Genomic DNA, 144,179 nt, shown 5'->3' on the forward strand with positions numbered 1-144,179 from the left:
TAAGTTTTTTATAAAAAATGAAACAAAACATTAAATTGGTCATATTGACCATGGTATTTTAAATTTCCAATTATCCTGCTAATTGCAATATCTTAGAATAGGACATGGAAAATGGGGAAGTAAATTAATGTTACCCAGAGAACCCTAATTTTTTTAGACCATAACTTTGAAATAACTCCGTGTCTTTAGTTTTTACACATAAAAGGAAGAAACAGAGCACAGTGAAAAACACTAGCCTGTGTAATACAAAGACAAAGTCCATGGAAGCTTTGATGTTAATATATGACAGTTTTAAAACAGAAGGGGGAGGAGCCAGTTCAGACCTCACCTGCTACTGTTACTCAGTTGGGGATAATTAAACCACCACCAGGTTTCCCAAGCAGAGAAGAAAGGCATTTTCTCATGAGAAGAACGATGCTTCTCTAAATTCTGCTCAAATCATACTCTAAATACACTGAAAGAACGTCTCTTTAAATTGTGATTTATTGGGGCGTCTGGGTGGCTCAGTCCGTTAAGTGTCTGCCTTCAGCTCAGGTCGTGATCCCAGGATCCTGGGATCGAGCCAGGCATGGGTCTGGGCTCCCTGCTCAGTGGAGAATGTTTTTCCCTCTCCTGCTGCCCCTCCCCCTGCTTGTTCTCTCTCTTTCTCTCTCTCTCTCTTTCTCTCTCTCTCAATCACTCTCTCTCAAATAATAAAATCTAAAAAAGAAAGGTAAATAAATTGTGATTTATTGAAGATTTTAACTGTTTGTAGCCCAAGCTTCATTTGCTTTTGCTCCAATGGTTAATGTCAGATTCCCGCCCAAAGCAAAATCCCCTTCTCTTGTCTCCAAATGTTTCTGAGACTTCATGTGCTCCCTGTGCTTGTGGAAGAGCTTAGTTGAATTTCAAAAGGCAACTGTGGTGTTTGTTTTTTTCAGGCTCCCTGGTATCCTGACCCTCCTTTCTCCCAGTAGAATGCCACAGCTATAAGTCAGGGACTGGTGGTCATGTCCATGAGCACTGGGGCTCCCCCTGCACCCTGCTAGCTCTGCTGGTCACTCAAAGGCTCTCCAGCCTCTCACCTCACTGACACAAATCATAGATTCCTGGCCAGTACTACCTACAAAATTAGTAGAAAGCTACGGCATGACTGAAACCCAGCAATGGGATGAGCATACATGGGAGCTGTAATCTTGTGGCAGAGACTCTTGTCTCCCGGTATCCTTTTCCCCCTTTTTCTATAGTATCAGAATCCATAATTTTCACAGGACAAAATAAAAACCATACTTTCTAGCATCTTCTGCATCTATATGTAAGAGCACATGTCTGTGTTCTGGGCAAAGAGATATAAGTGAACATGCAAGAAAGGAATCATGCCCCCTTTTTTTTTACCCTTTTTCCTTTCTGTGGGTGAGAATATAAATGCAATGGCTGGAGCTCCAGCAACAATCTTGAGCCGTGAGATGACCTGGAGAATAGAAACTATATATGAAAAAACAACCAAACAAACAAAAGAAAGTTTAGGTTCTCCTGACACTATGAAGTAAGTCTATCTCAGAAGTAACTGTCTCTGGACTTGCAGAACATAAAAGAAAAGCACTCTATTTTGCTGAAGTCACTGTTACATGTTACTTGCAGCCAAATTTAATCCTAACTATATGCTACAAATAAGAGCTAGCCATACTCAAAATAGCGACTAGGTGGATTGGTTTTTCATCTTCTGGGCCCTCTATTATGATTTTTCTCCCAGAGTCCCCTGTTCTCTGATGCCTTCTGTCTGCCTCTGAATGCCCTCCAATGAAGTGCTCATACTCTGCAATTTTTCCAATCATTCTTTTTCTATCCAGATTTACCTATCCTACATCCCATTCTTTTGGGATCTGACTAGGTAATGTGATAATTAAACTTATACTAACTTATTCATGTGAAATAATGAGTGTTTTAATTCTAATACAGCATTCTAACAGGGGATTGGGTGACTAGACTGGAGGAATAACTAAACATGGATACCCTAGCAGGTAATTATGGTAGGTATTGTCAGGCAGGCAGGCTTTTTGACATTTGATATAAGAAATATGGTTCTGCAAACTGTCAGGCAGCTGCAAGTTTACATAGCATGTCAGATTCAATTAGGGTTCCCAGATACTTATCTCTACTTGCTCCTTATACTGCTTACCCATATAAAGAACCACACCAATGTTGTTCAAAACAAGATACATGGAGCCTAGGTACGATGCATTGTGGAAGTTAACAGCTGGAAAACTTCAAGTTTTCAGAAATGATATTCTTTTGATTTTCCTACCTTGGAAATTAGCAGTGTTTGAAAAACTCCCACATCCAACGCAACAAGGTGTGTTGGGAAGCCTCAGGCTCCTCCCATAATCTCCATCAGCTAGCACTCAACCACCCAATATAAGCATACAATCTAAGTGGAAACACGTGCCATGTGGAAACACCCCTTCTAGACAAATCCAGGCCTTCCAAGAAAACCATGACCCCCCCAACACCCTTCCATTTGGAGAAGACAGGGCTACCACAGATTGATGCAATATTGGTTTTTTTACTGCGTCAAACCATCAAAGCCAAATTTACTAATTACCTGCGACCCAGTAGTGATTTGCAGTTATTACGGTCCTTATATTCACCGGCTTTTCTCTAGCTTCTTATAACTCGAGCTAGCTCACCAGGAACTATATACTGAGGAAATGCAGGAGACCACCTGAGTCATCGAATGCTGACTGAGTAAACACCCACTCTTACTTAGTCTCCACTGGCCTCACTTCCACTAGAACTACAGTAATCTGAGCCCATGTCTTAGACCCCACAGCAACAGCTAATGACCAACATGTAATTGTAAACCAACTTCCTTGAAGATTGCAGTGAAACGTGAGGCCAGCCCTTGGAAAGGAGGGTAGCAAGTAACCTCCCGGTGACCTCTTATCTTTCCTTTCAGCACCCCTTATCTTGCAGCCGTCTTCCTTCTCCCCCTCTTTCATCCCGCTACTGTTTAGGCCAGTGGAGCCCCGGCCTGAAATGAGTTAAAAAAAATCTATCAAAATATCTTGTTACCCACAATAAAAAAAAAAATTGTTTTAGTTACCGTCGCCTCCTCTTATTTTCCATTTTAAGAAATGTCCCCGACTCTATAATTGCTGTTATTTTTTAGGCCCTTACTGCCAGGACCCCCAACCCAGAGTATCGCGCTAGACGCACACCTTTTGACTGACGGGCCCTCCCCTAGGCATTGTGGGGGCATAATGAGTCCTCTGGTCGCCTTGTGGGAGACAAGACAGAATGGATGAAACAATTAGAAAACAATGTCAATTAAAGATAATGAACAATGATGTCACGCTGTAAACGCGTCCTTGGAACAATGTACATGTACATGCCTAAAAATAGAGCTCAGGTGAGTCAGGAACGAGGTGGGTGGAGAGGTGTCAGAACGGGAAAGGTCCAGTGAGGGCAATGTGAGCCATGCCAACTTCAGAGAGAGTTTGCAACACTGCTGAAGGCAATTGTTCTGGCCAGAACTTGATCCTGTGAAGGTCTTTGTGCATTTTCAGTTTTCTTTCCTTCTTTTTTTTTTTTTTTCCAGTAAGTCTAAAGAGAATTTTCAGTTTTGAGGCACTTGGCAGTGGTTAAAAGGAAAAAGATTCTCATGTATGCCCCTTCTCGCTTCTCTACTCGAGGGGAAGCCACTCAGGTGACTGCATGGGAATGACCCTTCATTCTCTTTTGTACCCACCTGCGGGAGAGCTTGCTTTTCCTCTTCAGCGACATCCTTTGGGATGTGAGGAAGGGAAGGAAAGAGAAACACTTCCACTAAAAAGCTATTAGAGGAAAGTCAGTGAAAATGAAATGAGGTTTTAGTCTTACTTCTAAGCCATATTATGCATATATGTTTAATTCTAATCTTTTTGTAAATGAGCGATAATTTGGATGCACTAAAGTAAATATTTAATTACCCATGAGTTCAACTTAATTTGTCCCTTTGCAAATGTAAAATTCTTGCCATTAGGAAGAAAAATCCAGTTTAAAGTAGATTTTGCTTCTAATTTTAGATTTAAATAACGGTTTCCTTTAAACATGGTTTAAATGATTGAATTCATCAGTTTATGACTCTGTGTTAAATGAGATAGAGAAAAAAATGCCTCGCACATTGGCTGACTGTGGTGTGTGGTGCTCAATAAATGTTTAATTTATTACTTTTTAACAAAACAGCATAAACTATACTCTGCAATAATACATATTTATTGGGTATTCCAAATTTCTCATTAACTCACCTTGTATTTTTCCATTTAGATGAGTTTAAAGTGCACAATGGAAAATGTTTGAAAATGTTCATAGTTGTAGATTATACTGGACCCCTGAAACTATTAGCTCGAGATCGTGCCTTAGAACTAATTATTCCTTATACACTTTTGTAACCATGCTCTCTTAGCCAAGAACTCAAAGCTGCAACATATAATTATCTCACCCATCAAACAAGTCTTCATTGACTGACAAAACGATTTTGCTTCTCCAAAGCGGGGACATTTTTGTGGATATGCATGCGGTGGATGTCTGTGGGCCATTCATATTTAAAGAAACTGCTGTAGATCTGTGTAGTAGTTTAACAGCTATTACCTTTCAGACTTTCTTTAGTGAGTGGTTAGCATCTTTGGCCATTTGCCGGACATTGCCGGCTTTACCCAACAGAAGGACTCTTGGTATAAATGAAATGTAGGTAAACCAAACTACTTTAAATGCAATAGAGCTTTCAAACAAATCCTCTGGTTGCACCTTTGCAAAGTGAAGGATTCTCTTACAAACCCAATAATCACTTCCTAATGCATGGGTTTTTGCAAATGTGGAATTTAATCCATTAGATTTACTTAAAACAGGTAGACCCCTTCTTTATTTGCTACTCTGAGAGTTGGTCTTTTGGCTTAATTGTAATTTAAAGAATAAAAGAATCAAGACCACATAGCTCCAATCATGCTGTGGTTTTGGCAGGGTTGATTATTCATGTACAAAGAGTAGTAATTTGGTGTCAATGGAAGGGAACATAAGGTATAGAGGTGGGCTGGTGGGGCGAGGGGGGACTATGACACAGAACTGTAAGGTCAAGGTCCTGGCACAGCCAAAGTTTGAGTATCTTTGATTTTCTTTTTAAATTTATCAGGCTGTTTGGAAAAAATTACACCCTACAAAACAAACATGAACGCAAAACCCAATATTCCGCATAGCTGAAAAAGTGGAAATAAATCTACAGCTGATTCTGTTCATGGAGTAGTAGCAACAAGAGTGGATGAATCCAGCACAAAAAGACATGTAGGCAGAGCAAGGAAATATCTAAGTTGAATGTTGTGAAACAAAACCAGGGAGATGGAAAAGGACAAAATGAGTTGCAGAAGTATGTTTTTCTAACCTGGAGAATAGAAAACCAAAGAGCCAGACCTTCCACCTATTGTGCCCCTCACTCACATGCTTCTGTCTTCTGTTACTGCCCTGCAATCCTCAGGGGAGAAAAAGAATCTTGCTTTGTCCCCGCAAGACCTTCAAAGCAAACGTAGCCGTTTGTTTCAGAGCTCTTTCACCTTCACAAAATGCTGATACAGTTTCTACAAAGCAGAGGAAATCTGATGGTGGGAGTAGGGGCAGGTTTTGCAGAAAAAGAATTTTCCTTCCTGCAACCAAGATAGGATATATTTAAAGTAATCTCCTCTGGGATAAATACTGATTTGTTGGTGGCCTAGACCCTATATGCTTTAAGGATTCCTTTCTGGGACTCTCTGCCAAGCAATGTAGGAATTAGGAAAAAAAAAAATCTTTTCCACCTAAATGCCCCTCTCTCTAGCTATCTAAATGTTTCTCAAGATTTTTCACTGAATGTTCTTCAAGGTGATGCATTTTCAAAAGGAAACCTCTAATTCTGACTGCTCAGCTCAATCAACCTCTTTGAACTTCCCTTTTGGGTTCTCTAAATCCTCAGTGTGCTTTACTGCTTGAAATTGAGCAAGAGGACATTTCAGGGGATCAATCAAAGGTAATAGGAGGGTTCTGAGCTTTTATAGTTGAAAAGAATGCTGTTTTCAGAAATCGTGAATAGGAGCACTATTATGAGCATTTAATTATTCTATGAATATATTACAAACTCTTCCATTACTAGAATATAATAACTAAAAACTGCCTTATAATGAAATTTAAATGAATTTCATTCCATGAAATGAGACTTTAAAATCAGCCAGGCAAACAATGGCATTTTTTTTTTCCTGTTGGCTCCTCAAAACTGTTGCTCTGTCAACACACAAGAGGAATGTTGTTCCTGTCATGTAAGCGTGCTATTAACATAACTTTCGTCAGAGCTCTGAGACCCTGGTTATGTAATATTTCCAAGGCAACTCCAACTACTGCATGGTTATTGTGAAATCCCTAAAAAAAAAGAGAGAGGAAAAACTAAATAAAGTTTAATACACATTGAAAAGACAGACAGGTGGCATGAAGGATTTTTGGAGGTAGAAGCATCAATTACCCGTGACATGAATGTATTTATTCTACTGTGTACATAGTCAAAATATAAATCTGCTAATTGCTAAGAGTTCAAAGGCCTGGCACCTAAGGATGTTAGACTGAGCTTGAAATAGCAAAAAGTAAGAAAATTAATGAACGTTTGAAATATAGTCAAAGTTCACTGTTTAAGAGTTCATTAGGCAATTTCCGGACCTTTTATTTTTCTTCCTGATTATGCCCGGAACTTAGGCCGTTGTTCCTTAGGATCTCCCCAAGATCCTGGGTTTGGCAAGAGAGAGGATATGAAAGTTCATATGCAGGTAACTGTTCCAGCTCAGATAAAAATGTTAGAGGGAAATATAAATATAAAAATGTACATATGTGGTGACATGGCCTTATGACAGAACAATATGCAGTCTTTCACTATAGTATTTACAAAGAGTTATGATACTGACAAAGTGTTTATGGGAGTGAAAACAGGCAAGAGTCCAAATTTCATGAGTATAAGTCCAAACATTTACAAGAAATGGAGAAAACAAAACTGATGGAGGGGGAACAGGGGTAGAGGTGAGGCTTAGGGTGGTGGTGGAACTCGTTTTTCTGACTTTATGTCTTTTCAAATGTTTCTAGTAAGGATATATCACATTTGTGGGATACTTAACAAAGTTGTAAAGGACAAATTCATGTCTGTACCTTTTCTGGACTCAGTCATTCTTAATTAATCCTTTCGTCATTTTTGCAAAGGTTGGAGTTAAAGAAGGTCTTTAGGTACAGATACAAATAGAGATTCCAAAGGACCATTATAGGTATGACCCAGTTTCACAGACAGGGTGGATCAGAAGGCCTTAGGCAGGGTCCATCTAGATGCAGTACATGGTACTGTGTATATATCTGTTAAATGGCTGTCATGATTAATAAGGATTACCTTTTAATGGGTAAACAAAAGATACTCTTTTTATTCCTTTAGGAAAAACCAGATGGCTTAGAGTCTAGTGAGCAACAGCTTCAAAGGGAATATAGGCAGAGAACAGAGGACGGTTCCAAAAGAGAGACTTGGTGTTTATTTCAATGGAAGCTGGGAATCAGAAGAGAAAACTCTTTTTTTGGGTCAGAGAAGTTTAAGTGGGAGCCCAGCCAAAACTGGGACTGGAATCGAGGGCCCAGCAGAAACCCTGCTTTGGTATTCAGGAAGAACAGCTCGGCCTAGAGTAGGACTGGACAAAGATCCTTTGCTGGAGTCAAGCAGAAGTCAGGATGACGGTGGATGAAGATGGACCTGACTTATGAGGCTGGACAGACTCTCCACATCACGGTTTCTGAGTCACCTGAACCAAACTAGGCTCTATTTTATTACCTAGAACCACCCACCCTTGGACAGATTGCACTCTTGTCAATTACCATCTGGAGGAAAGTTGTTTTCATCACTATGCTCACAAAACCTGACCTGCGTGCGTGGTGCTAGCGTGAGGGTGACCTCCCCAGGAGAAAAGTACAGGGAGGCTGGTAGACTTTGAGCCAGAGGGAGGAGGAAGAACTTCAAGCTCTTCAGGAGATAAAAGCAAGGACACAGAGGTCTGTTACTGCACCATGCTCTTGGATTGTCCTGCCACGAGCAGCAACGCTAATTAAATTGACATTCCTTATAGCCACTTCTGTAGTTTGCTGGGGACATTCATATTTTGACATATGAGTTTGTCTCTGTAATACTATCACTGTCTTTTAAAATAATCCTTTTCCTTATATGACCACCTGCCATGGCTGTTAAAGGGGAGTCGTTTGGTGGGTCCTATAGACTCTACCTTAAAACATACCCAGAATCCAACCCCCTGTCCTCCTCTGCTCCTTCCCACCTACGTAGTTCAAGTCATTACCTTATCTTACCCAGATGATGGTAAAAAAACAAAACAAAACAAAAAAACACTCCAGATGTATGTCCCCGCTTCTTCTCATGCCCCTCTATAATCCTTTCTCTATATAGTAGTCAGAGTGATTTATATAAAACCTAAGCCAAGCGTTGACACTGTTCTGCTGAAATCCTCTGTGGTTTCCCTGTGCATTAACCTCAAGCCACACTCTTTGCTGGGTCTCTAAAAACCTGCATAAACTACTTGTGATGTCATCCTCTGCCATCTCTCCCACACTCTACCAAGCTCCACCTGTCTCCCTATTTCTTGGACTCACCAAGCCCCAAGCCTGTCCCCATCCCAGGGTCTTGCCATTTCCTGATACCTTTGCTTGGAAAACTCTTACCTCTCTCTCTCATTTTTTTAAATTTGCTTTTATCACAGATATATTTTTTTTAAGATTTTATTTTAAGTAATTTCTATACCAAATGTGGGGCTCAAATTCATACCCCAAGATCAAGAGTCCCACTCTCTACCAATTGAGCCAGCCAAGAACTGCCATCACAGATATTTTTTAAGACTAGGTTTTCAGATACAATTATCGTTCAGAAATACTATGTAAAATCATAACATTTTGCTATGTGACCACAGAACTTTGCAACCATGTCCAAGTCGGCCTGAGTGCACAGTAAGGTGGGCGGGGAGGGGGGCTCAGGGCTCTTCACTGGGGAAAAACACACCTGGCTGCTCCCCCGCCCCCCAAGAGGCCTCTATGGTGACATCTCCTTGGTAACTTTACCAAAACCCAGGTTCTGGACTTCAGTTTTCCCTCAATTCTTTACGTGGCTTTTCTTCTCGCCATCACAGATGTCCCTCCTCAGAGAGCGAGGCCTTCTCAGCCACCCAGTTTAAGTTAACCTCCTCCCATCACTTCCTGTCTCCCTGTCATTTTCTTCCTAGCACTTAACACAATCTGAGGTGGTCATACTTACTTAGTTACCGTATTCCTTTTCAAGGGTTGTCATAATAAACTATCACAGACAGGGTGGCTTACACAACAGAAAGGTCTTTCCAGGTTTATTGAAGTATCATTGGCATACAGCACTGTAGAAGGTTAAGGATACGGCATAATGATTTGACTTACATATATCACAGACTTATGTGGCCGTTTGGAGACGGCCGCCTTCCTCACATGGTCACCACATGGTGGATGCATCCCTTCTGTCTTTCTGTGTGCCCTAATCTCCTCGTCTCACAAGGTCACCAGTCAGATGGCAATAGGGCCCCATGCTAACGGCTTCATGTTAAAGTAATCACCTCATTAAAGGCCCTATCGCCAAATCCAGTCACATTCTGAGGTACAGGTTAGGACATCAACATAGGAATTTTGAGAGGAACCCGATTCAGCCCTTAACAATGATTTATTTGCTTTTTCGCTTACCTGTTTACTTTTATCTCCCCTACTAGAGTTTCAACATTGCAAGGGCAGCAGTTTATCTTTCGTTCTCAGCTGCAGCCATGATGCTAACCCCATGTCATTTCATGCGAAGTGCTAAGTGTTTGTACTAAAGCAGTGAACCGTCAGTGGTTTTGCATAATTTTTTATTACCTTTCGCCCCTGTACCCCATTTTTCTGAAAGCTTTTTATCTCCTAAAATGCCTTTGTTAAGTTTTTATTAATAGATTTTCCCATGAGATAATCAACGCCATCACGTTCCAGCCCAGACCCAAGAAATCTGACATTTGAGTCCCCCGAGCAGCCTTGTCAGTCATAAATACCCAATTTCTATTAGCCTTTTTAAAGTGTTGAAAGTATCTCAAGGATTGCTCCCTCCTCTCTTCCTCATCACCATCTTGTCAGCTCCCTGGCATGAAGAAATCCAAGCCGGAAACCCAGTGGATTAACCCTTCTGGATTTTGCTGCTCTAAATTTCTCTGATTATGGGACAGTAGGTTACATCAATTGACCAAAACCTGAAAATGTCACCCTCTATCAGAACCATGTTTTCCCATGTCTATGGTAGTTAAAGTGAATTCCAGACCTTCTCCCAGTCAGCTTAGCTGAGGTAAAAACAAAGGCTGAAAGGAAATCATCCACTTAGCTTAAGAATCCATGGGGAATCATCCTATAAAAAATGATCCATTTCAAAAACGGTAGGTCCCAGGGGCGCCTGGGTGGCTCAGTTGGTTGAGCGACTGCCTTCGGCTCAGGTCATGATCCTGGAGTCCCGGGATCGAGTCCCACATCAGGCTCCCAGCTCAGCAGGGAGTCTGCTTCTCCCTCTGACCCTCCTCCCTCTCATGCTCTCTGTCTCTCATTCTCTCTCTCTCAAATAAATAAAATCTTTAAAAAAAAAAACAAACAGTAGGTCCCTATTCTTTGAATGCTTTGTCATATCTCGCAGTCAGCAAAAAGTTTTTACAAGAATGAAAATAAACACACCCATGGTGCTATAAATAAAGGGCGAATCGGGAGCCAGCTCAAAGGCATACCAACCCACGAAAGCACGGGGGATCACCATCAGCTGTGCGCAGAAGCACAGCACACCCCTGGCAATGGAGGTACCGATGGTTTATAAGGAAAGATTTTGATTTTATACTTAGCCTCACAAGAATCATCGCTACTGCACTTTGTTTGTAAACTTGAGACTTCACACATTTGATTGCCACAGGAACGAGGACAAAATAACACACACCCACGTAAAAAGAACACACACATACTCTCATATAATCGGAGTTTACATTTTTTGGGGAAAAAAAAAAAAACAACAACCTCCAGCAACAAAACTCTCTCAACAACAAAAACAAAAATGTGTTATTATAACTGTGATTTGGCATATTCCAAGGGAATAATTTTATTCAGAGTAAACTGGTCTCTTAATTTAGTGACCATACAATATAAGCCCCAAAGAACCACCGGATGAGGGGTAAAGCACATTCAGGCTTCCAACAGAATCATCCTTTGCTTTGTTCAATGTGCAGCCTGGAAGAAAACTTGAATTTGAAATTTGACAAAGACTTCTTTAGCATACTCTAAAAAAACGAGCTTTGGGCCACTTGCTTATGCATCCTAGCAGGATAGTGCTTACCAGAAAAAGAAGGGCAAAAAGTCACAAGATCTGTCCAGGCCTTCAAGCATTTTACAGTGTCAGCAGATGTGTTTAAGCTTGCCATCATTTTATTCTAATAAATGCTAGTACTGTGATTCGGTTTTAAATAAACGGTGAATGTTTATTTTGATCCCATTTACTGCTTTATAATGCAGAGCTACCTGCAATCCTATTTGTAGAAACACCCTTCCAGGAATAAGACAAACCCAAGAGTAAATGTGATGGATAAATTATATCCTTATAAGAAAGGAAACTCAAAGTCCCTCATTTTATTAAGCCAGTAACTTATTTCCAGGTCCCTAAAGCTACTTATCCGTTTTTGCTGTTTATGGAAGAAAAGTCTATATGCATGAACTAAGGAGAGTGAAGCTTATGTTCTTCTAGGATTTTAGCTATGCTCAGCATTAGTGAGTTAGTGCAAACTGTCACACAGGACCTTTTCTAATTGTAACACACACAAACCACATCTAATTGTTAACGTCTAATTGTTACCTGCTCTTCTCCTTCATCCTGCTCAGAATGAAACAAACCTCCATATGAATCCCAGTGACCCTGACAAAGTTATCTAATTTCTGAGCTCTTTTCTTCATCTGTAAAAAATGGGCAGAGGGATGTGACTTTCCAGGGTTGTCATAAAGATTACAAAAGCTCAGGTTCTTAAAGTCCTAAACAATGCCTGACACACAGAGGTCATGTGGGGAGGGCTGGCGCCAGCAGTCTTTCTCCCGCTGCTCCCTTTTCTCTCGATTCTCCTCTTGTCTTTTCCTTCTCCTGTCCTTGCCTTCTGTATGCTTAAGACAGGCAGAGAAGTGGTAGTAGAATCCAGGAGAGTTTATGAGGGATTATTCCATATTCTTTGCCCATTCTGCTACTTGATTAAAGCCTCATGCAGTATGAAAAATTGCAAGTAAAAGAGCTTCACAAATTCATTCATGTCCATGACTTTGTAATTGGTATGAATCCCCTTGGGCAAGTTAACGAACAGCTCTGGCATAATTTACAGATTTAAGTGTTGAGAGCTAGGAGGAGACGGAGAGGGTCAAGGACACTTGGCCTGGTTCCTCAGGGGAGAAGCAGAACCACTAAAGAGGGTTGCCACCATCCTCTGCCTTCTGCCCAGGGCATTCTGTGCTTGTCGCTCCTGTGTTTCAGTTAACTCACTCTTCTGCAAACTTTATGTCTGGGGGTACAGCTCTGTTTCTTTTATTTTTCTTCTGTTTATATTTGACTTTTTAAAAAAGATTTATGTATTTATTTTAAAGAGAAAGGAGAGAGCGTAGGGGCAGAGAGAGAGGGAGACAAACAGACTCCCTGCTGAGTGCCCACGCCCCCCTCCACCCCCTCACCCCCAGATCTTAGGACCCTGAGATCACGACCTGAGCCGAAATCAAGAGTATCAAGAATCAGTCGCTTAACCAACTGAGCCACCCAGATGCCCCTATATTTGACTTTTTTATGTAGCACATAGAAGTATTTGGGGCAAAGTGTGCTCTGAGCTCCTTAGGATTTAGGGGAAAAATGACTTTGCTAAAAGATAATGAGTCATGGAGATTCTCAGTAATGAAAACTGCTGGGGTTCACTATTCAGATCTTCAGACTATCCTTGTGTACAATGTGAACATCTTTGTTCAAATTGCAGCAGTGTTCTGAAGTCCTCACAAAATAAAGTATTGTAGGGAAATCCCATGTTAGATTGTCTATCCGTAGGGTATAACCTTTTTCCTCAACCTTGAAGGTGATTTAAAACCCACGCATGTTTTAATTTTCAAGCTTTTTCGGAGTGTTTATGATTTCACTTCTGTTTAAAGATGGCAAGACACAAATTCCACTAAGTAGATTTATGAAATGCTCTTCTGGGGCTCTAACAAATGGACAAAATTACTGTGTTTCTCTTCCATGCGATCCTGATCTCACCGAAGTACTTCTATTCCTACTTTAATGTCGCTTGGGGATAAGATCAGGGATGGAAATGTGACAAAGGAAAAAATAACAGTGGGAAACATACAGAGAAACATTTCATGAAAAACCTACCCACAAAGGCAAAACAGAGAATTCATCTCCAAATCCCCATAGAATTTTGAAACAGTCAGGACTGGCCATACCCTAGAGCCAGAGGCAGCTTAGCTTGCAAGTCCGAAAACATCTAATGCCCCACTGACACCTTTTTCTTTGCCTACCCAAGACAATCCAGTGAGTCTTGTAAAGCAATATTTTCCCAACAGGGGGGATGCTAGAAGAGTCCTAAGAGATGCAGACCCCAGTTACCTAGACTTCCTAGTTTCTTTGGCTTCACAATCCAACTCATAGAGTTTATTGAGCAACTACTATGTGCCAGATTGTGACAGTATATCAGGTAAAGTTAGGAATTTAGTTGTTTCTAATATTTCCTTTAAGTGAGGAATACCTGCCACCTTCTGCCCCCCAGAACTTCACTTGGCTGGTGGTCCCTTCTTTTCATTTAGTTGTCAGATCTTTTCTGAGAATGTCATCTTTTCTAAGGCCTCTGACCATCCAACCTAGAACTGCCCCCGGCCCCCTGCACCTGTCACTCTTCATTTCATTATTTCATTTTGTTTTTATTTTCTTTGAGCATTTATGACCACTTAAAATTATCTTGTATACTCATGTGTTTTACTTTTTGGGTATATTGGCTATCTCCCCAACTAAAATACAAGCCACATAAGAGCTGGGCCTTTTCTGTCCTGTCCACGTACTCACCAGGGGCCTGACACTAGTAGGAAAATGAGGGCAAAAGCAGAGTACAAACCTACTAAGGCAGTATCATTCAAGCGATGCCACTCGGACAAGGTGGTCCCCAGTGTCTTCCCTTTGCTCCTTCTGAGGCCGAAACTATGATTGAGGTTTGGGAAGTGCATGGACTAATTCTAGTGAGACACTGAGTTTCAGAGGATGAGCAGGAGTTAGCTGGGTGACGACAGGGGAAAGATATACCAAAGGAAGAGCTCACACAAGGGTGAGGACCCCTGAAAGAACTTTACAGATTCTCAGATTTACAAGTTTTTGGTGTTTTTTTTTTTTTTTTATTCATTTCAGACACAGAGATACAGAGAGAGAGAGCATGAGCAGGGGGAGAGGCAGAGGGAGAGGGAGAAGCGGGCTCCAGGCTGAGCCAGGAGCCCGATGTGGGGCTCTATCCTAGGACCCCGGGACCATGACCCGAGCCAAAGGCAGACGCTTAACCTACTGAGCCACCCAGGCGCCCCAGATTTACAAGTTTTTTGTGCAACCGTAACAGGCATTGAAGGGTGAAGACAAGTAAAAAATTAATGGGGGGAGAGTGAGGAAAATCAAGAAAGCAGAGGCCAGACACGGAGAGAGACAAGCGAGGGGATTTGGGATGTGATTGAAACATTTTTAAGCAAGGAAGCAAAAAATATAGTGGCAAAGACTAATCAGAGGCTCCTGAGTGAGTCAAACCTGGGTCCAAGCCCCAGTTGCACTGCTTACAGGCCATGTGACCTACTTACTGTCTGTGCCATCTCTAACTCGGAATAAGACTAGAACCCACCTCACACACCTGCTTTGAAGGTTAATGCATGCAAAGTTACTTTGCCTTGTGATAGGCATGTAAAAGTGTGCAATCACTTTACGCTTGGATGATGATTACTGGGGACAACAAAATTGTTTGTACATTTTAGAAAGAGCCCTCTGGAATCAGTGCAGACTAGATGTGATAAGCTTTCAGATCTCATGACCTGAAAAACAGTTCATTTGTTTGTTTCTTTAAAACTTTATTGAAGTATAGTTGGTACACAACAAATTGCACATTTTAAGTATATTATTTGACAAAACATTTTAAGAGTATTTGGAGACCAAACAAGAAAGTTAATTTATAAAAAAATATGTAACAATGATGACCTACTTTTGACCATTTCAAAAGAAATTGTTTTAACGCCAAAGAAAAGTTAGTAGAATATTCTCTACAAACAAAGGGCAAATGTTTAAACTGGAATATATTACTTTATGGAAAAACTTACTGCATTATTTTCAACAGTTTCCCACAGATCAATGAAAACTTTATCCTGCATTGGTGTTTGCAACCTCTGACATTCAGACTTTATTAGAGGGTGTGAGCCTGGATGCAGGAAGGCAATCTGGGGGGCAGTTGGTCCCAGGAAGAACTTGTGAAGAAATGGACCAAGATTATGGGAATGGGCATGGAGACGGGGGTGACAGATTCGAGAAATACTTAGAGGACAGAATCAGTAGGAGTTGGATATTGGAGGTGAATGATAGAAAAAGTCAAGGATGGACTATGGGAAGGAGGTGCAACTCAGGAGGAGGAGGAGGTTTGGTGGAGAAGCATGTGATGCTTTTTGGTTTGTAACGTGTTAACTTGTGAGTTTCTGTGGGCTATCCTAGTAGCCAGGTCTAGCAGGCAGTAGGGATGCATGGATCTGGAGCCCAGGAGAGCAGTCAATACTTGAGAAACAAAGTTGGATGCCATCATGTTCAGGGAGGTCTTTGAAACCACTGGAGTAAGGGTGTGCAGAAGGGGGAGGGAAGAGCAGGGTAAGAAGAACTAGTGGTATTTTCTTAAGCTCCCCTGACCCAGGGAATTTTAATAAGCAGTCAGGAGAGAAAAGCACCATAAAAAGAAGCAGGTGAGATATTAAACTTTGATAGGAACACCTCATATTTGTAGAGGGATTTAAAGTTTATAAAATTCTTCTGCATATATTGTCCTATTGAATTTTTGCAATCATACTCTGAGGTGAGAAGTACACCCACCCAGGTAAGGAAACAAAGACCAAAATCAATATTTAAGGATCAGATATGGCAGAGAAATTGGGCAAGAAGATGGAGAAGGAGCAAAGTAGTAGTTGGAAAACCCGGGAAGGGTGGTATTGTTGCAAACTGCGTGTCAATTTTTAAAAGATAATGATAGTGAACGTTTCTAGAGTGCCTTTTTATCTCTCAGACATTGTGCTAAGTGCTTCACAAACGATTTCATCTGGCCCCGAGAACAACCCTCTGAAGAAGATACCATTATTAACCATATTTTACAGTTGAAATGCTCACATTTGGCTCAGATTAAGTAAACTTGTTCACAATTCTATGAGGGGTAGAGTTGAAATCCAGTCCCGCCAGGTCTGGCGCCAGACCCATCCAAGAGCGAGGGAGCAGCCAGTTATGTTAAGGACTCAGAGAACTGGTCAAGGATGACCAGGCCTGAAATGTGTCCAAGGTATTTGGCAGTTCAATATCTTAGCTCCAGAGTCTGGGGGAAGTGGGAAGGAAAGCAAAAAGGACAAATGCCACACTGATGTGGATAGGGTTGCCATATGTGGTCTTGAAAAATGTGTGTCACCTCCATTACAAGAAGTGTCACTCCTCTGGGGTTGTGACAGCCCCTTGCAGCAGCCCTGAGTGAGGGTTAGACAGAGTAGACAAGACATACCCCTGTATACTTTAGAGAAGCTGATGTTAAGGGAGAAACAAGAGACGGTAGGAGTTAGAAAGATTACTGAGCCTCTTTTTTGTTTTTTAAGATGGGAGAGATGTAAGCATATTACCACGGTAAAGAAGAGTTGCCTGGGATAGTCCCAGCCTCCCCGTAAAATTGTCAACCATGCCCCCTTTCCTCTAGCTTTTCCTGGTTAGGACAACATATTATATGGTCATCCTAGGTAGCAGAACCTTGAGAGGGAGAAGCAGAAGAGAGAAGCGTTGCTTATTGGAACGAGGTTCTGGAGACAGAGGGAATGGCTCTGGGCAAGTAGGAGGCCATAGGAAGGAGGGCCATAGGGCCCCCCCGCCCTCCCCCAGCAGCAGGAGAGCGATGAGGTATGAGTAAGTGTGGATGCTAATGGGTCAGGGGCTGGATATAAATTTGTGAGATTTCTTGCTTGCCTTTTTTCTCTGTGAAGTGAGCGGCCAAGGGGTCACAGTTTAGTGTTCACATTCATGTTCAATTTGCTTTTCAGTCTGTTCGCTGTGAAGCCCATCTTTTCCCATAGGTATTTCCAATGGTCTCCATAACAAAAGGCAGACAGTGTGGATATATCCGAGCTGAGCATGAACCACTAGCTGAAAACACATGCCCTAAGAGAAGGCGATTTAGTCGTGCTACTATGGCCCATGAAAATGTTAGCACAGCAGCATAATACTGTGAGACAAATCTACACCATGAATGCTTAAAAGCATCTATCCTATTTCATTGTCATTACAACAGCAGCTTATTATTGAAAGCTTATTATGTGCTAGGAAGAGTTCTATTCTAAATCTATATTTTCATGTAATATTATAAATGTATGCACTTTTCTATTTTTTATGATTCCCCCATTTTTTAATTGATGAGAAAATCCAGTAACTCACCCAAGTTCACTCACCTCGTCAATGGCAGAACCAATATTTAAATTCAGGGCTCACACTCATAATATGTTACCTTCCCCCTGCTCTCTCTCATTATAATCTGTTGATTTAAGTTCATTTCAGGTCTTCTCCTTTATCTGTGGCATTAACCAAAGGTTGGCATTATGATACAAATGACCACTGACTCCCCCCAAAAGAGATGAAACAGTAATCTGACGTGAAGCCTGCTGGCACGCAGGACTAGATCCCCTGTTAAAGAGGGAATCCGTTCCTTGATGGTTGCTAGCCCTTTGAGACGGTCAGGCCCTGGCTACTCTGCAAAGTCTGATCGGCATGCTGGAGGAAGCGTACGCTAACTGGATTAGTCAGTTTAGGAAACACGGTCGTGAAATCCAGCCATGTGGGCAGTTGCCCAAGAAGGCCTGACTTAAAAACTGAATCAGCGATGACAGAGGCCACTCTCTGTCTCCAGTCGTTCTCCAACTGTGGTGAGCTCCCTGTCAATGTGACGCGCGCTGGAAGCGTGCAAGAGCAAACATGAGGCTTTGGAGAAATGTCTTTGATTCGTTATTCTGCTCTCTTAAATATTAATATAATATGCAACATATTTGTTAATAGACAGTGTCATTGTCTCCCTTGGTGAATAGGAAAACAATTTGAACAGTGTGGGATAATTATGGATCAATCACTCAAAAAAACTAGTGCCCAAAATGACTAACGGTAGAGGTTACCGGGGTAAAAAAGGAATTGAATTGACAGTTCATGCCATAAGATTAGTGGTAAGGAGAGTTCTCTTGCCTACACTGATGGGAATATAATGTTGATTTAAGATTTTAGGTTTTTTTTCTTTTAAGATTTTATTTATTTATTTGAGAGAGCACAAGAGGGAGAGAGAGAGGGAGAAGCAACTCCTCACTGAACAGGGACTCCAATACTGGATTCCATCCCAGGACCCTGGGATCATGACCCTAGTCAAAGGCAGATGCTTAATGGACTGAGCCACCCAGACACCCTAGGATTTTTTTTAATTGGATGGAGTTTTACTACTTTTGTCATTAAAAAATTTTTTTTCGTTGAATAACCCTATGATGGTGGGCTGATTTGTATGACAATGAAAACGAAGAATAATGTTGTGCTTTTTGATACCAATTCAATAATACATCTTATACTTATTTGGTGTGTTTGTCATAACCTAACTCAAAATTATAAAACAATTCAACAATTACATAATGTCTCTAGGAACCATTTCATCTCTTTGTTTCTTGGAACATCTTGGAGGAAACTCATTCTTATGCATATTTGAAAATTATAGAGAAAATGTGGCTGCTTCTCAAGAGGGTTCTATTTCTTCATTTGTTAAAAAAGATGGAGATGATATCATCTCTAGGTCCCTTTCAGCTTTAGCACTGGATGCCTCAATCATGTGAGCAAAAGTAGGGTCAGGTCAGGAAGGAAGGCACTGTGGGACATCAGTAGGAGGCGAAACACAAGCACTACTTTTCTGGTGGCTTATGAATTCTTAGACTGCCCAATTCATATTGTTGTATGTTAGCAAGCAAGCAAGCAAGAAAGAGCTAGAAACATGCTACTGTTAGAAAATACAACTTTTGTTTTTTGTCAGAAGTGAACTCCAGCCTTCACACAGAAATTGTCTTCTTTTCTGTTGGCATATACTCTTAGTCATGGAGAGCAACTGAGCTAAGCCTTGAGTATCATTTCTGTGTGAATGAGACACACTTCCAGGTCTGAAGATAATATAAGGTCATCCCTCATTTAACAGAAATCACAGAGTAGGAAAAGAATTCTAAAAATTCATCTCTTCAGTGTAAGTACGGACAAGTTTTTTGGGGTGCTATAACTCACTGTTAGGCTCTGGGGGATACAAAGATGAGTACAACCCAGCTCTGGCCCTTCAGAAGTTGGTAGCTGGAGTAGATAGAGACCCATGGCACACACAGATGGAAAGGTGGATGTAGCCTATGAGATAAATAACCAAGCTGCCGATCTGTAGCAAAGCTTGGCGCCACCTCCTCCATCCCTGCTGCAGTGGCCCAGAGGCTGTGTTATGTCAGTACATTTTTGTAAATAAGAACATAACTTCAGAATTTTATCCATTGGTATTTGTTCTAAAATGACCCCTCAGGGTTGAGACAGGGAGTCTACAGTCCAGAAGCAAGCTCCCAAATGAGTGGTCTTCTGGGGAACTAACAGGTGAACCGGAAGTCCTGCCGCTGTCCTTGTGCTGCATCCCGCATCTCTCTCCCAGGTCCTGCGGGATGGAGAGGGTACCCATCGCATCCCACACCGGGGGCGGGTGGGGGGACGCCCAGCTGTGAGGCAGGCCTTCCGGGCTTAGACCCACACCCGCCGCAGACATCACTGCATTTGCTGCACTGTTTCTGCTTTCTTAAGGTCAGTCCCTCAAAAATGTTTATTTCTGGGCGCCTGGGTGGCTCAGTTGGTTAAGCGACTGCCTTCGGCTCAGGTCATGATCCTGGAGTCCCGGGATCGAGTCCCGCATCGGGCTCCCTGCTCGGCACGGAGTCTGCTTCTCCCTCTGACCTTCCTCCCTCTCATGCTCTCTGTCTCTCATTCTCTCTCTCAAATAAATAAATAAAATCTTTAAAAAAAAATGTTTATTTCTTAGGCACAAAAAAAAGATCGAAATCCTCAAAATGCAAAATGAACAACCACAAAGCACAGGGTTTTTTGGGTTTTTTTGTTGTTGTGTGTGTGTGTGTGTGTGTGTGTGTTTTAGCTTAATAAACTAGCATACATAGGCAGGGCCAGCTCCCCAATGTCTAAATATGATGGGTTTTCTATCTGGTTGGAGTGGGTGTGGGTGTGTGTGTGTGAAACTGTGTTTGCTATGCAATTTATAGTGTATTTTTGCTTTATTTGGAGCGTATCTTTTTAACTTGGAGTATCTTTCCTTGGAGTGGGGAGGAACTGATGAGATTATCCAAGAGGGGCTCACAACTCTCCCTGCTACCATTGTGCACTGCGGCTGTGAAGGGAATATGTATGTATCAGAAACACGTAGATACAGCTATAGATACATGTAAGGGCTGGAGATGCTAACATGGTCAGTATTCTCATTCATAGGTAGCTTTCTGAGCAGGAAAAGAACTTGGCTCTGAAGTTCAAGAACCAGAGGAACGCTCACAGACTTTGACTCAGTAATAAGTTTCTGGACTCTCGCCTGAACAAGTAATTCAAAATGTGGAAAGATTTATATGCACAGAAACCAAACAATTGGGAGCAAATCTTTAAGTCCTCCAAAAAGAAAATGATTTCCTAAACTGTAGCACACTGATGCGACAGAATAGCATGGAGTATTTAAAAGTGAGGAATAGGAAGGTTAGGTAGCCATTTGTAAACATGCACATTTTTTTTATGTTTAAGAAATGAATTTTCATTTAATATTTACAAGAAAAATTTATGTTTACATAAATATATGAAGTCACATACACACACACAAAAAAAAACCTGGAAGGAAATACATAAAAAGTGAAAATAGTGGGGGGCCTGGGTGGCTCAGTCATTGAGCATCTGCCTTTGGTTCAGGTCATGGTCCCAGGGTCCTGGGATCAAGCCCCGTGTTGGGCTCCTTGCTCGGCAGGAAGCCTGCTTCTCCCTCTCCCACTCCCTGTGCTTGTGTTCCCTCTCTTGCTGTGTCTCTCTCTGTCAAATAAATAAAATCTTTTAAAAAAAATGTGAAAATAGTTTTTCTAATTTCCTATATTTCTATAATATTGATATTACTCTTTATTTTAGAAATAGTAGACAACCTGATGGTTTATGTAGAAAGTCATAAGGAATTAAAACAAATAAACAAACATGACTAGAACTAAAACGTAAGTTTAGCAAGGTCTCAGAATACAAGGTCAACATATAAAACACTAATTGTATTTCTACATATGGGCAGTAAATAATTGGGAAAAATTTTAATTCATTTCCAATAGTGTCTATAATAAATAAAATTCTCAAGAATAACTTTCATAAAAGACATGTAGAGTGTCTATGTTGAGAACTATCAAACATGACTGAGAGGAATTAAAGAAGACCTAAACAAATGGAGAGGAATATCACATTCATGGAGCAGAAACTCAATAGTGTTAAGATGTAACTTCTTCCCAAATTGACTTATAGAACCCATGGAACCTCAATACCAGCAGGCTGCTTTTTAAAAATAGAAATTGATAAGTCTACTCTGAAATTTATATGGAAATGCTAGGCATCTAGAATGCCAAAACAATCTTAGACGAGAAGAACAGATCTAGAGGACATACACTGCCTGACTTCAAGACTTGGATAGACAAAGAGATCAATGGATAGACCAATGCAGCCGAGTCCAGGAATGGACCTATTCTCATAGAGTCTGCTGATTTTAAGAAACGATGCCACATAAATTCAATGGAAAAAGAAAAGTCAATTCACCAAATGGTGCTGGAACAACTATAAAAATATATAATAATATAAATATAAGAGCCGAAACAAAGTAGAAAACAAGATAATTTCATGACCTAGAGGTAAGCAGGGAGACAGAATATTATTGAAGAAAAATACTGGTAACTAAGACTTCATCAAACTGAAACAATTATGCTTACCAAAAGATATTGTTAAGAAAATGAGAAGGCAACCTACAAACTGGGGAATATATTTGCAAAGCACTTAGCTCTAAAATACCTACAATGGAATAAAAGAAAGTGTCAAGAGGAAGACAAATACTGTATGATCTCACATATATGGAATCTTTAAAAAAAAAAAAAAAGGCAGAGAGAAAATACATCCTGGACTGAAAGAATTTGTTTTTGTGGAACTTTGTTGGCAGGACAGGGAGTAGTCGAACAAGCACTGTTTAAGGAGTTGGTTCTGGTCTCCCATGAAACTAGTGCCTTCCTGATCTGTGAAATGAAGAGCTGGGGGTTGGACAAGCTCCAACAGCCCTTAAGAGTTTTTAAATTATGTGGATCCAAGTGGACACACAACAGGACAGTAACCCAAAACATACAGACAAAAGGCACCATTAGACTTTTTTCTCTATCTCTTACCGGACTCTGAGCAAAGGAGAGAAATGTCTTGGGAGAGAGTGACTTGGGCTATATCAGAAAGATGAGGTCAATGCTCTGGTTGCTAAATGAGTACAATGGGGTGGGCGTGGGGTGTGGGAGAGAGAAGTGTGAAAGATTATTCCTTAAACCACTATGGCTGTGGCCAAAGGCCACCTGGACAAATCACCGTATCTTCAGGTTATCAGTCCTATAAAGGAAACTTGATGGGGGAAAAGGAGGGAAGTTGGACTTGAAGGTTTTTAGCTTACATAGTGTCTCTACCGTGGTTGTACATGAGAATTATGTGGGGGAGCTTTGAAAAATACCAGGTCCAGGTCCAGCCCTGGAAAGTCTGTCTTAGTTGTGCTGGGGTAGGGCTCAGGCATCTGTCTTTTTAAATGGCTCCTTGTGACTCTTAAGAGGACCATATTAAGAATCTCTGGTTAGGGAAGTGTAGTGTTAAAAGGGCAGGCCATATTTGCAGTGGGGGGGGGGGGGGGGGGTGCTCCTGGGAGTAAAATTAAGTCAGCCAGAGTGTCCCATCTATTTCCTTGATTTACACAATTTAATTCTGTTCTTCAGATCCCAAACTCCTTCAGATCACAATTCTCAAACCAGAGGAACACATACATTCATTCTGCTCCGGAAAGAATAAAGACTAAAGTGGGGAAAGCCCATTACTAAATCAGTAAGCAAATTATCTCTACTTTGGGAGAAAAGACCTTGAACAGTTGTGGCAGGGAATTAACATTTCTTGAGACCCCTTCTATGTTGGGGGTCTTTATATGGGTATTAGGGGGCTTCCTGTAGATTTTCTCAAGAGAAAGAAATGTCTAATCTTACAAAATTAACCTTTGAAATGATTCTTCCACTGGAACTAAGGAGGACCAGGACAGCCTTGGGCAAAGTCGGACAGAGGTCGCAAAGGTTGTCTTCAATGCTCTTGCTTCCACTTTCGGCAATGCTGTTGGATCCGTACCCCCTTGCCCCCAACCCCTTTCCCCCAGGCATTGTTGCAGACCTTTCTCTGTCTCTTGTGGCATTATCCTAGTCCCAGATCTTTAATAACTGAGACTGGATGGAATAATGAGATAATCAACCCAAGTAATACTTGATTAAAGGTTACTGGTCTCACAGAAAGTAATACTTCTGTCTAGTTAAAATTCATGAGTTTCCTTGAGAAGGCCCTTAAGGAATGATCCTTAGATAGAAATCATTTCAGACCCCTTACATGGCAGATGGGGGAGATATAGTTTTACCGGCTTCATTGAGATACAATTTACATATCATAAAATTCACCCATTTTGCAAATAGCGGAGAGGCGGAAGCGACTCACATGTCCATCAATGGACGGATGGAAAAACAAAATATGGTACATACGTACAATGGAATATTTATTCAGTTTTGAAAAGGAAGGAAATTCTGACACATGCTATAACATGGATGAACCTTGAAGACATTATGTTAAACAAAATAAACCATTTACGAAAGGACAATTACTGTATGATTCTGCTTATATGAGGTACCAAGAGGAGCCAAATTAATAGAGACAAGAAGTAGAGTGGCTGGACAGAGGAGCAAGTGGGGAGTTGCTCAGTGGGGATGGAGCTTCAATTTTGCAAGATGAAGAGTTCTGTGCATGGATAGTGGTGGTGGCCGTACCACAGAGGAAATGTATAGAGTGCCACTTAATTGTGTACCTAAAAAAGGTTAAGATGGTCAATATTATGTGTCTTTTACCATAATTATAAAATAAAAAAAATAAACTCACCAACTTAAAGTGTACAACTTAATGGTTTTCAGTATACACACAGAGTTGTGCAACCATCTCAATCATCTAATTTTAAAACATTTTCATCATCTGCCCCTCCTCCCCCCAAAACCTTCCGCATACCCATGAGCAATCACTTGGGGAAGATATTTTTAACACGCCATAGGTGTCACTCAACACTCATAGACTCTTAGAATACTCTTAGAACCTGAGAGATTTAGTCCTACCTCCTCAGATGAAAAAGTTGAGGGTTAGATAGGCAAAGTGTCCTGGCAAAGGTCACATGACAATTCATGACAGAGCCAGGTCTTTTGGTTTTCTGGGAAGTTCTTTGTCCTGCTACAAAAATGCTGTCCCTCCCTTTCTTTAAATTGGTGCTTATGGTAGATGAATAGTATCAGGAGATATTACTGCTCCCCGCTGAGGACAACGGGGCTCTTTCCTCAGCCTCCCTTTGCATCTGCCCGAGTTAGAAAGCAGAGAGTAAAAACAGTATAGTGGAAAAACTCGAAACTGTGTTCAATAATGCTCCCTAATGCTTTAATTCTGTTAGGGAAGAGTTATAACGAGTTTTATAATGAGAATCATGTCTCAGCCTCTCTTAGAAGAATGATTGGAAACACAGGTAGGTGCAGTGATTTTACTTTTGAAGGATGTGCCTTTTGTAGCGGTGGCTGGGCTAACTGGCAACAAATAGCAATGTCATGTGTCAGCAATGCCAAGGTCTTGGGCTGGCTATGGTGGTCACGACGCCCCTTGCTGTCTGGCTTTTGGGAGAGTTGCAGAGGAAGTGGGAGCTGGAGTTTCTCTAAGTCCTGTCCTCTTCTGCTTCCAGTAGCATGTAGACCCAGCACAGGCTTGGCCAGGGCAGTCATTGGATAAAAGTTGGGGTTAGGGGAGTGGTAGATAACTAATTTTGTCAGTGAAAGCCTTCCAAATGTGTTCCAATATTCCTTCTGAACTCATTGGTCAATTCAAGCATTTTCAACTGCCCTTATTTCCAGGAGGGCTGGTGGGGAGGGCTCTATGGATGCTAACGATGGAGAATGAGCACCCAAGTACCAGAGGCCATGGAAAATCATGTTGTTGTAGATTTGGAAATTTCTAGACCAAGTCCTGAGCCTAATTGTGAGATATGGGCCTTTCTCTCTCTCTCTCTCTCTCTCTCTCTCTCTCTTTTCTTCTGTCCTCTTGTTTCTCTGTAAATTTGAGCTATCCTCCTCCTTCCTGGTTATCACCCTAACTCACTACAGGCTGATGTAGATCACTAGGAGTGCTTGGAATGTCTTCATCCAGGCTACTCAAGAGGCAAATACTCTAAACGTCCTGTGAGTTTCCATCCTAATGAGACAAACCTGACTGGAGAGACTGCTCTGGGGAATGACATAGGTTTCTAGACAATGAGTTCCCTGAGGACAGTGTCTGGATTATTCATTTTTAAGCTCCTGGTGCCTAGCAGAGTGCCTGGATCATGTGTTTGCTGAATGAATGAGTATTTCCTATCAGGTGATGCATTATTATTTACAAAGTGATTTATTTCCCATGCATTAACTCATCCTTGCAACTGCTCCTACCTTACCCCTGGAAGGTAGGCAAGACTGTTTTACAGATGAGGTCACAAAGCTGTAGGTTGGTCTTCAGATTCTAAATCCGTTGGCATTCTCATACAGGTGTCTTATTGAGACTGCCCTAGCTAAAATATTCTGCCAAAGCCCTGAGAGATCTGAATATGGATTCAGATAGACATTGGTGGTTTCTGAATTTTGTTCCTAAATTTGGAATAGACATATTCTTCATCTAAGTCTAGTCTCACCCATAGGATGATTTTGTGCTATTTGCTAATCACTGTGGGTGTGTAGGTTTTTTATTACATTTTGAGTTAAATAGAATTTAGGGGCTAGCCTGGTAAACTGGTGAATCCCAGTGTAGTTTGTAGCAGCTGTTTCCTGATATAGATTTGGCATGATATACTATTGTACCTAATACAGTTTTTGGTAATTTCAATCAACTAGATTGTAGCTTTATGGCCCTAGGTCTTCAAGAAACACATGTTCAAACATTCTCCCTGCTTAATGAGATCCTTGTTCCTGTTGAACTTCTACAACCTTATTGGAAATCAATGATTGCTTCTGATCTTCCAAATGTAATGTTGAAAAGACCTAGATGAAATCACTATATAAAGTGCTTTGAGATTGCAGGATGTGGAGAGCGTGCTGTCATTAAAATGAATGATTCTGCTTGGAGGTAAACCGTATTTTCAGTCTGTATTGTATTGTGCATGAGGGAATTTCTCTGTCCAGAATTATTTTCTCCAAATAATTCGCACGCTCACAGCACTCCTGGTAGCGGGTATCACCTAACTCCTGGGCGGCAGGTTGGCTAAAGCGAGCAGTTCTTTCCTAGCAACTGTTGCTAAGAGGGGCGTGGCTAGGGAGTCCAGCGAGGACGCGTTAGGCCGCCCCCCCCCACGGCGTAGACTACACTTCCCATGATGCTCGAGGGTGGTCTCCGTAGTGACGCACCGGGGGTTCGCGGAGGGGGAGGGGAGGCGGGGAGGCGGGGGCGGTGGCGGCGGCTGCGAGGAGGGGCAGTGTTCTCCCCATGTCCCCGACTTGCGCTCAGGAAGCAGCCGCCGCCGCCGCCATGTTGGCTTGAGAGGCGATGACAGGAGGCGGCTGCGGCGTTTGGGACTGAAAAGTGGAGGAGGAGGAGAGACAAAGCTCCGAGAGGAAGCCATTCCCTGGCTGAGGAGAGGGAGGACCCGGCCTCTTCCGGGGACCAGCCGGAGTCGGCGTCGAAGGGGAGGGGAAGGTGGCGACGCGGGGAGGCGGAGGCAGGAGAGGAGCGCCGAGAAGCCGGAGACGATGCGCCCCGAGAGCCGCCGCTGCCCGGAGGCGCCCGCGGCCTGAGCCCCGAGGGGCCGTGGGGTCTCCCGCCCGGCCCGAGCGCCCCGCGCCCCGCGCTCGCCGCCCCGGCCTTTCGCTTCGGCTCCCAACTAGTTAAATGCCCTTGAGCGCGGGTTTCCGCGGCCCGGCCGCCAGCCCCGGCAGCGCGAGTTGAGCCGTTTGCCCCGCGCCGTCCGCCGGCCCCATCGCGGCCGCCACTCACTGCTCACGCGCCCATGTGTAGCCACATAGTTATCTATGTACATCCACGCCGGGGCATTTTCCTCCTGCTTAATGAGGACTTGACTCGGGAGCAAGTGTGAATCACTGCGGGGCTGGGAAAGGAGGAAGGCGATTTAACCCCCTCCCACCCCGCTCCATGTCCGTGTGTCACTCGGCTCGGTCTACCTGGCGCGGCCGGTCCTGAGGCTGCTGCTGACGACGACGGGGGCTGCTGCTGCTGCCATCCCGGGAGTTCTCTCCGGCTCGGGCCACACAGCTCCTGGGGATTGTCTCTTCGCTCGGAACCTCGGCCAGCTCGGCACTTTGGCTCTGAAATAACTTATCTTTTGGAAAGCACATCACGAACCAGTCAAGATCGTTAAGGCTGATTGCTGTACCTTGAAAACTTCTGCTCTTTTTTGTTTGTTGTTGTATTTTTCCCCCCCGGTAAATATCTGGGTATCAAACGGCAAGATGTCCAGTAATGTTCCGGCAGATATGGTAAGTGAAGGATAAGTTACGACATTCTTTGATTTAATTGTGGTTTCCAATCTTATTTAATCAGGATGCAGGCGTGGGGTGACGGTTTGCAGGGGACTGTTGAAAAGCCACGGTGCTGGGAGATTTGGAGAAGTTGGAGGTTCTGGTTCCCCCTCTTAGGAAGTACCGCTTTTAATATGGCTTTTCGCATTTGGTTGTGTTTTCTAAATCATTAAAGACAGTGGAGAAGTAGGGGAAATGTGGCAGTGTAGCTCGAAGTGGAGAAAATATCTCCCTCTTTGCCAGAAACGTTTGAACATTTGTATCTTAAAGCTTCTGAAAACGTCAATGACAGTAGGCAGAGCTGAGGACGGGTGTCCCTACTGCATACAGAGGTAGACGGGGAAACCGGAATCTTGTTCTTCGATACTGACGAGATCATTAATGCAGTAGATACAAACTTGGTATTTTCAAGAGAAGGGACGTGTATGTCTTCAAGAAAAAGTCTACTAGAATTTGCCGTGAGCTTTTTGAAATGTCTGGGTGAACAACTGTGGCAACAGAAATATTAAGATGTTTTGGAATTTTCACAAATCTAGACTGACCGTATATTGGTACTACTTACGAATTTCCAGGACTTTTTGTACCAGACATTTAGTAGTACTACATCATTGGACTTTTAAAAGCTAATAAAACACAGTATTGAGCCTTGATCTTTGAATGTTGAGAACTTGAAACAAAAAGTACTCTTGTTTATTGATGCTTTTCTTCTGTTTCTAAAGGTTAATGTTTGTTAAAATGAGTCTGTTGACTAACAGGAATCCTGTAGGCTTAGAGTGCCGGGAGGTGGTGGGGTTTGTGTGACTTGAAATTACACTTTGCAGTCCTAGGGACAAACATAATGCAATTAACAGGAAGATTAAAGATCTTGTTTATGAAAGAATTGAAGTTAACATAACATCAGGATTTGAGTGTTCGTGTATTCCAGTGAAAAAACAAAATTGAACTTTGCTGATTAAATTTTAAAATATCAGATGTTTCTGTAGGAGCGAACCTCACTTACAGGCTTAAAGACAAACCTAAATAGCTGCAAATGGCATATTTTGACCTTGGTTTAAAGACATTTTGCTTTTGTTTGATTTGCCATTTGATGTACTATTTTAATGTATAGGAACCACAATATTCAGTCTGTTGTGTGGCCACACAGCAGTTTACACTCTCCTTCCTGAGTCTTAAAACTCTTGCATTGTTCCTTTAGTTTTCCTTTCCCTCCTGGTGTGCCCACGGGAGAATAGTCTCCTGCCCGTTTAAGGATAAGCTGGACATGGTTTCCTCTACCCTACTTTTGAAGTTGCCTGGAAAGGTGTCTGGACTGAGTTGGAAAATGCTATTTCCCCTGTCTGATGAGTATTTTTTTGGGCTCATCGCTTCCAGCAAAGATTTGTTCTCTAAAGTCTCCCTTTTTTTATCGTCATGCACGGTGCAAGATATGTTCACTCTATTCTGTCATAGAAATTGTAATGAAATAGATTTGTGTCATTAAAACAGTGCCACTACTTTCTTTAGGCCCAGTGTTGAAGAAAAGCTGGAATGTGCGTAGCACCAGTTACAAATCGAAATGATTTGGGGAATACCATTTCCAAGTCAAAAGAAGGTTCGGCAGCTAATGTTAGGATCGGGGAAACGGGAAGTAGTGGCAAGGTTTTATTAAGAGGTGCAATTATAAAATATAACTATTTCTGTTTTAGACTGTATTTTAAGGCCTTGATTCGGCGGTGCTTTGAGATCCCTTGATTAAAGGTGATATGCAAGGGCAAAGCAGTATTATGTAATAAACATATAATGCCCTGATGATGCTGTTTCAGAGTATGTCTAATCTACAGCTCAGATTAGATTGTTCTCAGTATTTTTTATGTCTCATTTTCTAACTGCTCAACTTCTTGGAAGTCTTGAGGTTTTTTTCCCAATGTCACAACCTCTTAAACCTTCATTTGCTATTACTTATATTGCATTTTTGCTTAAAAAGTGCCTTTATTTGATAAGTGCCTACAATTCTCAACTTTTTGAAATTAACATGATAAATATGGTTAGAAGTTGTTGATTAAATGCTTTGTATTTGTTAAACTCTTCATATCAATAATTGACAGTTTGCATTTACATTCATGACTTAAAGTGAGAACAGTTTCACCACTTTGAATCTTGAACAACCTTAGCTTCCCTACCCGCCATCTCCTTCCACAAGCTGACATTTCTTTTGCAACATAACTTCTAATTGATTAGGATATGTACTCTCCGAATATGAATACATACATTTTTGCAAGGTGTAGTAAAATGTTTAAGTTTCTTAGTGGTGTCAGCTAGTCTGTGCTATGTAGAAACAAATGTTACCCTCTTTTACATGTTAATGGTGCTTGTCCTTGTATAGGAAAATCATAGTTGGGAGATAAGGTGGGGCAGTGAAATTATAACCTCTGTCATTTTTTCATTAGAGATAATTCATTGTTGAGCTACAGTAATTGCTAGATCAGTTGATGTTTTTGGTAAAGTCTTCTTATGGCAATGATTGTGACTGACTTTAAAACCGATTTTTTAGCATCTTTTTTTGTTTTGTAAATATAACTCACATTTCAAATTTATTTCTAAACATTCAGTAAATTTCTGTGTTTACCATAAGGAGTCTCTTTTTTATAATCTGAATTTAGCAAGTTGATCTGTTTGGAGGGGGAGTGGCACCCCTAGTGAATGGATTTGCTGTACTCTTTAAAAAAATTTACAGTTGGTACTTTAGTAATTAACATTCTGTAAATATGTCCTATATATAAGTGTATTTACATAAAATATTGGTTTTCTTTTGCTAAAAGTGATTGAGTTTGAACTAAGAGATATACTGACATTCCAGTGTAATAACTTGTGAAAAAAACCCTAAAAATATCTGAACAGAATATCATTGTAATACATTGTATTTAAATGATTCATTTCCTTTTTTTTTTTCCCCAGCCCAAATCATAATTCATGATGGGGCAGTATTTATTGTTAATAATTGTAGGATGAATTATGTTAATGACTGTAGGTTTTCTGAAAGAAAATGTTTACTCTTTCTGTTAATCGTAAGGCCTAACTAAGGCTGGATAGATAAGGTGGTAATTTTGTTTTCTAGACTGGGAAAATTATCAAGAAATAAATTATTTATATGAGTATTATAGAAAACATTTGAGCTACTATTTAGAGCTTTGGACTAAAATTATATTTTATGATATCTATAAAATTGAAAGCCCTACCTAGGAAAGAAATTGACAGTGTGAGAAAAATAGCAAAGCAATTTTGGTATTTGAAACATTTTATCTTTTTAAGCTATTAATGTAGAAATTGTAATAGATATAATAATTTTTAGTCTGGGGTTAAAGAAGATAATGATAATTTGAGTTTTTTCAGTGCTTAATGATTATTTTTATTGTAATGTTAGATCTCTTTTATTTGTGGAGAAATATGGGAGCCCTCTGGTGGACAGGAAATTACTAAAACGAATTTCCTTTCAAAGTGAACTTTTATCACTTTTCCAAGTTAAAGTAAAATGACGGATGTAACGTATACCAGGGGAAGATGTCATGCTAGAAAAAGGTACAGACGAAAGAAAGTTTTTAACTCTGAAGAAAGAGTTTATTAAGATCTAGTGCCCCAAATGCTCTGTTTACTTACAGCTTCTTTTAATTTTTCTTTATTTTGCTGGAGCTCTTATTTCAAGTATAAGTGGGGAAGTTTTATGAAGCTAAAGGGTAGATAAGTACGTTTACATATGTAAGTACGTGACAGTGAACAGTTTAATAAATAATATATCTCAAATGGCATGTTCTTCTAAATTGTTTTTACTTGAATATGTCTTACATTTGGTGTTCTGAATTAGACATTTTTCATTAAGAAAGCAAAAGACGGGGGCGCCTGGGTGGCTTAGTCGTTCAGTGTCTGCCTTCGGCTCAGGTCGTGATTCCAGGGTCCTGGGATCGAGCCCTGCATTAGGCTCCCTGCTCAGAGGGAAGCCTGCTTCTCCCTCTCCCCCTGCTGCTCCCCTTGTTTGTGCTCTCTATGTCAAATATATAAATAAAATCTTAAAAAAAAACATTTAAAATTAAAACAAACAAACAAACAAAAACAAAAAGACAATTTACCTCAGCTTTGAATGCCTTTTCCTATCTGGCTCTAAATCCTACTCCAGCTCATGTCCCTCTCCTGTGAAAACCGCTTTTAGTTCATTTCTAGCGCTCAAGTGTGAACCATTTTCTGTCAGTGTGTTTGAGATTCTTCTTATACAGTGTCAAATTTATATGGTTATGTGTCTTATATTACATCTCCCATGATTTTTAAAACACATTTAAAAGCCAATGAGTGATTTTCTTGACTCATAGAGCACTATTCTATTACTTATAGAAAAGTAAATATTGTTCCATACTACTACTACTGATTAGGTTGTTAAATATGAAGTATATGATGTCTGCTTCTGTTACTACTTTGAATATGAAAAATGTATTTTTAATATTAAGGCTTGAAATTCTTTTAAATTGGTGATTGGTTAATGATGGCTCTTAATTTTCTTAATATGGAACAGTAAATATATTGTAGGAAACTGAAGTATATGCTTCTTAACTCTATTCTTTAAGAATTCCTCTCATTCTGGGGGAAAAACCTGAAAGTGACTGTAGAATTCATGGTAACTGGGATCCCTGAGGAATATCATTCTGAAACAGTAAATTTTCTGAATACATGAAGTTATTTTGGAAATACCCCAATCTAACAAGTTGGACTACTGTCCTATTGAGTGTGATATACTGCACATAATTTAACTTCTTTTTGATGACCTAGAGCCATACTTTGAATAATATTGATTCAGTTCAATGTATGTTCTTCCTTGAGTACTTCTCTGTGTAAACATGTCATTATTCTATAAGCTACAACTTCAAACCCTGAGCACCTAATATAGATTGTGAAGCTTTATGCCCCTTCACTAGGTCAGTAATTTACAAAGTGACATGAGGCAAGTCAGTTGAGATGTGAGAATGAAAATATTAGAATTTCTGTTTATTTATTTTATGCTCCAAAAAGTGGGAGCTTTTGTATTAATATATGGATTGGCTCTGAGGCTTTTCTAGGTCCACATTCAGATGGTTACAATGAGTGTGGTTTGCTGAGGGAACTTGTGGGCGTTCTGTAATGTGGAGGCCAACAACAGCACCTTGACTTTCTCAAAGTTTTTGTAGTTTTTCTGTTACAGTATATTATATAGTTACTTTAAAAAATGCTTTTTAAAAGAATCTGTGATACTTTGAATTGAGAAGGGGAGCAGAGGTTCACTGTCAGTATTTAAAAGAGTTGTTAAAAAAAAAAGGAGTTGTAGAACTCAAAGCTGAATTACACATTTTTATTTCTCAAAAGAGGAATATTATAGATGCTGATATTTTCCATGATGACAAGAAGCTATCAGTATTATGCTACCTAGCAGATATTTTTGAGAAAACAAACACTAAGTTGTCTCTACAAGGCAAAATTGAAATTTTAATCAATAAGTGAGAAAGTATCTGCTTTTCAGCAGAAACTAATGTTATGGAGAGAACATTTTGAAAACATGTTTAGACATTTCCAGTCCGTTGAAAAATCTTACAGAGAATTTCAGTGGACTTTGGACCCATTTGTTAGAAACCTAAAAACAACACATTCTACTGAGCTTGCAAAAATATCTGACAGCAGGAAAAATAAAATTTTCATAACGCTGACATCTGGTAACTGACTTTTAACAAACACTTGTGCAAAGTTGGTGATAGAATAGAAAAGTGATATGATTTAGTAAACCAGTAAGTGACATAGTCTTCCATAAAGATCTGTGCATCTTTGTGAACTAAGTTTTTCAGTTATGACTTAACAACAGTTCTTAAAATGTCAAAATACATTGAACTTCACAAATTAGGAAAGCAAGATTTTAAAAAATAGACATTGAATAACAGTGCTGTCACTTAAAATGTTAATAGTAATAGCATTTTTAGTGATTGCAAGATTAAAACAAATTAATATTTAACATAGTTAATAGTTAAAACAATATTGTAATCTTTTAATTTGCGTTTTAGTATTTGTTTTACAGTACACGTAAAATATGATTTACAAATGAATATGCATATATTGGAGGTATATGCTCAAGTGTTTTATAGTTGGGATGTTCAGTCAAAAAAATTTAGGAGTGTTTGGGTGGCTCAATCAGTTAAGTGTCCCACTCTTGATTTCAGCTCAGGTCATGATCTCAGGGTTCTCAGATCAAAACCGTGTGGAGCTCTCCACTCAGCCAGGTGTCTGCTTAAGAGTCTCTCTTTCCCTCTCACTCTCCCTTTGCTCTCCCACCCCCGCATGTGTGCTTCTCTCTCTCTAAAATAAACAATTAAGTCTTAAAAAAAAATAATAAAAAAAATTTGAAAGTCACTGTATAAGACGACTTCAGATTTCTGAGCATTTTAAGTTCTTGTGCTTGATGCGTAGTTTCAATGTTTCCTGCTTTGTTGAACAGTTATAGTTTTCTGTGGTCAGTATGCCTACCTGTCCCTCGCTAGCAATTTACAGTTGCTAATTCTAATTTGCTGTGGGTGTGGAAACCAGATTTTTAAAGTTTATTGAAGTATGTTAAAATACCAAATGGTGTCCACATAGGATTTTCAGGAGTTGCCCTATAGTAAAGTGCATAATCTTTGTTTCATGGACTTCATCATGTCTGTTTTGGCTGCTTAGAGTTCTCTTTACTTGAAGGGCTTATTTTCTGGCTCTTAAGTGTGTTTTGCACAGATGGAGATTTTTGATAGTGAAGAACTAGGTAGATGATTTTAAAAATAAAATTACATGTATAGCTTTATTTTGAGTGCATAGGAGAGAGAAGGTAATATTTGTTGTGCACTTGTTATACCAAGCAGCTGCTTGGCATTTTACATGATAATACTTGATTTAATCCTCACAGTGACCCTGAATAAATATAGTTGGTATATAGGTAAAGAAGCTGCTACTACCTACCAGGAGGAGACCACCAGGAATGCATCTGTAGTGAAACAAATTAGGTCATTGACTTGCTCTAGCAAGGAAGAGCACATGCCTGAGGAACCATGCTTAGCCTCAGTAACAGGAAATGCGAGAAGTTTGGGGTAGGGTTTGGGTTATGCTGAATGATTCTAATGAGAAACCAGAAGTGAAGACTAGCTCTGGATTGTATACTACGGGCCATGAAGTGGAGGTGGGTTTAGTAATTGGATCTGTCAGTAGTCTTTGCAGGAGAAATGAAGGGGACTGGGGTAGATGTTAGTCATTTTGGAACTCTGGTGTGGCTGTGGGAGAAATTTTGTTGCCTGTTGGTCTTCTGTTGGCCTTGTCTGTGTCTTAGAGACATCACAGTGTGATTATCAGCACAGCTGAGTTTTACTTTCTCACAGTCTAGGTTCAGAGAGGATAAGGAGGTCATAGAGCTAGTAAAAGGTAGAGCCAGGATAGGAATTTGGTAGTGATAAACATGCTAAGCCCTTTCCCCCTACCATACCTGAGCAAACATTGCTAAATCCCTGAGGCAGAATACCTTAGATTCCTTACCAACCCCTTGCTCCAGGCATTCACCACTGATTGGTCTGAGCTAGCATAGCAGAGATGACACCTGTTTTATATATCTTTGCAAAATACTATGTAACCTCTGGGTTGGAATGATTTTAATTAGCATGGATTATCTTATTAATTGCTAGAATTAAAGGGCGTTTTCTTTAAACTTGTTGGAACTTTGAGTCTTCTTATGTATATACAATATAATACAGTACAATAGAATTTTTCCTATAAACTTATCACTTGAATGTAGAAACTATTATTGCTTTATATATATAACACGGATTTTTAATGGATTCAGGGCTTTCAGAGTATTTTGTTTTTATTTTTATACTCTAGCTACTTACGTATGGTGCAGATTTTCTATTGATTGATTCAAATCCAGTAGCATTTTTTTATGGTCTAAATAAAATATATATGTGGGCAACTTTCTATGACTAGATTTTGAGAAGAAAATGTTCTTTCTGCTGATGAAAATGGTCTAAGTTAGGCATTATATCTTTTGTTTATGAACTTAAATTAAGATGGCAATTCATTGTGTCTAGACAAAATGTTCTCATGATATATGAGAATTTTTTACTTTTTCTTTACTTTCAGTTTTCTTTACTTTCATATAAAATTGGTGTCTTTGCCTTAGAAATATTCCTGCTTTTGTATGCTCCTTTTTTCATTTAGTTGTATATCATGAACAGCTATCCATACAAATAAGTATAGAACCATATTATAATTTTGAACTGATTCTGATAGATGTACATAAATTGTTTAGCTAATTCCATACCCATGGGCATTTAAAAGCTATTATAAATGACATAATGAATATTTAAAAACATATTTCTATGCTTTGCCTGATTTTTTTTTTTTAAGATTTATTTATTTGAGAGGAAGAGAGGGAGAGCGTTTGAGCTTGTGCCCAGCTGGGGGGGGGGGGGGGCAGAGGGAGAGGGAGAGAATCCCAAGCAGACTCCCCACTGAGCATGGAGCCAGAGGAGCGGGCAGTTTTGGCAGTTCCACTGGATCTTGCAACCCTGAGATCATGACCTGAGCAAAAATCAAGAGTCCGACACTTAACCGACTGAGCCACCCAGGCACCCCTGTCTGATTATTTTCTTAGGATAAAATCTTAGGAATGTAGTTGCTCGGTGTTGGATATGTGTTAAAATTTGGGGATGATGTCGTATCAACTAAGTTTAAAGCATCCTTGAATTTCTGGATAACCTTAACTTGTTTTTTATGCGTTATCCTGTTAATATGCTATATTATATTTCATTTACAATGTTTGCATTTTTGTTCATGAAAAAGATTGACTAGTAAAGATTTAGTTATCAAGCTTATGATGTCTTCATAAAATGGGCTGGGAAATGTTTTTTATTCTTTGGAATAAAAGATTATGAAGATTAATTTTATTTCATCCATAAATGTTTGGAAGAATTCACTGGTGAAGCCATTTGAAGTTTTCGATTGCTGAAACTATTTCTTACATACATATATATAGGACTATTCACATTTTCTATTTTGTGTCAATTTTGACAAGTTTTGCTTTTCAAGAGATTTGTCCATTTTATCTAAATTTTCCAATTTGGTTTATAATTCTACACGCTATCTTTTTTATTCATTTATTTTGATGTTCATAGTATCTAGTGATACCTGCTTTTTAAATCTGCTTACTGGTAATTTGTGCTTCCTCTTTATCTTGATCAGTTTTCAGAGAGCCAATTTTCAGATTAAAAATATTCTTTATTTTCTAATTGGTTCTGCTTTTAGCTTTATTTATTTCCTTCTAGTTCTTTTTTTAAATTTAATTTGCTGTTCTTTTTCAAGTTTCTTGAGATGGATACTCAAATCATTAACTATCAGTCTTCTTTTTTTAATGTATGCATTTAAGTCTATGAAATTTCCCTGTAAATGCAACTTAGCTGGATCTCATAAGTTTGATATGTCCTATTTTTATTTATCACTCAATTCAAAATATTTTAGAATTTCCTTTGTGGTTTCTTCTTTGATCCATGGATTATCTAGAAATATATTACATAATATCTAAACATTTGGGGATTTTCTAGCTATATTTTTGTTGTTGATACCCACTTTAATACAACTGTGGTCTAGGATTATTCTGTGATTTTATTTGTGGGCAATTCATTGACACTTGCTTCCTAAAAGGTCAAGTTTTAGAAAATTTGAAAAAAACAAAAAAAAGAGAAAATTTGAGTGTGCTGTGCTTAATGTCACTTAAGTCAAACTTATTAATCATGTTCAAATCTGCTATATTGCTACTGACTTTTTTCTTATTTTCACTCAGTTGAGAGAAGTGTATTAAAATCTCCAAATGTGTTCTTTTAGTTCTCTCAAATTTTGCCTTATATATTTTGAGGCTAAGTTATTGGCTGCAAATAAATGTACAATTATATCTTCCTGTTGGATTGATCCTTTTATTGTCATTCTCTAGTAATCTTTGTTTTAAAGCTTATTTTTTTGGATGTAGTATACTTTTCTTTTGGCTTCTTTTTCCATCTTTTTTTCTTAAAACCTTTGTTTGTCCTTAGAGATGAAGATGAATCTCTTCAAGTATCATATAGTTGGGTTTTGTTTTTTACTAAACCTGATACTCTGTGTTGTTTTACATTTAATTGCTTTAGTACATTTTTGGGGTTTAGATTGGCCATTTTACAATTTGTTTTCTACTTGTACTGTCATTCCTTTATAACATCCCCCCTCATTTCTTGCTTTCTTTTGGATTAATCCAATTTTTTTCCCCCTCATATTTCCCCTCTTAGCTTATTTGTTATAAATTCTTTTATTATCTCCTTACGGGTAACCTTAAGATTACAATATACATCTTTGACTTGAGTCTGCCATAAGTTACTTCCTTTACCGCTTCCAGGAAAATGGAAAGGCCTTAAATACTTGAATCCCAGTTCTCTCTTTCATGTTATGTTTTATTTTAAACCTCCAAAGACATCAGTATTGTTGCTGTTGAGATAATAATAACAGTAGTAGTAGTAATAATAATAATGTTGTTATTAAAATCGCCCTTATTCATTTCGCTTTATCCTTACACTTACCCTTTCTGGAAGCCTTCATTTCTTACTCTTTCACTGCATTTACCTCTGGGTCATTTTTCTTTGATACAAGGAACTCCCTTTAGTATTACTTTTAGTGCAGGTCTTCTGGTCATAAATTCTGTCTTCATATGCCCTAAAAATGTATTTGTTTTACCTTCATATTTAAGGGGTCTCTTCTTTCCACACCTTCAAGTTATTTTATGACTTCTGGCTCCCACTGTTTCTGTTAAGTCAGCTTTTGGTTTTACTGTTGCTTCTTTGAAGTTAATGTGTTTTCCTTTGATGGTGTTTAAGATTTTATCTTTGTCTTTGGTTTTCAGCAATTTTACTGCTGTGTGCTTATATATGACTTTTATTGTAATTATTCTTTGTAAGGTTTGTAGAGCATCTTGAGTCTATGGCTTGTTATCTTTTGTTTCTTTGGGAATTTTCTTAGCTGATATTCTTTAAATACTGCTTCTATCCCGTTCTCTCCTTTCCTTCTGAGACTACAGTTATATGTATGTTAGGTCATTTCATAGTTTCTACTCCCACCCCACTGTGTATTAGTTTGGATATTTTTTTTTACTGATTTCAGGTTCACTTACCATATCTTCTCTGTCCAGTGTCCAGTTATACCCAATTTTTGAGTTCTAAATTTCAGTTTTGTATTTTGTATTTCAGGCCCCAAATTTACAAAGGTTCAAGTTCTCACAACGTTTTCATCAATTTTCTTGAGTATCTTAATCATTGTAGTGTTCCTGTTTGATAACTCTGATACCTAGATTACCTGTGAGCCTATTTCTGTTGCCTGGTTTTCGATCATTTGATCCTTTTTTCTAGGACAACTGGTAGTGTTTTATTAAGATTGTGATGAAAAATTATAGAGAATCTGAATGTTGTTATCTTTCTCCAGGTAGGCTTTAATATTCTCTGGCAGGCAGTTAGAAAAACATTGGTCACTTTGATTCATCAGTGACTGATATGACATGAGGCTGAATTCTGGGCTATCAGGAAATTCAAATAGCCTCACTCCTAGTGCATAGCCCTTCTATGGTCTCATTTGAAAGTTTGGAGTAATTACCAAGATGCTTCTTTTTTGGCAAGCCTTGGCAATTTTAATTACAGTTGACCCTTGAATAATACAGGTTTGAGCTGCACAGGTCCACATACACATTTTTACAGTACAGTACTATAAATACATTTTTTTCTTCCTTGTGATTTTCTTAATAACATTTTCTTTTTTCTAGCTCACTTTATTGTTAGAATACATATATAATACAAATAACTTACAAATTATTGGTAAGGCTTCTGGTCAACAGTAGGCTATTAGTAAAGTTTTTGGGGAGTCAAAAGTTATATACAGATTTTTGACTGTACAGGGATCAGCACCCCTAAACCCCATGTTGTTCAAGGGTCACCTGTATTGTGAGGCTGATGAAAGCCCTGTTGGCTTTTTAGTCTCTTTGCAACATCTTTTTGCTGAGTTTTCCTGCATTTCAGTCCATGTTGTTTATGATTCAGCACATTTCTGGAGGGCAAAAACTGAGCAGAATGTTGGGCTCATTCTTTGAAATTCCTCTTTATCTGAGATCCTCAATTCCTGGCTACTTGGTAGTACGGAATTTCAATTTTTGTCTTCCCAGTCCAGTGAGACTGATATGAACTCCAGGATGCTGCTTTCCACTTGGCCTTTATGCCCTGTACTGGTAGTTGGCAAATAACTCAAGGGGAAAAAGTGGTGATATCAATGTGTTTTCCTTCTCTGTGGGCTCTTGGTTCCTAACGTTCTGGCTCTCTTGGTTGCTCTCTCTATGCCTTCAAATAGCTGGGTTTGTTTGTTTGTTTTGTATTTTACTCACTTTTATAGTTTTCAGAGGGAAATATGGTTGATACTGCTGTTCTCGCATAGCTTGAGTAATTGCTCTTTTTTTTTTTGTAATTTTGGCTATACACTCACCACTTCTCTCTCTCTTTTATTCTACAAGTGGCTAAGAATAGCTACAATTAATTAAATACTTAACTATGTTACTTACCATGCCACCATCAGCCAAGCAGTTGCTTAAGTCAGACATCTAGGAATCATCTTTGAATCCTCCCTTCCCCTCACCCCCAGATCTAGTCCATTACAAAATATATCTGGAATCCATCAACTCCTCTTCATCTCCATACCGCCACTCTGGTTCTGCAAGCATCATCTCTCTCTCCTGGAGTACTGCATTAGTCTTAGAGTTCATTTTTCCACTTCCATTCACATCCCCCTAAATACTTTTCCAAAAATAGCTTGAGTGATGTTTATAAGACATAAATTGCATTATCTTTCCCTCTGCAAAACAGAAAACTTAAAGCAGCTTTCCATTGAAGAATAAATTCCCATAGAATAAAGTCACGAAACCTTGCCATGGTCGTTCAGAGTCATCATCTGGCTCCTGCCTGTCCCTGAGATCTTCTCTCATTTGACTTATGAGGCTTCAGTAATACTGGATTCCTCTCAGAAGCCATAAGCTCTTTTCCACAGGTAGGCTGAGTCTTTGCACATTTCAGTCCCTGTGCTTAAAACAGTGCCCTCTGTATATGGCTAATGCCTTCTTATTTTTTCTGTCCCCAGAGATACTTCCTGACCATATCTAAAGTTGAATTCCCTTGCTCTCTTGTTTTATGCCTCTGGACTCATAGCTTCCTCCATAGAACTTGTCACACTTGTATTCATTTGTCTGTCTTTCCCAGTTTTCCCAGTAGACCATAGATAGAGTCTATGAGTAGTAGATATATATCTTTCATTTGTCACTATAGCTAGTATCTAGTATGGTGCCTTTTGTATAGTCAGTTCTTTGTGAATAGTTGTGGATTAAAGGAATAAATGACTGTTACAGGCACTGTACCAAGCTTATCACTTGAGAGATTTAATCTTCCAAGAAAACTCTCAGAACAAGCCTGTCAGGTAGGTAGGTTCTAGTTTTAGCTGTATTTAATTCATAAGGAAAGTGAGATTTAAGATGTTTGGTAATTTTCCTGAAGTATCAGCTAGGTGGGCTTTTTTGTGTTCTTGGATCGTTTTTTACTTCTCTAACTTTTGGACCATTATTACCTTGCTTATAGCATATCCTCTTCACTATGTCTTAAAGCTAATTGCTGTGATTATACAAATATTCAGGTATTTTTAACTTAAGCTTTTTGCCTTTGCTTAACATTTAATAATCGCCAAAATTAGAAAAGAAATTAGTAATTTATAATGGAAGTTGAGAAAATGTTAATAGGACTTAAATACTTGAAGTGGTGGATTTTCAGTGTGGCTATCAAGTATGGTGAGTGATTTTTCAAGCTATAAAATCTCTCACTTTATGATTGTAAATAGAAAGACTGTTACAATTAATTACATATATTTGAATATATTATATATTAAATACAACTTTAAAGAAAATATTTTGTCTTTTATACTTAAAGGACTATTCAGTTATACAGATTTTTTTAACACTCAAAATAATAATAAAATTTCCATGTTAGATATCATTTTATATCTATACTTATTAGTCTGATATAATAACCCTGCTCTTTTTATTTCCTTGCATTATTCATTCAGTTAATCAAGTATTTGTTGAGCATATGCTATATGCCAGGCACTGTTTTAGGCTTTGGTGTACAGTGTGAATGAAACAAAGTTCCTCCCCTAATGGAGCTTACATTTAGGTAGTAGGGAGACAGACATTAAACAAGTAAGTAATAAAAAGTAGAGTATAGAGTACAGTAGGTGTTGGTAAGTACTACAGAGAAAAATAAAGCAGGAAAGAGGGTTAGAGAACGCTAAGACAGTATGCTTGTGTTGGTCGGCTTTAAATATTGTGTTCAGGGAGAGGTCACTAGGATAATGACATTTTTATATGGATCTGAAGTAGATGGGGAACAAGCCATCCAGATATCTTAAGGATTCACATTCCAGGCTGTAGGAATACTGCCTCATTTTATTTCTTTGTTATTTTTTTGTTTGTCTCACTATTTCTTCTGCCGGTCCTTACCTTAAATTTTTGTTTCTCATGATTTTTGTTTTCTTTCCTTCTGTGTGAACTAAGTGATTATTACCTTCCCGCAATTTTTTTGCAACATTTATTGGACTCCATTGTGCCAGATAGATTCTGTCAATAGTTAGAGCCAATCAGTTTTCTCTAGTGTCTCTCAAGTCAATTTCCTCTTCTTTATCTTCCGTTACCTTCAACTAGGTCTTCATCCAGACATTGGTCTCCTTTATCCACTGCTATCCACCTTTCTTCACCCAGGTTTGTCTTTTGAAAATACAGATCTCATCCTTTGACTATTCTTCTTAATAGTCTATCACTTAGATGGCTATCACTGACAGGCCAATCCAGGCCAAGCTCCCTAGGTGGTGGCATTAAGGCTCTTAGCAGTTGGCTTCGATCCATCCTCATGAATTGTGATGAACCGCCTGCTTGCCACACATCTTTCTGTTAACTTTTATGCTTCTCTCTTTTAACCTTGCGTGGGCTTCTCTTTCTGTATAGAATGCACTGTTCCTCTCCCTTCTTGCTCCATTTGTACCTGAGACTTGTTCTCAATTGCAGTGCTAATTCTTTGGTAATATCTTATAACTTTGTTAGGCACTCAGTCACCATAAATATAGCACATGCTGGAGGCTCCAAACCAAGTGACAGTTGAGGCAAAGCTGCCTTCTAGGAGGGACTAGGGAAAATAGCCAGAGTGGCAGGATGGATTTTTTCCGTCAAGGGTTGGCAGCAGTGTAAAGTGCCAAGTCCAGAGAGATGGGGCTTAAATGCTTTTTAGGGCTTAGCATCTCTGGTTCTGAGTCCAGAGATTTCTAGGTCGTGGCGAGTCTCAGCATTTCTTGCTGTACCATCATTACACCAGATGAACAAGGCCAAGTCTATAGAAAAGCTAGGTAAAAGGATTGGAATCCTAGTTAATTGGGCTGGAATAAATCTTATTACCTCTACTCTAGTACTTATAAATATTTTTATCTGTTTCCTCCACTAGACAAGACAATCTGCTTTTTGAGGGCAGAGAGGAGCCTTATCTTACTCATCTTTCTATACTTCTCTATCTAGCACAGTGCCTATTATGTAGAGAATACTCAGTGAATGTTGACTTAGCACTGCAGCTTTGTCCAATAGAACTTTCTGCATTGATCAAAATGTTCTTATCTGTGCTGTCCAGTAAGGTAGCCGCTGGCTGCATGCATGTGGCTTTTGAGCACTTGCAAAGTGGCTAGTGTGACTGAAGAACTAAATTTTAAAATTTTATTTCAATTAACTTAAATGTAAATAGCTATGTGTGGCTAATGGGTACTGTATTGGGCATTGCAGTTATATACAGTTTACATAATTAATTCAGTGGGTTAAAAAGATCTCAGGTTTTTTTCCTTTTTTTTTTTTTTTCTTTTTTTTTGGCTTGTCTTCCAAATGGTCCCAAATTACTGAGCATTTGGTTTTACTATTTGTGATTTTTCTGTTCTCTCAGTGTCAGCATTCATTTTTTGCTATTACCATTATGCATACTGTCATCAGCCTTTCTTTTAGTTTTTTGGATTTTAGTCTAAGTGGCATAGAAAGACATGTAATCAGGCTTATAGCATTCTTTAAAAAGAGCAAATAGTGTAGGAACCTAGGAGTCATCTTTGACCTCTCTTTAACCCCAGTAAGAATGTGAAATTAGCCCCTAGGAAAGAAGAGCGGGCTAAAAATATAAATTAGTGTGCACATTCAATTGAAGGAAAAAATCCTATCAATATGACATACATGAATTCACCAGGGGGGAGGTGGGACAGCCCAAAAATACAATGCCTCTATTTAGAGATAGGAGAATTTAAAAAGTGAGAACAGGAACAGAGTTCAAGGAAGTTTTGTTTAAGTTTGATTATTATGAAAGCCATGCAAGGAAAAACTCAGAGAGGAACAGTGGTGGGCAACAGCAGGTATTGCAGGGAGGTGAAGAATAAGGACTAATTAAAGTCCATTTGGGGAAATGTATTGAAGGTTAAATGGATCTTAACTCATTGTCAAGTATTTCAATGTGGTTAAAACTGTATTTTCCTTGTAAGTCTTCCATATTGAAGTGCTAGGGATGGAAGGATTCAAAATGGTCACTCTTTTTGAAGTCATTACTATTTTTTAGTTTCTGTGTCCACATCTACCTTTTCTCAACCCTTTCTATCTGTCAAAATGTTTTGCTTTGCTACTATATAATCTGGACCAGGCATTAATAGTACTTTTTGCTCTAAAATTGATTCTTTCCTAATCCTGTACAGGTGAATTTCTCTGTTACCTAATAGTAGGGCTGTTGTTTCAGTAGTGATCATTCAGTTCATGCTTTGACGCAGGGTTTACTAATAGATATTGTTTCTTGTTAAATTCTCCATACCCAGAGAAAGACAGTTTTGCTAAAAATTGGGGCATCTTGCCTCTTAGAGGTGCTGTCGGATTCCAGCTGGTGTAGGAAGCAAGCAAATGGCTCTTTCATTTCCCAGAGTTTTGTCTACCTTACTCTTCTGTGACTTAGGACAGGCAACCAAGGGAAAAACAATGGGGAAAATATTTTTCCTAAATATCTTTATTCTGAAGTAGAGATGGATTCATTCTTAGGTTGTGCATAGTGCAGATGTAAGCCTATTGTATTTTTATTTTCAAATTATGCCAACACATGAGTAATTTTTGAAATCTTTGTTTCTGAATTAGAACCACTACCTATACAGCTGAAGTCTTCCTAGAATAGTTCAAGTAGCCATCCGTGTTGGATGCAAAGGAGAGCAGTCTGTCCTGAAATTGTAAAACCTTTTTGTTTCCCAAGTGACTTGAATAACTTATGTAAGTTACAGTTACCTGAGAAATGCACCAGAGGTAATTACAAGTACAAAAGGGAGATGTCTGAGAACAGGTACATCAGATAGTAAAATGGCAAGAAGAGTACTGCCTACCACTTCCATTCTGTTTGAAAACAGCACATATTTTAGCTAAAGAATAACTTTGCTAATTTGACCACCCTTGTTTTGTTAGTCTTAGCATCTATTTTTTTTAAATAAACTATTTAGAAGGAAAGGTAATCATAATTATGCATTATCAAGTAGGTTAATGAGCTTGTCCCTCAGCAATAAATGAATATAACATCTTACATAGTAAAATGAAATGGTATTTATCCTTTCTGTGATCTCTTTTTCTAGAATATTTATTTATTTATTTTAGAGAGAGAAAGTGTGTGCATGTACACATGGAGCAGAAGTAGAGGGACAGGCCTGGGGGGGGAGGGGGGAGAGAGAATCCCAAGCAGACTCCCTGCTGAGGGCACAGAGCACAACTCAGAGCCCAGTGTGGAGCTCAATCCCAGGACCCTGAGAATGTGACCTGAGCCGAAATCAAGAGTCTGACACTTAACTGAGCCACTCAGGCGCCCCCTTTCTGTGATCTCTTGATTTACCTGACCAGTGGTTTCTAGGTGTTATTTGGTTTGTCTTATTTTGCCATTTTTTGGACATAATCTATTTATTTTATGTATTTGCATTTATAAATCTGAATTTCATTGTTTTATTCTAATTTTATACCTGGTTAGAAAAGCAATAAAATTATCGTAAAAACTTGTAAAATAGAAAACATTTTAAACATTAACAAACATGTTAATTCTTTAACAAACAAAATTTTAAAGAAAATAATGCATTTATAAACCATTATTTAGTACAGATGCTTAATGTTTTTGCTTTCTACCCTCTAGACTTTTTGTGTGTGGGGTGTGTGTGTGTGCGTGTATACAGTTGATGATTCATTTTAGAATGTTCTGATTTGGGGAGGTCTTAAAGATAAATTTAACTATGTGTAGGCAGTTTACATTGACTCGTAAGAAAACCTTTCAGTCTTTGAGTTTGTCCAAAGAATAAGGTAAGCTTTTTAACACATCATATCTGTACCATTACTTTTTTTTTAAGATGCAGTCTTTCTGGGCATTCTATAGAGTCTAGTATAAATGTGCCCAGAAACATTTTGCTAATTTTAATTCAGTAATTTCCCTGAAGTCAAATCAAAGCAAAAATTCACCTAAACCAAAGTACTTTATTTTAGTAGAATCAAAAGGAGGAGGAGTTCGAGTTTATTTATATTTGAGATTTGCAGAAATGCTTTTGTAAGGCTTTCTGATCTCACCAAGGGACAAAGGGACTCACCTTTTTTTTTTTTTTTTTAAAGCTTTTACCCCCTCCAGTTAGTATTTTGCTTTATCCTATTTTTTTTTTTTTTTTAAGATTTTATTTATTTATTTGACAGAGAGAGACACAGCGGGAGAGGGAACACAAACAGGGGGAGTGGGAGAAGGAGAAGCAGGCTTCCTGCGGAGCAGGGAGCCTGATGCGATGTGGGGCTCTATCCCAGGACCCTGGGATCATGACCTGAGCTGAAGGCAGTCGCTTAACGACTGAGCCACCCAGGCTCCCGCTTTATCCTATTTCTAGTTTGGAAATACATATACAGTATATGATGAGATCTATATACATCTTTATAGTACACAAGATTTTTTTTTAAAACAATCTTATACTTTGAATTTTGTTATAGTTTATTTACTCCCCACTTGTCAAAAATAAAGTGAAAACAAATTTCTAAAAGTATGATTTACAAAATTTATACATTGTGTTTACTTTTTAGAAATCAATTTGCATAAAGGTCATTGACTTACCGAGTTTAGTTCCTGCCAGTATATGAACTACTTTGCTTGCCAGATATATTCATCCAAAGCAGTCTATTCCAGTGGTGGTATTGTTAATTATAGCAAAATCAATAACATCAGAACTGTTTCTCAATAGTCCTGAAGTGAGAGATTTCTACATCTTCTAATTGAAGTAACTTAACAAACGGCTTTAAAAAGACCAGTTGCAGTCACCTGGTGACTACTTATAAAATACTTTTGGTAGAAAGTAGATATAGCATGTTTGTTAATGATTCTGTTTTGGAAATTTATGTGCAATCAGGTAATCCAGATTATGTATTTCTTTATCACGTCAGTACAATACCATTAACCAAAAGCAAGTTTAAAGAAAGTTCAAGTTTTTATATGGCCTTGTACTAAAGAAATATTAAGCAAGTAAAATTGGCATGGTAAACCTTGCTATCTGTGGAATATATATTCAGTAAATAAAGGATACATTCAGTAATTAAAGAATGAACAAGGAAGATGGTAGAAAATTCAGCCAAAGAAGTTAACATGTTCTTTTGAAAAGGACAGGGTCTTCAAGTTCCAGATGAAATTTAAGATCTGCAAAGTAGTAGTAGCACAATATTTATTTGAAAGGTTTTAAAGTTAGGCCTATCAATAAACTTTTGCAGAATGGCTTTCTAAGCAATTTGATTAGTTACCCAAAAACTGATTACTATGAAATGGCATAGTAGAGCTGTAAAGAGTAAACATAAACTCAGTCCTGATATGTGTACAGCTTTGCTATGTCACAAGGAAAGTATTTTCTTTTTCTCTGTGATGAGTTTAGTGTAGTAAATCAGATACGTAATCTACAAATAATAGGTTTAAAAAGCACACAGGCCTCAGATATATTGAAACATTGCTCAGATTTCAGTCTTTTGGAGGCTAAGTCAGTCAATAAGCCTTCTTGTCTGGTTTGTATTATTTTCAATATGTAAGTACAATTTATTTCTTTATTTTTTTTTAAAGATTTTATTTATTTATTTGACAGAGAGATAGAGAGAGAGCACAAGTAGGCAGAGAAGCAGGCAGATGGAGAGGGAGAAGCAGGCTCCCCGCAGAGCAGGGAGCCTGATGCAGGACTCGATCCCAGGACCCTGGGATCATGACCTGAGCAGAAGGCAGCCGCTTAACTGACTGAGCCACCCAGGCACCCATGTAAGTACAATTTAGATTAGCATGTATTGAGTGGCCAGGTGGGCACTGTTCTAAATGCATCACATGTTAATTCAATAAAATTTCCCTAACAGTGCCATGAGCTAGGTATTGCTGTTATCCTCATTCTAAAGATAAGGAAACTGAAACATGGAGAAATTAAGCAGTTTGCTTGTATCTGGTGGAGTCAGGATTCAAACCCAGTGCTTCTTTTTCTAGAGCCTATTATGTGACAATGTAACATCTCTGGATTTCTGGGAAGTTGTGCTGTATTATTAAATACTACATATATTAGAAATGAAGCAGTTCATTTTATGTATGCATGTGGTAATATTACAGAACAATATGGCAACATTGATTCAACAAATAATAGCAAAAAAGCTAAAGGGTTGACTTTAATATTTTTAGTATACAATTAAATTTACAAAGCTAAAGGGCTAACTATTATCTTTAGCATGCAGTTTACTGTTTAGATCATGGTTGTAACCTAACATGTTGATTTGAGCAATGTCCATAGTTGATTTTTTAGATTGGAAGAACAAAAGTAGGGTGGAAGATAACTCAAGGGGAAAAAAAAAACCCTTTAATATAATGTTTTAAAATGTCTAATACCATTTCAAATATAGGAACCATGAATGTAAAATAAACTCCAGGATTGCAAGGAATCTGGGAGTAGCCTAAATCTAGAATTCATTTTATGTTACTATAAAAAGTCTGAGGACCTCTCAGTGAGATGCAACTCATCTCTGGTACCTCTTTTTTGCAGAGTCCCTACACTAACATTAGGGTCTTCATTAGGAAGCTTCTTTCCAGAAATAAATAAAATGCCATGTGTTAGAAGTATTGTAAGTTAAGAGACATTGTTAGGCTTATCCAAACACCATAAATCATTCTATTAAGTTTAGTCATCAGATCTTTTATATTTCCAAAGTGGTTGATATTCATTCTTGCAGTTGTCTATAGAAAAATCTAGGGGGAGGGGGGAGGGGAAAGGGATCATTGTCCTTCCCTGTAATGGAAGTGTCTGGTCTTTTAATTAGCCTTTGACATTAATGAATGTTACTCATTCTTTTGAGGGGTTTGTATTCTTTCTAAATTGTTTCTCTCTAAATTGCTAATACAATTCTCTTTTAACTCTCTTTTTCCTTTTTTTTTTTAAATGGTGTCTGTTCTGGTGGGAAGAAGAGCACATTTTACTTTAGAAAACTCATAAAAAAGAAATCTACTTAATTTGCAGTGCCCTAGTATTTTAATTTATTATTATAAGTAAGCGGTATTATTCAGGATTGGTTATCGAAAATGTAACTGCTTTATTATATCAGGTCTTCTAATTCTATGAATAGGTGGGTTAATTTTTTCCAAATTTGTAGTCCTATTAAAAATATCTCCTTAGTTTATGGACTTGGCAGAATCTTGTGTTCCCAGGTGGCTGTATTTCTTTTGAACTCTATAACCCTGTTTCTTTATTCCAGGACTTCTGGAATGGATACATACTGCAACAATATAGTTGGCCTTGCTTGGGCCTTTCTCTTCAATCTTACAGTGACTGCACATTTTCTGTCCCAAAGCTAAGTGATCAGCCATACGGTTTGACGCAACTCGTTAAGACTGTAATATTGAGAGAAATGTAGAGAGTAGTATGATAAAACCACATGTATCCCATGTCCCGGCTTCAACAGTTAGCAACTCATGGTCAGTAATGTATTATCTGTAAACCTGCTCTACTTGCTCCTCCTGGATTATTTGGAAACAAATCCCAAATATTATGTGGGATATTTGATATATATATATATATATATGAGATATAGGATAATGACTCTTTAAAAACTACCACAGTACTCATCACAGCTTCAGAATTAGCAATAATTACCTAATATTACCAAACATTACAGATATAAAACATATAAAGACAAATTTTAATGCTACCTTTTAGCAATTTGAACTGAAAGCACTGAAAAATTAACATTTCAAAATGTGTTTAGCATTAAAGTGGTTTGTGTCTTATGAACACTGAGAAATAGAAAATACATAGGAAAGTTCTTTTTTAATCCCACTTTAGACACTATTCTTAGAGTTCTCAGTTTTTCTATCTTACATCAGAAAGAAGTAAAAAAAAGTATTTTAGACTTTGCTGTCAGAATATATACATTGGCCACTAATGTTATGCACATACAAACTTGTGACATATGTGTTTTGTAACGTAGGATTTTTTTTTTAAGTAACAAACTTTTTGAAAGGCTAAAAAAACTGCCTCAATATTTAGAAATAGTTCTTGAACAGAGAAATTTCTTTCTGATGATTGATTGGCTTTAATTTGGGAAATCATTAGGTTGCTGTCTTCCTTTTTTATTGAGGAGGAAAAGAAAGAAAATAAATAGTATTTTTACCTCTGGTCAAGTGACCTAAATAGTTTGTTCTCTTTTTCCTTTGCTCTCTAACAGATTAGTATTTATTTAAATAATTGATGTTAAGTGTCCCTGAATTCCTGTGGTTTGAAGGCTTTCCAGATACTATTAACTTTCTCTTCCTGACTGAAAAGGATGTGCATGATAGTATCTTTTTTACTTTTAGTCAGTCTAAATTTAGACTTCTTGATCATGAATTAAAAAGCCTGTGAATGTATGTGAAGTAGAGGTAAAATATGTCTGTATTCTTATTTCTTTGCTTTTTCTGCTTCTTAACTTCCTTTTTTCACTCCTGATGCAGCTAAGGGTGAATGGAGAGCTAAATATAAACGTTTGCAAACAGCTCAAGTTAGAAGTTGTTTTTTGTATAACTTTAAACTGAATAAAAGCAAGTGTTTAAAAAATTCTCTGCATCAAATTTAATTTGCAATTCTTGGCTTATAGAGAAAGCAGTTCTTTATGTCTGGTTGCCATTTACCAGGCTCCTGCTTTCCCATCTCTCAAAACCTTGACCCATTTCTGGACTGGAGTAGGGATTGGCCGCATATACATGTGAATTTAACAAAATTGATCTTCCATTGAGTAGAGATAATTTTTTTCTATGATTACTTTCTGCTTTTAGAGTTGAATCACTCATTGACATTTACAAAATTAAAAACCTTTAGAAACCTTGTCCTAATACATTTGAACTATTTTGTTTATGGCTTGCTCCTTCTTGTGCCTCCCTTGACCCTGTTCTCTCATTCCCATCACTGCTACTAGCCTTTTCATCATAACCCTGTATCTTCCACCCCCAAAAGTGGGCAAGGGACTAAAGCAATGACTAAAATATGAGAACAAGCCTAAAATGGCTTAAATCATATTTTTAAAAAGTCAGGGTTTCTGCTACCTCTACATGCCTGCCACACAGGAGGCAAAGTAAACAGGGACACTAAAATTTAATTATTACAATTTATATTTTCATTCTAAGCATTTAGTATACTACTGTAGTAACCAGTAGTCTTTCCTCATATTGACTTTCAAAATCTAAACTAGAAAATACTTTTGTTCCTTTATTCCAGAATGCATGCAGTATAGCAGACAGATTAAATTTATATTTTCACCTTCTACTCATGATTTTAAAGATGGAAATGGTTTAGCATTTGGCACTGTAGCTTGGAATTGAACAGTCCTCAGCACAAAATGTCCAGGGATAAAGAGGACACAGCATAGCAGCATTACCACAGGCTTTGTCTTGCTCCTGAGGATGTTGCATGCCGTCTACATAACGTGTGTTCCGTATCTTGAATCAAGAAATGATGCAACATAGGATAGATGATCCCTAATTTGCCTCGTGGTTATCTCTATAGCAATCTCTGCTACCTACAGCTTAGTCAAGACCAAGAAAAGAGCAGGAAAGGTCTCCAAATAGCAAAAAAACCACACCAGTTCTTGTAACCAAGTTGATAAAGTTTATTACTGGAAGATTTCAGAGTTCAACATTGATGGCATAGTTGCACTCATTTTAGACACAGTTTAAAACTGATTATCTCAGCCCATAGCAAGAGATGCCCTCTCTAGGTAAGACAGCCATGCTGCACAACAGGCATCTTCTGTGAGAAAACTCCTTACTATTATTCATTGGTTCCAGCAGTAAATTCCCTAAATTCTGTGATTATATTCCGTAATCTAGTCAGTTTCTTCAGTACCACATTGCTTCAGCTGAGGGGAAGAAGGGACCTTATACAAAATAACATAATAACAGTAACATTAATACTATTAAGTAATACCAATAAAATTGTAGTATATTTACAGAGTGTTTTACAGTTTACAAAATGCTTTCATTCATACTGTCTTATTTAAAAATAGATTATTTCTTCTAAGTCTGACTGAAAAAAGAAATCCTAGAAAGTGGCAGAATTCCTAGCATAGCATCACTGCAAGCTTAGGAAAATATCCCTGAACACCTACCTAAAGGCATCATTGTATGGTAAATATTTACAGTGGCTATGCAGACTGATTATTTGATAGATATTGAAGGATGCTAAGCTTATCTGCATTAGAAATGTATAGATTATGCAACTCTTCACAATTTGAGTTGACTTCAGAAGATAAAGCTGAGATAGGAATGTATGGGTTCTTTTCTTCATTGCATTAAAGGATTTCTTCAGACATCTTCCACTGAGTGCTTTTCTGTCTGGATTGGAATCCATTTGATCAACCTGTGAATGATAAAGTCAGTTGTTTGGCCATGCATCGAACTCATCTTGTAACTTAGAGATAGATCTCAGTGTGGTTTGGGAAGCACAACTGAGAATTTCCACAATATCCCAGTAACGTTGCCTAAAATTTTTTTTTTTTTTTTTTTTGAGAGTGTGCATGCACACAAGGGGGTGGGAAGGGGCAGAGGGAGAGAGAGAATCTTAAGCAGACTCCACACCCAGCACGGAGCCCAAGATCTCAAGACCCTGAGCTCCTGACTTGAGCCGAAATGAAGAATTGGACATTAAACCAACTGAGCCACCCAGGTGCCCTGACCGGAATTTTTGTTTTATGGTTCTGGGTTGAGAAGATAGTTCATATTTGGGGCATTCAGAATACTGAAAATAAAATGAGGATGTTTTTAGTTTTGCTATGGGTTATATATATATTCCTAGGCTTCTGGCCCTCTCATGTTTATTTGTTCAGGAAATTTCTAACTTGGTGATGTAATTTTAATGTTAATATCTTTTGATCCCTTTGATCCATGGCAGATTGATAATTCATGGCAATTTTGTGAGGTATGTGTATTTATAATTTTATAGCATTTCACACTTAGGATTTCAGAAGTTTGAGGCAGGTTTATTTGAAGAGGTATCCCATCGCATCTCTCCCCCTCTCTCCACCCCAATCCACTTCCCACTTGACTAACTCCTATTGGAGGTCTCAGTTTAGGAGTCTCTTTCTTTGGGGTACTGTTCTAGACCCTTTTAAGCCTGTGTTGGTGCTTTTTCTGTGTGCCTGATGACACAAGATTTCTGTTGTAATGTTGAGTCACATTTTAATTGCTACTTTTCTTGCCCAGAGTTAGGCCAACTTATGTGGATTGGGAACTAATAATATTCTTTAAATATTTGCTCAACATATATTTAATGGAAAAGGGTAAACTTTTTGTAACGTTTTTATATAGGAACAAATACCTTATTCATTTCTACTGGCTGAAGCAGATCAATTTTATAAAAATACTTAGATAAAACATTTCCCAAATTTTGGTAGTTTTAATTTACGATTTTTCTGAACCAGACAGCTTTCTAAAGGGCATTTAAAATTTGGAAAAATTCTCTATACTGTCCAATTGTGGAACTTGAGCTGATGCAGCCAAATATGCCAGTGTATTCCAGTGGTGCTTTAGTGTCCCCTACAGATCAGAATTCCCAGACAACAGCCTACCTGGGCCATGCTTTCATCAGACTCTGGCCTCTCCAGTGACAGCATGGGACACATGTATCTTAGAAAAGAGTGGGTATTCAGTAAATATTTGATGAATTGTTGAAAGAGTATTAGTTTTTCTTGCCATTACCCTGTGTAAATTTTGGCTTGGAATTTCAGAAGTAAAATTTTTATCATTGTTTCTCATTACATATTAGTGTATCTCTGTATATTAAATGATCTATCTATTCATGTGAAGAATAGAAAACTTTGAGCAGACTTTCAGGTTTTTATCAAGGGTTTCTTTTCTAAGATTAAGTTTTCTTTTTGGTAGAATAGAAATTTGTTTTCTTTTTTTTTTTTAAGATTTTATGTGAGAGCACACAAGTAGGAGGGAGGAGCAGGCTCCCCGCTGAGCAGGGAGCCCAATGCGCAGGACTCCATGCCCCAGGACGCTAGGATCATGACTTGAGCCTAAGGCAGACGCTAACCGGACTGAGCCACCCACGTGCCACAGAAATTTGTTTTCTTTGTAAGACAGGTGGGCCCAGTTTAGCTAAGGACTGAAGAGTAAAATATGTGAATATGTAAAGATTTTGTTGCTACATAATGACATTTGAAGTAATTAAATCAGTCCATATTTATTCATATTGGCTGTAAAATAAGTGATTTCACAAAACCTGTATCCAAATAACAATACGTAATTTTTTTCCCCTAAAGCTTCTAAGTTAGACCCCAAAACTCCTGTTTCCTCTTAGGTTGGATGAATTCCCATGAATAAATTTGAGGAGCCTGATTTGGATTCTTTCTTTTGTTACCGTAAACATGATTTCATTAGATAGGCAGAACAGTGTCACTAATATTCACTGATGACACCTTTTCCTCTAAGGATTTTCATCTTATTTCAAAAAGTGATTTTGGTTTTCCTTCTCCAAAATATATGAGAGTATTGTGGTCTGTTGATTAAAGTTGCTTTATTTTCACTGAAGTGAATGAACTATGCATAGTGAATTAGAAAATGAGAAATAGCATTTTGAGGCATTGAATACAATTTTTTAATATTTTCCTTAACTGAGTTTGCCTTTGCCTTGAATTGTTTTTAATGTTTATCCAGGCTTTGATTCTTACTCAAGGTTACTTCTTAGCTCATTACAACAAAAAAAGATGTGTGTCTTTCAAAAAGAAAAATAAAATCTGAGCAAAGAAAAAGTGAGGGAGAATACTAAGTAAGGCTAGGTAGAGTCATGTTCCTGTAGATTCTTTACAATTATTAAAGTTTGGCTGTTATTTGGCTCTGAGCTTTCTATGGGCAGAGCAAAAGTAGATACCTCATTTATAGTAAGATTAACGTTGTAAAGCAAAACTTTACCAGTTGCTTAGGAAAGGAAATTGTTTTTCCTGGCACTAAGTGTGAAATTTCTTACATAGGCCTTTATAAAAGAGACATCAAGTAATATGGTAAGTAGCTCTCTCCAAGTAAATATAATAGGGAGTATTGAATGTCATAAATCCTATTCACAATTTGGTTTAAAAATGATTATTTAAAGAGCAGCACTGTCAGTAAAAATACAATGCAACCAAATATATATAATTTTAAATTTTCTAGTAGCCACATTTAAAAAATAAAGGGGTAAAAATAATTTTAATAATGTTTTTAATCCAATATATAAAAATATTATCATTTCAACGGATAATTAAAATTATTAAAGGTACTTACATTTTCTTCATACCAAGTCTTTGAAGTCTATTTATAGCATATCTCAATTTAGATGTTAAATTTTCATCAGAAATAGCTCAGTCTGTATTTAGATTTCATAAAATTTACATTGATAATTATAACTGAGGTAATATAATATGGGATATATTAAATATTATTGAGAAATGCAGCTCCACAGTAGGAAAAAAAAGGTAGAGGTTATTACTGTAAAGCCTAAAACTGCTTCAGTGACACAGAAGCTACTTTAAAAAGTATTGAAAAACACTTTCTTCATTCTAAAATTTGCTTCTGTGTATAACATGGCCATTGCCTGAAAAGATGTATTGTCCTTGGCTTTGTCATCTTTGCTGACCCAGTGATACATGTGCATACTCATAATTCATTTTTTTTTTGTTTTGTGATCGGTAATGCTTTATTCAGTAGCTGTATGAAAGCTAAAGAACTCCTCACTTAGTATTTATAATGAAGCAAATATTTTGGTACAATTAAAAAAGGCATTAGACTGAGATCAGTAAATATATGGCACCCTTGCATTTTAGCTTTGTCCACCCCTGTGGTCCCCCAGCCCTACCCTTTGTCTATGACAGATGTGGGGTAATCAGTCACAACTCATGTTCTACTGAGCCCAGAGATGGCTTCAGAATCCTTAATGGAGCAGTTTTAGCATCTGGTATAAATCAGTAGGAATTGGCAAGAGTTATAAACCCCATTTTCTAGCCTGGCGTTAGATATTTTCTGGTTATTTTCTTTTCTAAAGTAGACTAATGTAAAGATTAGTATGTCAATCAATAACCATGAAAGAGGAAATAACTACCCACTGAGCAAAAGACTTTTTTTCCTTCATGACACAGTTTTACCTGATTGAATGACTTCCATGTAATTTACTAACATAGGATGCAAGATGCTACTTAAGATGCCCACCAGTTTATTCTAGAAGGGGATTTCTAATGTCCCTAGTTTTTTGTAAACCCTTAATAGTTTTAAAAAGTAGAATTGCTTGTTAGGAATTTATTTATAAATCGAGCCTGTGTATAATTTAATGTTCGATTAATTGCATGAAAATGGTATACAATGAGTATTTAAAACATGCTCTATCATTTCAACTTCTTGAAAGTTGTGAGGTTTCAACCATTCATACAATGCAAACTATGGCAGGACAAATATCTGGAAGTATAAGAGCAATGGAATTCATAAGATTTCTTTCAGTTGTACTGAAGGAGTGATTTTCTTTCTGAAATTAAAAGAGACTAATTTTTATGAAAAGATGCAAAGAATATGTAGTCATGTTTCTCAAAAAGAAGGCAGTATTTAAGGCCTTTTTCAAAGTAGAAATGGCCAGGATTTCATCCAAGAGGACACATGAGAATTTCTCAAGAGGGTGTCCAGCCTATAAATACAATTTTAAAAAGCTCCCCAGATGATTTTAAATCTCTACAGCCTGAGGGACTCCTGAGATTTGGAAACTTTAAAAATCTAGCTGGAAAATTAAAATTTGAGTTTGTTTTTCAGGTAGAATTTTAAGGTGAGAATTACTGTGGAAAGCTGCTGGGCCATTTAATTGTTCTGTTGTCATGAAAAAGCAGACATATGCTTAGTTTGACATATATGTTTTACATAAATATTAGTGTTTCTGAGATCTTAAATATCTTTTAATCATTTGGTTGTTGTTTTTTTTAATTGTTTAGCTTAACTGAAATGGTCCTGTGCTTCTGAATCAGATGACAGTTTTTAATTCTGATGCTTGCAATACGAGATTATATGTAACCAAGTTGTTACGTGTGTACATACATATATTTGTGAGGCCAGATACGTTTTGTATGTCAGGTCAATGCAATGTAGAATGATTGAATATATCATAAACTCTGTTTCCATAATCTTTGTTGTTTATAAAAGTATATCCATGCTCTGTAGAAATACAATTAATTTTGTGTATTGGTTTTTTTGTCCTGTGGCCTTGCTGATCTGGTTTACTAATTCTAGTAAATTTTTGGAAACTCCATAGAATTTTCTACATACAGGATCATGTTGTCTGTGAATAAAGACAGTTATACTTCTTCCCTTTCCAAAAAAAAAAAAAAAAAAAGTATATCCATGCTCATTGTAGAAGTTTGAGAAAATGCAAAAAAGGATAAAGTAAAAATTCAAAATCACTCATTATCTTATCACAGATATCCGTAGTATGCAGGTATTCATAGTATCCCAGAAATATGAGCTATTACTATTTTACGTGTTTCCTTATTTGTCTCTCTGTCATGCTGTAAATACAGTTCCATGTTTTGCTTTTTAAAATTAGCATTTTGGAATGTTCATTTTTTTCAGGATACTAATATTCTTAAAAACACAATTATTGATCCTTATTTTCATAGGAAATATATATATTGTCTAACATAGTGTTTGACACATTAATAAACATCAAACAAATATAAGTTCCCTTAGGGTTGGAAAGGTCTTACAGGTTATCTAGAGTCTGGTTCAGTATTCTAGCTAGTACATCAAACAAGTAGTTATTATATGGCCCTCTGCAAGCATACTTATCAGGAAGGGAAACTCATTTCTTCAAAGGCTAGCCTGCTTCTTTTATTTCTGGCTCTGATGATTTGCTTTCCTGTAATCCCCTCCCATTGGTCCCAGGAATGCCCTGAGAACTACCAAGAATTAATCCATATACATTCCTCGGTGACAGACGTTCAAGTCTGTATGAAGGTAGCTTTCATGTCTGCTTTCCCCTATTTTTGCATCTGTTTTTCCATCTTCTAACTTTTATTTTACTTATAAACATAATTTTTTAAAAATCAGAATAAAGTCAGTTAACCCAGTCTCCCTTTTTCCACAACAGATCTTTTCTTTTAAAGGTTTTAGTTATTCTTAGGTAATTTTAATCATAACTTAATATTCTACTTGATCCCAATTCTGATAAGTTGTGGGGTTCCCCTTCTATTTTACTCTTCTTTCTTTGCAGAATACATATTTTTAAAAATCATAATTAACTTTTACTTTAAAAGATCTAAGTGCTTAATATCTATAGCTGTTTATTAGTTTTTACTTTTAAAGAATTAATTAAAACATACCAGAATTCAATTTTTAATACAAATTTTGCAAGTTCAGCATTTTCCTTTCTAGTACCAGATGAATCTGAAACAGTTCTAGCCTTTTCATTCATGGAAAGTTAAAAAAAGTGTTTTTAACTCTTTTTTTTCATCCTATATGGTAGTAACTCATAATAATAAACTAGTCACTGAATTTTTACATTCAAATTTTTAAAATAGTGCCGCCTAAACATATACAATGTAACCATCCAGTTCAGGCGGCATTTGGTCACAGGTTTAGGTTGATTTCTGACTGCTCATCTGTTATAATTTCTTTTTTTTTTTTTTTAAGATTTTATTTATTTATTTGACAGAGAGAGACACAGCGAGAGAGGGAACACAAGCAGGGGGAGTGGGACAGGGAGAAGCAGGCTTCCCGCGGAGCAGGGAGCCCTATGTGGGGCTCGATCCCAGAACCCCAGGATCATGACCTGAGCTGAAGGCAGACGCTTAAGGACTGAGCCACCCAGGCGCCCCATCATCTGTTATAATTTCTAACACATGCTCCTTACCCAGATAGCTAAATGCCAGTTAACTGTGGTCATAAGCTAAAGCAAAAAACTAAAAAGAAACTTAGTTTTATAACTAAAATATATCATAAAGCATAAAATATATCATATAATATATGATAATATTTTTTTGGTAGTGGTTCTTTGGTGTCTGCCGAGAGATTGGTGTGTGTGAGCTTTTTTCCCTCAGCCTGTCAGTGTGCTAATTGAAAGAACATTATTTATTTGAGTGAATGTGTGTCTGAAGGGCATTGTTGCTTCAGTAATTTGACAGACTGGCATGTATTATCATACCAAAAGATTGGCTTGACTTTTTCCATCCATATTTTCCTGTATTTTATAAATCTTTATGGCTGTATAATATTCCATCAGTTTGGTCTACCATATTTTTATCTTTTTCTTTCTTTTTTTTTTTTTTTGGATGTATTAAACCCAGACTTTCCTTTTCATTTTTAAGGTTTTTTAGAAATAAAGATTTTTATGTCATATCTTTGTTTCTTCTGCTTCTTTTGTTTTTTAATGCCTTATATCAAATGCATTTATAGGAGTGGAATCGATGAGTAAAAGAGGAGGAACATTTTTTACAGATTAAGATATTAATCACCAAATGACTTTCCAGAAGGGTTTACACCGTCTGAACTCCTCTTTCTCCTAAAATTTTCCAACCATTGGCCATCAGAGCTCATTCATTCATTTGTCTAGGGTCAGAAGCGGAAATAAGCTGAAATTTAAACCTCTTCTCATTCATTAAATGAAGGTCAGAAGGGGAAATAAGAAGCTGAAATTTAAACCTGTCAGTCGTATTACTTTTTTGGTATCTCTTGACATATATATAGTAGAGGAAGATGTCAAAACTAGTATTTCAAAAGACATTATGAAATTGTTTGTGAAATTCAATGATTTATCTATTTGAACTGGCTGTAGGGTATTTGGAGAAGTAAAACCCTCCTATGATCATAAATATAAACATGACAAGGAATGACTACTCAGCAGTTGGATTTTGAAATAAACTCTTGAAACCTTTGGATATTAGTATAGTCATTCCTTCCCCTTTCCCCTCATCCCAGAATCATTTTAGGAAGTTTTATCCTCAATCCATTTATTCTGCCATTATATTAAATACTTTTACTCTTTGGACTTTTTCTTTCAGTATCCATAGTTATGGCAGACCTTGTCCTTTAAGATTTGGACTTATTTTGAAAGCAAGCAAAAGTCATTCAAAACAAAGTCTGAAATAAAATGATGATAAACTGTATAATATTTCTCTAGGCTAAAAGAAAAAGCCAAACATGATAGGTAAAATAATAGGGCAAAATTTGTATATATATATGGAAAGGAGGTGATAAAGAACAAAAAAGAAGAGTAGTCCTTAACTGGGTCTGAAAATACTTCCAACATTTTGATTCTTCCCCCCTCCCCCCCCCACCAATGGCAGCAATTGTGTATATTCAATCTAAAGGGCGACTTGACACTCATCTGCATCTAAAAAGTTCTTTTTTTTTGTTTGTTACTCATAATTTTATGGTCTTTGTATATGGAAGCAGAGAAAATAAAATAGTGTAATTTATTGAGTTTAAATACCATTAAAACATTTTTACTTAACCATAGAATATCTTCAGTTAGTATTTTTTTTTCAGTTGGTCTATTTCAAATGATTTGAAATAGACTTTTTTGCTGTGTAGTTTAAGACATGAAGTTATTCCATTGCCCTGGATTTCTCCAAGAATGTGGTCTTGATGATTCAGCAAGTTAAAGTAGTTAGTCAAGTGTTCCTTAACCAAAGTGATACTGCCCCCCCCTCCCCCCCAGGAGACATTTGGCAATGTCTGGGGACTTTTTTTGTATTGCCATTACTTCTGGGAAGGCGAGGTACCACTGGCATCCATAGGGAGAGACTAGTGGTGATACTACACAGCCTTCAGTGCACAAAACAGCCCCTCACAACCAAGAATCGTCCATTCTAAAATGCCATTCATGCTGAGCTTAAGAAATCCTGGCTTAGCCTAACGTCTTGGGCTCAGAGGTAGTCAGAGCTGTGTTCAGTCTTCCACTTCACCTTGGCAAGGTGTTTAACCTCAGTTAAGCCTCAGTTTTCTCATCTGGAAAATAAAACTAGTATCTGTTTCATGTAATTGTAATTAGCATGGTTTCTGACATACGGTAAGCAGTCAGTAAATCTTATAATTGTTATTATGAGCACCACCAACAGTAATATCAGGCATGTCAAAAATTACTAAAATGGTAAAGTTTGATGAGTATTTAATGAGGATCGTATAGTTCCATTTCTTTGCTGAATTCCCTCATTTGAAAAGTAATTCATTTCTATATTCTCTGTAATCTGTGCTACATACTTAACAGTTTTTGTTTTCCATGTATTTTCTTACTATATGTGCTTCAGGCTGCCTTATTCAGATTTCAATTATCAGAATAATCATGGTTTAAAGACTGAAAAATTTATAGAATGATTGTAGATGTTCAGAGGACCCTAGTCTTTGGAGTAAGGATTGTTAGTAAGCATATGGACTGTAGCTGCTTCATTTTAGAGCAACCTCTTCAGTGGTTGCAATAGAGACTGCACTGGTGATCATGGTAATCGTGATATTTTTCTCTTCCTCCCTAATGGCCCCCTGATGATTTTTTTGACGCACATTGGGGAAGATAATCAGCTGGTTCAGTAGCTGTACCATGCCTTCATTAAGGATCTTTAATAGTGCTACCAAAAATACCCACTCTGAAACACTGGCTAATGGTAAGAGGAAGTAGAATGAAGACAAAAGCAACAGATGGTATTGTGATTCTTGCCCTTGAGGAGTTTATAATCTAATTGAGGAGATACAACTTATTTTCATGTTTAATTAATATTCAAAGGATTTATAGGCCTTAAATGTATGTCAGACCTCACATATAAGGTAGGAAATAACTGAGCAAGGTTAGGAAAAGGATAAATCGAGGACTACCATTTTTATTTGATCGAAGCTGCTTATTTCTTTTATATAAATATGAGACTAATAGCACTTTAAGGTCTTAGAATTTACAGTAAATGTTCATACTTATTTGATCTTTGCAATAGCCATAAAAGGTAAAGTAACAGTTCTTAAAGTGCTTCCCTAAAGCATGTAGGTAATGTATGTAATGTGAATTAAATTGTAAATTTGAGCATATATTGGGGAATGTCTGTATGGTATTAGAAGAGTAATAGTTTGTCTCCAGCACTGCCCTAGCCAGTGGACATAAATGTGTCAGTAGACCTTAAAGAAGATTAGCAATGTTCACCAGATAACTCTTTTTTTTTTTTTAAGATTTATTTATTTGAGAGAGAGCGCGTGCGTGAGCGTTAGTGTGCAAGTGGGGGGAGGGGCAGAAGGAGAGGGAGAGAATCTCAAGCAGACTACCTGCTGAACACAGAGCCCAAAGTGGGGCTCAATCCCATGACTCTGAGATCATAACCTGAGCCAAAACCAAGAGTCAGACACTTAACCGACTGATTGATTTCAAAACCCAAAACTGAAGTAAAGTTTAAAAAGAATTTTCTGTGTACAAAAACTACCCCTGTCACAGAAGCGACCTCTGAGGGTTCCAAAAGCAACTCAAATCTTTAGCCTTTTAGTACATGGCTTAATTTTTATCATCTAATTATTTCTATTAGGCCAGCTCTAACATGCCTCTTCCTTTGCAGTAGATGTTTTTTAAGCTTTATGTTCTGTTTTCTTTTCTGTTTTTTTCTATCATGAGAATTGAACAGCAGAACTAAGTTATTTTTGATGTCATTGAAAATAAAGACTTTAAAAACAAAACAAAACCCAAACACCTATCACTGCTACCACACTTTGAAAAAATGGTCCTCAGTATTAATTTTATAGCTAAATGGAAGCTTTGACTTGGTAGAGAGCTTGGAATTTTAGTTTAACTCGTCATTGACCCAATTATTTAGCTTGGGGCAATATTGGATAAGTTACAGTTGACCCTTGAACAACACAGGTTTGAACTGCATGAGTCCACTTATATGCAGATTTTAAAAAGTAAATATATTGAGGGGCGCCTGGGTGGCTCAGTTGGTTAAGTGTCTGCCTTTGGCTCAGGTCATGATTTCAGGGTCCTGGGATCAAGCTCTGCATGGGTCCAGGCTCCCTGCTCAGTGGCGAGTTTGCTTCTCCCTCTCCTTCTGCCCCTCCCCCTGCTTGCATGCTCTCTATCTCTAAAAATAAATAAAATCTTTTTTAGAAAAGTAAATATATCAGAAAACTTTTTGGAGATTTGTGACAGTTTGAAAAAAAACTTGCAGATGAACTGCATAGCCTAGAAATATAAAAAAAAAAAAAAAGAAAAAAATTACCTTTGCCATGAATACATAGAATATATATAGATACTATTCTGTTTTATCACTCACTATCAGAAAATATACAAAAATCTATTATAAAAAGTTAAAATTTATCAAAACTTATGCATACAAACACAGACCATATGTGGTGCCATTCACAGTTAAGAGAAATGTAAACAAACATAAAGATGCAGTATTAAATCATAACTGCATAAAATTAACTATAGTACATACTATGCTACTATAATCATTTTGTAGCTACCTCCTGTTTCACATTATCTTTCCATTTTTGATATCTAGTGTTAGTAATACATACAAATTCTACAGTGTTTTGTATCATGTAAGATAGTAGTGATGTAGGTACTGACAGATAATTCATCTTATAAATAGATGACATAAACTTACAGTATTGATAAATATAATACAATACTGTAAATGTATTTTTCTTATGATTTCCTTAATATTTTCTTTTCTATAACTTTATTGTAAGAATACAGTAATATATATAATATACAAAATATGTGTTAATTAACTGTCTGTGTTATTGGTAAGGCTCCTGGTCAACAGCAGGCTATTAGTAAAGTTTTGGGGGGAGTCAAAAGTTGTATGTGGATTTTTGACCATGTTGGGGTGAGGGGATTGGTGCCCATAACCCTTGTGTTGTTCAAGGATCACAACTGTATTTACTTAAAAGAAGTGCAATTTCAAGAGTACCAGTATGATTCCCAAGGAATTACATACTGTTTTTTAGATAGATTTGATTACTCTGAAATCAAGTCTCATGGCAAGGGAGAAAGAGGCATTGTTCCTAATTTGAGGCTTCGTATAGTGTGATCAGTCATGTGTCCACTGCTGTTCCACCTGGAGGGAAATTTCCCACTGGTCTGTTCACTTTCACTTGGGTTTAGAACAGGATTTTTATTTCACACTTGGGTCTCCACACAAGGTAGCCCAGGTATCCAGGATTGTTGACCTCAATTGTCCATGAGTTATGAGATCAACAAATACTCCATACTACACCCCTGATCTTTGAGTCAGTGATTTCTTTTCCCTCTCATTTGGGGACTCTGTGTCTTCATTTCTTTCTCTAGTTTGAATCCTCACTGAGCTTTCTCTACATTTTCCAGCCCTTCACCCCTGCCCCAGTCTTCTTGTCTTCATGGAAAAACTAGTCCAAAACAATCCCATATGCATAGCAATAAATCTTTCTGATTTGAATCTATGTTAGTAATTTGTTTCAATCTCTGTTTCTTGGGCTGAGGAGATGATGCTACCAAGATTTGTATCACCAAGAGCAGTCAGTGGTGGAGGGAGATTTACAGAAAATGAACAAATGAAAATATCAAACTATAACCCTGCCTCCAGTAAATATAACATACAAGACAACACTAAGAATTGGAATCAGAAGTTAATTCGGTATATTTCTAGAGTGATTTATAGAAGTTGTGGCAATATTTGCCCTTACAGTTAACTTCCTAACAGATTTTTTTGTTTTTTGCTTTTAAAGCCAGAACAAGTCAGATTTATTTATTTAGGAAGCATATGTTTGGGAGGTGAATGGGGCAGTCCAAGAGCTTCAGCTTACCCAGAGGCTTTGACTATATAGTGATCCTGAAGTAAATTCTTATATTTGTATGTATGTGAGCAATTCAGTAAATAAATAACAATGAGGGAAGTAATAAAACCATTCAACTTCAGAAGAACCTGAAATATTAGATGAGTCATATGAAGTAAAACCATGTTGTACTCTAAAAAAATTGAATGCTCTGCAGGTTAAACTAACTAAAACTTTTTAATAGTTATAGGCAATTTAACATAGTGGCTAAAAGCAGGGTTGGATTGAAACCCAGTTCTGGTACTTCTTAGCTGTTGGACCTTGGGCAGGTTCTTGAGTCTCTGCTTCAGTTTCCTCCTCTGTAAAACATGGGCATAATGATAGTAACTTTCCTATAGGGTTGCTATGAAGAGTAAACGGTAGAAATAGGTAAAACACCTAAAAGAGGAGCTTGCACATAGTAAGTTATATGTGGTTGCGACTATTAGAAGTGTTACTACTTTTCACTGCATATTAGGTATATCTTAGTCATATTATTATATAAAATAGACTCTTAGGAATTCTCTGGGAAACTGACAAGCCATATATAGACTTTTTTCTATAGAAATGTAATCTAGGTTACAAACAGTGGATTTACAAACGAAACCTTGGGACATAGAAGTTTATAAGTTAGAATTGGTTAGGATCCAAATTATTTAGAATTTGCTAAATTAAAGCCGTTAATAGTAGTTGTTCTCCCCGAAGGCATGAGGGTCCTGTACACATAAAAGCTTATGTATATGTGATCAAAATCATTAACTCCATTCATGAGCGAATAGCCTGAATACTTGAATGTGAAATGAATGTTTGCCGTGTTCAAAGTTTAAGAGTGCCAAGAAAAAATACTGGCTTCAATAGGTAGGTAAGAACTGTAACAGTAACTTTGGGTAGAATTGTACCTTTGTTATTTTGTAGGCCTGATGCATTTAGTTCTTCCCCAGAACTGCTGTCAGAAAACATAATCACGTGCATAAGGCAATTTCATGATCTTAGGAGCACATACTAAAGTGTGCCTGCTAATTTCTCTTGCTTTTGTAGGTCTTAAATATTTGTGGATTCACATAGTAGGCCTATGATAAGTGCCCAGTAAATATTTGTTGCATGGATGAGTTATCATACACAGGATTAAGCATGGGAGAAGGAGGCACAGAATACCCAGGAAGACCAGTTAGTAGATAACTAGTGATAATGGTCTAAACTAGAATGTTGACAGAGGGAATGGGGTTGAGGGATGGAGAAAGAATAGATGCAATAAACACTGCAGAAGAAAAATTAATAAAACCTTGTAACGAGCAGCTATGGAAAAAATAATTGTGACCAAAATAACATTTAAAATCATATCCACTAGCAGCCTCCCTTGTTGAGGCATCCATGTTCTTCATATCTTCTTCTAACTTTCAGATTCATTATCATATTCTCTACATTAACCTTTACCTGAATACTTACTTTTCACCTAACAAACAGAACTAAGCTAGGCCAGAAAAGGTCAACATACAAGTGGACATGTGTGTGTGTGTGAGAGAGAGAGAGAGATGGGGAATTTGGGGGGGGGGGGGCTGTTAATAGGGAGTGCCTCTTAGCATTGTTGAATTGCTTCTGCAGAAAATTGGGAAAAAATTATTTTATTATATTACCTAAGATAGCAGCTTTTATGCCATAGTCATACTTTATAAAACTTTGAAGATAAAGTAAGAACAGTACCTTAGGGATTGGTAATTATTCAAACATTAATGTCATCAATATTCTGAAAATAAAAGAAAATCTAGGGCGCCTGGGTGGCTCAGTTGGTTAAGCAACTGCCTTCGGCTCAGGTCATGATCCTGGAGTCCCTGGATCGAGTCCCGCATCGGGCTCCCTGCTCGGCAGGGAGTCTGCTTCCCTCTCTGACCCTCCCCCCTCTCATGTGCTCTATCTCATTCTCTCTCTCTCAAATAAATAAAAATCTTAAAAAAAAAAAAAAAGAAAATCTAATTTAGGAAATGAAAGTGATAGGAACACTGTCATTAGTTCTTATAATAAGAGGTCTAGAGACTCATTAAATATCTTTCCCAGACTTTATATCTGTTTTATGGTGTTACTCTGTGTTATTGTTGATATAAGTTAGCAACTTCTGAAATTTCTCACATATTCTTGCAGATGGTGTTTAATAGACACAAACATAAGCTATTTCACTGGTTTAAAAAAAAACCCCAAAACATTGCTCAGCATATAGTCCAAGTCCGAGGGTTGTCATACTTAACTGAATTGCATCAATTGAAGATTTCTATCTTCTGGTTTCTTCATAACCTTACACGAATCTTCTTTATCTCTCTCTGGACCTAAGTTTCTAAATTTGCAAAAAGTATAATGTGGTATTTTCAGCTCAGTGCCGGGGTCCTTTAGTTCTTGAATTATTTCTCTGGCAACGATGGTTCCTGCTCTTTTCTTGTCCATGTATTCAGATAATTATCTAATCTGCTCGTAACAATTTTTCCTGTTTATAAATATTTCTTCTTTTGCTGTTAGTCATTTACTTTTCCCCAGTTCACCTGACCTTTTCCTAAACTATTTCTTTGTGAACATTTCCCTTTTAGTTGTAATTTGTACTGCAGTTCTCTATCTCCCCTCTTTGAAACCATCTGCTGTCATTTGTTTTGCTTTCTGTATTGTAATACTAGATGTTTTGATGTTGCTGGCTTTATATTCTGTAACAACTTTTTATGAACATTCAGGGTTTTGTGTGTGTGTGTGTTTTATGAATGGTGTAATGCATTCACCTCCAATGACTAGCACTCAATGATTGTGTTAATTAACATTCTTAGATAGTATATCCTGCATAGATCTTATGCTATATTTTACTAATAATTGTATTTAATGTTATCTGCCTATGTGGATGCATTTATCACAGTTGCTTGTTTCATTCCCTGTTTGTTATGTAGAGCTCTGCTGCTGAATAATTCGTCAGCCTCATCCTAAGTAAACTGATACATTATTTATTAGAGTTTCAAAATTTAATAAATAATAATTAAAGCACACTTATATTCAAGTAAGAATCCCTGAGTATTCCAGAGACATTAATTTATAAATGAGAACCTCCATATTAAGAGCACATGAGGTCATGGCTATCTGGGGCACCACTAAGTGACAGTATCACTAGTCACAGGTTGATGCAAATTGTCTGTGCAAGCTGAATAGGACTGCAAAGCACAGGCAGCCTGGAACAATTGTTTTCTTCATGGACAGACAAAATGTATTCTTCTTAAATAGGAGAGCTTGCTATCATTTTTGAATAATGAGTTGACTGACAAACATATTGTAAAGAATAGAATGATTTTTTAAATGTCTTTCTTTCTTTCCTTTTCAGGGCAACGGTTTTTCATTATCACTGTGGTCTGTTTCAGGGCTTATATTCCATAATAGTTGTGTATGGAAAATAGTGAGTCTATTATCACCTAACTGTAACAGTAAAAAATACTAAAATAAATTTTTTCTTGGTAATTATTGGTAGATCTGCTTCCTGGTTATAGTGTTACATGTACATTATCGAAATATTTTAAGAATATTGTCTGTCATCTGCCATATTCTGGTACATTATTCATTCATCTTCCAGCATATTAAGTACCTACTATTTTTCAGGCACAGTAAATCATATGAGGTTAACTATATGAATTAATTTAATATGCATTTTTTCTTCTTTTGATCTAAAATGAAGATTAAATTGGGAAACAAAAAACAGCCAAAGGCGCCTCATCTCCACAACTGTTCCTGTTGATATAAGTTAGCAACTTCTGAAAGAAGAGAACTATTAAGAAGTTCTAAGATTGATTTACCACCCTCAAAGACCATGATTTAATTTGGGAGTTAAGACATAAATATAATGTATCTTGCTACAATAAATGATATGATATATGTAGGATGACCTTATAATTTATTATGTAGGTTGAGATACTTTTGAGAATAAAAGGGAGCACTGTTCATTAGAATAGTAATACCACAAATGTAAATCAGAATTGTCCCAGGCAAACATGGATATACAGGACTGCTTCAGCACATGCCCATGATTGGATAGAAACTCTGAGTGAGAAAGGGGCAGTGGAGGCTAGAGTGGTCACATAGGCTTCAAAGGAGGCATTAGAACTGAATGAACAGAAGCAGGAATTCATTCTTGTGATTCTTGGCAGGATAGGATTTATAATGAATTTATCAATTTGGTTGGAATAGAAATTTAGGTAGGGAAATAGTAGTAATTGGATTGGACTGAGAAGTTTGGACTATGAACTATGCGATCTTAAGTTACTTAACCTCAGCATCCCTACTACAATACAGAGGTGATAGTACCTAGCCCCTAGGGTTGTGTAACAATTAACTGTATACTTCATGCAAAGTACTGTATACTACTTGTAAGTGATAGTAAATGTTAGCTACCTGTAGCACAATGACAAAATTTTAAACTGTCGAAATTGTCTGGCAATGTGCAAGATGGTTTGGGGGTGAGAGAGGCAGCAAAGAGAATTTTAAAGAATTTAGTAACCTAGTAAAGGGGAAGAAAAGAGCAGAGTAATGACGATGCTGAGCCTTCAGACCTGAGTAACTGGGAGACCAGGAGAATTTAGCAGAAATAAATAAGTCAGGAGGGATACCTCTTACTTAGGAAGAAATAAGTTTAAACAGATCGATTTTGAAGAGACAGCAGGCTATCCAATTAGAAATGGTCAGCTGGCAGTTGGAGAAATGAAATTGGTGCCCCATGGAGAATTAGTTTGGGAATGTCCCACATAGGTGGCAATCGAAGCCTCAGGGGTAGATGAGATCTCTGATAGAGTGTTGGGGAAAGAAAAGATTGATGAGGGAACCTTGGAAAGCCCATATTTGGAGTACAAGAGGCAAAAGAACAACTAAAGGAGAGGGTCAAAAGCAGGAATAGTAGTATTCCCCAAAGTATGTTTTACCAAAAACGAGATCTGTGGGTTGGGTAACAGGTAATATGGGAAAGAAAAGTTGGTTCTGTGGTTAAATACTGTAACTGTGTTAAAGTTAGATGAATTTGTTCACTAAAAGAATTCTCTGGGTTTTTAATATGTTAACATACGTGGCAGATTTCCAAGACAGGAATATATGAAGCAGTGTTTTGCAAATTCACCTGACCGCTGAACTGTTTTCTCTCCCAGAATACTTCATGGAGGCTAGTGTTTCAGAAAATACATTTGGGGAATTACAGAAACCTAATGAGGAAAGACTTTCAAGAAGGAAGGAATAAACTGTGTCAGATGTTTACAGAGGGATTAAGGAAGATGAGAAATGAGAAGAAGCTATTTGATGTTTTTTATTAGATGGTCGTAAGTGACTTTCAAGAGTATGGTTCAGTAGTGTGGCTTCAATAGGCAGATTTATAGGGAATTAAAGATCAGAGTTAGCGATGAGGAAGTGAAGGCACTGGGTTTGCATCATTCCACCTCTGTTAATTCAAATAAAAAGTGACTGATTGGAATAACTTGGTCATTACTGAATGCTTACATATCCTATGCATATTTTTTATCATACATAATAAAATTGTTATATTTCAAATAACATGCCCTTTTTGTATTAGAGCTGGAGGGGACTTTTAACAGTTATCTAGGACAGTCCCTCAGAGAACCATTAGTTTCACTTTTATAGGGCAAAGGCACACAGTGAAATTATTTTGTTTTCTAGCCACAGCCATGGCATCAAGTCTGAGCCATTTTCCTCATTTTAAAAAAAAAAAAAAAAAAAGTTTATGAAAAAATAAGCCTTTTCAAATGTGTGTTTTTAAGATGCCCATCTTAATGTGAGTTTTAGTCTAACATTAAAGACCATCTCCGGGAATATCTTATCCTTTCATACAGCAGTGATGCAAATATTTAATTCACAGTTATACTGCAAAAAAATTAAGTCACTTTGACGTCCTCTAACAATAGATGTAAATAGGTTATTTTAATTACAACCATTTCAACATTTTTTATGGTAAAATATTATGCCATAAGACTGATTACTGATTTTTCATTACATGCAAATGAGGTTCCCCATCAACATATTATGCCCAATAAATTTGAAATTCAGTAAATAAACTTTTTCAGTGGCCTGCCTATGTTAGCCCCACTGCCTCCTGAGGCGGTTGAATGCTTTATAGCAAATTATAAGTACTGATTGATTATGTTTTGATCATCTTTGTATCTCCTACAGCATCTAGCCTAGTACCTTGTTTACCAGACTTTTGTGTGTTCAGTCGTTTGAAGTGTCATCTGAAAGTAGACTCACAGGTCCCTCTTCCCCTTAAAGATTCACAAAGTCATTTTGGCATATGAAAGATTCTGAGAACTTTTGCAGTGAAGAAACTTTGAATTTTTTTGTAAATATTTTTTGGCTTTTTGATTGTAGTAAAATATACATCATATTTACCATCTTCACCATTTTTATACTTTGTATAAAATGAAATACTTTATTATATCAGAATTACCAAGATGAGATTACTCTCCAACTGTTTTATTACACTTCAATACTTTAAAACATCAGAGGATCAAGATTAATTATTAATGGGAATTTATTTTTTTAACAAACCATCTTTGTTGGTTTGTAACAAACTAAGATCTTTGTGATCTTAAACGTTTTTAAATGTACAGTATACATTCATAATGCACAACCATCACCACCATCCCATTTCCAGAACTCTTTTCATTTGGCAAAACTGAAAATCTGTAATCATTAAACATCAACTCTCCATTTCCCTTCCTCCCGGCTCTTGGCAGACACCTTGTTTGAATTTTTTAACCTGGCATTTCCAAATTTATTTTACAGTATATAGGAACGCTTTTTTTTTTTTCCTCTCAACATTTATATTCCCTAGAAGTTCTGTCACTCAGAGAAATAGAATTAGTTTTCAGGTAGCATATAGCAGATTAAGGAGTATTTTGTCTCAAAAGTTGTGTGAATCCTAAGAGAAAAGCAAGCCCTTCTGGAGTGGCTATTTGAATAAAACATAAGTCCAGTATTTAGAAGGATGTAGGGAGAGGTTGGGAGAGTGTTTGGGGAGACACTGAAGTGTGCTAGAACAAACCCTGACTTCAGAGAGAAAACCTGGGCAGTGCTATTTTGCTTCGCCACTAACTAGCTAGCCACCCGGGGGCCTCTTTTCCCTTGTCTATACCCTGTCTGTGAACTGGATGAATTCTGAGACTCCCCCCAAGTCTTAAAGTCTTAAAAGTTGAATGTTTGAGGAAAATTGTAAAAGACATGAGATTTAAAGTAGTACCGAGAATTTGATAATAGCATAGAAGAAGTAGGAGGGAAAGAATCTGGGAATTGATACCCCCAGCAAAAGGGCAAGCACTCACCTCAAGAGGAATATGGTGCAAGGCTCAAATAATGGCAAACCAAGACAAAGATAAGAGATATAGACATCTAAAAGATTCATCCTGTGTTCTACCTGTTTTATCGGAGTAGCTAGGTGATTAGAGACAAGAAAAAGAACTATATAGTAGATACTAAAATAAGATGTGTGCTAAAACTACTCCAATGAGATACTACATGTAAGGAAAACTCCTGGTGCATAGTTGATATTCAATAAATATTAGTTTCCTTCCCCATGATTTCAGGCTTTTAGCCAAAAAACGTACACCATCCTATTTCTACTAATGGGAGATGGGCAGAGAAAAGAAAATTGTCATCCTCCTGAAATATGTGAACATAATATTATGAATATAGGAAAGGCTACTCTCTCCCTTCCCCAATGTTCTCTTTATTGCTTTGCCTTTGCCAGTTCCCTTTCTCCTATCTATAATTTAGTATCTTCAGTGCTTGGTTGACAAACAGTTGTACTGAACTGTTGTTCTTAATTAAGTGAGTCATAAGACCTGAAAGTCTTTTTCAAAACAAAGGTTTCCCTAGATACAGATCCAGTGTCCCAGAGAGACTACTTTGGTTTCATTCAAATTCGCTATTTAGTTGATAGTACGTATAGGAAATTAGACTACTACACTTGCATATTTGAAATCTGGTTAAAGCAGCTGGTTTGTATCTTACAGTTAAATTTTAAAGTGATATAGAACTGTAATTCAATTTCAGAACCAACATGTTTTCTAAGTTTATAGGATTTGGAACTTGAAAAATTATAATTTTAAGAATAATTTGCAAGGTTTCTCAAGAAAATATATTGTTCAGTCTTCATATGGAATTTTAATTTTACAGAAGTCTCCCAAACTTATTTTAAACTATATGTGTGTTATAAAGTATTTAAAGAGAGAGCATTATATAGTTAGTATAAATGTGATCTACTATAACTAATGATGGTTATGATGACGATGATAGATAATTTGTGATAATAGCTAATGAGGCACTGACTGTGTGCCAGGCACCAAAGCCTTATAAATTTTGAGCTACATTATTTGATTCTCAACTGTATTTATAAGAACCCAATGGTTTCTTTGTTTCTTCACTGATGAGGAAAAAAAATCAATGTATATTTTCTAGAAAGCAAGTAGGCTAATTTAATATTGTTGTTAATTCATTTGTATAACTCAGCAGTTTCTTGTTTGTGTTCAGTGATCAAAAAATAATTTAATGAATAAATAGTTGACAGGTTTATATAATTTAAAAAGCATTAAATGTTGCTTTGGAATGTCATTCTCGATCTACATTTTAAGGTGAGTTAAATGTTCTGGAAATTCACATTCCAACTAAAATGAGATGTCATAAAAGCTTTACTTGGGAACTTAAAGTGGGGAACTGTCTAGCCTCCCCTTTGCCTATCATTCAGGGTAGGTAAGTGTTTTTACAAATAAAAAGGGATTCCACTGAGTTTTTACCTATAAAGATTTTATATTTCATGTATATTAGAATCAACATCATGCTGAGTACTAAAAAGAAAATAGAAAAAGATCCTGTAGTTTCAGTCCATTTAGCAAATCTCAGTGTACCATGGTTTATGACTCCATAATACAAGTAAATTCATAGACAAGAATTCAGGTATATTTTCTTAGAAGTTAAAAATCTGTTTCCATGGATGCCTCATATAACTTCTTCATAAATAGGATTGCTGCTTCATTCCAGTGGGGAATAGGAATGCTTTCTTGGCTTCTCTAATTCTATTTTGAAATTCTTTTTCTACTGTTTCTTCAAAATTTAGTTTCATTATTTCATCCAGGAGGATGAGGCTCAGGAGGATTTATTTATGCCATCCCATCTCAAATACATGTAAGCCAGAGTGTGTGTGGATTGGGGTTGAGAGTGTGGGGCACCAAGCATTCCACACACAAGAAACAACCTGTGTAGGGGCGCCTGGGTGGCTCAGATGGTTAAGCGTCTGCCTTCGGCTCAGGTCATGATCTCAGGGTCCTGGGATCGAGTCCCGCATCGGGCTTCCTGGTCCTTGGGAGCCTGCTTCTCCCTCTGCCTCTCTCTATCTCTCTCTCTCTGTCTCTCATGAATAAATAAATAAAATCTTTAAAAAAAAAAAAAAGAACCTGTGTAAAGGCCTTAAGGCAGGTAAGAACTTGGCACTTTTGAGGAACTGAGAAATGGTACCTGTGGTTGGACCATAGTGAGGGCAAGAGTGGTTGAGATGGTAATGGAGAACAATATGAAGACCACGGTAAGGAATTTGCTGGGACCACCTGGTTCACTTGACCCGAGTGGTGAACATCAAATACTGTGTTGGTGGCACACCCAGGTTCGGATCTCAGCTTACGCACTTGCTAAAGTCTCTAAATTCATTCCTACAACTCTGAAATAGGGGAGTAATACCTGCTTCAGAAATGGGCTAGGTGAGTAGTAACTAAGAGCAATACCGGAGATACAGTAAAGCCATACAGTAAATGGCAAGTGTTAGCATTTCTCCTTCTTTATTCGCTGTGCCATATAGACCCTACTCTGGAATGTCAGACTCACAGGTTTTCCTTTTGTTGTTTTAAAAACTCATTCAGCTAATATTTATGAGCACTTAAAATTTTATATCCTAGCTACCCCCTCCCCCATAATTATGTTTTTATGTCTCATAGCTTCAAGGTTACGAAATCCTCAAGGGATTTCATATTAAATCTTTTGTAATCCAGGCACCAAGCACAGTGTCTATTTCAGAAAATGTTTGAATAAATGAACAACTAAAAGAAAGTTTATGAAATATATGATTACCATATTTTAGCATTGCAATTGTTAGAATAATTTGTTTTAAATCAGTCCTATGTAAAAAAAATGAGCACATTTCTCCCTCATTCCATTTTTCTGTAATGTTTAGCAAAAATTGAAAATATGCCATTTAAAATCTGTAACTCTAGGAACAAGAAAACATGCTTATCGATTTTAAGATTTATACATATTGTCTTAAAATAAGTCACTGATAGACTTACATACTTTTTTCTAGATCAAACCTCTATTTTCATATGTTATTTTTTAAAAAGCATTATTCATCTTCAAATGCAAATAAGAATAAGACAGACATATAATACCATATAAATTTTTAGCAAGTTGAGTGCTAGTTTTTTAAAATATCTTCTTTGGAGAAATTTATAGATTCACATGCCCTTGTTGTAAGAAATAGTACAGAGAAATCCCGTGTACCCTTCACCTGGGTTTCCTATTGGTGACGTCATCTTATATAACTGTAGTACAGTCTCACAGCAGGAAATTGACAGTGATAAAATCCACAGACTTCATTCAGATTTCTCCAGTTTTTCATGCACTTGTTTGTGTGTGTATGCATTTAGTTCTGTGCCTTTTTATCACATATGCAGATTCATGTGACCATTCACCCCAGTAAGAGAACAGTTCCATCACAAGCATCCCTTGTGCTTCCCTTTTATAGATACAGCCACCCCTTCCCCTTCCCCTCTTCCTAAAACCTGGCTACCACTAACCTGTTCTCCATTCCATAGTTTTGTCATTTCAAGAATATTATATATTTGGAATCATATAGTATGTAACCTTTTGGGGTTGGCTTTATTTACTCTGTATGATCCCCTTGAGATAAACTGAGAGCTCTTAAAAAGTGACTTGCAAAGAAAGTCTAACATCTTTCCACTGGCCACTTGTGCTTGCCCTTTAGCAAAAAAGGCAGGAATGAGCATTTCAAAGGCAAAAAGATTCTTCACTTGAATGTCACTTGTTTTAATCTTAGGAGACTGAGAGGAGAAGTTGGGAATTCCGTTCCTTCCTTCCCCCCCCTTCTTTCTTTCCTTCCTTCCCCCCTTCTTTCCTTCCTTCTTTCCTTCCTTCCTTCCTTCCTTCCTTCCTTCCTTCCTTCCTTCCTTCCTCTCTCTCTTTCTCTTTTTTTAAGATTTTGTTTATTTGTGGGGCGCCTGGGTGGCTCAGTTGGTTAAGCGACTGCCTTCGGCTCAGGTCATGATCCTGGAGTCCCGGGATTGAGTCCCGCATCGGGCTCCCTGCTCAGCAGGGAGTCTGCTTCTCCCTCTGACCCTCCTCCCTCTCCTGCTCTTTGTCTCTCATTCTCTCTCTCAAATAAATAAATAAAATCTTAAAAAAAAAAAAAAAAAGATTTTATTTATTTGATAGAACACAAAAGCAGAGAGGGAGCAGAATTTCTTTTCTGACCAACCTGTTGATCTCTTGGTAAAAACAGCCATATTTCTTTTAAAGGGCATGGTCCATCTCCATACTTGTCTGTTTTATTTCCAGAGACCATTCCAATTAATTCCATCTTCCAGTCTCCCTTTTTACTTCCTCTTTTTTCACCCTGATGAGTTGAAAACAAATTGTTGTGTGAATTAAGTTCTAGATGAGATTTCTCCAAATTGTTATAATCTGACAAATAGAGATAACTTGAAATTACATGCATAGAAGAGTTCTTGTCATTTCCATTGGCCTTACAGGAAATGATTAAGGTTGCTACCTCACTAAGAGTCTTGTTAGGATTTGTTTTGCCTCAAAAGTAACTCTGAAATGTATCATTCATTTGGATAATCTGAACATCCCTTGGGAATTTTATTTATAATAGGAGCTCCATTTCATATCGAGTCATTTGGAGTCTTGATTAACAGTTTTATTTTTAGACAAGTATGTACCTGTAGTATATCACCTTTTAAGCTGTAAATAAGGGTTGTTTTTAATCCATTGTCAATGTGTCAAGAATTCTAGTACCCCACAAGCAAGAGTTCTCTTAAGGTATTTTATAGATTGACTTAGCATGGCTTCAAAGAAGTAAAAAGATCTTGCATTAATAAATATTTAAATAAATGGAACATAATCTTTTAAAGGAAACTAGCTCACATTTATAGGAATTGCCATACAATTACTGAGAGGAGGTATAATTGACATTATTTATCTGAATAAACTTGAGAAAGTTCTTACTATGATATAGGAGTAATTAACTACTGACCAATCTGTGTATCTAGTTGTTTATCTGGGTGATTGCTTTCAAAATTTTTTCTAAAGAAAGCATGGAAATTTAGTGTTTTCTTCCATTGGTGTTACAGCCCTAAGATACACTTGCCTATATATTGGGGCAGGTGTATACTTCTAGTCTAGGAGCAAGGTTGTCACACAGAGATAAACATAGGAACAAGTCCAGACTCATCCATTAATCTTCCATATCAATAACCCAGTCTTTAGCTTCATTTGAAAATTAAGTACAATCAGAATTAATTTTACCTTTGAAAATGCCTTACTAAATTATAGTATTTATATAAACTGTGGCATGTTACTGACAATGAAGATCCAGAGCCTGACAAATTAAGCACTGAGGTGTTTACATGTTGGAACTATCCACATGTCCATACAACTACCAAAAAGGACCATTCCCATTCTTTTTTTTTTTTTTAAGATTTATTTAATTTATTATTTTTAGGTGGGGGTAGAGGGAGAGCGAGAATCTCAAGTAGAGTCCCCACTGAGCATGGAGCCCGATGCAGAGCTCGATCTCACCACCCTGAAATCATGACCTGAGCTGAAATCGAGAGTCAGACCCTTAACCGACTGAGCCACCCAGGCACCCCCGCATTCCCATTCTACATACCACACTGGCCATTTGATAAAATGCCCAGAATGCTGAAGCCTTTATTTGAATCTTCGTGCTGACCTTTCCAGTCTGCATTTCCACTTGCATACTGAAACTAAAGAAACTGAAATATTAGTCAACAAATATTGAACACCTACTATATGCCAGCCATTGTACCAGGCACCAGAAGTGTTTCAGGCAATGTGTTACTTTACTCAGCAATTTAAGTTTGTGGGTTTATTGCTGTTATTTTTAATTTGGGACATAAACTTTCTTCCTGAAGTAGTCTTTAAATGTTATTGTCAGTTTTAGATAGTTTTAAATGTAATATTTGATGATTTCTTAGATTTATGTATTTATAGACTTAGAGTTTTCATATTTTCTTTTTTCCCTACCCGGAGGGGTGATTAGATTCGCAGTAGATTTTGAAATCTTACCTTGCATCTTGTTCTGATTTTGTAGCCCAGAGTTCTACCATGAGTTATAAACTTTAATGTTTTCTGGGGCCAGGCAGGTATGATAAGTGTGTGAAGCAGGCCAGTGTGAATAAGTAGGGCTCAGTAGGGTCTGTGTCAAACTAAAAAGTTTATATCCCCCTGTAAACATTAAAAAAAAAAAAAAAATGTTTTTAAACCTGTCAAACACAGCTAGAGGCCAAAAGTTTCCAACATTCTGAAAATTGAGATGCACATACATTCTTTAGACCATTGATTTTGAAATACAAAGGTGAACTATCAGTTTACTGGTGACAGTGGTATGTATTAGTTTTAAAATAAGAAATTCTGGGAACTTTGCTGCATGAACCCATTTATGGTATGGGGAGTCTATATTATTTAGTTTAATATATTGTGGACACCTTTGCACGTCAGATCATATAGATCTATTACCTCATGTTGTTTAATAACTACAGATTTCCTTAGTAAGGATATACCGTCATATATTTTTCCATTTCTATATTGATGGATAATAGGAAAGTCTGAAGTATGCTTTGGCATTGTCTTTGCAGATTCTAAGAATTAAGTCTTTTTTCCCCCTTTTTCTTTGTTATTTTTAAATATTATAATTTGAATAAAAGCCCAATAGAAATTAGTTTTAAACTTTAAAGATGATTCTGGAAAAAAGTAGATTCATATAATTTACATAACTCTTAGGAAGCTTGAATTTAATTATATTTTTTTCTCGTTAAACACATGTGGCTGAACCATTATGAGGGGCATAATTTCTTGGGCATTAATGACTGAAGGACCCTTATACAATAGTATGAAGCCATTAAAAGATTCCATATAAATTCAAAGTATATAGTATATATTTATCAGTATTCACATATAAAGAGACAGCTGTAAATAGTGTATCTCTGAGAACTAAAATTCATATTGTAGAGATATTGCATTCCTTGCTTTAAGAATCACTCATTACTTATTTGTTATATGAAATAAATAAGTGGTGCTTTCTTAAAATTTAATCATTCTTATAAACTATTACTTGAATTTTGTTCAGATGGAACTTAAAAAGTTTCTGGACTGTATTACTTATTTACAGCAGTATGATTTTATCAGATCTCTTCCTGTATTACGTATGCTCTTTGGTCTAATTTCAGATTTCATTCTGGTTAAAAAAGGCAGCAAGAAATTTTTACTGGACATACAGAAAGAGCTTTTCACCTGGAATATAGATTTCTTTTTCTTTTATCCTCTAAAAAACTTTTTATGGAAATAAAATGCACATACAGTTAGAATTTAATTTCTAGTATGGTATCTAGTTCTACTCCATCTAATATGGGATCCGGTCACATCCCAGTAAATGAGGAATTCTTTGTGCTTACCATTTTTGTAGAGGAGATATTTTATAACTTTGAGTACATTTTCAAAGTGCTGAGGCACTGGGAATGGCATTGGCCATGTTGGTGGTAGATAGTAAATGAGTGACCTGGTCTCTAAATGGTGCTGTGGTAGGCACCAATCTATTCATTGTGGACTTGGCCATCTTAAAGATGTTCTGGTATTTTTTTTTTAGAAGAAAAAAGTATTGGTAGCTGAAGAAGAGAGCTTGGCTAACCTGGGACCAGGCACAAGTCAAACTGGTACAATGATATTCTCTGTTCTTTATATATAAAGAAGCTAGGTTAGTCCCAGGACTCAGCTCTGGTCTAGACCCAACTTTTGGGAAGGTCTTATTTGCTCTCTTAACAGAGGCCTAGAAGTATAGAAAATCCCGCTTGCATTTCTGTAACTAATAGGGAAATGAGTGATGTCATGTTTTTTAAAAATAACATCAAGTTAATTATGGATAGAGAAAAAATTAAAAAGTGAACACTTAGAAATGTTTTACAAAAGGTATAAGTAAACATATTTACTTGAAATGTAAATTCATTGGACCTCAAAAATGTTAATTCCATTATTTACCTTAGGTTATCCCCTGAGGATGAATCTATGTCCTTTGTCACACACAGCTTCTCCTCTACCCTCCCAAAATAAATGATCCTGCATTTGGGTTTAACATAACAACTATTATTGATTCCTCCTTTAATCATTGTAAAGTTCTTTATTGTTTCTGGTTAATTTGTTTAGGTTTGAATAATTTTGTAGGATAAAGAGTTATACATAACAGTGTTTTCCCTTTATTTTTTCTAAGTAGATTATCAACTAAATTTTTCTTCTGTTTAGTGGTGTGACCTGCAGCGTCACCTCTTTTGTTAGTTTTTCAGTGGAAAAAAATGTATACTAAAGTAATAGCGATAACCTATAAAAAGTCCAACTCTGAACATTGTTGAAGTAGTTAAATACAAAAGCATAATGAATTTTGGTTTCCCTTTATTTATTAAGGCAAACATATATGCCCCCCCATATATGTTAAATAATGGAAATGAAATCATATGCCAAATTCTCATTCTTTAAAAAAAAGTCTTTACAGAATTTAAATAAATAAAAAAACAGAAAATAGCATTAGTAATAATTTAGAATGTGATTGAAATGAAAAGCCTAGGAGTAATTTTTTTACTTTCAAAATTTCAAGATTTATATTAAAAGAATCCTTGTCTTCTTTCAGATAAATTTGCGCCTCATCTTGGTAAGCGGGAAAACAAAAGAGTTCCTGTTTTCTCCTAATGATTCTGCTTCTGACATTGCAAAGCATGTGTATGACAATTGGCCAATGGGTGAGTGGTGTTTTTCTCTTGAGAATGAATAATGTTAATTCTTTATACCCTACCTTGTTTCACAAACATTTTGAAAATGTTATAAAGATTTAAGAGAAAAACAAATAATTGAGAGATTAGTCTTCAGAGTTAAAGGGGAAGGAACACTATATCTGTCCCTGGATTTTGTTCTTCAGCTACCTCATTGCAAAATAGGGAAGGAGCCAGTATGCAAAATCTGTTTTTGCCTTAGAACCGTTTTAATGTAAATGAAAATTATTTTTTAAAAGAAAAACACAAAGTAGCTAACACATGCACACAACTTTCCTATCAGTAATCTGTTTATAACAAAGCACAAAGTAAAAGGAAAGAAAAACTATTTTTAACAAATTAAAATACATTCTCATTGGTCTCTCCTATCTATAATCTATTTAAAATTGAGTTTGACACAAAGTTAATTTCTAATTCATGTCACTTCATGTGTCCTCTGAACTACAAGAGCAAGAAGGTATAAAATCCATTTATGCATTGCATTTTCAAGCCAGTATCCATGACAAACAAAATTTGAGGGAGTAGGGGAGTGGTATTCCTTCCTTTCTCTGATTCTTTTCCATGTAATAAGACTTTGTCTTGCCATCCTAAAGTGAGTCTTTGGCTTGTGTTTTTCCTTTGAACTTTCTTTTTAGGGCATGTATTATAGTAATATGAATGTTTCAGCTGATTTAACATAATTTTACTAGCCAAAGCATTTTGGACTTTTAAAGGACAAGACTCATTTCACCAAAGAACACAGTGTATTCAAAATGAATCAATCAGATCAGTGTTTGTCAGCCTTAAGTAATATATGGAACTCCTTTAGAGGAAGAAAATTCTTGTAGATTCCCTAGTGCTGACTTAAATTATTTTTATTACAATGTTTTTTTTTTTTTTAAGATAGAAACATGAAACCCAACTAAGATGCTTTATCCTTATTAACTCATACACAACCATAAAACAGATCTAAAAAGAAAATGGAAATGTAACTCTAAAACCAGTAATGTTCAAATTAACAACATTAATGTGCCAGATGATATATTTTTGCTTAAACCAACTCACTGCTTGCACCATGAATATAGTACTGTTGAGTTTGGCGTGCCTATGCTCCTGCTTGCTATAAGAGGACCCAGTTATCTGCAGATTCACCACAAAACCTTCATTCACACAGTGTACCCAATTGTCATTTAGCCTTCACTTAGCAAGAATGCATTGTTTATGTATTTAGTCAACCACTGTTCTTTTCTTATTAGCCTCTTGACAATTAAAGAAGTACTGCTTGGTGCCAGTACAATCATAAACTGCATATCTGGGCAATAAATCCCAAGACTGTACTTGGTTATAAGGTGATTATTTGAATTATCTAGATAATCTCTTCCAGATTATCATTAAAATGAAAATATGATTTAAAAATTCTTGAGGAGGACTTCCAGAACCTAAGAACATGGCTCTGTTGTTCATGAGCTCAGGATTCATAGACATGCATTTAAGAAACACTGATTTGGACAAATACTTTCAAATGACTGGATCTTTCTTCCATTGATAATTAAGGGACTAGTCAATGTTAGTTCCTAAATCAGGGAGGGACTAAAGCGAAAGGTTGGAGGTAAGAAGGAATTTCAGAAAATTCCTTCAGAAAAAGCTAAAATAGACTAAACTTGGGGCTCTTAGAATATGGGATTATCCTTATAGCCAGGCATGACAGTACCCATCAGTAGGAAAAGCATTTTTTAAATACCTGTCTAATAGTGATGTTGTACTAAATACGATCTAGAAAATTACTTTTGTGATCTGGGGAGAAGAGGGTAAAGATCAGTTTTGACATGTATGGTATTGTAGAAAAGATTATACAACACAAAAAAGGGCAGTTCCTCTCAAAAATTTATTTTTGGGGGGCAGCATTATAACTTGTAAAAAAGGAAAAACTTTTACCTTCATAATTGTTTGATTTAGATATGAAAATTACTTTTAATTCCTTAAAAATCCTGATAAATAGTAACCGAAGGCAGGACTCGAGTGCAGGTGTTGGCCATAACTGGTGTCCCAAATGAAGGAACCAGCCCTCTACCAGCATTGGAAATTGATTGTATCTATCCCACATTACTTATTTTCACACATAAATTTTTGAGCCCAGCCTTTCTTTGCCACTTCTACCCAGCAATTTTAGACAATGCAGGGAATAAAAATAAATTTTTTATTTTATCTAAAGTATTTAAATTAACAATCTAGTCTACATTTTATCTCATAATAGGTCAGCAAATGTAAATATTTGTTGGTGCTAATAATGGAAGTATAGTAAATATTAAATCGGTAGAAGAAAACACTTGGTGCAGTATATTTTTGGAAAGAGTTTTTCTTGGTCTACTCTTAGGCAGTTTAATGGAATCTATAGTTAATAGGTGGAATAGCTCTTACCAGCTCAGAGGTCCAAAAAAATATCCACTAAATATATGTTACTAGTTGCTGAAATTTCTCCTTAAAGCATTGTTCTTCTATAGGTCTCTCTAAATTTCAGATCATCTTGAGAGTTTGGAAAGGTAGATGGCATATTAAACCCAGTGAAGTACATGGAAATCACAGTACTCTGTATAAAATAATGAAGTATGTAGCTTCAAGTTTTTGCATCTCAAAACAATACTTAAAAGATTTTTAGAATATTTTTTTTTCCAGTGAATTAGACACTGTCATTTGTCTTTATATGTATGGACACTTCCATCTTGACCAGAAATAGTCTATTAAACAGTAATTTTGGACCTTGAGAGCTTGTTTGGAGGTTCTAGCAGGGGAGCGCAGCTACTCGTATACCCTTGACCGAAGAACGGTCCTCTATCGGGGAAGGTCGTCCTCTTCGACAGAGCGCACAGCTTCGGGAGGGACGCACATGGAGTGGTGAGGGAGGAAGGGGACACCCGCCTAGCCAGCCAGATCAGCCGAATCAACCCTGGCGATCAATGGGGTGACAGATGTCGCAGCAATCACAAACTGAGGGTTCTAGAGGGGAGGGGGATGGTGGGATGGGTTAGCCTGGTGATGGGTCTTAAAGAGGGCACGTTCTGCATGGAGCACTGGGTGTTATGCACAAACAATGAATCATGGAACACTGCATCAAAAACTAATGATGTAATGTATGGTGATTAACATAACAATAAAAAATTTAAAAAACAGTAATTTTGGGAGCAATGAATTCATAGCAATCCATACTAAAGTGTTAGAGGTTTAGTTGATCTTTTTTCTAGAAGAAGAGGGACCTGGGAGCACTAGTGTCAGAAGGCAACAGAGGCGTGCAAGTGGGGGAGAAAGGACCCGCAGAAAAAGCACCAGGGGGCTAGAGAAGAAAGGACTCCATTTCATTTCTCTTGTCCCATTTCTCTTGTGCTGAGTCAGTGGGAGGCACGCTTTTATCAAATTCATATTCATCATTTTGAACACTCAAAAGGAAAAGTGCTCTACTTACCTCTTTTCTGTCACTTCTCTTTAGGATATTTTAAACTCATCCTTATATTGACAGCTCCTGATAATAGGAGCTTCTTTAGGAAATAAACATACCATACAAGAATTCTTGAGAAAGATGATAATGGAATTCTTTTTTTTTTTTTTTTAAAGATTTTATTTATTTATTTGACAGAGAGAGACACAGCGAGAGAGGGAACACAAGCAGGGGGAGTGGGAGAGGGAGAAGCAGGCTTCTCACAGAGCAGGGAGCCCGATGCGGGGCTCGATCCCAGGACCCTGGGATCATGACCTGAGCCGAAGGCAGACGCTTAACGACTGAGCCACCCAGGCGCCCCGATAATGGAATTCTTAAATCTTTGTCATAATCAGAGCTTAAATGATTGTATCTACCAGCTAGTGAAATCACTAACCATGTACTCTATCACATTATCAGTGTCCTTAAATCATTATTTTAACAGAATAGTATTCCATATTTCACTATAACATAAGTTGTACACAAAATGAAATATTCTGCTACCCATCCTACTCACCAGTTTTTTTATTTTCTTTATGTACTTTCCTATCACATTTGTGTAGTACCTTCTAATATATGTTATTTTCAAGTTTCTTCTTCTGAATATTTTGGGTAAAGTGAACTTAAAAGTTGTGTCTTCTATAATGTTTATCATTTGGCTTCAGAAGACAAAGTATAAATCAGTGTTATCCAAAAGTAAACATTGTTAATTTTTTTATTTTTAAAATTTGTGTTCTCCAGTTTTATTGAGGTATAATTTTTTTGTTATTCTCTGTATCAGTATATCAAAATCTTTGTTAAACTTATTGTCTCTAGCTTCAAATATATATTTTAACAGGTACAAATATTGGAACATTATAATAATATTCTCTGTTAATTGCTGGTAATAGTAATTAATTTTCAAATGACATTTTTCTTTACCTAGTATTAGATTTTTCCCAACTCATTCATCTTAATCTTTAAACTTCAGGACTATAAACAATGCAGTAATACCTTAATTCTGTCTTGAAATACACCTAACAAGTTCACTGCTTCTTTTCAGACTGGGAAGAAGAGCAGGTCAGCAGTCCAAATATTCTACGACTTATTTATCAAGGACGATTTCTGCATGGAAATGTCACATTAGGAGGTAATAGTCACCTTTGTAATGGGATTTAATGTCTGTCTCATGGCAGTGGCATTCATTTGTTTCAATGCTGTTGGCTGATTTTACAAAAATTATTTCAAACTCATGAATTCTGCCTGTTTTGGTAATTCCACTTCTTTACATTTTGCATTCTGTTAAATTTCATTTTAGCACTGTGATAAGTGTTTACTCCCTTCTGAAATAAACCCTATCTCATTAGATGTAGGAATCCATACCTATTATTTTGTAAATGTAATTTTATTGTACTTCTGGATAATATAAATTCGATGTAATATTTTTAAGTTAAAGCCAGACACACAGAGTAGGCGAAGTTTATGATAATTGGTTTTCAGTTTGACTCTGTTATAATTGCCCATCGTGCAAGAACGAAGGTAAATGTTATGTTAGAGAGACCTTGTAGTGTGAGGATTAAAAGGGCAGATTTAGAACCCAGTTATCCTAGTTGTATCCTGGCTCCGCTGCTTCCTGCTGTATAATCTCGGGAAAGTTACTTAATTTTCCTCTGTGATAAAATGGGCTAACAATAGTGCCTACCTCCTAGGTTAAGAGGGTTAAATTATATATTCAAAGCACTTAGAACAAACACTTCTTTGGTATCACTGCTCTTTATATGTGATTGGAGAAATGTAGCTCAATAGTGCCCCCTTATGGGGTACATTCTCTACCATCAGCAGGGTTTGTTTTGTTTTTAGTACCTGCATTTCAAATATATTCTGATAATTAGATATTTATAGGCTTAAAATTAAGTGATCTACTTTAATATTTTTGTTTAAATATAGTCTTTTTTCTCTAAACCTAACAACAAAATTGATCAGTGTATCTGGGTGTTTGATAAAGGTTGAATAACATTCAACTATGTGGTTTTTTGGTCACAATTTTTCTTTTCAGTTTCCCTGTGTTCTTGAATGTGAATAATAAAGGAGACAGTACACAGGGTCATGGTAAACTATCTTCAAATACTTGAATGGCTAGTATGGAGAAAGGCTCAGGCTAGCTTTGCATGGCTTGAGACTTGCTCTGTATAACCTTGAATTAGACTTAGGACCAACAGCTGGGAATTAAAAGCAGACAGATTACTATTCAATACAAGAAAGAATTTATTTGAGCATGTCAAGCTGCCTAAAGAAAGAATAGACCACTGAGGAAAAAGAGTGAAATCCTTTTTATTGGTTACATACAAGCAGTAGGTACAGCCATGGGTGGGGTTCAGTCATTTTGTGGATGTTTATTAGTTAAACCAGGAGACCTGGGCATTCTTTGCCACTCTTACGATTTTGTGGTTCCAGTTAAGTTTCAGGTTTAATTTTTTTGTTACCAAGTTTCTTAAAACGTAGCCCTGAATCCCCTTTTTTTGAGATCTAACTTTTTAGTTCCATAGAATTTCAGTCTACTAAAGAACAGGTGTGATAACAGTCTTACTAAGGATAAAGAAGATCAGTTACAAGTTTGACACTCAATACATTGCAGTCATTCTTTCCCAAAATGTGGTGGAGACTGGCATTCAATCAGGAATCAACTGAGGTACTTATTCTGAAATGCAGATTTCTGTGTGCTGGCTAGTTGGAGGAGAGCTTTCACTGTCTCCCTCCCTCCCTCCCTCTCTCCCTCCTTCTGTTTCTTCCTCCCTCCCTCCCCTTCCCCTTTTCTTTTCCCCCTCCCTTTTTCCCCATCTCCCCATCTACTACTGAATTGAAATCCTGGGTGATTTTTATGTGAGGTTGAAAACTCCTGTTCTGGGGGCACCTGGGTGGCTCAGTCAGTAAAGCATCATCTGCCTTCTGCTCAGGTCATGATCCCAGGGTCCTGGGATCCAGCCCAGCATAGGGGTCCCTGCTCAGCAGGAAGTCTGCTTCTCCCCTCTCCCTCTGCCCCTCCCCCCCAACTCCTACTCTCTCTTGCTGTTTCTCTCTCTCTCTCAAATGAATAAATAAAATCTTTAAAAGAACTGTTCTAGATATTGTACAGAGTCATAATAGAAAGCAGAAGCCTCCACAGTGAAGGAAAGAGAAAGCCTTTTAAATTCTTGTATCCTTCTTCTTTTCCCTTCTTTGATACTGGTAGCATCCATATCTACTATTTCCAGTTAAAATTCAAATGGAGAAGGAAAATAATAATCCCTAGCTTCAAATGGTAAGCCACTCAGCATCTTTCCAGGCCTGTCCACACTTCTTTAAATGTACAGCTCCATTCACTTACCTGTTTTCTGAGATCTATCTTCCTTGCTTTCTCAAAATGATGGTGATGATGATGAGGGTAATATTTACTGCATGTTTTCTTTGTGCCAAGCCCTGGACAAGCACTTTCCTTGGATTGTTTCATTTAGTCAATACAGCTGTAAAGGGCAGGTGATAGAATTACTGTCTCTATTTGGGTAGAGGAAACTGAGGCCGGGGGAGCAGGTAAATGACTCGCTCATGCCTCATCTCACATTGGCAAGTAGTGGAGATGTGATTTTCAACCCGGATCCGGCTTACTGGAGTCCAGGAGATGATAGGAGAGTGATATGCAACCTTAAGTTCAGTCAGTCCTTCCCAGTACATTTAATGAAAAATTTTATAATACAAAGTTTTATTTGCATTTTAATGTTAAAACACCCCAAGGAGATTATCCAGAAAAAGCCCTCCCCTTATTTCATCAGAGCATGTATTTACGGGCCATCATACTTCATTTGAACTTGAGAAGTTAAGAGAATAGACCAAATAATGGCTGGCCAACTTTAAGTAAGATGGAAACTCACCTTGATTACATGAAATATGAATGATATTGAAGATATTTAGGACTACATGTTAACCATCATCCTATGGAGCAAGATTTAAAGAGCAGGTAGCAGGAGGATCATACTTGCTAAGTAATGATCTTAAGCCTGCCTTAAGTTTGTAGTTAGTGAAGAGAAAGTAGTTAAATCTCAACTATGGAAATAACTTTGTAAGTTAGATATACTGGCTGCTTCTAATTTTATACACAGAATAACAGAGATTCACCATGAAACTTAATGTCTATATTTGCTTAAGTGGTTCATGGATACATGGTGTGTGTTATATCATTCTATGTCTGAAATATTTCATAATAAAATTTTTTATTATGAATGAGAAAAGCCTTTTAAATTAAGACCTGATTAGAAAACAGTAATTATTAATAATGCCAAGATAGTGATTCTCTTGAAGTAACCTTTTAAAGAAAATTATTTTTTCATTGAATAATATAGGGTTGAGAATAAATATTTAAAATTAAGTTTGTTGTTTGTTCTTTTTCTACATTATAGTGGCCTGTTCAATGCAGTAATTTTATTAGGTGACTGCATATTAGACTGATAATTAGATTCAGAAACAAATATCTCTTAATCTAAACTTTTCCCTAATCTAGAAAAGGTATTCTCAAAAACTTTTTTTAGTTCCTTTTCTCCTCTGAAGGTTATCTCCAATGTTAATTAATTATCTATTTTCTCTTGTCCCCTTCCTTCAACGGTATGGTTATTGGTGTCAGACTAAGGGCCATGGCTGGGCAGAATAATTTCCTGACTTGTTTCTGTGATAATATTAACCTAATTTCATTTTGTAAGAGATGCTCTAACTGGTCAGAAATTCAGTCTGTTGAGGAGGTCCTACAAAAAGCAATCAATTCTTTAAATGGTTTCAATTCTGATTAGTGATTTCAGTAGGTCAGTATATATGTAACAGACTATCTTCTGCTTTTCCCGTAGCATTAAAACTTCCTTTTGGTAAAACAACAGTGATGCATTTGGTGGCCAGAGAGACATTGCCAGAGCCCAATTCTCAAGGTAAGCCACAGCCTGCAGAGGCTTCTCACTCAAGCCACGGAGACAGGCACTCAAAAATGGTTCTGTGTTTTTGGACCTTCTGAGGGAAAGGAAGTTTTCATTGTTTATGAACAGAGCTTGTTAAGCAAATAACCAGACATCCTGGAAACGGGTTATAATTAAAACAGGCTATAATTATAATTATAGCTTTTTAATTTAAAAAATTGCAAACATTAAAAAAAAATTCTTATAATGTTTGGATGCCACCCCCCCCCCCGCATTTGAGGATTTTTATAAACCAGGCTTTTCTGCATTTTCTCCAGGTCAGAGGAATCGTGAAAAGACTGGCGAGAGTAATTGTTGTGTAATCCTGTAAACACTGTCTGCTAGGTGTGCTGTGATGTGGTCTTTGTCTTTCATGCTGCTGGGACAGAAGAGACCCAACATTGCTTCAGAAACCCTTAGGAAGAGTCTGCCTGTCAATCCATGGAACCGAATAATCTCGTGAACACTCTCATCTTCTCGCATCAGAGTAAAAAGAACCAAGAACATTTTTCACTATGATTTTTTTATTTCTAGTGTCTTTATGTTCAGAGTTTTAAAATATATTGGTTTTTGAATGCTGTCAATCTCGGGGGGCAGAGTTAAGTTCTCTTTCCTAGCGGAAGCCATTCTGCTACCACAGAAATTTTCATCACCAGAACTAACAAATCAAGTGTTCCAAATATAGTTTGCACTAAAAAAGATTGACATTATTTTCTTCATCAGCAGAATTTACAGCATGGTTTATGGCACCTAGAAATGCTCAGAAATACAATATTCCACACTGGAAAACACTCAGCAATTAATGAAGTTAATTAGTGGGCCAACTGGAGAGGGAAAAATGGAAAAGAAACTGAAATGTTGGGTGAATTATATCAGAGTCAGCCATGGGGGCTGCCCTGGCACAGAATACAAAACTGAGGGTGACTATTTTCACTGCAACAAACGAGAAAACAAAATGTGCCTGTTGTTTAAAGCACTCAGCGGAGAGCTGATGAAACAAATTTCTTTTCCTTTCACACACGCACTCCTCAGTCACGCGGTCACCGAGTGCTTGTCCACACAGCACAACAGGGGTGCGGGCGCGCTTCCTAGCCTTAACGTGGGAGGGTCAATTCCATACTCGTAGACTTGCATTGCCGCGCAGAGATAATAGAAAACCTCATTTACTCATCAGCTTCATGTATTTGAAGATCAGCAAATTGAATTTTTCCATAATTATTGCTCATCTCTAACTGTGTCCAGTGTCACACTCATTCATTAGAGTTCAGATGAATTCTTAAAATTTAAATAATTCTCCATAGTAACTAATTTTGTTTCTTTATGTAGTTTGCATTTGGTATTAGTGCTTGCAATTGTATTAAAATCAAAAGTTGACTTTTAAGGCATACTACATGAATAAGGATGCCATTCTTTTGTTTTGTACCAATAATTTAAAAATTGATATGCTAAAATAATTTGCACAGCACTAAAGCATGAGCTAGTTTCATCTAAACCTGTAAAAATATAAAAGATTTTATATTTTTTCACTGGGAAGAAATTCTTCCTGGATGAAATTACAAATATGTGTAGAATATATTTAATAAAAAACTTATAAAATACCTAACTATAGAACTTAAATATAGATTGGCGTGTAGTATATAGAACAGTATTCCATATAAATAACTTTAGCCTTTATAAAAATGAAGTTGCAGGCTGACATTATGTTCTGTACTTAAATAGTAAGTGTCCGTGGCCCTTAAAAACATTCAGTGTAAATGGTTTCAGATGGTCAGCTTTGTCTAAAGGTAATCAGGTTATTTTGTTCATTGTCAATGCTTTGATGAAGAGGCTTTATATGCAGTAGATCTACGAAAATATTGTTCATACTGATCAGAATTAAATTTGTATAGAGCAGAGTTTTAAACCGAATGTAAATAGCACTAAAGATTTTCTTTCTGCAACCTGTACTTACTCTTTCTGTAAACTAAAAAATATCATAGTGCATTTCAGTGGTAATTTTAAAGGTCTTGATTAAGTTGATTGTTGTTTAAGCACCATCTCATCCATGTTAAAATTTGTTTTCTACTTTTGTTTCTGAATCTTTAAGAAATTTGTTTAATATTCTATTGTTGGTTTCAGAGTATTCACCGTGTATTTTTGATATTTAACCTGGTTAATTTGTGCCCAGAGCAACACTGGACAGCATTATGCAGTCTCTGTCATCACTAAAATGTTGTATTCAGATGCTAAATATTTATATGCTTTGTTGACTAGCTCAAATGTGAATTCCTAGTGTTGACTAAAGAGGAATCTGATAGTTACTTAATTGGGCAATTAAGCCATTTATGGCTCTGTTCTTCTTTTGTAAAACAAACTACTGGTAATTATTTTTAATACCTATTTTAATTCTAATTACTGTCTTTCCAAAGTTAGACTATCAGTTAATTATGATTGAATTTTTATGATTGTTTAAAAAATAATTCTCTGTTGGTTTTCAATATATTTTTCTGTGTGTTCCCATGTTATAAATTTCCCTTTTACAAGACCTCAATTTAAAGTTTGCAAAATGGATAAACTGGTTCATTAGTAGAGAAGGAATTGTGTCACTTAATTCCTGATAACATTGTTGTGCAAAGTGGAAAAAAAAAGCAGTAAAATTATATACTGAAAACACCAAAAATTGAGATGCCTTAATAGTATATCCATGAAAATACTCAACTGTCCCTTTGAAAATAGTTCCTTGGACTGCCTGAGGTTAAAATATGATTAATCATATCCCAGGCTACTATTAAAGATCCCTCTGCCAAAAATAACAGCTCCCTTACCGAGAGGTAAAGGCTGCATAGATCCAGTAATGTAAATAAAGCCTGAATTGTGGGCCTGTGATCCTGCCCAGCACTTGGTGTCTAATTCACCTCTTTTACCTAAATTATCCTAGACTTTGTTAAGTGTTCTGAACAAGGCAAAGCTTTTCTTCTTTATTAAAATCTCAGCATGTCTCCTTGATCTGAATTATTTGCTTTCTGTTCCAAGATAGGTTGTATCTTAAATCCTGTCATGAAAAATAGGGTATCTAACATCGCCAGTCACATTAAATGAGGTTTTCTCATAACAAACATTTATCCTTAGTTTTATGTCATCTTGACCAATGTTGCAGTAATTTCTGTTAGCTGATTGTGGTAAACAATGTTTAATGTGAAAAGAAATTAAAACTTTCATCATCTGCTGTAGGATATTTTCTTCTTTTAAATGACTTCTATTTGTAATTTTGGTGTATTTCCCTGTTCTTTGTCTCTACTGCTTTTCTCTTTTATTCCCTTTAATTTATTTTATTACATTTTCCAGTAAAATCACACTGCACCAGCCTTTATTCTTTCATTTTAACAAAATCAAAGAGAAATGATCAATCAAAATTTAGCATGCCTTCACACCATCCTTACTGGTCATTGTCACGGGCATGTCTTCAGGTTTTTTCCATTACCATTTTGTAATACAGTCGCTTGTTAGCTGAACACTAAGTAGGTGAGAGGAGGGCTTGAGAGAAGAGTACATAACCTAGAATTATGGCTGGAAGAGAACTACAGGCCTCTGGCTGCTGTCTAAGCATGGTCTCCCTGGCCTGGGGGCAGTGGGCTTCTTGGCTATGGCAGCAGGTGACCACTGTGCCCCCTCTCCCCCAGCCTTCTGGTGCGCTTTCTTCCCAAGACTGTAACACCCATGAAGCTCATTTACAGACTTGGGGGGCGGGGGGCATGGCTTCCGGAAGAGCTCACCAGCAAAATTAAGTGAGAAACATGTAATCCTTGGAGAGTCAAGTTTAAACCAGCACTAGAACATGAAAAACTTTCACTTATTTGGTGGTCTTTGACAATGATGTCAAATGTTCATCCTTTAATATTATTTTGTATGTTCGGCCTCTTTTTCAAAATCACAACTTTCAAGAAATACAGAATAGGGGCGCCTGGGTGGCTCAGTCAGTTGGGTGTCTGCCTTTGGCTCAGGGCATGGACCCGGGGTCCTGGGATCGAGCACCACGTCGGGTTCCCTGCTCAGCCAGGAGCCTGCTTCTCCCTCTCCCCCTCCCCCGCTCGTGCTCTCTCTCTCTCTCTCTGTCTGAAATAAAATCTTTAAAAAAAAAAAAGAATACAGCGCAGACCTAGGCAATCAACAGCGTAGCAAAGGGAGTGTCAGTCTCCTATGATGCAGCCAGTGAGAGGTAAACACACGTTTCTTAAAGTAGCTTTGAAGTGATTTGTTTTCGAGTCGTGAGAATCTACCTGGGTGTAAAGTATAGTTATTGCGTGTTCAAACATTATTCGTTATCTCATTTTTATTTTTTACATTTCTTGAGTCATATTTTGGTGTGAGAGAAGTCTACAGTGTATTAAGAGAAACTTTATTCAAATAACACAAGGAGGGGACAGAATCTGGAGGGGAGGCGTGACTGACCCTAAGTGGTCCTGGAACCTTAAGGTTCCAACTGGTGCTGCTTTTAGACTGTCCAGCCATTCCATATAACAATACAGTGCGGAGCAGGGGCTGGTTATTCAGTTCTCAGTTGTCTGATAATTTTCCCAGCAATCTGGAGCCTGGCTGTCTCAGCCACCCCACCCCCCCGCATCTCAGTGTCCTCTGGGGGCGTCGCTTAATGACCGCCACTAATGTGCCACTTCCCCTCACATTTCTCAGAGGCACCTTTTAAACTCTGATCATTTTAACAGTCCATTTGACGGATATTCAGTCCTCGGATTTCAGAATACCATGAGAATCTCTGGACTTTGGAGTCCGGCCTGGCTTCAAGCTGATGACTTTGAACAAGTTATTTAATCTGTGGGCTTCAATTTCATATATAGAATAAGAATCATACCTATTTTGTAGGCTCCTAAGGATTATTTAAAAATATTTAGAGCACTGTTTTGCCCCAAAACTTCTATGACAAACTGGCAAAACTGTTAAAAGTCTTTGTCAAAAATTAAGTGCTAGGCATCAACATGTACTCTAAACTTCACAAAAATAGCTTACAAAAACGTCAGAAAAGACATGGACGATTCTATGTTCAGAGACTTCTAAAACGACAAGAAGTGGGGAGATCTTAAAAATAAGCCTTACATTAGAGGAAATGTAGAGGACCCAGTAATTCACCGATGGGACATGGCTTCAGCTAGGGATGCCAGGTTCCAGAGCTTGGACAGTAAGCACAGGACTGGACGTATTAACACAAGGACATAACTCTGTCAAAACTTGCGATGGGATTTGTTGACCCAGAGGTAAAAGTACACATGGACATTGTCCAAAAGAGGTAGGTCTAGTAAGGGTGGGAAGTAGCACTATGTCAAGAGGACACATACGTGGAACTTCACAGACGTGAGCGGTGAAGGGGGTGCGGAGTGTCTGATGATGGGGAGCAGAGACAAAAATAAGGGCCAATACTTGAGATTCGGGCAACCGATTTCGGATTCTGCCTCGAACCACCGAGGCCAGCTGGCTACTGTGCCCATGGAGCAGGACCTCCCTGGAGTTCTTACTCGCTGAGACACTCTGTTGGCTCTTGCCTTGCCGGTAATGCCATCACAGAGCCGTGCCCTCGTAGATTTCTGCGATGACCAAAGTAGGGAAGGCAGACAGTGCAGTGCTTCTCCAGCACACCCCCCTCTTGCTGGCTGGGCTCGGATGTTGTTTCGCTATTTGTTTCCCCCCCCCCCCCCCCCGCAGTGTGGCTCAGGCAAGTGTGCCTTTCTCCCATCACCAGGGCTTAAAAAGCCCCATTCCCTTTGGTGTGATGGGTTCGGGAGTGGGCATGGGACCAATCCCGGCAAATGAAACTTAAAGGGAACTCTGCTGATGGAGTTTCTGGGGAAAGTTCTCACGCTCAAGGTGACCTTACAAGAGACTTTTGCCTCTGGACATCATTCTGTCTGGATGTCCTGACTAAAGCCACTGTGGCCTGGAGGGCAAAGCCGGCACCCTGAGGTCGCAGAGCAGAAAGAGAGAAAAACACCGGGCCTTTGGGGACATGGCAGAGCTGCGGGGTTTGCCCAATGTGGAGCCCACGCTCTAGACTTGAGAGGCCATCTCATACATTTATTGGGGTTTTGCCCCACTTCCACTCAAAGACATCCCTAATGATACATAGAAGGGAATGCTACAACCCATACTCCAACTTTATGAAATTAGCTTGCAAAAAGATGAGAAATTTGATGATTCTGTGTTCACATCTCTCAGAAATAAATCTCTGACTAGATAGTCGCAAATTATCCTGATGGTGAAGGAAAACCGGGACCTCTAAAGACACCATCATGGCCCCAGGCCAGCTCCCCAATCATAATTTTTTAAAAAGCACAAGCAGAAAATGAGAGTTTGGACATATAAATCAAAGATGGGGATAATAAGTGTCCCAACACCCCTGCACATCGTGTCAGAAAGGCCTGGAATGAGCTGGAGTTGACAGAAAATAAAAAGTACGTGTTTGCTGTGTTCGAAAAAAAAAAAAGAACAAAGCAGGGATACACCACTGGTTGTCAACCCTGGCTGCACCTTAGAATCACCGAGGGAATTTTATATATATATATTTTTTATATATATATATTTTTAATATCGATGCCTGGGCCTCTCACGTCAGCCAAATCAAGGCTGCACACTTGTGGCTTGGAGGAGTCGCCTGAATTTCTGCCGGTGACCCAAAACAGGACCACTTAAATAGCAAGAATACAAGGGAGCGCAGTGGAGGGCTGGGAGTAAGTACAGTTCGAGTGGGGCTGGAAGCCCAGTGAGCTGGTGGAGGCAGGAATCAGGTGCCAGCTCCCGTGGTCTCAAGCCCCCAGAACCCAGACCACTCACATTTCCCGATTCTAGGGAACACAGGCTCGGCCGCTCCTGTCCTGCTGTCAGGAGTGGAGGGGGGCCCCAGACCCCCTCCCTCCTGCTGACCCTCGCACATGCTCACCCCCACAAGGAGGCCCAGACAGCCCTCTCGGTGTCCTCACCGCAATCCCCAATCCCCATGTGCCCCATTTCCTCTCCTCATTCCAGAAACCCTGTCAGGATCCAGCAGAAATCTGCCGTATTGTCACAACCTGGAAGTTCTCTTTCATTTTCGAACCTTCCCTTGAGGGTACTACCTCCCCTGCAGTCCTAGAAGTCCTGTGTTTTCGAAAGTGGCCATGGACTGAGTGCTCGCTTGGTGACAAGCACCATTCTAGGGTCCTGATGTGGGCTCGTGTGACAGGTGACAGAGCAGGCCCAGAGAAGTGTAGTTTATTTTTTGAACATCGAAGTTCACTTTCTGAAGCAGAGACTATTCTTGAAAATACTCTTTGTTGTTCTCTTTTGTTTCTAAAATTAATATTTGCTCATTGTAGAACATCTCGTGACTACAGAAAAGTACGAGGAAAAAGAAACCAATCCAATCATCCAGAGCCAACTACTAGAGTATCTTGGTGAACTTCTTCTAGTCCTCCTTAGTATGTACACTTCATTAAAATAAAAACAACAGACTATGTGCCAAGTTTATATATTATTTTTCTTCTTTAACATAAGTGTATCCCCAGAATATTAAATCTTCTTTGAAAACACATTTGTTGGTAGCTATGTAATAATACTCCATTTTATAGGCATATCATTTTCATGTATGCGTTTAATGTATAATGTTAAAATTACAATGGAATAGCACTCCGCCCTCACCAGAATGGCTAAAATTAAAAGGAATGACAATATCAAGTGTTGGCAAGGTTTTGAAGCAATGCTCATACATTCTTGGTGAGAATGTAATTTAGAACAACTGCTGTACAAAACTATTTTGTAGGAGCTACCGAAGCTAAAAATATGACCATCTTGTGACCTAGAAATGCTACTCCTGGATAAATACCCAACAGAAAAGAATGTGTTTGTCCCTAAAATACATGTACAAGAATCTTTACAGCCACTTGATTCATAAACAGGAAGCAGCCCAAGTGTCCATCAACAGTAGAATGGATTTTCAAATTATGGAATATTCCTACAAGGGAATATCACTAAGCAGCATAAAACAACAAACCACTGTTATGCTGCATGCAACATTATTAAAGGAAGAAGCCAGACATGAAGGAATACATACTGTATGAGCTCATTTAAATAAAGTTCACAAACAGGCAAAGCTAGTCTATGGTGACAGAGCCCGAATAATGTCACCCTTTGCTGGGAAGGGGTGCTATTAACTAGGAGAGAGAATGAGGGGGTCTTCAGCGGTGCTGAAAACATTCTGTATCTTGAAATGGTTACAAGGGCACACATACACAGGTAAAAATTAATCACGCTATTCACTTAAGGTTTATGTACCTGGCTGTATGTAATTTCCGGATATAAGTTAGACCTCCATAAAAACTAAGAAATATTTAACACACACGGACCTCACACCAGGAAACACACACACAGGGCACTAGGGATGTAGAGGCCACCTCTGAGCTTCCTGCACCTCACCCAGTCACCTAATTATGGACATGTAAGCAATTTCAAACATTTCGACACATAAACCAATACAAGAAATTACTAAGAGGGGCACCTGGGTGGCTCAGTCGGTTAAGCGTCCAGCTCTTGATTTCGGCTCAGGTTATGATCTTGGGGTTCTGGGGTTGAGCCCCTCGTCAGGCTCCATGCTGTGCTTGGAGTCTGCTTGAGATTCTCTCTCTCTCCCTCTCCTTCTGCCCCTCTCTCTCTCAAAAAATACATAAATAGATAAAAAGAAAGAATAAAGAAATTAGTAAGAAAATGTCAAATGCTTGACTGTACGAAGAATGCAAATTTTAAAAATTTTCCCCATTTTATATTTGAAAAAATCCAAACCTACAGAAAAGTTGCAAAAACGGTCAGTGAAAACCCATATATCCTTCGTCAACATAACCATCATTTGTTACCATTTTGCCACATGTGCTTTCTCTCTATATAACCATAGAGAGAAATAGGTACATGGAATACAAAGAAACAAAGATTTGGGGGTGAGTCCTGAGTCCTTTGGAAGTGCAGATCTCGTGTCTCTTTACCCCGAAATCCTGTAGCACCTATTTTCTAAGAAATATTCGGGAAATTCCTTTCATATTCAGGAAATTTAACTGATTTAAAGTATATTACTTATAATACAGCCAATATTGAAATTTCCACAATTGTCCCAATAACACCCTTTAAGCTGTCCCCCGCCCCAGTCTAGGGTCCACTCAAGTATCACATATCTCACTGGTCACATCACTTTAGTCTTCTTTCTCCCAGGGGAATCCCCTGTGGTTTTTGTCTTTCAGGACATTGATATTATTGAAGGGTCCAGGCTACTGGTGCAGCCTCTCGAGAGATTTTGGGAGTCTTTTTACTCCTGTCTCCCTGTCCCCCTTGCCCCTGAGGGGCCATTCTCCCACCCCAGCTGTGAATCTCGTGCCATCAGGCAAGAGTATCTGCTCCTCTTTTCCTTGTAGTCCTCAACCTCACTGCAGGGAAAGACCTCTGCCCTCTGGAGGTGGAGAGAGCTGCTCAGAGGTCCTCAGTCTGCGCTCAGGGCTGTGTACTCAGGTCACGCATCACACTTAGGGGCCGGGACCCATGAGCACAGCTGCCTAGGAAAGCATATCTAAAAATAGGAAACAAATGGCCCTGAGTGCTATTATGGCCTTGAAATCTTATTTTGAGAACATCATATTCTAAAATTGAGTTAAGCAAAACTGGAGAAAAGTGAGAGGAAAGGAAAGCCATGGAATGTAAGGAGCCGAGCCTCTACGTGTTTTCTTTCCAGATCATTTCCCCATCGCTAGCTCCTGGCAGCAGGATGCAGAGCATCTGTGTTGTACGAACATACTGCAATTAAAAATCCATTCTACTGTTGGTGCACATTTGGGTTGCTTCTTGTTACGAATAACGAGGCCGTGAAGATTCTTGTATGTGTGTTTTAAGGACAAACACATTCTTCTAATGTTATTTCCCTATCTCACCCCCATGTTGGATCAGAAAATTGGGCACATGTATGACTTGGGAAGCTGTGTGTGATGGCTAATTTTATGTGTCGACTTGACTGGACTATGCGGTAACCAGATGTTGTGCTGGGTATTTCTGTGAGGATGGTTTTGGATAAGGTCAACATTTAGATCAGTAGACTGAGTCAAGCAGATTGCTGTCTGTGATATGGGTGAGCCTGATCCAATCAGTTGAAGGCCCGAATAGAACAAAAAGCTCCCCAGAGTGAGAGAGAATTCTTCCTGCCTCATGGCCTTCAAACTAGGACATCAGCTCTTTTCCTGCCTTCAGACTACAACTGAAACAGTACTTTCTGGGTTTCGAATCTGATCAGCTTCTCTGGGTCTCCAGCTTGCCAACTGCAGATCTTGGGAATTGCCAGCCTCCCTAATTGCATGAATCAGTTCCTTATAATAAATCCCTGTCTCTACATGTACATACATCCTATTGGTTGTGTCTCTGGAGAACTCCAACATACTATGCAACTGATAATTCTTAAAAATGTTAAAGACTCAGCAATGTGGGTGTAGGGCTGCTACCATAATAGCTCCCAGGGATATGACATCTTCAGAGATTCCTATCTCACTGTTTCTTTTATGTTTAGTTTTTTATTTTTGTTTTCCCCTTTCTCTAGCAGTTCTGAACTCTGATAGGTCTGCATATTCGAAAGTCTGGGATTCTTATCTTCTCGACATCAGTGGTCCAGCTGTGTTACTGATATATGCTGCAACCCTGGGCAATAAATCCCTTTTCTATATATAACTGAGTGTTGCCTGTGTCCTAAGCATTAGGTGAGCCACCAGGGATCCTGAGTGAAATGGAATGATTCCTGCTCTAAAGAAGCCAATAGTCAGTCTAGTGGAGGAAGATGACAAGCAGAACTTATATGTCCGCAATTATGGTACAACCTGAGAGGTATGAGGGTTATGCACAAGATATCACAAGAACACAATGGTAAATTCCCTATTTACCATTCCCAAATAGGGAAATCAGGGATGACTTCTGGGAGAAGATAATGTCCAAGTAGAATCTTTAAATGAGTAGGATTTGTACATCAGAGCTCAGTGTTCAACATTATTCACAGTACCCCAAAGGTGGAAACTATCCGGATGTCCATCAACAGATGAACGGAAAAGCAAAAGGTGGTATTTCCATTCAATGGAATACTATTCAGCCTTGAAAAGGAAGGACATTCTGACATCCGTGCTACAGCATGGATGAGCCTAGAAGGCTCCATTCCCAGTGAAGTAAGCAGACACAGAAGGACAAATACTGCACGAAGGACCTTGAATAGGCAAATACGTGGAGGTAAAAAGTAGAATAAAGGTTGCCAGGGGTTGAGTGGAGGGAGGAACGGGGAGTTAGTGCTTGGTGGGGACAGAAATTCAATTTGGGGAGATGAAAAGAGTCCTGGCAAGTGAAGGTGGTGATGGCGGCACAACGGTGTGAAGGCCCCTTAATATCACACTTAAAAATAGTTAAGAAAAATTTCATGTTCATGTATATTTTACCACAATAAAAAATAATAACAAAGGATTTTCAAAACGAGGAGTAAGCATAATCTAGGAAAAGGAGCATGGTGGAGCGTCCGAGAGGGAGGGCGGAAGGGGGCCGCAAGCAGAGCAAACAAAAATGAAGAGGCCACGAGAGTGGGCCACCTGGCCGGGAAATGATGAGTGGCTCAATATGCCTCGAGCAGGGAATGCATGACTCTGATGGAGGAATGAAGAAAGTGGAGGGTGCAAAGGTCTGCAGGGAGTGTGACATGAGGGACCTGGGAAGCCCTCCCAAGGACTTTGGACTTTTTATGAAGATGGTTGCACAATTTTAGGAAGATGGTTGCACAATTAAGGATTATCCACATTCATATCACCCAGAATGAACTCCAGTCATCATCTTGGCTAACTCCCGCCAGCCTTTCTATTGTAATAAATTATAAATTATTGTTTTTGTTTTTAAAAAAATGCTTAATATCAGATCTCAGACCCATAAATACAGAGAACAAACCGATGGTTGCCAGAGGGGAAGAGGGATGGGCAAAATGGGTGAAGGGGAGTGGGAGGTAGAGGCTTCCAGTTATGGAGTGAATCAGTCCCGGGGACGAAGGGCACTGCACAGGGCATGCAGTCAAGGGCGTTACAACAGCGTTGTTTGGTGACAGATGGGAGCCCCGCTTGTGGGGAGCACGGCAGAATGCACAGACTTGTCCAGTCACTATGTTTACACCCGAGAGTACCGTTATATGTCAACTACACTCAAATTTAAAGATTTTAAAAACAAACAAACAAAAAATGCTTTATTATGAAGAATTCAAACAGTCCTAATGCAGAGACGACCTCAAGCCCATCACTCATAAATAAGAACATGATCTGAGTATTTTATATTTATATAGTTGGTGGAGACGGTTAATGAGCAAAATCACTTTTACACACTTGGGATCGTATCATAGAAGCTGTCTTTAATTTTTAAGGTACTTAATTTTAGTTGCATTTGACAAAATAAACTGAAGTGAAGCTGGAAGAGTTACTAAGGTCACATAAAAGTTTTTCAGCACCAGAGGGCTATTTCCCAAAGATCCCTGTAGGATTAAAGAAAGCAATTAGGGAGGAGAAAGAAAGAAGAAGCTGCGTTATTGTTTATTTCTGTAACTTTATGTATCAGTTTCAGAGAATGACTGATCGACTCCTTTCTCTAATAGATGAAAATGTTCATACTTCTTCCATTCAACCCCCTCTGAATTCTGTAGGTCATGTGATAATTTCAGTATTTTCCAGATTCCTAAGACATACACTGTACTCTATAATTACGTGTTCTCATAATTATTTAGTTTTGATAAAGGACTTGTTAGTCCTTTATCAGAGCTTCCTTACCCTTGATGGGTTTTGTTTGTTTTGAAGCCATGATTTATGTATCAGTTGGTAAGGTCTTAATGTAAATTTTTTAAAAGAAGACTCATAATACTGTCTAAAGATGTCTGTTGCATTTACATTTGAATGGCATCTGGACAGGTTATAATGATCTTAGGTCACACTTTCTCTCAGAGCTTGGCAGACACTAATCCATCGTATAAGGCCTTGACGGCTATGAGGCATTCAGAGGTCCGTCGCATCCGTTTCTGTTATAGTTGATGGTGTTCTTCTGGACGCCTGGAGATTTCTTCATGTATGCCTACAGTTCAACAGCTTCTCCAGGGTGCACCTTGGAATAAAGCCTATAGTGTGAAAATCTCCAGGAACATGGAGTTTGCTTTTAATCTGCAGGATCAGTTCTGTCTGGGAAGTTTTTTTTGTAACTTTGAGTACATCTTCTGCTTCATTTGTCAATCCTGTATTTCAGGGACACCAATTATTCTTATGTTGGATTATCTTCATGTCTGCGCCACGTCTATTATCTTCCCTGTTTGCTTTAACATTGTGTCTTCTCCATTTGCATTTGCTGAGATTACCGCAAGTCTTCCTTCCGTGTCAGCATTTCAATTTACAGCTATGTCTGGTCCTTTGGTTTTTAAACGTAGACCTTAGTTCTCTAATTGTGATGCTCTGGAGTTTGGGGAAGGGGGCAGGAAATGGGGGTTGGGTGTAGGGGATCAAGGAAAGAAAGCTCAGCTGCAGCGGCGTGCAGTCCCTGTGGAGAAGCTCCACCCTGCCCTCTCTGCCAGCGTGTCGCTGAGTGTCTAGAGTCAGGGTTCCTCCACCTGGCTGGGGGTGCTGTACAATCCCACGTGGGGCTACCCTCAGGGTTCAGGCTGCTCTCTCAATTTAGATGTAGTCCTAGAATTCTCATTTCTGCTGCAGAATCAGCTCCACTGGTTACTTTCTCCTCTTTCTCTATCCTTCGAGCTCCTCAGTCTCCCCCTTGACTCTTTATAAAGTGCTCTTCCTATTTGCTTCTCAGGCTACTGGTTACAAAGAGGGGATAAGAGCAGCGCTGCCTGACTCATTGTTTTAAGTAGTTATTTGCTCACCTGCCTTTTGACAATCACTCACCATCTTTGACTTATCCTTCTCGTTCACTCATTAATCATATATTGGGCACCTACTACAAGCCAGGCGTTGGGGGACACACTGAAGAGTTCAAGGACAGGTGATATAGTCTCTGTGCACAGTTTAGGATTCATTTTGTTACCCATCTTGTCAGTCATCACATATTCTCAACTTGCTGTTAGTTACTATTCTCCTCCTCTCTCCCCCATTGCCCCCACTCTGTGCCCTCAATATCTTTGACTTTAGAATATTACAGCAACGATCTCCTGCAGAGTCCTTTTTACCTAAGACTTCTTGGAGACAAATCTAGTCTGGAGAATGTTTTTAGTTTTTAATTTTTTAATTTTTTTATTTTATTTAAGATTTTATTTATTTATTTGAGAGAGAGAGACACAGGGAGAGAGGGAACACAAGCAGGGGGAGTGGGAGAGGGAGAAGCAGGCTTCCCACCAAGCAGGGAGCCCGATGCGGGGCTCGATCCCAGGACCCTGAGATCACGACCTGAGCTGAAGGCAGACACTCAACGACTGAGCCACCCAGGCACCCCTGGAGAATATTTTTAGATAAGTCTTTTCAAAATCACTGGCTTCCTAAAATACAGATTTGAAAGGACACATGCATCCCAATGTTTGTAGCAGCATTAGCTACAATAGCCAAACCATGGAAAGAGCCCACTGTCCATCGATAAAGAAATCCATGGATAAAGAAGATGGGGTGTATAGACACACACACACACACACACACACTGGAATATTGGCCATCAAAAAGAATGAAATCTTGCCATTTGTAAAAACGTGGATAAAACTAGAGGGTATTATGCTAAGTGAAATAAGTCAGTCAGAGGAAGACAAATACCGTATGATCTCATTTATATTGTGGAATTTAAGAAAGAAAACAGATGAACGTATGGGAACGGGGGAAACAAAAAAAGGAGAGAGGGAAACAAACCATAAGAGACTCTTAACGATAGAAAATAATTTGAGGGTTGATGGAGTTGGTGGGGGATGGGCTAGATGGGTGGTGGATATTTAAGAGGGCACTTGTTGTGATGAGCACTGGGTGTTCTAAGTAAGTGATGAATCACTGAATTCTACTCCAGAAACCAATATTGCACTATATGTTCAGTAACTAAAATTTAAATAAATAAAAAATAATAAAATTTTTTTAAAAATCACTGTCTTCCTGACTCCCCTTTGGCCAAGCACTCATCAGCGACTGCTTACTTGTGACCACATAAACCCAAGCTCCCAGGCACGGCTCTCTGTCCTGGGCCTCCAGGCCCTCCATTTGGAGTGAACACTGTGGACTGGCTTGTCCAACATCCATCCCAAACCCTCCTAGCGTTCCTCCATCAGCTGCACGAATGAAGGCTAAAACCACATTTTCCTGACTCCTGCACAGCTGGGTTCCAACTTTGATTTAGGTATTCCCTGTCGGAGGCACCTGGTGCATTTCCATGCAGAAGTGAGGTACGTGGAAAGAGAAGCAGGGCCCGGACATCCACCGTGTTGGCACGGATTGTGGCTGGGGGGGTGGGAAGGGGGGTTCTGGTTTGGAAGCAGTGACTGCCTGGTGTGTGGGCAGCGTCTTATTTGGCAGCTTTCTGATCCTGACAGAGGCCTCAGGTCTCCTGGAGCCGAGGGTCACAGCGAGGCTGAGGGAGTCCTTCTCGGAGGCTTGGCTTGGAAGCAACGTGCTTCTCCTTTCCACTCTGAGTAATGCGTGCTCCTGCATGCCCTCCGCTTACCCAGCTAGCCTGGGCGTCGGGTTCTGCAGTCATCACCTCTGAGCAATACCACTCAGCTCGACTTCTCCCTTCACCCCAGGCTGGCCTCCCCTCCGGCCCCAGGAGCACCCTATTTGCCCCTGCCCTGTGCCTGGGGGCTAACCGTCTCCCCGGGGCCTCCAATTCCAGATCCAGAGCTAGCCAGGTCTCCCCTGAAGCTTTTGCCCCCCTCCCCCCGCCACGCCGTGGTCCCCACTGGTCCTCTTCACTGGACAGGGGAGCACCGCACCGACAGAGCAGGTTGCGGTCTCGGCTCTTCTGTTCCAGTTGTGATCCCAGAAAAACTAGCCCTCACTTTCCTCTGCCAAACAGAGGCCGGACCGAGTGAGCAGAGCCCAAAGTTGTTAAGACTCTAAACCTCGCAGAAAAGCCACTTCCCAGGTCAAGAGAGCCAAGCTGCTCTTAAACACATTTCATTTCAAATTCTGTGGCATCTTGATTTCTGACACCTTTCCCCCAAGGCTGGCTGTGCACATGTGGGATTGTTTACTTGAATTGCTGGGAGGAAACCCCTGCTGCTGGCAGAGCCAGGCACCGAGTGACGAGGAGCAGACCTCTTTCTTAACAAGGCCATCTGTCCTCGGGGCGGTCGCTGTGTTCTGGACAAAGTGAGCAGCGTGCATGTGTCCAATTGCCCAGCTTGTCCGCCCAGCTCTGAAGGCCACAGGCCGGGCCTGGCCGCTGAGGGTCCCGGACAAGCTCTCAGTATGTGCTCCACAGGAGATGGCCGACCAGGCCCAGACGACAGGGCTCTGGCCCCCGCGATTCTGTGAAGGTCAGTGCTGAGGAGCGTCCCCGAGTGGGCCGGGGGTGACTGACCTGGAGAGCCACGAGGCCAGTATGACACCATCAACGGCCCTGCTGCTCTGATTCCCGGGCCACTGCAGAGGCTCTGTGATCACCGGAAGGACGGGCTCCCACAGAGGACTAACCTGGGAGCCTGGGGCACACATGTTCAGCAGGCCGTCCACGGGCACGGGAACCCCGCAAATGCGTAGCTGCTTTTATACCCATTTGCCCCAGCTGTCCTTCGATGGCTCTGCATCCAAGGTGGCATCCCATGACTCGAGCCCCCCACAGGAATGGCTTCCTAGAACTAGACTGGTGCAACGTGACGTAAACAGTGGCCAGTTGGAAAATGTTTATGACTGTTTATTTATACGTCTTTCTACGTGTACCCCAAAGCGGCTGCTTAAAATAAACAAAACACATAAGCAGATTGCCTTTGGGTCAGGGATGTATCCAGATTTGCCCCATTTTCATCTGCTTTGACCTTCCCAAGCACTGGTTCCTTCGTTTGCACGTTTGCGCGTGCACGCGCACACACACACACACACACACATTCTGACTCTGGCCTGCCATCTCCGTGGCACCCTGCTTCCAGTGCTTGCCACCCACCTCCCCACACTGCCCCCACTCCCTGGTCACCTCCCACACCTGCACCCACTCTGTCTTGGCTCCCGCTATCCAAGAGACAGAGATCAGACAGTTCCTGAGCGGTGGGAGAGGTCGGACATAATTATATCGCTGCCATAATTACAAAAGATCGTTGAGTGAATTTCTCAGAAAGTCTCTTTTTTCTTGATGAATTGCTTTGACCTATTTATCAGATGAGAGCCCAGCAATCTGTTGGTTGGTTGCCTGGAAACTCTCAGCTCTGTTTTATACCCATTTACAGCAATGATCTCTAGCCTGCTTTTCTACTGTGTGTCTGCACGGCCGCCCGGCCTTGACATAACCGTGTCGCTAATGTGGACCAGGCGCAGGCCCCGCCGTCGGACAGATGTGGCTTTTGAATCCCCGGCCTACCACAAACGAGTCAAATGAATGTGGGCACGCAATTTAACTTCTCTAAACATCAGTTTCTCCATGTGAAAATAGAGATCTAATACCTAGTCTCCTCCAAGTGGGTTTTATCTTTGTCAAGGTTCAATGAGCTAATATCTGCAAGGAAACCCATACCTGGTACGTGCTCAAAAGACGTGAATTCCCTTTCTTTTCTCCTTTTTAAATGAACCCACCCTAGCTGTGTTTTGCTTACGGGTGGTTGGCCCATGGCTGCTGGGATGCCTGACTTCTAAGCAATAGAACATTCAGAACCTAGCTCTCAGGCGGACGGGGTGAGTGCATGAGCCACAAATGCAAACTGGGCCTCTATCTCAGTTCCCCAAAACTGCTACGGGGAAAAGGCAGCTCCCAAGTAAGAAATGTTGCTGTGGCTACAAAGCGTCGAGAATGGTCTCTGAGCTGATGAACAAGCGTGAGAGCCAGAAGGCCCCAGAGCCTTCTGAACACACGCTGTGCTCTTTGAAAATCTGTGCCTGCAAAGAAGTTTGCGCTGCTCAGTTTGAGGTGTAAAGCTCGTGTCTTCTCACCCGAAGTGGGGTAGGCATGACTTGAAGCGAATGACAACTTCAGCAGCGCTCAGACACAGACGTTTGATTCGCCGGAGGTAGAACGAGGCGCTCTGGGCGGCGCCAGAGACGGGCCTTCTTCCTCTCACGCACGGGCCCATGTGGAGAGACAGCCACCAGGGGACAAGCCACTGAAGAGAATCACATTCGACAGATACTTAGAGGACGGAAAACCGCGTGTCCCAGGGATGCCTGCTGCCTGAAGACACTTTCCGTAGGGCTCTTTTTCCCTCTATTGATAATACACTGTATCAGTTTCCCAGAGCTGCCAGAAAGTACCACAGACTGGGTGCCTTACACACACAAGCTGATTGTCTCCCAGTTCTAGGGGCCAGAAGTCCAAGATCAAGGCATGGCTGGGCTGATTCCTTCTGAGGCAATGAGGGAGGATTTATTCCAAGCCTCCCTCCCAGCTTCTGGCCTTCGCTGCCCATCTTTGACGCTCCGGGGCTTGTAGAATCATCACCCCCAGGGCGGTCTTCACGGTCACGTGAGGCTCCCCCTGTCTGCACATCTGGGTCCAAATCTTCCCTTTTTATAAGGACACTGGTCATTCTGATCTAGGGGCCCCCTAAGTTGCATGTTAGTGAAGCTGAGGGGGACTGGAGTATCTGAGATTTTGTTTAGCAGGACATTTTTTTTTAATTTTTTTATTTTTAAAGATTTTATTTATTTATTTGACACAGAGAGAGAGAGATCACAAGTAGGCAGACAGGCAGGCAGGCAGAGGGAGAGGGAGAAGCAGGGAGCTGAGTAAGGAGCCCGAAGCGGGACTCGATCCCAGGACTCTGGGGTCATGACCTGAGCGGAAGACAGACGCTTAAGGACTGAGCCACCCAGGTGCCCCACCGGACACATTTTTTTTTTAATTCTTATGTTAATCCCCATACATTACATCATTAGTTTTAGATGAAGTGTTCCATGATTCATTGTTTGTGCACAACACCCAGTGCTCCATGCAGAATGTGCCCTCCTCAATACCCATCACCAGGCGAACCCATCCTCCCACCCCCCTCCCCTCCAGAACCCTGTTTGTTTTTCAGAGTCCATCGTCTCTCATCCACCGGACACATTTTTAAAGTCCTCTTTGGTGTATCTTTTGGCCTCTCTATAGTGTAAAACTACATTGTCGTCATTGAAGCCGATAGGCTGTGGAACACAGTCTGGTCTGGGATTTAAAATGAAAATACTGGAAGTTTCAAATAATCAGTCACAGTAAGAGTACAGTTTTGATTTAAATTGTTTAGGAAATGTCTTGAAGTAAGGCTGTAATTAGTGTTCAAATGTTCATGAGGAATTGCTGTCCTCGTGGGGTTTATTAAAACTGTGTGGCGTTTGATAGAAGCAGCCTGAATTCCCATAAAATAAATAAAATAAAATGAACATCCTGTGGTACGGGCTGAATGGTGTCCCCCCCCCAAATTCGTCCGTTGAAGTCCTCACCCCTAGGACTCCAGGATGTGACTGCAGACAGATAGGACCTTCAGAAAGGGGATTCAAGCGACCAGGCAGCCTATAGGGCGGGCCCTGGTCCCACAGGACTGGTGTTCTCATAAGAGGACATTAGCACATACAGGAGGAGCCCCAGGGATGAGCACCCACACAGAGAAAAGGCCACGGGAAGACAAAGGGAAGAAATGCCGCCAAGGAGAGAGGCCTCAGGAGAAACCAAGCCTCCTGCAACCCCAGCTTCCAGAACTGTGAGAAACCAAATCTGTTGTTCAAGCTTCGGGCTGTGCCATTTTGTTGGGGCAGTAGAAGCGAACTACCACAGCTGTCACTAGTTTAGGATCCTCAGGGTTCTTGTTTGCTTGTTTGCTTGCACTTGGTTTTGCTTGCTTCTTAACATCTGACTTCAAAATAATACACGAATCCCTCCCCTTTGTGCCCCACCGCCATTTCCTCTACCCGTGGAGCCCTTGTTACAGTTTGAAGTCTGTGAATGTATGCATCTAGAAGATTCTTTTTTATAAATCTTAGGGTATTATATATATTTTTCTGCACTTTTTTTTACTTAATTATATGTCTCTGAGATATTTTGTATTTTAACATTTATCCTTGTTGATATATTTTTACATTGTTTCCAGTGTTTGCTAGGAAAACCTTCATTTTAAAAAAGTAGCTCTTTGGATCTAGTTGGTAGTTTATATAGTCCGGTTTCTTTAAACTCGTAAGGGAACAGGAACAGTTTTATCAGCTCAAATAAACTGTCATGCCTTTGACAAATGCAAAAATAACCAAAGTCCTCCGTTTAAGAATTCAGCAGAGCCATATTCCTTAATGTCATGGTTTCAATGATAAAAGACAAAAAACCAAAACTCCCATAGAGCAATGCTACTTTTTTTCTTTTTTTCTTTTTTTTTTTTAAGATTTTATTTATTTGACAGAGAGATACAGCGGGAGAGGGAACACAAGCAGCGGGAGTGGGAGAGGGAGAAGCAGGCTTCCCGCTGAGCAGGGAGCCCGATGTGGGGCTTGATCCCAGGACCCTGGGATCATGACCTGAGCCGGAGGCAGACGCTTAACGACTGAGCCACCCAGGTGCCCCATTGCTACTTTTTTTTCAACACGTACAATTTACACACAAACCCAAATTGATTTCAGGTTTACTGGTGCTTAATTCCCTAAAATGTCGATTGAGTGTTGCCAGGAAAGCCTGTGGGACTCCACCTCTTTAGGCTTTAGCTACAATCTTGGAAAGGTACAAGGCCTGATGACCATTTGCATTTTATTGTAACTTGGTGTGGAGCCAAATTGCTTTGCATTAAAATCAACTCCTAGGTTAAGAAAGGCTGGTATCATTTATTTCAGACATTGAGTGACGGCCCCTCTGATTTACCATTACCTTGAAGAGATTTAACTGTGTTTTACAACAGTTTCAGTGCATACTATTGTTTTATTCTATTTCCAAAGGGTTTTTACTTTAACGCGTCGTGAATGTTTTGTCAATTATTATTTGCACATTCTACCCATTCAATTGAGCAGCGACTAGCTTTTATTTGAAGCCTACAACAAAAGCCAACACAGGAATCTGAAAGAATGGGTGCCGATTCAAACACAGCTATGAGTTTTATTTAAAAATCAATTTGAGGCAAGCCGTGTACAGCATGTCCTAGAGCAAGTCGGTAGTAAGTTCCTACTAGGTTGTAGTTAGAATACACAACTTTAACTAAATATAGTGATCATTTAGATTTAATTATTTTAAGGGGCACCTGGGTGGCTCAGTTGGTTAAGCGACCACCTTCGGCTCAGGTCATGATCCTGGAGTCCCGGGATCGAGTCCCGCATCGGGCTCCCTGCTCAGCAGGGAGTCTGCTTCTCCCTCTGACCCTCCCCCCTCTCATGTGCTCTCTCTCATTCTCTCTCAAATAAATAAATAAAATCTTTAAAAAAAAAAAAATGAAATCTTAAAAAAAAAAAAAAGAAGCCTAAGGTTTGTATTTTTATGTGTATGTCCTGAGTATCCTTTGCTTATCTCAAGCTAACAAAGATTTTCTCTTACTTTAGTTTTCACATTTAGGTTTATGATCCAGTTCAAATTAATTTTTTGTATGATGTGAAGTAAGGGTAAAGGGTCTTTTTCTCCATATGGATATCAAACTGCTCCAGCACCGTATGTTAAAAAGATGATCCCTGGGCGCCTGGGTGGCTCAGTTGGTTAAGCGGCTGCCTTCGGCTCAGGTCATGATCCTGGAGTCCCGGGATCGAGTCCCGCATCGGGCTCCCTGCTCGGCAGGGGGGTCTGCTTCTCCCTCTGACCCTTCCCCTCTCATGCTAGATTTAATTATTTTAAATAGAGTACCAATGAAAAGGTGACTTCTGTGGTGCTGAGCGCTGTAAGCAATGAAAGCTTTCATTTTCACTTGTCATGCGCGCTCCTGTACCAGAGATCTCGCCGAAGCACCACCATGTTCTCAGCAGATCGTGAATCTACCTCGAAGATGCAAAGACCGTTGAGTCAGGCGTCTGAAAACCTTCACCAGTGGCAGCAGCGACAGTAGTACTGTTATGGGTAAGAGCAGGAGGACTTACGACCCAAATTAATAACGGGAACATCTGCCATTAAAATTTTATGGGAATTTGAACTTGAGGAAAGCCTCCGTGGATGTTCCCATAGATGAGGTTCTCCTCCCTCCACCCAGTGGGTTAACCGTCCTTGGAGGCAAGCGTGAGAAAGAGCAGAGCCTTCTCCATTTTATACTGGGCTAAGAGCAAGCTGCAGATGGGAGGGTGCCTCCTAATGGTAGCAGTTCCATTGTTGCGATCACTCTTCACCCTCGGCAGCCCCGGACTTGGCTCTGAAGTTCCATCACGGTTCTAGCACAACACCAAACCATTTTGACCCTTATTCCTTTTCTCTTAGATAGGCTGGGGCTGTGTTCTTGCAAAAGCACAATTTTTGGTGGTTCCTGCCATGAGCTAGGGAGGCAGAGCCGAAAACGCTTTGGTGTCAGACTAGCAGGGGTTCAGCTCCTGGTTCCTACACTCAGTAGCTGGGGGATCTTGGGGGAAACTACTTAACCCCTCTAAGCCCTAGCAGAGTCCCGATGCCACCACACCATAGGGTAATGCAGTGATTGAGACACCTGCCACATGTTGCATGATGGTCTAGCCTCTTCCTCTGAATGAAAAGCCACATGACCTCAGTTTGGATCAGACATACCACCCCGGTCAAGATCAGAGCAGGTGAGCTATGAACACCTTCATCAACTAACCTGATCAAGGTCAAACTTTCCAATCAGCGTGAAGCATCATTAAATAAACAGGGTGCCCGGTGGCTGGCCACTCTCCTCCTCTCACTTCTGTAGGGTGCTGCGGCCAGGCAAGAATAGTGATCGCAGAACTGAAACAAAACAACAATGTGGGCAACGTTGTCAATATCGCTTTAGATTTATAATCAAGTATTGGCATTAACACTGATAATTTTTAAAAGATTTTATTTATTTGAGAGAGAGAGCAAGCGAGTGCACAAGCAGGGGGAGGTGCAAAGGCAGAGGGAGAAACAGACTCCCTGCTGAGCAGAGAGCCTTACACAGGGCTCGATCCCAGAACCCCAAGGTCATGACCTGAGCTGAAGACAGACACTTAACCAACTGAGCCACCCAGGCACCCCGGCATTAGCACTGCTATTTTTATGACTACAAAATTGATTTAAAAAATCAGTGAAAACAAATATTTTATATCATACACATCAGAGAAATTATAAACATATTACAAGTAGCAAGAAAAGCACTTATAATTATTGTTTTATTATTCAAACATTAAATTATTAGGCAACCTCAATGAACATTGAAGTGTTTGGAAAATAAGCAAAAACTGCATAAAAGGAAGAACTTTTAATTATCAATAATTGATCTTTCTTTTCAGATCTGAATCTTAAGAAACAAAATGGTCTAATGATGTCACTGTTGAATGGTGAACGTATTTTTGTTGAAATTTTTGTAGCTACTGGGAAAGCTCATTTTCAACTTACACTAGTCTAAGAAATTGTCAGAAGATAACTATGAACCAGATTCCATCTTCAAATAATCTTGTTCCCTGTTTGATAACTCCAAGGATTCTTTTGAAAATAACTTTTTGGGCTTTGGGGGGAGGATAGTAGTCAGCACCTGAAAGGTTTTGCTGACAGCAAAGTCATACTTTTATTCCCCCAAAGAGGATCTCAGTTTTATCTTTACCCTTATCCCTTTGTTTCCTGTAGAGAATCTAATTCAGTTTCCATATTGATTTCAAAGGTATTCCACATATATCCTACTTACTAGAAACTTTTGTAATTGGAGTAAGAGTCTTCCCATAGAAGAGGCGTCTGCTCTACTGTCTTCTACAGAAATGTAGATTTATTCTACTTGAAAATTAATCCAGCATAGAATTCTCTGAGTTTATCTTAAGACAACGCATGATCCCGTTTCCAGATTATTTAAATATTTTCCAAAAAAGCTCCACCAGCAAAAGTATCTATAGTTCAGTAGTCAAAACTAGAGCCCTCAGTGACATACTGTTAGTTATCATTGATGTAATTTTTATGCACTCATGCAAAAACCATTCCTTGAGCACATATGATCTGCCTGGTGTTCCGCTAGGCATTAAGGATAGTGACAGATGTAATTATTCCTGTCCTTGTGATGCTTATGGTCTAATGTGAGCTGTAATAAACAATTAAATGAACAAATAATTGCAAATGGTGATCTGTACGTGAAGGGAAACAACTGAGTGCTAGAGCAGAGAATAGGGTGATCAGCAAAAGTCTTTCTGAGGAGGTAACATTTTGGCTGAGTCACAACTCAAAGATGACAATGAACAGGCAATAGAGGAAAGTGGTCCAGGCAGAGGGAAAAGTGAGTGCAAAGGCCCTGGGGCAGGAAAGAGCTTTGTGCATTCTAAGAATTTAGGGACGGCCTGTGTGCTGGGACAGAGTGAGAGAGCAAGAAACAGGCATGGATGAGGTCATAAACTTAAGAGGAGATAAAAGAGGCAGCACCTGGGGATTTTGGAGATGATGTTGACCTTTATCTTTGGGGCAATGGACCATTACTGAAGGATTTTAAGTAGCGAAGTGACATAATTTGCCTTTCAAAGACTACTCCGTGGAAAACTGGTTGAAAGAGGCTAAAGAGGAAGTAGTGAGACCAGCTAGGAGGCCACGTGATTAACCCCAACAAACATGACAGTAGCTCTGACCCAGATGGTTGTGGTGGAGACCAGAGGGAGACAGGCTCATAGCAGATCTGTTTGAAGGACAGCCAACAGGACTTGCTATTAGGTTGGATAGAGAAGAACGGAAATGCGAGGGGTCAAGGATGGTCCCCAGTAACTCGAGGGGCATTAGTAATCAGGTGGACGATGGCGGATGCTTCATACTGAGGAGTGGGAGAGAGCCAGATGTGGACTGAGCGGGGTGCATCAAGGGTTCTGTAGGCCTGTCTTATCTATTAAGTTTGAGATGCCAAGGAGCCATCTACGTGGAAATGTCGGTAAATGAAATTACTTAAAGAGAAAGCCCAGGGAGAGACTGGAAGGGGATCCAGAACAAGCCTTGACAGAGTCCAACATCGAGGGAAGAAAAGGAGAGAAGCCAGCAGGAGAGAATGACGGATGGGTCAGTGCCGCAGGAGCAGAACAAGGACAGTGGGGTGTCCTCGATGCCAAGGGAATTGTGCTTCAGGAAGGAAGAGGCAGTCAAGTGTGTCTGATAGAGCAACATAAAGACCAGAGTCCGTTAGACTGGGCAACATGGAGGTTGTCAGTAACCGAGCCACACAGTTTCCGAGTAAAGGCAGGGATGAGGAGTGGCTGGAAACTCTCAGGCAGTGGGCTGGTGAGGAAGCGGGTACAGCCTGTGTAAACGGCTCTTGAGAAAGCTTGTCCTTTTTGCCAAGCAGGGGGGTCCAAGACAGGGCCCCATACCACGGGGCAAGAGGACATTTTCCCAGTTAACCACTCTCAAGCCCTCAGCCCAGACACCTCTCCCAAACAGCAAGAACCTCTTTCTCCAGCTTCATCACCAGCATCCTCATAACTGCACTGGTGAGGGTGGGCATGAGAAGGAACCACTCACTTTTGACCTCTAAGGCAGGCATCTCTTGTTTTTTGGCCCAGAAGTCTTCTCACCTCCTTTGGCTAAAATGCCCCAACCCTCCTTCCACACCATTTTCGCTTGGGCAAGCTCAAGTTGCGTTTCTATCACCCACAACCAGGAGACCCTGACTAACCCAGCCTTTCTTCCTACATGGCTCGGGGCCAGCTTTTCTTGGCTTTCTCACTCAGCCAGCGATGAGGTAGGACATGAAAAAGCCTACGAAACATCAGAGGGCAGGAAAATGAAGGAGAACTTGGAAGGATGCAGTTGTTCTCACATTTTTCTTTTTCAAATTGTATTTGGTTAAACTAACCACGTTATCAGAAATTGCCAATGGAGGAATATTATCTTTCAGAGCAACGCAGCGCCTTAGGAAGAGATCACATGGCTGTTACCACAATGGCAGGATGGCTTTACTTTGCCCGTGCCCTCCATGATGGCCTGGGGGAAAGGATGTGTACTGCAATTAAGAAAAGGGGTGGAAGGAATTTCATTAAGGGTACGATGCTAGAACATGAAGATTCCAGCTCTTACAGAACTGAAGAAAGGTAGAAATTGCATTTCAGGAACAAAAGGAAATAAATGAGATAAGATGAGGCAATTTTTTTTTTTTTAAAGATTTTATTCATTTGACAGAGAGAGAGACAGAGAGAGAGGGAACACAAGCAGGGGGAGTCGGAGAGGGAGAAGCAGGCTTCCCGCGGAGCAGGGAGCCCGATGCGGGGCTCAATCCCAGGACCCTGGGATCACGACCTGAACCGAAGGCAGATGCCCAATGACTGAGCCACCCAGGCACCCCAAGATGCCACAAATTTAACTGATGCTCATCACCAGCCAGTTAAACCCTCTTTGGCCGATCAGGCATCTTTTCTCTATTTGCAGCAAAGCTTCAAAGCTGCAGGCTGGCATCAGGCCACGAGAGTCACTCAAACCACAATGATGACATTTCCTGGAGTTCAGCATCCAACCCTCATCCCTCTCTCCCCTCATCGTCCCCTGTCCTGTCACCAAAACGAAGAAAGAGGGGCAAGGAGAATGTTTCGTCCCTTCCCCTTCAAAGCTCCCTGAGCCTCCCAGGAACGCAATATATCCCCCAACTTTCCCCAGATCTCCATGTCCCAACACTTCTAAGCCATGGGAGTCCAGGCAGACTCAGAAGAACATATGTCTTTTGCTCTAAAAGCCCTTGTGGAAAGTCCCCCCTATTCTGTGGGGGAGGAACAGTGTCTGCTTTGTTCATTGTCTGTTTCCAATGCCTAGTACAGTGCCCGCTCCAGGATCGGCAATAGTGTTTCCTTAATGAATAAACAGACGAATGAGTGAAGCTTTCCACGTGGATATATTCAAATGCTAAACACTTGGTCTCTATGTCCATGTTCTTCCATTGACCCCTAAAGAAGTTTCCCCTATTTGTTTTTGTATCTTTATTCCTGGGCAGCAAGAAAATCAAAACAGCGAAATGACTTTTTGCTGGATCATGAAGCATGAAAGTAAAAGCGTCAGAGCTTGACAGGTCTGTGAGGCTGATGACAGCTTTGATGGGTTGACTTCTCTTCCAGGGTCTGGTGTGCAATCTCCGCATCCCTCCCCACCTCTCCGTTTCTTTGACTCCCCCCTGCCCTGCACTCCCCCTGATCTCTGGGGCTCAGCTGTGAATTCAGCTGCCTAACGTATAGTTCATGAAGACTGAGCTCTTTTAGGATTATGTGAATTTTGGTAGAAGATTCCCGAACTCAAATAACAACTTCCAAAGGGTGGGAGCAGGTGATTTAGAAGGTCTTAACTGTCCCACCTCAAATTATTCCAAATAGGCCTCTATATATTCTGGCCATTCGTAAGGCCAGGTCTGCTCATTGTTCACTGTGATGGACCAAATTGGATTAGGATCCAGAGTTGCAAGATCATTTTTTTTTAAGATTTATTCACTTATTTTAAAGAGAGAGGAGAGAGAACATACATGAGCAGGAGGGCCAGAGGGAGAGAGAGAGAATCTCAAGCAGACTCCCTGCTGAGCACAGAGTCCAATGTGGGGCTTGATTCCAGAACCCTGAGATCATGACCTGAGTTGAAACCAAGGCTGGACTCCCAGCTGACCGTGCCACCCAGGCACCCTGCAAGATCATCTTTAACAAGTAACTACCATCCCTGCATCCATCCATTCATCGATCTATCTCATTCATTCATTCTTCATTCATTCACTGAAGACCAGTGGTGAGAAAGATAAGGCCATATCAGTTCTCTGGCAACTTACAGACTCAGGGAGAGAGATAGTAACCAAATAATCCAGCAACCGAAAGAAGCACCTCAGATAAAAGGAGGTTACACAGAAGAACCACAGAGGCTGGGTAGGTCTAGAGGTGCTTCCCAGAGGAAGGTCCTTGGTGGATGGAAGGAAGGCCCAATGGGAGAGGGAGCTCCTTGAAGGTAGAGAAAGCAGTCTGGAGTGATTGCCGTTCAATCCTCTAGGTGGACAATTAGCTGGAAAGGAAAGCAAAAGCCAGATCATTTAGGCTCTTTGGGACCATATTTAAGACCGTATTCTTTATCTTAAGTTCAATAAGAAGCTGTTGAAGAGTTTTAAGTGGGAGAAGAGCAGGGGCGTTATCCTGCCTTGAGACATTTTCAAATATATTCATGTATTGCTATGCTTTTCTTCTTTTGCATTTCTAAATCAGCACACCTATTCCTGGGGAGAATTAAGACTGTGCTTTCCTGGATAGCAAAGACAAAGACAGTGTCAAGGTTCAGCCACTGACTTTAACTTCAGAGATGATAGTTATAAAAGTCAAAGCTTTGATTTGTAAGAGCAGAACTTTTAGTGAAGAGATTGGGGGAATAAAGTTCACTTAAATGAGTAGATAATAAACTGGGCTCTCGGGGGGAGGAGGGAGGTGATGGGAAGCAGGAGTGCTGAGGCCAGAGGGCCTTCCTGGCCGGCAGAAACCACACAGAGGGAAGCATCAGCATGGAGGCACTGGCCCAGGTCTGCCCCAGCAAGCATCAGAGAGGCAGGGGGGAGCCTAGCAACAGCTGCAGGCTGTCTGTACCTGTCGGAGAGAGAGCGTGCTGTCTGAGGGTGGCCGGGGCTGAGGAGCTATTTTTCTCAACGCCTGCACTTCACCCATCTTTGGCCCCACAGGAGTGATAATCACCTTTCAACTCACACAAACTGCCCCCCCCCCCCGGCTCAATGGCTCATGACACACGTCGGTCCCCTCCCCTGAGAGAGAACAATAAAACAGTGACCTAGATATAGTCAAATGGGGTACAGTGAAGCTGTGGTTGGGAAAGCCCCCTCATTATCTGTCCCGGGGTGAGACTAACAGAATCACTCAGATGGAGATAGTGGTGAAGCCCAGCCCTGTCATAAATGAGATTGGCCATTTTCAAAGGTTAACCTGGCTGCTGGGTGGAGAGCTGAATTCCAAGAGGCCAGAGCTGAATGCCTGTGTGACCAGACGGGAGCTTATTGCAGTGGCCCACGCAAAAAGTGGCCATAGCGTGGGCTACGACGGTTGCACTGGGGCTGGAGAGAAGTGACTGGATTCCAGAGATGTACCTGAGACAAAGAGACAGGACTTGAGGCAGCAGAGAAGGAAGTACAAGGTAACTGCATTCATTAGGTTCCTGCCACAATGGAACAACAGTCATGATGGTTTCCACTGGGATGTTGAATAACAAACAGCCCCCATTCTCGGTGGCCTACAGTAATCCTTAATTTTTCTTGTTAGAGGGCTGTAGATTGGTTGAGCATTTCTGCTTCAGGTCACAGTTGGTCCGTGTGTCTCTTATTCTAGGACCTACAGTTACCTGGGGGTAAGTTTTTCCATGGCAGATGGCAGAAGGGCAAGAGGCCAAGCGAAGAAAACACACAAGTTTATTCCAAGCCTCTAGCTGGACAAGGCCTAGAAAGTGTCTACTCATATACCAACAGCCAAGTGACAAAGCACAGAGACAGGGGGGCAGGGAACTAAAGTGCCCCAGAGAAGCCATGGCAAGGATGAATTGTGAACAAACAATGCTATCCACCTTAAGAATCAAGGAGGGCTCCTAGGTTTCTGGCTTGCCCGGCTAGGTATGGTGCGGTGCCCTTTCCTGAGAAAGGAAACACAGGAAATGGAAAAGGCTTGGGAGAGACTATGTGCTCAGTCTTGGATATTTGGTTTGAGGTGTCTTTGGATACCAAAGTGGCAAGAGCTACAGAGAAGCCTGACCTGGAAGGATGCGTTTGGGAGACGATAGCAAAGACTGCCATCTACTTACCCCTTCTTCTTCAGTATTAGAACATCTAATTTTTAGCTGGCCACCATACATTTCCAAACCTCCCTGGAGCTGGGGTAGTAGCCTGGCTAAATTTTAACCAATGAAATAGAGGAAATGTCAAGTATGACTTTCATAAAGTATCCTAACAAGATAGGGTGTGTCCTTCCTCCTGCTTTATTTCTCGCTGCTGGCAGAAATGTGGTTGTGGTGGCTTAAACTCAAGACGCCATCTTGGAGCATGAGGTGAAAGTCCAATGTTGAGAATGGCAGGGCAACGAGACAGAAGGAGACTAGTTCCCTGAAAAGAAATGCACTTTAATAGTATTTTGAGTTACTGTCACCTCTAGTCAAACCCCATCCTAACAGTCACAAGAGTCATGGGAGCAAGGAAGTGCTGGAAACCACTGAATTTAATATCAAGTTTCCAAGAAGAGAGTATGGAATGAGAAGTGAGGAGAGCCTAGGACGGAGCTTCCCATAGCTCCAACATGTCACCGCCAAGTAGAGGAGGGAACCACCCACGACAGAGACAGAAAGATGCAGGCTGAGAGACAGAAGAAAAGTGAGCCCGGGTTGTCATGGCCATGAAAGGATGAGAGTGTTTCGGGGAGGAAGTAGTCAAAAGTGGGAATCCAGCAGTAAGTCAATAGCAGAGGGTATGAACAAAGTTCAGAATATGACAAGGACACGAGGGCATTGTGGTCTTTGATCTGCAAGAGTATCCTCTGAAAGACTTAGGAATAAAATAAGACTCTATTTGGGCTATTAAAACATAATTCTAAAAAAAAAAAAAAAAAACCCAACACATAATTTTAAATATTCTTAAACCACTAACTGCCCAGAGTACTATTCAGGATATGTTAAGCTATCTTCCCATAGAAGATAAGCAGAAGTGATGGAAAAAACGGACGAGCCTCAACATGACTTTTTGTCCTGACACATCAGGTTTTCCTCTTCACTCCCCTCCTTTGCCCCTGCCTCTGCCTTCTGCAGGGCTTCTAACAAGCCTCCACCTGGCCTATCCCTTGTCCTGGGCCCACACTGCTTCTCATTTTATTCTCTTATGAAAGATATGAGAACTTCACTTTCTTGTTCAAAATCCTTCCAGGACTCTCCACTGACTATGTTGTAAAGTTTAAATTCCTTCATCAGGCACATTAGTCTTTCAAGATTCAACCCTGACTTTTCGCTCTCACCTCTCTTACACATGCTGCCTCGGCCACATCAGAATATGGGCTCTAGTCAACATCTAACTGCAGTCACATGAGAAAACTCCCAGGGAGCACCACTCATCTGTGACCAGTCAGAATGAGAAAACCTAAAACATTGCTGCTTTAAGACACTAAGTTTTTGGATGGTTTGCTCCACAGAAGTAGATAACCAGAACAGAAACGGGTACCAGGAGGGGGATGTTGACATTAAAAACTTGAACCAGATGACATTGGCTTTAGAACAGTCCATGGCCTCCAGAGTCTCAGGAAGATGGTTAGTGGGGCCCATAAGAACAGTGAGAAAATTACTGACAGTGAGAAAATCATTATTGGAAGCTAGAGAAAAGACCCAAGAGGTGCGGCGGGTAGAAAGTCAGCAAGGCTGTCACCTGCAGTAATGTGGAAAATAAAATTTATAACTAATGGATAGTGAAACTGGCTAAGGAGCTTTCAGGCAGGCTGTTGAAAGTGTCAACTGAATCCTCTTAGCCATGGGTGATAAGGGGCAGAGAGAAATGAGCAAAAAGAGGAAATTGGTAGGTTTCAGATATAATTTAGAGAAAATGAAGAGAATCCAGGACTTTCTAGGTTCAAAATTAAACTGCTTGACATTCCCATCCTCCCCAGAGAGCAAGTTATTTACAAAGTAGGACGACCGACGATTCTCTCAAGGATATGGCTCTATTTTAAGACTTCAGAAATACTTAAGGGTGTGCCTCCTAGACCTCTCAGCTAGTCAAAAGATTTGTTAGAACGTTAACAGTGCCACACAGAATCCGAACTTTAAGCCCAAACCAGACAGGGTCCTGTCTCAAAAATATCTGTGAGTGTGGCTTTTGTAAACTCCACACGATTCCTAGGAAACCCACAATGTGTTTGTGAGTTCGAGCTGATGACTGCACCATCAGCCGGAACTAAGAGGGGCAGAGATGATTCAAAAATGAAAAAAGGCCTCTAGACCTTCACACTTATATGGGCAGGAAGCAGGCTAAGGAAGCTACTCAGTGGTGAACATGAGCCACTTCTTGTAGCAAAGAAAGGGTGATTCAGAGGACAGAACCATGGGAAGTAACTCCCCAAGGGCAGGACTGTGACCCAAGGTAGAAGAACAGGAGGCATATATCTAGCTGGATTTCCGAATTGCTACAGACCAGGGACTACTATATGCCTCCCATTCCCCTCTGCCTTTTTTGAGCAAGAGTGCCTCCTACAGGTATCTTGAACACCCCATGGTTGATCGGTGGTGTGTTGGGGGGGGGGGCTTAGGGGGCAGAGAGCCTGTCTTTAGTTCACAGGTATTCCTGTTGACAGGAAACTATTTGAGGAGCCCCAGCTGAGGAGAGAGCCGTTTGTGCCCATACTGTATTTAGATGACAAGATCCCAACCTTCCCATCCGATCCTCATGAGCTTTGGGAGCATTGCAAAAGGGTGTGAGTATTTTTGCATGTGGGAAGGATGTGAATTATTGTGTCCGGAGGGCAGATGGGATTTTCCAAAGACAGCCACAACAGTATCTCCATCCCACAAATTCTTCTGCATTGGGAACTCGCCACTCCCTCATCAAGAGGTGAAGATTATGTCTCTCTGCCTGCTTCTACTCGGAAGGCCCTATGTCAGCTTGACCGATAGAATATGGCAGAAATGGTGCTGTGCCTATTGTGGAAACGGTGCTTAACTGGCTTGGCAGCTTACACTTCCTCCTGCCCTTTAGAACACTCCCTCTTGAGATTCCTCGTCTGAACGCAGCCTCCATGCCATGAGGGGCCCAAGCTACACGGAGGGGCCACAGCCAACAACCCGCATCAACTGTCAGCCACATGAATGCGCCACCTTGGATGTCCAGCTCTAGCCGACCCCTCCAATGACTGCAGCCCCCGCCAACATCTGACTGAAACCATGTAAGGGACTCCAAGTGAGAGCTACTCACTGAGCCCAGTCAACCCCCGGAGCCAGGAGAGATAATAATAAATTGTTATTTTTACGTTACTAGATTTTGAAGTGGTTAGGTCCTTGATACTTGTTCATCGAATTTGCAACACAATTCACTGCAGCTCAGAATTTTTGAAGCAAGTAATAAAATCGAGAACAAATATTTATGCCACATGCCGACTTGCAAGCTTATCAGTTTTTTGGCTTTAGGTGAGAGATGACCCACCTGTAAATGGCTTAAATTAGGGGTTGGCAAACATTTTTGTAACAGGCTAGAGAGAAACTATTTTAGGCTTTGCCTCTGTCGCTACCAACTCTGCCATTGTAACAAAGGCGGCTGTAGTCGGTAAGTGAACGAAGAAGCATGGCCGCTGTCCGATAAGATTTTACTTATAAAAACAGGCAACAGGTGATTTGGCCCATGGGCCATAGTTCGCTGACTCCTGCCTTCAAAAATAGGGATGCATTATTTCGTAACAAGAATCGAGAGTGGTTAACTCAAATGGATCGACAATATAAGCATGAAAGTGGGTTCTCTCCACCTTTCTGCTCTGTCATCCTCAATTTTGTGGGTTTAGTTCTCAGGCTGGTCCCCTTACGAGCTCGTAAGGTGGCCACTACGAGTCCAGGCATCACATCTGAACACCCTCGTCCCCAGTGGGAAGAGAAGATGGTCTCTCGGCGTCCAGTTTAAGAACTACGAGAACTTTCCCAGAGATCCTCCAGCACACTTCCATACCTCATTGGCCAGAAGCGCATTTCACATCCATTGGTAAACCAGGAGCTACCATGGGCTTAACCTTAGACGATTCAGGCTTCATCCCATCGGAAGCTTTGCCCAATACGGGAACAAGGCGGGATTCCCTTAGCAAGGAGTCTAGCTACTGGGTGGGTGAGCAACAGTGGCTGCAGCCAGTCAGCAGGGGAGGTAGGGAAGGAAGAGAACAGGAAGGAAGAGGAGAAACAGCAGTTTGGGGCAGAACAGGATTAGAAGTCATACAAGGTTTCAAACAGAACAGAGGACGGAAGATGTAAGTACAGTAAGCCTCGGCCACACTGGAAAAGAAAAAATGAAGCAAAATGAAAAGATTCACTGCTTGGCATGCATCCAAAAAGGAAACCTGAGGTTTCCTGGGGTAGGCTGTAGCTGGGTGGAGTGAAGGACTTTGCCCATACGCAGCCCCCCTTCCTTGGCTAGGGAATGGTCACATTGAGCCTCAGGATGAACGAAGCCGGGGAAACACGCGGCGGACACAGAATACTACGTCTCCTGCTGTGTGCGGCCCAGTCAGCAGCCTGTGTGTCAGTAAAACATACGTCACACCACCCTGTGACTCTGGATGGGCCCGGCGGTGTCCCTGGGAGGCCCACGGCCCAGCAGCCTAGGCTCGCCCTGGGGACCTTCCTCCACTGTGGAAGGCCACACGGGGCTGGAACATCAGGCGCCAGCTGTCTGAGGAGGGACAGTCTCTGCTGAGCCTGGAGAAAAGTTTCCTTGTTTACTGAAGGGCAGGGAGGGGTGTGGGGTGTTTAATGCAAATGCCACCAAGCGGGAGCCTACAGATTGCAGGAGGCAAGAGGCACGGGGTTCTCCGTGAACTTCGGGCAGCCGGGCCCAGCCAAGGCCATGTAAACAAAGAGCTTCAGCCCTTCGGTGGAGGCCAACTGTGCAGTGCAGGCTGCCTGAGGTACACTCAAATCTCCGTGGAGATTCTCCTGGGCCCTCCCTCAGGGGACACCGCCCGCTCCCTCCTTTGGTCCTGACACCCTCACCCCTGGGTCCCACACATCGCCTTGGGCCCCTGCTTGTCTATGGCCCCCCGAACCTGGGACTTCCTTATTTGGACATCACCCAGAGATGCTGCCACCCCTGGCCCACCGAAGGCTGTCATCCATGTGTGTCCACCAGTGATGGCGGGTGGCCGAGAAGTCAGCTCTCCCAATGTCCTGGGTCCTTAACGCTGCGGACATTGCCTCTACCCTGCTCCTCTTTGCTGAGCTGTGGCCTCAGGCTTGCAGATGAACGAGGAGACTGTCAAGCTGAGAAATCCACGATGCTTGTTTTCCCTTTAGTTCTGGCCAGGTAGGAGCCTTGTGGACAGTGGTGGGCAAGAAACTTTTGGTAAAGTGGTGCCGTGGGCTTAACTCTTCACTTTTCCCAAGTTCCTTCACACGGGCCTCTGCCCGGCAGGGTGGCTTTCTAGTGGAATGTCACGCGTCCTCAGCCTTGGCCTGGGGTCCCTGGGACGGCACCTGTCACAAGGCTGTGTGTGTTTGGTCTGTCTCTCCCATACCATGAGCAGCTTTGTGAGGAGAGATGTGCATTCAGGATCATTCTGAACCCAGAGGCCGGTAAGCACATAATAGATGTTTGATGAACAGATCAATGTCAGTGATGTTTCTGTTTAACACACACACAACTTTCTTTCTTTCTTTTTTTTTAAGATTTTATTAATGTATTTGAGAGAGAGAACGAGCAGGGGGGAGAAGCAAAGACAGAGGAAGAAGCAGGCTCCCCACTGAGCAAGGAGCCCAATGTGGGACTCGATCCCAGGACCCTGGGATCATGATCTGAGCCGAAGGCAGATGCTTAACTGACTGAGCCACCCACGTATCCCCCCCACACACTTTTCAACCCCAGAATCAGGTGTGTTAGAGGATGCTGGTGCCTTTCTTCTTTAACCTAGCTAACTAACTTCCAAGCTCCTCTGCATAAAGCCAGGGAGCCGCCACCACCCCAGGAAAGCTTTGCACCGAGAGTCCTTGCCGGTGATTGCCTGATGATCTACCTCGCTGCCTCTGGGTCCGCTGCAGCCAGGGCTCACCTGGCCAGGACCACGCTGATGTGTGCTGTCCTGGGGCCGTGGTGTGACTTGAGGGAGATGCCAACACAGAGCCACCCCCTCCCCACTCTGGCATGGCCGCCCTCCTCCTACAGCACCCAGCAACTCAGGCAGAACCCGGGCCCCGGCAACCTGCAATTCACAGGAATCCTGGACCAGACCAGGTAAAGGTGGGAAGAGGAGGCAGGTGTGGTGGCCTGTCCTGGAGGGGAAAAGAGAGCTATTTGCATATCGTAATCCCTAGGCACTGCGAGGCACAGAGCTTGCCTTGTTGAGCGTAATACACCAGCTGTGATGTCACAATTTCACCCAGGTCATATTCCCACTTGACAGGGGGAAGTTGAGTCTGGGGGAAGTGAGGTAACTTGTCAAAAATCACACAGAGAAGAAGCGGGGTGGTCCAGGTCAGAGCCAGCCAGCTTGCCCCAAGTCCAATTTCCTAATCACTGGAGCACACTGCTTGCAAAGAGTCAATCATCAACCGTTTCTGAACACTTCCCTCTGTGGACACAGTCTGGTGGAGGTAATGCCTCTCTCAGCAGGGGGCTGGAAACGTGTCCCAGACGGAGCAGGGATATCACTCAGGTTGGGGAGCCAGTATGGTAGACAGTGGGGCTCAGGCAGAAGGTTCCAGCCCTTTGAGCCTCAGAATGCCTTGCTCTGCGCTGCTCAGACCTCACCCTCCCGGAAGGGGCTGGGCTCCCTGGCAGTGTGAACCAGGGCCTTGTGATCCCCCCTCCCCCTTACTCTGTCATTGACGAGGGCAGCTGCGGGGCCACTTCATCTGGAAATGGTCCAGGCCAGTCACCGGGCTGTTGTTCTGGCCACATTCTTGTCCACCTGGAAGGACGGTGCTTGAGATGTCACGCAGTTCACAGAGGCCAGCCCGGGCATGGGGGGTCTCAGGGGCCTGATCTTTGCCACACCCCAGGTCATGAGGTAGGGGATGCCCAAGGCCATGGGCAGCCCCCTGCCCACATCTTTATGTCCCCCGGTGCCCTTCTTTGGGAGGAGAGTCTGACGGGAAATACAACCAGATGAGCCTCCCCTCCTGCATGCACCTCGTCCTCCTCATCCTCACATCCAGCCGGGTCTGAGACTCGCACCCCTGTGGCCTCCGTGGCCCAGCTGGGTGACTCAGTACCCATCCCTTTATGGCCCCAGCATCACACACAGTGCACACCTGGACTAGCCAAGCACCCTCGGCTTCCACACTCGCATCTTCATCTTTCTCGGGGTGTCTGTGACATAAACAGATCACAGGTGCTCAAAATGGTGCAGTTTTACACCTCACGTCGAGGCAGCCGTGGCCAAGTTCCCTAAGCATCTGCCGGCCTCCGTGTCTTCCTCTGAAAAACGGGGATGAAAACAGCAGCTTCTCTTCATAAGACTGTGGCAAAGACCAAATGACAGCGTGGAAGGCACTCTGCCCGCTGCCTGGCACCGGGGGACTGCCTGTCAGGGTCCCTACCGTGGAAGCATGCTCAGGGTGGTATGTGCGAGAAACAGCGGGGCTCCTCTCCTCGGCTGGCCTAGCATCTTGCTTAGAGTCTCTGTCCTCAGTGTCTCAGTCCGGGTGTCCCTGGCAAGGGTGACTCTCCTCCCTCCTTCTGCAGGGGCCGCCTTAGGAAAGTGGTATTTCTCAGAGTCTCTGCACACAGGGCTCTTCTCATCTTTGCGGCTTGAATAGTCACAGAAATTCGACTTCTGGTCCCAACCCGCATCTGTCCCCAGCCCGTGACCTTCAGGCTTAAGCAGAAAAGTTCAGCAGAGCCTTTCTACACAGCAATGCACACCCACCACGGCCTTTAACTGTGCCAACATCTGTCTCCGCCTCCCCATGCCCACCGCGTACAGGGACTGCGCTAGGCTGCCCGGAACGCGTAGTCAAACACAGCTTCCCTGTCTCCCACCTTGAACATGATAGTAATTATCTTTCGGTGTGATGTGTGTTATTGGAATTTCTGACTCCGCACCCTACCATAAGTTCTGTAAGGACGGCATCTCATCATCTTTCTGTCCCCAGAGCTTAGGTACTCTGGAAATTATTGAATGAATGAGTTTGTAAGAGGAAGCAGAATGATATGGGGAAAGAGCACAAGCTATTTACTCAGATGATCTGAGCATCGGCTCGGCTGTGAACAACCTACGTGACATTGGGCAAGCCCGTTGGCTCAACTATAAAATGAGACTATGGTGCGTGTCAGTCTCCCAAAGCTATTGTGTGGAACAGATCAGATCCATGAAAGAGTTTTTCCTAAACCGTGAAGTCTGCAAAAATGTGCGTTATAGTCATGGTAAAAATCCAGAAACGACTCAGGTGTCCAGTGAGTGAATGGTCGCACGTCCCTACCGCAGGCACTACTCTGCGAGGAAGGGAGACGAACGCTTGATCCACACCACCTGGGTGAATCCCATTCATTGCACTGATTTAACACTACTGACATGAGCAAACGAAGCAGAGTCGTGGTTGGCAGGGGTTAAGGAGTGAGTGAGGGCTGTGGAAAGACAAGACGGGGGACCCCTGTGGGGGTGAAGAGTTCTGTGTCTTGACGGCATCAGCGTCCATATTCTGGTTGTGATTTGGTTTTTTAGAATATCACTGGGGAAAACTGAGTCATCTCTCTGCATTATTTCTTGCAGCTGCATGTGAATCCATAATTATCTAAAAATTAAAACTTTAATTTAAAAATATGCATGATGGTTATCTAGTTGGATCCAAAGTTTATAAAATAGCAGCCGTGTTTGTTGATTGCTTGCATCTGTTTATCTGTTTAGCTCATTTATTGTGCAATGCACCTATTGGCCTATTTTACAGAAAATGAAACTGGGTACTGGAAATATTAAGGCCATAAAATAGTACATCACATTGCTGTGGTTTGGAGACCTGAGTCACTGCACCCTGGGCCCCTCTGATAAGGACATATGGCACATTCAGGATTTGAACCAAGCGGGGCGTAATCCTCAAACCAATTCTAGGTATACTTAGTTAAGGGCAAGGATCACCAGCAATGAGAAGACTAATTCAAAGGTATTATTCAGGATTCCTTTGGAGGATGATGACAATGTTCTGGATTAGACAGTGGTTATGGTTGTACATATCTGAGAATGTACTAAAAACCATACACAGAATTGCACACATTAAAAAAGTAAATTTCATGGTATGTGAATTGTCTCTCAATTTTTAACATCTACACCCCCAATAAAAAAAGTTCTTATGGTCTGGAGGTAAAAAAGGTGACCTTTGGTGGTAGTGGCGATGGTAAGAAAATCTCCAAGAAAGAATTAACTTATTAATTAAAGTGGGGACTATGACAAAGACATAGAAGGCATCTGAGGTCCTGCCTCTGGTGACAAGAAGAAAGGAGAAGGGGGCTACAAGAGGTCACAGAAGTGTGTTGACCTTGAGATGACAGCAGGGGACCTCTAGTAGACCATTAGGAGCCACGGAAGAGAAGGCACAGAGGTTTGGGACCCAAAAGTAGACGAGATATCTCAAGAAGACAGGATCAAGATGGCAGAGCATAGGAGGAGACAGGGTGGAAGGCATTAATCTCCAACAGAAAAATAGAGCTCAGCCCGCAAAATCTGCCATCTCTAACCACAATTGTTCTTTCCTCCTACAAAAGGCTAAACCAGATCCAGTGAGAGAACATGACTCAGAAGAGCAGAGCAAGAAAATCATGTTCCCTGGGGAAGGACATTGCCTGGTTGCCCTCATCTACCTTTGTCATTGGAAGGTTTCGGTTGTCCTCAGAGGAGACTCCAAGCACAGAGAAGGTGGCTTTGGTGTGGAAAGTTAATATTCCATTTTTATAAGGTAACATATTCTAAAACCCAGGTTTTTTCAAGCTTTCAAGTTAAACTTAACAAACTTATTATTTTACTTATAAATCTGTTTAAAGTCACATAACTGTTTACAAGAAGACTTCAGAACACAGTTAATTAAATTCTCTTGACCATTTTGGAGTACTTTTATAGTCTACATATGTTTAATTTTCTTTGAAAACACATCAGCTGTCCAATAAAACTTTTCCAAATATTTAAATAATGCTTGCAAAATGAATAAGTCAACCCTTATACATATGGTGAGAGTTAGCTTCTCTTAAACAGGGGCCACTGGCTGCCTTGCATGACCCCACAGAGCCTAGCAGCCTGGAGCAGCCTGTCATGAGCCACTTTTAGGAGAGGGTTAGGCCCAGAAAGGCAGCTGTTCCTCACAAAAAGCAGGAGAACTGACCTGGGGGACTGAGGATGTGGTACAAACCTGCCCACGGGAAAACTCTAAAGTCGTCTCTATAGTTGGTCCTATTTTAGGCCACACCTTGCATCAGGAGGACTGAGCAGAATGACCTTCTCGTACCTGATTCACATGTCAGATTTAGAGCATCATCCATCTCCTGCCCTTTGCCCACCATCCAGGACATAGTCAAGACTTCGGTCCTTGACTACCCAGGTCTCCAGGAATGGCCCCATCTCTGAACTTTGGTTTGCATACTCTCTCTCTTTCTCTCTCTCTCTCTCACTCTTTTTAAATATTCCAGATGTAAATATCCTGTCAACGAATTCACAAAGTTCTTAAAGTAATTCTTACCATTTTTTAAAGCCCCATAGTGCTTATCCACATGGAAGAAGCAGTACTCAACACACACTCATCAACTGATGGACACCATAATAACCCTCTGGTAGGGTATCTGTAATTCACTTTAAAACAGTTCAGTATAAACTGTATGACATCATACATTTGTTGGTTAGTTAGTTCAAGCTTCAATTCTAGAGAAGTCAGTTGCCATTTTGGGGAATTCACACTCCAGAAATATTGGATTGATACCCAACCATTGATACCCAAAGCTCCAATACCCAAATCTTGAGCAATAGCTAAGGCTTTATTAATATGTAGAGCAAATGTCTGAAAAGCATATTGATTAGCAAAATTAGTCACTAACAAATTAATATAATGAATATTAGAATGGACCTCATTGATACAAATAGAGGTGTTCAGAAATATGCGTTGGCAACAATATTTGAAGGACACACCCCCACCCTGAACAGAGGGTATAAGTCTAGTGGTATCTGTGGCCTGCACTGTTCAGGACAACATTCAAGCCTTGATCTGTGAACAGCCCTATGTCCAGCCATGGCTTTAGGAGCATTCCTGGGCCTAATGCTGACCGTGAAAGTGACGGAGCCTGCATGAGAATGCTGGTGTGTGTGGGGGGGGTGGGGGTGGGGGGGGGTCAGATGGGATGGGGGGTCAGAACTCCTAAAAATGGGGACATGGATACCTGCAAATTTAAAAAATATATTGGATGTACTATTTTATACCTTCTTGTTAATAAATGTGTGTGTGTGGTTTTTTTTTTAAAATGAATGTGACTTCTTTTAATTATAAGCTGGGAGGAAGGTTGTGGGGAGTTCTAACTCTCTCCCATCAACATCTACCAAAAACGACCCTAAGAGCTGGGCCTGTGCATGGCCAACAGGCTGCCCTCTCTTGTTTCCAGGACCCCACTGGTGGGAGGGTCAGACCAATGAAGTGGGTTCTGTGTTCAGAAAAAAAGCTTGGTGGGAAAGAATTCCTATTGTTCCTCTTGAGTTTCCACAAGTTTCCACATATCTCTGAGGAGCTGAGGTTTGGCCTTGCATTACGATCCCCTGTAAATCCAGTGGAACTCCACATGAACACAAATGCCTTTTGGGTCAAATTGCCTTCAAATGGCACTCATTACAGTGCTCCAGGAAACCAATTCTTGGGCACGGACTTCACAATGGATTTTCCTTTTTCCACATTCGAATCAGTAGTAAATAGCAAGAGTCCAGATCCTAGGAACATTTACCAAATACCTAATGTGCATAAGGCAATTGCATTTATGGTTTCTCATTTGTCTCTCAAAGAAGTCTTATAAGAGACTTTGTATTATCACCAGTTTGCATCCGAGGAAAGAGAGGACTGAACAAAGAAATCTTCTTTGCCACAATTTCTGAGTCTGATGCCCATTTGTCAACAAGCCTCCTCCCTCCCTGTCACTTCTGAGCAATGACATAGAATATGGATTTGTCTAGCAACCAGAGGAAACCCATACGGCATTCCTTCAAACGTATAAATTTGGTCGGAGCCATGGGAGAGCGTTGGAAATCCAGTCCAGAGCGTTCTGTGTTCTTTGGGAGAACAGCTGGGAGGTCAGGAGGATGCCACCAGCGTGCGCAGATGGTTAAGGCACAATGGCAGCCACTCCGAGGACAACATGGAACCTCTCCCCTCGCCAGCTTGCTACTCGCATTTCAACCAATTACTCACACTTAATTTGATTGCTGGTCAGGGAGGTGATAAAAACTCTCGCACGCTTTATTCTGGATGAAATGTTGGACCAGAAGTCTGGGAGACTGTCCTCATGTCGCAGCTCAGCTGATGGCTCCATCCTGGGTGCTCATCCCAGGCCAGCCTTGAATGCCCCAGCGGAGCAGCAAACATTTAGAGCGGTGCCCATAGCTGGGTCCCTGAGCACTCCTGCTGTCTCTGGCCCTCCTCACAGACAAGGCACCACCCACAGTGTCAGCAAATACAGGCCTTATGGTTCTAGGGCTGGGCTTTTGGGATAGCCCCAAGACTGCATTAGGAAACAATGGCCATGACTATGGGTCTAGTCCAGGTAGTAAGGTGGATCAGGGAGTAGCTGAGGTCTTAAAGCCAGTTTATGAACATGGACCCAAGCTGAGTATTGGGCGTGAGAGGGTGAACAGTGTGTGCATGATTTTTAAAGCCTTCCCTTGAGGAGTCAGGGTGGCTTGGCTAACAGGACGCGTGGGCAATCCCTTCTGATTTGTTGCGAGAGTCAGCGTCCGCTTGCAATAGCTGCCCTTTCCCGTTGGAGCACAGGGATGCACGGTCAGCTCTGCCTGCAGAAATCACTTATTTGGAAGCTATTTATTAATAGGAATCTGCACTTGTATGGCTGAAGCGCATGTATCTGTTAAGACAAAAACCGTAAAGTCATTACTAATGGTGAGATGCTGGCACGTTATTTACCTCTTTGGAGCCTCTGTGAAGCCCTGCTTGCAGGGGCTTGATTGGAGCAGATCAGTGCCTCTCGATTTTTAATGCACTTACAAGTCACCTGGAGAGCTGGTTAAAGTGCAGATTCTGTTCCAGGAGGTCTGGGGGGCCCGAGAGTCTGCCTTTCTAACATGCTCCCAGGTGATGCTGTCGCTGCTTCCTGTCTGTGGAGCGCACATTGAGAGCCCGCGACCAGAGCACCGTCCTATGCAGGGTCCTCACAAATGCCGCTCCCTCCCACAGGAAGGATCCCCCCCTGCGGCACGGAGTAAATGTTCATTAAATAAAACAAATGGATTATATATATATATATACACATATATGAACTATAATGTAGTTTATGGTAATGTTGACGATTGATAAATGAGAGCTAGTTTTATTTAACCGATAGCGTTGGGACAGGTGCTGGTGATATTTGATTCTTCTCTTTTCCTTAGACCCTGGGGCCAGTGGCACCTCTGGTGACTTGGGTCAGGGTGAGACTGTGTTTCTCTGCCTTCAGACTTGACCAGGGGCTTTTCAGGCAGCCTGTATGCTGCATACAGAGTGCTCCATCTGGCTCCCAGGTACAATGACTCCTCCCTGTGCTCCAGTCCCCTGGACTCTCTGGATCCTTCATACCTGGGTGCCAGGTGGAGCATTCTGCATACAACCCGTGGGGTGGCATGAAGAGCACTTGTTCGAAGCTAAGAATTCTGGGAGATAACGCGAAGCCATGCACTCTGCAGTCGATGACTCCCTGCATCAAATTCACCTAGATGCTCATTTAAAATGCCGATTCCTGGGCCTCACCTCAGACCCACCTAAATGAGGTTCCTGGGAGTAGACTGGAGTCCTTTGCATGCTGGATTTTGAGACTTGCTTCTCTGCCAGCAGCCGGGCCCGGGGCGGGGGTGCAGGGAGCATTTGTATGAGTGTGAGAGCTGTGGGTGGCTCTCCTTGGAGCAAGGAATTCTGGAGCATCTTTATGGTTTCCCCAGGGACATGAACACCTACTCTGCAAGCACTCCACTGAGCCCAGCTAAGGAATCGGTTTCCTTCCCTGGTGATATGGTGATAAAACCTTTTTCTCCTTGGAATGCCATACCCATTTCATGGGAACCCCCTTCCTGGAGCTTTACGATGAAGCTAGAGAGGTTGGTGTTATCTTACACATGCAACACACCTTGAGAATATGGAGGAATCTGGACAAAGAGCACCCGAATAAGCAACAAAGTGGGGAACCTCGTGCTGACAAGAAAACCCCAGCTTGCCAGGCTTGAGGGATCAGGTGGAAAAATGCTAAGAGACCCCTCCACAGTGGCTTGCCTTTCCTAGAAGGTGTGTGGCCTGGCTGGCGAGGAACATCACACCAGGAAAGAAGTATTCCACTTGGTCTAGGCCAGATCTGCTGGCCGTGTGAGAGTCTGGGTGCTCTGAACAAACATTTAAGATGTTTTCCACACTCACACAAAATCGATGCCTTTTTTTCCCCTGATGAATGAATTTGGAGATTGTGCCAGAATCAGAAAAGTTTCTGTGGATTTTGCCTAGAATTTCAAGGGTCTGTAAATCCTACAGCTGGCTGGGAGCCTACTTTGATTATTTTTAATGCAGAAGAGGATGTATTTGAGCATCTGGCCCAGAAATCGACTAAATCTATCTATAGCATAATTGGTTCGGAAAGAGCTGAAAGACAAATTGAGGCTGGTGGATGTAAATAGGAGAACAGGTGGCAGAAGGGGAGCCAGATGGGTGAGCTCAGATGTAAAACACATACAAACAAAAGCTGCCCGAGAGACCAGAGGAGCATATTTGCATCTGGGCTCCAGAACCGGACTGGCATGAGGGACCTCCCTGGCTCAGAAGCATCCAGACCCAATGTCTGGCACCCAGGACAGAGCCTGCACCTGAAGAGCAGGACTCAAAGTCAGCTTCCGCCTGGGGCCACCCTGACCACATGGGGACAGGTGGTCCCACATTGGCCTTGTTACTGAATTCAGAACACAAACAAATCACAGACAATCATCCAGTTCCTTAGAAAAGTTAGGCTCAAGGCTGAGGCAGGGGTATGATCAGAGCCAAAGATGAGGGGAGATGACTTTTTAGTGACTTTATGTAATTGTCCCTTTTACGTGGTGACATTCAGAGGCAGCATGTGGCAGAGCGTCTTGCACGTGGTGGGCCAACAATGCATCTTCGAAGGCAGAGATACTTCTGTTCGGCGATAAAGAGATGCCCTCATTTGATAAAGCCTTGTGGCAGCAGGGAGGGAATCGATAGTTAGAAACATCTATTGCCAAACTGTATCCCCTGCTCATTTGTCAGGAGTGACAGTGAGAGCGTATCATCCAACAGGCACAACTTCTAGCTCTACCCAACAGAGATGTATAATTAAAAAATAAGACCTTTTTCATTTGCTTACAAACCCCGAAAACCCTTTCCAAGGATCACGAAGAGCCTGGGAGGGAGGGTGGAAGTGAGAGGTGACGCTGAGCCAGGTGCACGGTTAATGGCACCATAAATAATGGCACTGCCCCTTTCAGAGCCGTGACCGTAACCCACCCCTCGAGGTCCTGCCAGCGCCCTTCTGATGGCCCGCGTTCACAACAGCCCCTTCATACTTGTCATAACACCATTGTTTTCTATAGCTGCCCCTTTTGCAGTTTCCACCCCACGCAGGCAAGTTTTCATGCTTCCAAAATGAAAAATAAAACTGCCAGTTCTCATCTCTTTAGGGGAAATTAGTCTTATTTCTCCCATAAATCATAAGCATGCTTCAGCTGTAAACAGCATTAGCAACTCTAAAGGTACATTAACGTTGGTTCCCGGGGAGATCCGAGGTTCTGGATGGATCTGGTAGTTTCGATTTAGGGAAGGGATGAAGGGGGGTTATTTCCCCACTCTCCCCTGAAGGCCGGGTGCCACACCTCTGCGGGGGATGGGGAGATTAGTGGTGGTCAGGGGCTGAGGGTGCTGGGGGGAAATGGGTGTGACTGCTAATGGGTAAGGGATTTCTTTTTGGGTTGAGGAAAATGTTCTCAAGCCCATCATGGTGATGGTTGTGAGGCTCTGGGAACATACTAAAACCACTGGATGGTATACTTTAAATGGGTGAATTGTATCATATACGAATTATATAGCTCAGTAAAGCTGCCATACTAAATGGAAAGTTAATAAAGAGTTAACCCACAGAAATGCTAGAAGGGAAGAACAAAGAAGCCTGTGCTCTTTCTGCCAGGGAGGACTCTGTCCTTAAAGGGCCTGTGCCTCCAGGAGAGAGGCCGAGTATTCATTCATTCTGAGAGGATGTGGTAACTCCTGTTGGCCTCTGGAGGGCCCCTTGCACACAACTCCTGCATTTTTATGAGGCTCCTAGGAACCAGAAAAGGAGTGCGAGGTTGCTGAGCATCAAGGTGTGTGGGTTGGCCTTTAAATGGTGGAAGGTGTCAGTGGGGGCCAGGGTCCTGAAGGCAGAGATGAGCAGGTACCTTAAGAGCCTAGTAACAATGGGTGGGCTGGAGGGAAGGTGGCAGAAGATTCTGACTTGCCCTTCTTCAGTCATGCCCCTTACCAGTGGGCTCCCATTGAGGAAGGGGGAGGGAAGAGTTACAGGTGATGGTGGAGGTAGGTATAGGGATAGGAGTTTTTCTCCCCAGAGGAATTAAGCCCATTATTTCCCATGTGGCACAGGGTCAGACTGGGATAGATCTGTCCACTTAGGTCAGGAACTCTAGGAAGCAAAGGACAACAATGAAGAATCCACTTGACAGGAGGACCCCTCAGCCCCAGGTCCTTTGAAAGAGATTGTGGGATCTAGAATTCACCCCATTCCCAATCCATCTACCAGAATTGAGATCCTCATTCAAGGGAAGGGAGTTGCACTTGAAACCTATAAGATGACTGAAATTTTACCTTATACACTTTTATATCCTCAACCCCTGGAACAGAGCCTGGCACTTAGCAGCGGCTGTTTGGAGGGATGGGTGGACGACGCACAAAAGGTTCGCATGAACAATAAAGGCTGCCAATGCAACCTGGTGTCAGTCTAAGGCCAGGGTGTTGGGTCGAGGCCTCCAACAGAGGGTGCTATATGCCTGAAAGAGCAAACCTGGGTCCAGCGCCAGAAGCCTGGTTGGCATGGACGGGTGATGGAGCTCTTGGCTCAGTGCAGACCCGAGGCAGAGATGCGGCATTGAGCACGGCAGCCGGTGAACTCAATGACCACACATGCGGGGCAGGGAGGAGACAGACCTGTTCTCCTGCCTGGGCTTTTCCTCAGCAGTAGGGAAGGAAAACCAATCCCTTGGGCGGAGGATAGGATCCACGTAGGTTTTGTTCATCAGTCAGTCCTCAAGTGTCCAGCGCGATGCCTGGTACAGAGAAGGAACACAGTACATATTTCTCCAGTGGACTGAATGAACACATGAGTCTGGGGAAACGGATCCCTGCTGGACCATATTATTCTCAGACTGGATCTAAATGCATATGCTCTTAGGCTACATCTCTAGCCTTCGCCTCATCTGTCTCAGAAACCAGAGTTACACAAAAATTCCCCAAAGCCACCAGTGGGGTCCGTACCTGGGCTGGTTCTTCCCACTGGATAGAGCTGAGTGCTGACAAGACCACTGGTGAACCTAATTAGCTTTGCAAGGAAGGAAATTTCTGGGAGATCAATCCCTACTCGCCCACCCTCCCCACTCCTCAAACCATGGACAAAAACACAGGGTGGCCAGACCAAGAAGGAAGAGCACAGAAACTAGAGCAAAGCCCTCCCGCTGGGGCCACAACATCTTCAGGTGAGGGTGTCCATCTGACGTTTGCGAGTCTGAGATGTAGCTGTTGTGCCCAGAGGTGAATCCAGGAACAACCGAGGTGGGGCTGAGTATGTCAGCTAGGGAGCACCTCAGCATGTTATTCCTGTTAGTTTCCTAGGGATGCCTTCACAAATTGACACAAACTTGGTGGCTTAAAACAATGGAAATGTATCCTCTCACACTTCTGGAGGTCAAGCGTCCAAAATAAAGGTGTCAGCAGGGCCAACACACCCTCTGAAGGCTCTCGAGGAAAATCCTTGTTCTCTTCTTCCAGCTTCTGGTGGCTGCCTGGCTCGTGGCTGCACCACTCCATCTCTGCATCTATCTTCATGTGGTCCCCTCCCCTGTGTCTGTGTCTTGAACCTTCTCTGCTTTTCTTTTCTAAGGACATCGGTCATGGGCTTTATGACCCACCTGAAATTCAAGGTGATTTCATCTCAAGATCCTAACACCTAATTACATCAGCAAAGACACTTTTTCCAAATAAGGTCACACTGACAGGTTCTGGGAGTAAGGATTTGGGCAGATCTTTTGGGGTGCAGTCGAACCAGCACCACACCAGTACACACCAGGGCCCTGGGTCTGTCATGCAGTGCCAGCCTCTGAAGGGGGCAGACTTTCTCAGGGAGAGCCAACCCATGGGACTGTCTGGGGGTGAACTGCTTTCAGTGAGGGGTCCCTCACTGTTGCATCTGGCCCTGACGTTAAACTGATGTTGCCACTGGATCCAAAAAAGCCCCTGTGAGGGCCTGGCTTGGCCCAGGATCTCTCCTTGGACTAAATGTTCAGCCTTGAGGATCATATCACCTAAGACACAGGACCTACTTTAACAAAAGGTGTGGGGAATTCTTTCCTCTGCAGTTAATTTCTCAGCAACTACTTAGAAAGAGGCTTCTAGAGAAAGCTGGGCGTGGAGTCCACAAGAAGCCAGGTTAAACCCGTTCATAAAACACACAATTTCCTCATCTTTTCCCCTAAGGGGGTCATAAAGAGAATTTGGCCTGGCTCTGCCAATCCTAGATTGTCCTTCTGCTTTGGCTCTCGGCCCTGACAGTGCAGCCCAGCACCTCAGGGATGACGATTCCTGCTTAGACAGGCCCCAGCTTGGGAGTAGCGGCCAGACACAGGGAGCAGCCCTGAGCGGACACGTGCTGGCTCTGAGGGCCTGGGACAGACACTGAAGGGGCACAGCCTTTACTTACAGGCCGTGGCTAAGTCCCTAGACTCCAGAATCAATCTGTGTTTGAATCCTAGATCTGCCACTGATCAACAACTCTGTGATCCCGGGCCAATTCCTCAGCACCCCCCAAGCTTCATCTGGAGAATGGGGAATTGAGAACATTGTTAATTTTCCAGGTAGACTGCTCAATGTGTGCCTGGCTTTCAGTGTGTGTGCTCAGTAAGTGCCTGTTGTTATAGTTATTATTACTCAGAGGAAGGAAACTGGTCACACCCCTTTATCTGACCCCCCAAAGCTCAGGGCTAATGGATTGGAAAGAGAACCAGGAACCAGTGCCCTCCACCCCACGAATTCCTCCATTTTCTAGCCTAATTGCCATTACAAATGTTTTTTTCAAACATTCAGAGACACCGAGACGTTCTCTTCATGATCTAATTTATGTAAAACACAAGGTTGGCTCTAGACACAGGGAGCCAGAGAGAAGGAAGTTATTAGAAAATGCTCTGCCTTGTCTCCCGACCATTTGTCCTGGATATCTGGAAGAATTTCTATTGCCTTCTCAATCTGCAGCTCTCTCACTGTGCTCTCTGAACAGGAACTAATTTCTCTCCAACAAAAGAGCCCAGCGTGGCATGTGGAACATTTGACAGAAGGCCTGGCAAGTAGAACTCAGCTCTAGATTCTGTTAAAGAAAGGACCAAATGCCTCCCACATGCAGGGTCCCGACCACATAGCATAACAGGGCCCAAGACACACAGCATTTGGTCCTATGCCTGCTCCCTAAGTGAGAAGAAATCAGGATGAAACCTGCCTCTCCTCACTTCCTCACTTCCCACATAATCGTGAAGGAATTGACCTGGCCCACTCACCCCTCACTCACCACCCCCTAGTCATGCTGCTTTTCTTTCTTTTCCTCAAATGCCAAAGTTGTTCTCATCTCGGGGCCTTTGTATTGGTTGTGCCTCCTGCCAAATATATTCTTCCTGGGATCTTTGCAAGGCTGGCCCCACCACGTCATTTAGGTCTCAACTCAGATGTCAGGTGATGCCATCTAAACACCTCCTACCCCTCATTCGTAAGTCAAGTAGATTGCTTTATTTTCTTCTGTTGGGGAGCAAGATTTTTCTGTCCCTTTGAGGGTCCCTCCAGCAGGATTAAGTATCAAGTTGACATGAGACAGATTAACAGGAGAAAGTTGAATTTAATTTTGTACCTACAGGGAATCCCCACAGCCATGGGAATTCCAAAGTGAGGTATATATGTCATCCTGAACAAAGGAGAAGGGGGTAGAGCAGTTCAAAGGGAAGGAATGCAATTCACAGGGAGATGAAAAAAGAACAAATGTTTGGTCAACAAATGTTTGCTGGACCACCTAGAAACAATGGCACAAAAAGGACTTTGATGAAACAGGCCTTTCTAGGTTCCTCCCTGTCCACCATACCTAGTTCATGTACAATGTAGTTACCTGTGGAGCTAGCTCTCTCCCCGGAGCAAGTCCTCTGTCTAAATTCTTTTTAGGTACTTGTTGGGGAGGGTCCTGAATCTGCTGGGTTTTGATTGCTTTTTAACCCAACATAATCTTCACGTTAAAGTTGTCCATCTTAGGGCAGCCTGCCCTTGGCCCCTACACTTCACAGTGCTCTGTATTTTACGCTGTCTTTTTTTATATTTGCAAGTTGCTTTTCTCCTCCTCCATGGAGGGCAAGGATATACATCCTGGCAAGTGGTACGTACTATAAAGTTTCCGGAGTGCTGAGGGTAAAGAAGAGGGGGAATACGGGGATGATTTCATGGGTGTGGTAGTTTCTGAACAGTGAATATTGTCTGGAGAGCTGAAGAAGAACAGAACAGCTTTCCAAGTGAGGGCACCAGCAGAAACGAAGGCTCTGAGTCCAGGATGACGGTGAAAGTTTTGTAAGTACAGTGGGTTCACACTGAGGTTTAGCGAATGACATCCACTACTATTGTTCTAGCAACATCAAGTCTCCCCAGGGCCTGGATTGGAAGAATGAAAAGGAATGCACCCAGGAGGGTTTTGGTGGAGCCCCGGAAGCCAGGGGAGAGGCCAGGGAACAGTAGTAGCTGAGAGGCAGAGCACGAGACACAGGCCCCTGGGGTCCTCGCTGTGTGCTGAAGCAAGCCTGGGAGCAGGAAGTGAGTCATCAGAGGCCCCCAGGGCAAGGACAAGAGGCACCTCTGACGTGAGAGCCCACAGTCAAGCTACAAGCCCTGACTCTCACTGAGAGGGAGGCGTTCTTTAATAGCTATCTGCTGAGTGAATGGCGGGTGAGTCAATCAGAAAGGGTGGGAGAGGCGAAATCTTGGAGTGCTGATCCCTGGCTCATCTCATGGAGTGCATCTGTCTGTCTGCCAGGAGCCAAGGTTGCTGCAGCTCAGCAACAAGCTGCCCGTGGTTCTCTTGCTCTTTGTGGGATTAGGCTGAATGATTCACTCCCCACCTGTCTCTTAAGGAAACTGAGAGGATTAATCCTTCCAAAGCTCTTTGTAGACCCTTTGTATAGAATGTACCAAAGATTTCCGGAACAGTGATACTGTATTTTGGATTCTTGTGGCCATTTTCTTTTGGAAACCTTGGACGGCCTTATTGGTGATGGAGTGGGTTTTCTTACAGTATGGTTCCATTTCTGTTTCTTCACATCCAGAGACATATAAGGTGAACTGTGTCTTCAGGATCTTAATCAGGATCACTTACTCACTTACTGGATTGTAAGCCTTTTTTATTATTGAGTTGTAACAGTTCTTGCTATGTTCTAAATATAAATCCTTTGTCAGATACAGATATAGTAGAGATATATAGTATAGATACAGCAATTTTTTCCCCAAATCTACAATTTATCAATTTTTTCAATAGTGTTTTTTCATGGGCAGAACTTTTTAATATTATGAAGTCCAATTTATTCATGTTTTATGTTTAGTGTTCTCTATGTCTTAGCTAAGTCATTTTTGCCTCCTCTAAACTTGCAAAGATAATCTCCTATGCATACTTCTAGGAGCTTTATAGTTTTGACTGTTACATTTAGGTTTATAATCTATCCAGAATTAATTTTGGGGTAGGGTGTAAGGTAGGGTCAAGATTGATTTTTTCCTATATGGACATCCAATTTTTCCAGTGCCATCTGTTGAAAAGATTTTCCTTTTCTCCATTGAATTGCTTTGGCAGTTGTATTAAATACAAACTGATGATTTAATTGTGGGTCTGTTTCTGGACTCCACTGATGTATAGATATATCCTTACACCAATACCATACTTTCTTGGTTAATGTACCTTTGTTGTAACCTTGAAATTTCATTTAAAATTATTATTCTATCATTTATAGTTATTTTAGGTAACTTTTGAATCTTGTTCAAAACTAAGTATTCTAAGGGGTGCCTGGGTGGCTCAGTCGTTAAGCATCTGACTTCAGCTCGGGTCATGATCCCAAGGTCCTGGGATCGAGCCCTGCATCGGGCTCCCTAATCTGAGGGGGGCCTGCTTCTCCGTCTCCCACTCCCCCTGCTTGTGTTCCCTCTCTCACTGTGTCTCTTTCTGTCAAATAAATAAAATCTTAAAAAAACAAAACAAAACAAAACAAAATTAAGTATTCTAAGTTCTTTGTACTTGTTTATAAATTTTAGAATCAGCTTGCAAATTTCTACAGTAAAAGCCTTCTTGGATTTGATTGGGATTGCACTGAATCCATTGATCAATATAGAGAAAAACATCATAATGATACTGCTTTCCAAACTATGGACATGGCACATCTTCCTATTTGTTTGGATCTTCTTTAATTTCTCTCAGAAGTGTATGTATTTTTCAATGTATAGGTCTTGAACATATTTGTTAGATTTATTCTCTAAATATTTTATGTTTTTGGTGCAGTTGTAGTGTTGCTGTATTAAATTTCATTTTCAACTGTTGTCAATATATAAAAATACATCTGATTTTTGTATATTAGCTTTGTATCTTGCAACCTTACTAAATTTGCTTATTATTCCTAACATTTTTTTGTGAGGTGGAGGGTAGATTCCTTGGGATTTTCTATGTATGTAACCATGTCAAATGTGAATAAAGACATTTTTACTTCTTTCTTTATATTCTTTATGTTTTCCTTTATTGCACTATTTAGGCCCTTCAGTACTATGTTGTACTGAAGTGGTAATAGTGGAAATCCTTGCTTTATCCCCTATTTTAAGGGGAAACACTCAATTTTGCATCAATATGATATTAGTTGTAAGTTTTCACAAACGTATTTTCTTAGGTTGTTATAAGCTGGACAGTGTTCCCTCACCTCAATGTATATATTGCAGTAAGGCCCTGTGCCTCAGATGGATAATGACAATGAGTCATTTGAGTGTACCCTAATTCAACAGGACTGGTGTCTCCAAAAAAAGAGGAAATTAGGACTCAGATGGACAGAGTGAAGACCATGGGAGGATATAGAGAGAAGACAGCTATTTACAAGCTAAAGAGAGAGGCCTCAGAAGAAACCAAACCTGATGACACCTTCATCTTGGACTTTTCTGGCCTCCAGAACTGTGAGAAAATAAGTCTCTGTTGATGAAGCCACTCACTCTGTGGTACTTGGTTATGGCAGCTCAAGCAAACTAATACAGACAAGTGTTTCTTATTCTGAGTTCACTGAGAATTTGTGCTTTTTAAACTTATAAACAAGTGTTGAATTTTGTCAATGTTTGGCTTCAACTGAGATGAATTTTTAAAAATTTTTTATTAACATATAATGTATTATGTGTTTTGGGGGACAGGTCTGTGATTCATCAGTCTTACACAATTCACAGCGCTCACCATAGCACATACCCTCCCCAATGTCTATCACCCAGCCACGCCATCCTTCCCACCCCGCCTCCACTCCCGCAACCCGCACTTTGTTTCCTGAGATTAAGAGTCTCTTATGGTTTGTCTCCCTCTCTGGTTTCATCTTCATTTTTCCCTCCCTTCCCATATGATCCTCTGTCTTGTTTCTCAAAT

General features: G+C 40.4%; 1 protein-coding gene across 1 annotated transcript; it reads left to right on the forward strand.

The window, feature by feature from the left end:
- Window positions 1–27,148: 27,148 nt before the first annotated feature.
- On the forward strand, window positions 27,149–93,422 carry UBL3 (ubiquitin like 3). The gene is made up of 5 exons (XM_035003613.1): window positions 27,149–28,197; window positions 81,673–81,781; window positions 86,302–86,388; window positions 90,107–90,184; window positions 90,487–93,422. Exons 1-5 carry the CDS (start codon window positions 28,171–28,173, stop codon window positions 90,537–90,539), a joined length of 354 nt encoding a protein of 117 aa, XP_034859504.1. The 5' UTR covers window positions 27,149–28,170; the 3' UTR covers window positions 90,540–93,422.
- The last annotated feature ends 50,757 nt before the right edge of the window (window positions 93,423–144,179 follow it).

This window comes from Mirounga leonina, unplaced genomic scaffold (assembly GCF_011800145.1).
Source record: "Mirounga leonina isolate KUSES-001 unplaced genomic scaffold, KU_Mleo_1.0 Mir_127, whole genome shotgun sequence".
NCBI lineage: Eukaryota > Metazoa > Chordata > Mammalia > Carnivora > Phocidae > Mirounga > Mirounga leonina.

Excerpts from the sequence above, each read along its gene's own strand:
- UBL3 (XM_035003613.1), top strand. The coding sequence starts at position 28,171 with ATGTCCAGTAATGTTCCGGCAGATATG. Across the intron at positions 28,198-81,672 it reads GTAATGTTCCGGCAGATATG|ATAAATTTGCGCCTCATCTT; the intron begins GTAAGTGAAGGA and ends GTCTTCTTTCAG. Across the intron at positions 86,389-90,106 it reads TGGAAATGTCACATTAGGAG|CATTAAAACTTCCTTTTGGT; the intron begins GTAATAGTCACC and ends CTTTTCCCGTAG.